The following is a 144,179-nucleotide window of genomic DNA, read 5'->3' as shown; positions in this document are numbered from 1 at the left end:
GAACATGGCCAAGATGTTCAAATGTTCATAAATGACCAGCATGGTCAGATAATAATAATCATAGTAGTTGTCGAGGGTGCAACAGGTCAGCACCTCAGGGGTAAATGTCAGTTGACTTTTCATATCCAGTCATTCAGAGGTCGAGACAGCAGGTGGACTGGGGACAGAGGGTGGACTGGGGACAGAGGGTGGACTGGGGACAGCGGGTGGACTGGGGACAGCGGGTGGACTGGGGACAGCGGGTGGACTGGGGACAGAGAGTGGACTGGGGACAGAGGGTGGACTGGGGACAGAGGGTGGACTGGGGACAGAGGGTGGACTGGGGACAGAGGGTGGACTGGGGACAGCGGGTGGACTCGGGACAACCGGTGGACTGGGGACAGAGGGTGGACTGGGGACTGCGGGTGGACTGGGGTGGACTGGGGACACAGGGTGGACTGTGGACAGCGGGTGGACTGGGGACAGAGGGTGGACTGGGGTGGACTGGGGACACAGGGTGGACTGGGGACAGCGGGTGGACTGGGGACAGAGGGTGGACTGGGGACTGCGGGTGGACTGGGGTGGACTGGGGACAGAGGGTGGACTGGGGACAGAGGGTGGACTGGGGACAGAGGGTGGACTGGGGACAGCGGGTGGACTGGGGACAGCGGGTGGACTGGGGACAGCGGGTGGAATGGGGACAGGGGGACTGGGGACAGAGGGTGGACTGGGGTGGAATGGGGACAGAGGGTGGACTGGGGTGGAATGGGGACAGAGGGTGGACTGGGGTGGACTGGGGACAGCGGGTGGACTGGGGACAGCGGGTGGACTCGGGACAACCGGTGGACTGGGGACAGAGGGTGGACAGCGGGTGGACTGGGGACAGAGGGTGGACTGGGGACAGCGGGTGGACTGGGGTGGACTGGGGACACAGGGTGGACTGGGGACAGCGGGTGGACTGGGGACAGAGGGTGGACAGCGGGTGGACTGGGGACAGAGGGTGGACTGGGGACAGCGGGTGGACTGGGGTGGACTGGGGACACAGGGTGGACTGGGGACAGCGGGTGGACTGGGGACAGAGGGTGGACTGGGGACAGCGGGTGGACTGGGGACAGAGGGTGGACTGGGGACTGCGGGTGGACTGGGGTGGACTGGGGACACAGGGTGGACTGGGGACAGAGGGTGGACTGGGGTGAATGGGGACAGCGGGTGGACTGGGGACAGCGGGTGGAATGGGGACAGAGGGGGACTGGGGTGGAATGGGGACAGCGGGTGGACTGGGGACAGCGGGTGGACTGGGGACAGAGTGTGGACAGCGGGTGGACTGGGGACAGCAGGTGGACTGGGGACAGAGGGTGGACTGGGGACAGCGGGTGGACTGGGGACAGCGGGTGGACTGGGGACAGAGGGTGGACTGGGGTGGACTGGGGACAGCGGGTGGACTGGGGACAGCGGGTGGACTGGGGACAGCGGGTGGACTGGGGACAGAGGGTGGACTGGGGTGGAATGGGGACAGCGGGTGGACTGGGGACAGCGGGTGGACTGGGGACAGAGGGTGGACTGGGGTGGAATGGGGACAGCGGGTGGACTGGGGACAGCGGGTGGACTGGGGACAGAAGGTGGACTGGGGACAGCGGGTGGACTGGGGACAGAGGGTGGACAGCGGGTGGACTGGGGACAGCGGGTGGACTGGGGACAGAGGGTGGACTGGGGACTGCGGGTGGACTGGGGTGGACTGGGGACACAGGGTGGACTGGGGACAGAGGGTGGACTGGGGTGAATGGGGACAGCGGGGTGGACTGGGGACAGCGGGTGGAATGGGGACAGAGGGGGACTGGGGTGGAATGGGGACAGCGGGTGGACTGGGGACAGCAGGTGGACTGGGGACAGAGGGTGGACTGGGGACAGCGGGTGGACTGGGGACAGCGGGTGGACTGGGGACAGAGGGTGGACTGGGGTGGAATGGGGACAGAGGGGGACTGGGGTGGAATGGGGACAGCGGGTGGACTGGGGACAGCAGGTGGACTGGGGACAGAGGGTGGACTGGGGACAGCGGGTGGACTGGGGACAGCGGGTGGACTGGGGACAGAGGGTGGACTGGGGTGGAATGGGGACAGCGGGTGGACTGGGGACAGCGGGTGGACTGGGGACAGCGGGTGGACTGGGGACAGCGGGTGGACTGGGGACAGAGGGTGGACTGGGGTGGAATGGGGACAGCGGGTGGACTGGGGACAGCGGGTGGACTGGGGACAGAGGGTGGACTGGGGTGGACTGGGGACAGAGGGTGGACTGGGGTGGAATGGGGACAGCGGGTGGACTGGGGACAGCGGGTGGACTGGGGACAGAAGGTGGACTGGGGACAGCGGGTGGACTGGGGACAGAGGGTGGACAGCAGGTGGACTGGGGACAGCGGGTGGACTGGGGACAGCGGGTGGACTGGGGACAGAGGGTTGACAGAGGGTGGACTGGGGACAGCGGGTGGACTGGGGACAGCGGGTGGACTGGGGACAGCGGGTGGACTGGGGACAGAGGGTTGACAGAGGGTGGACTGGGGACAGCGGGTGGACTGGGGACAGCGGGTGGACTGGGGACAGACGGGGGACAGCGGGTGGACTGGGGACAGAGGGTGGACAGCAGGTGGACTGGGGACAGCAGGTGGACTGGGGACAGCGGGTAGACTGGGGACAGCGGGTGGACAGAGGGTGGACTGGGGACAGCGGGTGGACTGGGGACTGCGGGTGGACTGGGGACAGCGGGTGGACAGAGGGTGGACTGGGGACAGCGGGTGGACTGGGGACAGCGGGTGGACTGGGGACAGCGGTGGACTGGGGACAGCGGGTGGACTGGAGACAGCAGGAGGACTGGGGACAGCGGGTGGACTGGGGACAGCAGGAGGACTGGGGACAGCGGGTGGACTGGGGACAGCAGGAGGACTGGGGACAGCAGGTGGACTGGGGACAGCAGGAGGACTGGGGACAGCGGGTGGACTAATATAGACTTTACAACAATGTGCATGCACATGTGTCAAAGAGGCTGAGGGAGATGTGGGGAGAGATGATGAGGAACTGTAGTGCCTCTGAGTTGTGGTCAGGCAAACCACAGTTAACTGAAACTAGTCTCCTCTCCCCGAAACCAAGGAAACAGGCTTTATTGATACTGAGAATAAAATAAACGCTTCCCAGTTTCTGTTTGGTAACCTTTTGGTATGAGCCTTTGTCAAAAAAAAACTTCTCACAGGTGGCTCCTTTGACCTTTGTTGTGTTGTCAGGTCATCGGTGTGTTGTCAGGTCATCGGTGTGTTGTCAGGTCATCGGTGTGTTGTCAGGTCATCGGTGTGTTGTCAGGTCATCGGTGTGTTGTCAGGTCATCGGTGTGTTGTCAGGTCATCGGTATGTTCTCAGGTCATCGGTGTGTTGTCAGGTCATCGGTGTGTTGTCAGGTCATCGGTGTGTTGTCAGGCTATCGGCGTGTGTTCTCAGGTCATCTGCGTGTGTTCTCAGGTCATCGGTGTGTTGTCAGGTCATCGGTGTGTTGTCAGGTCATCGGTGTGTTGTCAGGTCATCGGTGTGTTCTCAGGCCATCGGTGTGTTGTCGGTGTGTTGTCAGGTCATCGGTGTGTTGTCAGGTCATCGGTGTGTTGTCAGGTCATCGGTGTGTTGTCAGGTCATCGGTGTGTTGTCAGGTCATCAGTGTGTTGTCGGAGGTTGTCGGTGTGTTGTCAGAGTGTTGTCGGTGTGTTGTCAGGTCATCAGTGTGTTGTCGGTGTGTTGTCGGTGTGTTGTCAGGCCATCGGTGTGTTGTCAGGTCATCGGTGTGTTGTCAGGTCATCGGTGTGTTGTCGGTGTGTTGTCAGGCCATCGGTGTGTTGTCAGGTCATGTGTGTTCTCAGGCCATCGGTGTGTTGTCGGTGTGTTGTCAGGCCATCGGTGTGTTGTCAGGTCATCGGTGTGTTGTCAGGTCATCGGTGAGTTGTCAGGTCATCGGTGTGTTGTCAGGTCATCGGTGTGTTGTCAGGTCATCGGTGTGTTGTCAGGTCATCAGTGTGTTGTCAGGTCATCGGTGTGTTGTCAGGCCATCAGTGTGTTGTCGGTGTGTTGTCGGTGTGTTCTCAGGCCATCGGTGTGTTGTCAGGTCATCGGTGTGTTGTCGGTGTGTTGTCAGGCCATCGGTGAGTTCTCAGGCCATCGGTGTGTTGTCGGTGTGTTGTCAGGCCATCGGTGTGTTGTCGGTGTGTTGTCAGGTCATCGGTGTGTTGTCAGGTCATCGGTGTGTTCTCAGGCCATCGGTGTGTTGTCGGTGTGTTGTCAGGCCATCGGTGTGTTGTCAGGTCACCGGTGTGTTCTCAGGTCATCGGTGTGTTGTCAGGTCATTGGTGTGTTGTCACGTCATCAGTGTGTTGTCGGTGTGTTGTCGGTGTGTTGTCAGGTCATCAGTGTGTTGTCGGTGTGTTGTCGGTGTGTTGTCAGGCCATCGGTGTGTTGTCAGGCCATCGGTGTGTTGTCAGGTCATCGGTGTGTTGTCAGGTCATCGGTGTGTTGTCAGGTCATCAGTGTGTTATCAGGTCATCAGTGTGTTGTCGGTGTGTTGTCAGGTCATCAGTGTGTTGTCGGTGTGTTGTCGGTGTGTTGTCAGGTCATCGGTGTGTTGTCAGGTCATCGGTGTGTTGTCGGTGTGTTCTCAGGTCATCGGTGTGTTGTCAGGTGATCGGTGTGTTCTCAGGCCATCGGTGTGTTGTCGGTGTGTTGTCAGGCCATCGGTGTGTTGTCGGTGTGTTGTCAGGCCATCGGTGTGTTGTCAGGTCATCGGTGTGTTGTCAGGTCATCGGTGTGTTGTCAGGTCATCGGTGTGTTGTCAGGTCATCGGTGTGTTGTCAGGTCATCGGTGTGTTGTCAGGTCATCAGTGTGTTGTCAGGTCATCGGTGTGTTGTCAGGCCATCAGTGTGTTGTCGGTGTGTTGTCGGTGTGTTCTCAGGTCATCGGTGCGTTCTCAGGCCATCGGTGCGTTTCTCAGGCCATCGGTGCGTTCTCAGGTCATCGGTGCGTTCTCAGGTCATCGGTGCGTTCTCAGGTCATCGGTGCGTTCTCAGGTCATCGGTGCGTTCTCAGGTCATCGGTGCGTTCTCAGGTCATCGGTGCGTTCTCAGGCCATCGGTGCGTTCTCAGGCCATCGGTGCGTTCTCAGGTCATCGGTGCGTTCTCAGGTCATCGGTGCGTTCTCAGGTCATCGGTGCGTTCTCAGGTCATCGGTGCGTTCTCAGGTCATCGGTGCGTTGTCAGGTCATCGGTGCGTTCTCAGGTCATCGGTGTGATAAACCTGCAGGAGCTCTTAGATCATGAGGTGCAATATTACAGAGAACAAACAGCAGTTGTGGCTGAACGGTAAACAATGTTTCCTGGGAAAAACCATTCCAGAAGTAAACCACAAAGTGTTTTGAACAAAAGCTTGTTGGACATTAGTTTACTATTCAGCATTAACTTCTGTTTGTTCTAATACATTACAAGTGTTAAAAAAGTCAATGACTTCTTACTAAATGACTTAATTACATAGAGAGACAACATGTTATAGACCTTTTATACATAGCCTCAGTTAAAATATTCAGTTAAGATGTTTCCCTCTTTTATTTTAGTTACCTCTCCTATCACTCTGGAAGTAAGTTGCCATTTAGGCACAGATCTAAGATCAGCTCACTTTGCTGAAATTCTAACATGAACCATTTAAGCATCGGCAATCATGAAACTGATCTGGAATCAGTTCTGACAAGTGATAAAACATATAACCTACAGGTGTTACCGACGTTATTGCATAGATGATACATGATTTAAATGTTGTGTACCCCGTGGATGTCGATTTAAGGCAGCCCCTCCGCACCTCCGTTTGGGTTAAATGGGGAAGACACATTTCAGTTGTACAACTGACTAGGTATCCCCCCCCCTTTTCCTTTTCCCGACTGAAACCGTTTCCCTTCCTCAGGCACTACATGCTGGCAGCAGAGTACAACAAGTCAGGGTCTATACCAGAGCCCCGCGGTGAGGCGGACGGCCCGGAGGGGACACCAGCGAGCACGGTCTCCTCCGTGTCCATCCCTCCTCTAAAACCCATCCTTCAGAAGACATGGCTCCTGGGTCTCTGTGTCTTCTATGTCTTCTTCATCTCTATAATGGTGTTCCCTGCCGTCTCCTCTGGGATCCAGGTAGAAGGACTAAATTACAGTTCTGAGGGGGGTAAACAGAGCTGCTAGTCTACAATGCAAACTGTATTCTAAGACAATAGTCAACTTGGGGACAATTAAGTAATTTTCTTGTATTTTATGTTATATTATCTTATGTTGTCTTCTCTTATCAGTCTGTTAACCAGGACAGCATGTTGTCTTCTCAGTCTGTTAACTGGGACAGCATGTTGTCTTCTCTTCTCAGTCTGTTAACCAGGACAGCATGTTGTCTTCTCTTCAGTCTGTTAACCAGGACAGCATGTTGTCTTCTCTTCAGTCTGTTAACCAGGACAGCATGTTGTCTTCTCTTCAGTCTGTTAACTGGGACAGCATGTTGTCTGTTAACCAGGACAGCATCTTCTCAGTCTGTTAACCGGGACAGCATGTTGTCTTCTCTTCAGTCTGTTAACCAGGACAGCATGTTGTCTTCTCTTCAGTCTGTTAACCAGGACAGCATGTTGTCTTCTCAGTCTGTTAACCAGGACAGCATGTTGTCTTCTCAGTCTGTTAACCAGGACAGCATGTTGTCTTCTCAGTCTGTTAACCAGGACAGCATGTTGTCTTCTCTTCTCAGTCTGTTAACCAGGACAGCATGTTGTCTTCTCTTCAGTCTGTTAACCAGGACAGCATGTTGTCTTCTCTTCTCAGTCTGTTAACCAGGACAGCATGTTGTCTTGTCTTCTCAGTCTGTTAACCAGGACAGCATGTTGTCTTCTCAGTCTGTTAACCAGGACAGCATGTTGTCTTCTCAGTCTGTTAACCAGGACAGCATGTTGTCTTCTCTTCTCAGTCTGTTAACCGGGACAGCATGTTGTCTTCTCTTCTCAGTCTGTTAACCGGGACAGCATGTTGTCTTCTCTTCAGTCTGTTAACCAGGACAGCATGTTGTCTTCTCTTCAGTCTGTTAACCAGGACAGCATGTTGTCTTCTCTTCAGTCTGTTAACCAGGACAGCATGTTGTCTTCTCAGTCTGTTAACCAGGACAGCATGTTGTCTTCTCTTCTCAGTCTGTTAACCAGAAGAGTGGCAGCCCCTGGACAACAACATACTTCACCCCCATCACCAGGTGAGAATCAGACTGATTCGGCTCTTTATCTTGTCAGTAGGTGTCTAAATCAAATAAAATTGTATTTGTCACATGCGCTGAATACAACAAGTGTAGACCTTACTGTAAAATGCTTACTTACAAGCCCTTAACCAACTATGCAGTTTCAAGCAAAATAAGAGGTTAAGAAAATATTTACTAAATAAATGAAAGGTTTTTTTTTTAATACTTTTTAAAAAATATCACAATAACGTGGCTATATACACTGTACTGAGTCAATGTGCGGGGGCACCAGTTAGTCAGAGTAATTGAGGTAATTTGTACATGTAGGTAGGGGTGAAGTGACTGCATAGATAATAAACAATGAATAGCAGCTGCATTAAAAAAGGGGGGGAGTCAATGTGAATAGTCCGGGTGGCCATGATTATCTGTTCAGCAGTCTTATGGCTTGGTGGTAGTCAGCTGTTTAGAAGCCTTTTGGACCTAGACTTGGTGCTCCAGTACCACTTGCCGTGCGGTAGCAGAGAGAACAGTCTATGTGTCACGCCCTGGTCGAAGTATTTTGTGTTTATCTTCATTTATTTGGTCAGGCCAGGGTGTGGCATGGGTTTTTGTATGTGGTGTGTATGTATTGGGATTGTAGCTTAGTGGGGTGTTCTAGTTAAGTCTATGGCTGTCTGAAGTGGTTCTCAATCAGAGGCAGGTGTTTATCGTTGTCTCTGCTTGGGAACCATATTTAGGCAGCCATATTCTTTGAGTGTTTCGTGGGTGATTGTCCTTAGTGTCCTTGTTCCTGTCTCTGTGTTAGTTTACACAAGTATAGGCTGTTTCGGTTTTCGTTACGTTCTTTGTTTTGTAGTGTTTATAAAAAATAAAAAATAATGTATTTTTTATTTCACCTTTATTTAACCAGGTAGGCTAGTTGAGAACAAGTTCTCATTTGCAACTGCGACCTGGCCAAGATAAAGCATAGCAGTGTGAGCAGGCAACACAGAGTTACACATGGAATAAACAATTAACAAGTCAATAACACAGTAGAAAACAAAGGGGGGAGTCTATATACAATGTGTGCAAAAGGCATGAGGAGGTAGGCGAATAATTACAATTTTGCAGATTAACACTGGAGTGATAAATGATCAGATGGTCATGTACAGGTAGAGATATTGGTGTGCAAAAGAGCAGAAAAGTAAATAAATAAAAACAGTATGGGGATGAGGTAGGTGAAAATGGGTGGGCTATTTACCAATAGACTATGTACAGCTGCAGCGATCGGTTAGCTGCTCAGATAGCTGATGTTTGAAGTTGGTGAGGGAGATAAAAGTCTCCAACTTCAGCGATTTTTGCAATTCGTTCCAGTCACAGGCAGCAGAGTACTGGAACGAAAGGCGGCCAAATGAGGTGTTGGCTTTAGGGATGATCAGTGAGATACACCTGCTGGAGCGCGTGCTACGGATGGGTGTTGCCATAGTGACCAGTGAACTGAGATAAGGCGGAGCTATACCTAGCATGGACTTGTAGATGACCTGGAGCCAGTGGGTCTGGCGACGAATATGTAACGAGGGCCAGCCGACTAGAGCATACAAGTCGCAGTGGTGGGTGGTATAAGGTGCTATAGTGACAAAACGGATGGCACTGTGATAGACTGCATCCAGTTTGCTGAGTAGAGTGTTGGAAGCCATTTTGTAGATGACATCGCCGAAGTCGAGGATCGGTAGGATAGTCAGTTTTACTAGGGTAAGCTTGGCGGCGTGAGTGAAGGAGGCTTTGTTGCGGAATAGAAAGCCGACTCTTGATTTGATTTTCGATTGGAGATGTTTGAGTCTGAGTCTGGAAGGAGAGTTTGCAGTCTAGCCAGACACCTAGGTACTTATAGATGTCCACATATTCAAGGTCAGAACCATCCAGGGTGGTGATGCTAGTCGGGCATGCGGGTGCAGGCAGCGATCGGTTGAAAAGCATGCATTTGGTTTTACTAGCGTTTAAGAGCAGTTGGAGGCCACGGAAGGAGTGTTGTATGGCATTGAAGCTTGTTTGGAGGTTAGATAGCACAGTGTCCAATGACGGGCCGAAAGTATATAGAATGGTGTCGTCTGCGTAGAGGTGGATCAGGGAATCGCCCGCAGCAAGAGCAACATCATTGATATATACAGAGAAAAGAGTCGGCCCGAGAATTGAACCCTGTGGCACCCCATAGAGACTGCCAGAGGACCGGACAGCATGCCCTCCGATTTGACACACTGAACTCTGTCTGCAAAGTAATTGGTGAACCAGGCAAGGCAGTCATCCGAAAAACCGAGGCTACTGAGTCTGCCGATAAGAATATGGTGATTGACAGAGTCGAAAGCCTTGGCAAGGTCAATGAAGACGGCTGCACAGTACTGTATTTTATCGATGGCGGTTATGATATCGTTTAGTACCTTGAGTGTGGCTGAGGTGCACCCGTGACCGGCTCGGAAACCAGATTGCACAGTGGAGAAGGTACGGTGGGATTCGAGATGGTCAGTGACCTGTTTGTTGACTTGGCTTTCGAAGACCTTAGATAGGCAGGGCAGGATGGATATAGGTCTGTAACAGTTTGGGTCCAGGGTGTCTCCCCCTTTGAAGAGGGGGATGACTGCGGCAGCTTTCCAATCCTTGGGGATCTCAGACGATATGAAAGAGAGGTTGAATTGATTCGTGTTTTACGTTTGTTTATTAAACATGGATCGAAATCTACACGCTGCATTTTGGTCCGACTCTCCTTCACCACAAGAGAACCGTTACACTATGACTGGGGTGGCAGGAGTCTATGACAATTTTTAAGGCCTTCCTCTGACACTGCCTGGGACAGAGATCCTGGATGGCAGGAAGCTTGGCCCCGGTGGTGTACTGGGCCGTACACATTAACCTCTGTATCGCCTTGTGGTCGGATGCCGAGCAGTTGCCATATCAGGCGGTGATGCAACAGGTCAGGATGCTCTTGATGGTGCAGTTGTAGAACTTTTTGTGGATCTGAGGACCAATGCTAAATCTTTTCAGTCTCCTGAGGGGGAACAGCCCTCTTCATGGCTGTCTTGGTGTGCTTGGACCATAATAGTTTATGATGATGTGGACACCAAGGATCTTGAAGCTCTCGACCTGCTCCGCTACTGCCCCGTCGATGAGAATGGGGGTGTCTTGATCACGTTCAGGGAGAGGTTGTTGTCCTTGCACCACACTGCCTGGTCTCTGACCTCCTCCCTATAGGCTATCTCATCGTTGTTGGCGATCAGGCCTACCACTGTGTCTTTGGAAAATGAACGATGGTGTTAGAGTCATGCTTGATCACGCAGTCGTGGGTGAACAGGGAGTAAAGGAGGGGACTAAGCACGCACCCCTGAGGAGCCCCGGTGTTGGGGATTATGTGGCGGATGTGTTGCTACCTACCCTTACGACCTGGGGGCGGCACGTCAGGAAGTCCAGGATCCAGTTGCAGAGGGAGGTGTTCAGTCCCAGGGTCCTTAGCTTATTGATGAGCTTTGAGAGCACAAGGGTGTTGAACGCTGAGCTGTAGTCAATGAATAGTATTCTCACATAGGTGTTCCTTTTGTCCAGGTGGGAAAGGGCATAGAGATTGCATCATCTGTGGATGTGTTGGGGCGGTATGTGAATTGGAATGGGTTCAGGGTTTCTTGGATGATGGTGTTGTGAGCCATGACCAGCCTTTCAAAGCACTTCATGGCTACAGACATGAGTGCTACCGGTCGGTAGTCATTTAGGCAGGTTACCTTGGTGTTCTTGGGCACAGGGACTATGGTGGTCTGCTTGAAAACATGTTGGTATTTCAGACTCAGACAGGGAGAGGTTAAAAATGTCAGTAAAGACACTTGCCAGTTGGTCAGCGCATGCTCTGAGTACACGTCCTGGTAATCAGTCTGGCCCTGCGGCCTTATGAATGTTGACCTGTCTAAAGGTCTGACTCACATTGGCTACGGAGAGCGGGATCACACAGTCTTCCGGAACAGCTGATGCTCTCATGCATGTTTCGGTGTTACTTGCCTCGAAGCGAGCATAGAAGTTATTTAGCTCGTCTCGTAGGCTCGTATCACTGGGCAGCTCACGGCTGGGCTTCTCTTTGTAGTCTGTAATAGTTTGCAAGCCCTGCCACATAAGACAAGCATCAGAGACGGTGTAGTACGATTCAATCTTAGTCCTGTATTGATGCTTTGCCTGTTTGATGGTTCGTCAGAGGGCATAGTGGGATTTCTTATAAGCATCCAGGTTAGTGTCCCGTTCCTTGAAGTGGCAGCTCTACCCTTTATCTCAGTGCTACTGTTGCCTATAATCCATGGCTTTTGGTTGGGGTATGTACATACGGTCACTGTGAAGACGACGTCGTCGATGCACTTATTGATAAAGCCTGGTGACTGATGTGGTTTTACTCCTCAATGCCATTGGATGAATCCCAGAACATATTCCAGTCTGTACCAGCAAAACAGTCCTGTAGTTTAGCATCTGCTTCATCTGACCACTTCTATATTGAGCGAGTCACTGGTGCTTCCTGCTTTAGTTTTTGCTTGTAAGCAGGAATCAGGAGGATATAATTATGGTCAGATTTGCCAAATGGAGGGCGAGAGAGAGTTTTGTATGCGTCTCTGTGTGTGGAGTAAAGGCGGTCTAGAGTTTTGTTCCACATGTGACATGCTGATAGAAATGAGGTAAAACAGATTAAGTTTTCCAGCATTAAAGTCCCCTGTCAGTAAGAGCTGGATGACCATTTTCTTGTTTGCTTATGGCCTTCTACAGCTGATTGAATGCGGTCTTAGTGTATCTATGCTTCCTGTATGTATACTTGATATGTCATGAATACAGGGCTTGTATTCAGAAAACGTTACAGAGGAGGGCTGATCTAGGATCAGTTTTGGCTTTTTAGATCATAATGAAATTGATTACATGGACAGGGAGAACCTGATCCTAGATCAGCTACTCTGAGACTCTTTATGACCTGATCCTAGATTAGCTACTCTGAGACTCTGTATGACCTGATCCTAGATCACCTATTATGAGACTCGGTATGACCTGATCCTAGATCACCACTCCTACTGAGACTCTTTATGACCTGATACTAGATCACCTACTCTGAGACTCTTTATGACCTGATCCTAGATCACCACTCCTACTGAGACTCTTTTTGACCTGATACTAGATCACCTACTCTGAGACTCATTATGACCTGATCCTAGATCACCTACTCTGAGACTCATTATGACCTGATCCTAGATCACCTACTCTGAGACTCATTATGAATATGGACCATGGGGGATAATGTAGTCATTATCTTCTCTCCAGCTTCTTCCTCTACAACGTGGCTGACTTCTGTGGTCGTCAGGCCACGGCCTGGCTGCAGGTTCCAGGCCCCACCAGTAGAGTCCTCCCCGCCCTGGTCCTCTCCCGGACAGTCCTGGTGCCTCTCCTCATGTTCTGCAACTACCAGGTAAAGAAAAGGAGAGAACGTCCACAACTCTTATCCTCTAGTGGAAATAAGGTAAAGGGTGCTTGGAGGAGCACCAACGGTCGATTAGCCAGTCTGTCTGTGCTATCATGCCAACTCCTTGTCACTCATTGGCTAGACACATGACCAGGCAGTCGATCACATCAAATATATCTATATTTTTTAATTAAAAGACCAGCACTCAGTTGAATATAAGCTTTGTTAAAAAAAAACAATTCAAAATTTGTTTAAAAAAACATTTTTTATTCTTATTGCAACACGTCTTAGTAGTCTTTTTAGTAACACCTATGTAGTACATGTGTATAATGCGGTATAACGTCCTTTATAATGCCTCATAATACACTTAGTGGGGAGAACAAGTATTTGACACACTGTCGATTTTGCAAGTTTTCCTACTTACAAAGCATGTAGAGGTCTGTAATTTTTATCATAGGTACACTTCAACTGTGAGAGACAGAATCTAAAACAAAAATCCAGAAAATCACATTGTATGATTTTTAAGTAATTCATTTGCATTTTATTGCATGACATAAGTATTTGATACATCAGAAAAGCAGAACTTAATATTTGGTACAGAAACCTTTATGTTTCTTTACCTGTTATGACATTGACTATTAGCTTAACTGTAACTACCCAAGAGGGCTAGCGCTTTGGGTGAGTCCCAAATGGCACCCTATTCCCTATATATAGTGCACTACTTTTGACCGGGACCTATAGGGCACTAGTGCACTACTGTTGACCAGGACCCATAGGAACGCTTCCTTTGCTTTCATTTAGTTTGTCTTATAGAAACTTGTCTTTAATTTTAAAAAAATGTCTTTGTGTAACCTCTAGCCCAGAGACCACCTTCACACAGTCCTCTTCAGCCACGACCTCTTCCCTGTCTTCTTCATCTGTCTCCTGGGCATCACCAACGGGTACCTGGGCACCTTGCCCATGATCTACGGACCCAAGGTGGTGCCACGGGACCTGGCAGAGCCCACAGGCGTGGTCATGAGCTTCTTCCTGACGTTGGGACTGGCTGTGGGATCGGCCTTCTCTGTGTTGATAGTACACTTCATCTGAAGAGGAGGAGGAGACGGGAGGAGGAGGAGACGGGAGGAGGAGGAGACGGGAGGAGGAGGAGACGGGAGGAGGAGGAGACGGGAGGAGGAGGAGACGGGAGGAGGAGGAGACCGGAGGAGGAGGAGACCGGAGGAGAAAGATGATCCAGACTGACTTCTCCAACAAACTTGGTCTCCATGCAGAATCCAACATTTGTCCATAAACGTCAAATTGCAAAGGTTAAGTTTAGGCATTTACTCTGAATGGTTAAAGTTTGGGATTAGGTTTTTTTTTTTAAGTACTGGAATTGAACTCATGACCCTCGGTGTCGAAGCTCACGGCATACGCCCATCCGCCATCCCAGTCCACAACGGCCTACTTGACGGTTGTTCCACAACGCCCTACACTCACCGTTGTTCCACAACGCCCTACACTCACCGTTGTTCCACAACGCCCTACACTCACCGTTGTTCCACAACGCCCTACACTCACCGTTGTTCCACAACGCCCTACACTCACCGTTGTTCCACAACGCCCTACACTCACCGTTGTTCCACAACGCCCAAACGCCCTACACTCACCGTTGTTCCACAACGCCCTACACTCACCGTTGTTCCACAACGCCCTACACTCACCGTTGTTCCACAACGCCCTACACTCACCGTTGTTCTACAACGCCCTACACTCACCGTTGTTCCACAACGCCCTACACTCACCGTTGTTCCACAACGCCCTACACTCACCGTTGTTCCTACTGGCCCGTTTTGAAGTCATCTCCCGACGTCCTGCTTACCTTGGACGGACGTCGAATTTCACAGTGGATCTTGGGCGACCGGGCTGGACTTCTCTGTCCTCATAGTCCACTGTATCTGAGGAGGAGTAAGGCCTAGATTCCATCAGATAAAGCGATAGCTGACACCCACGTAAATGTATGGATTTGTTTAATGATTTGACTAAAGGCATTACACAGTTGGTTCGGTTCTCTCCATGTATTATAACAAGTCATCTACATTACCTGTTTTGATAGTTTCGTAATAAATGGTTGCAGTAAGTCATTTTGTCGGTTCTTCTCTCTTCCACCCATCACATTACACATGGGTTGACAATAATAAATGTGGCTCAATTCAGTTGTTTCAGAGTCCCGCAATAAGAGCTACGATGCTAATGTTCTCTGGGTGTCACTGAGTGGACTGATACCCCATGTCATTGATCCACAGTCCATAGGTAAGGCTGTAGAGTGAAATAAGGATGCCCCCCAATGCAACTCAGAGTCCCGTGAAATAAGGACCAATGATGCTACGATGATGCTAATGTTCTCTGGGTGTCACTGAGTGGACTGATACCCCATGTCATTGATCCACAGTCCATAGGTAAGGCTGTACAGTGAAATAAGGATGCCCCCAATGCAACTCAGAGTCCCGTAATACGATGCTACGATGCTAATGTTCTCTGGGTGTCACTGAGTGGACTGATACCCCATGTCATTGATCCACAGTCCATAGGTAAGGCTGTAGAGTGAAATAAGGATGCCCCCAATGCCCAATGCAACGATGCTAATGTTCTCTGGGTGTCACTGAGTGGACTGATACCCCATGTCATTGATCCACCATCCATAGGTAAGGCTGTACAGTGAAATAAGGATGCCCCCAATGCAACTCAGAGTCCCGTAATACGATGCTACGATGCTAATGTTCTCTGGGTGTCACTGAGTAGACTGATACCCCATGTCATTGATCCACCATCCATAGGTAAGGCTGTACAGTGAAATAAGGATGCCCCCAATGCAACTCAGAGTCCCGTAATACGATGCTACGATGCTAATGTTCTCTGGGTGTCACTGAGTGGACTGATACCCCATGTCATTGATCCACAGTCCATAGGTAAGGCTGTAGAGTGAAATAAGGATGCCCCCCAATGCAACTCAGTGTCCCGTAATACGATGCTACGATGCTAATGTTCTCTGGGTGTCACTGAGTAGACTGATACCCCATGTCATTGATCCACCATCCATAGGTAAGGCTGTAGAGTGAAATAAGGATGCCCCCCAATGCAACTCTAAAGTATAATACAGCCAGTGTGATGTCAACAGATGTCAAATGAACAAATTAATTTATTATGTTGATTTTATATGACAATATCCCAACCTCGTTTATTATGAGCTATTCAATTATGGCATAATTCTACCATTTGTATTTATTTGCATCACTTTCATTTACATACTTTTATTTTGAAGGCTAACCGCAAAGTCCACTATTGTGGCTAATCCTTATAAAGCTATAGCTTTGGCAAGTCGGTTAGGACATCTACTTTGTGCATGACACAAGTAATTTTTCCAACAATTGTTTAAAGACAGATTATTTAACTTATAATTCACTGTATCACAATTCCAGTGGGTCAGATGTTTACATACATTAAATTGACTGTGCCTTTAAACAGCTTGGAAAATTCCAGAAAATTATTTCATGGCATTCGAAGCTTCTGATAGGCTAATTGCCATCATTTGAGTCAAATGGAGGTGTGGATGTATTTCAAGGCCAACCTTCACACTCAGTGCCTCTTTGCTTGGCATCATGGGAAAATCAAAAGAAATCAGCCAAGAAAATTTTTAGAGCTCCACAAGTCTGGTTCATCCTTGGGAGCAATTTCCAAACGCCTGAAGGTACCATGTTCATCTGTACAAACAATAGTATGCAAGTATAAACACCATGGGACCACGCAGCCGTCATACCTCTCAGCACAGGGATGGCAGCATCATGTGCGCCCAGGTTATTTATGTATTTGCCTGTCTGCATTATTCACCAGGGAAGGGAAACATTCTGCGAATACTGAAACATTGTATCAACGAACAGGCGGCTCAGAAAACATTGAAACATTGTATCAACGAACAGGCGGCTCAGAAAACATTGAAACATTGTATCAACGAACAGGCGGCTCAGAAAACATTGAAACATTGTATCAACGAACAGGCGGCTCAGAAAACATTGAAACATTGTATCAACGAACAGGCGGCTCAGAAAACATTGAAACATTGTATCAACGAACAGGCGGCTCAGAAAGCATTGAAACATTGTATCAACGAACAGGCGGCTCAGAAAACATTGAAACATTGTATCAACGAACAGGCGGCTCAGAAAACATTGAAACATTGTATCAACGAACAGGCGGCTCAGAAAACATTGAAACATTGTATCAACTAACAGGCGGCTCAGAGAACATTATCGCAACATAGTGGCCAACGCGGAGGCACCCCTACTTCCCGCGGCTATGTTTGTGTGTCCCCTAGGAGTACCAGGTGGGGGGGACCCACTGGAGGTCAACATCGATGAGCACATGTAGGAGATCCCCCCCCCCCCATCCTCCCCTTGTGACCTCCATCTACACCAGAGAAGGAGTTCTCCTATATTACAAGGTACATTAGTGAACAACCACAGCCGTTGGAAGTAGAGTGGCTGTGGGGGTACTGACTTGACCTTTGACCTTATTTGACAGCCCTCTACTCACAGATACCCCCCTCTCCTTTTCCCTCCCATACATCTACCCTTGTCTCCACCCTATAATTCCACGTATATCAAGAATAACAGTATCATCATCTGAGTATCTGATATTATGTCTCAGGGCAGCTGCTCCTACAGTCACCCATATACAGTGTGAATAGGACTGAGAACTGTGCTGGTCCAGTTCAGGTGTATTTCTTTGTGCTGCACTCACTCATTGCGGTCTCATTGACAACAACAAAAAAGATCATATCCACATAATAGGTTTTGGACTGGGCTCATAACTCTTAAAAAGCTGAGGGATAAAGATGGAGAAATGTAACCACTCTCAAATTCATAGACAGAGATATGGATGCAAGGACTGACCATCAAAATGATCATTTTAACAATGTTTTGTGGCTATATAGTTGTTGTTTTTTTTAAACTTTTGTTTACAAACATTGGAGTAAAACAAGCTCATATGTTGGGTTCTGATGGAGGACGACAGTTGAACCAAGCGCCGTAATATTCTCCAAGAATCAGTGGGTACATATCATTAGATGGCTCTCCAATCGAACATCTTCCTACATATACAGTGGGCTCAAAAGACTGGCTCCACTGACTGGCAATGCACAGAAAATACATTCAACAATATAAATACTGTACTTTAATAATGTTCCAATGGAACCCACCAAAAACATTCAATTATTTAATACAAAATACATTTCACTAAAATCAAATCAAGGTTTCATAATTATTGGCACTCCTCATTTAGTACTTAGTGCCACCACCTCTGGTAAGGATAACAGCGTGGACTTTCCTGTAATGTTTGACAAGGTTAAGGAACACATTTGGAGGGATTTTGGACCATTCCTCTATGCAGATCCTTCACATTCTTGGGTTTGTGCTTATCAACTTCCCTCTTCCACTCAGCCCACAGGATTTCTATTGGATTGAGGTCCGGCCACTGAGATGGCCACGACAGAACATTTATATTGTTATCAGAGAACCATTTCTGTGTGGATCTTGAGGTATGGTTTGGGTCATTGTCTTGTTGGAGAGTCCACCTACGGCCAAGTCCCAGCCTTCCGGAAGAGGCAATCAGATTGTCAGCCATAATTGCCTGATACTTGGTGGAATTCATTATACCATTAATCTTAACCAGTTCCCCTGGACCTCTGGAATTAAAACAGCCCCAAAACATCACTGACCCCCCTCCATATTACACCGTGGGTATGAGGTGCCCCTGGATCTCTGGAATTAAAACAGCCCCAAAACATCACTGACCCCCTCCATATTTCACTGTGGGTATGAGGTGCCCCTGGATCTCTGGAATTAAAACAGCCCCAAAACATCACTGACCCCCCTCCATATTACACTGTGGGTATGAGGTTCCTCTCCTTGTATCTCTGTTTCTACGCCAAACATGCCGATGCTGTATCTGACCAGAGCACATTCTTCCAGTCATAATTTAAATGACGTTTGGAAACTCCAAGCGCTTTGTGTCTGTGTCTTAGGGTCAGAAAGGGCTTTCTTCTGGCAACCCTTCTAAAGAGCCTGTGGTTGTGGAGGTGGAGTCTGATGGTGCTTTCTTCTGGCAACCCTTCTAAAGAGCCTGTGGTTGTGGAGGTGGAGTCTGATGGTGCTTTCTTCTGGCAACCCTTCTAAAGAGCCTGTGGTTGTGGAGGTGGAGTCTGATGGTGCTTTCTTCTGGCAACCCTTCTAAAGAGCCTGTGGTTGTGGAGATGGAGTCTGATGGTGCTTTCTTCTGGCAACCCTTCTAAAGAGCCTGTGGTTGTGGAGATGGAGTCTGATGGTGCTTTCTTCTGGCAACCCTTCTAAAGAGCCTGTGGTTGTGGAGGTGGAGTCTGATGGTGCTTTCTTCTGGCAACCCTTCTAAAGAGCCTGTGGTTGTGGAGGTGGAGTCTGATGGTGCTTTCTTCTGGCAACCCTTCCAAAGAGCCTGTGATTGTGGCGTCTGATGGTGCTTTTTGAAACCTGGTGACCCCAAGATGCCACCAAGGGCCTGCAACTCTTTCAGTGATTCTTGGGGATTTAGTTGCTTCTCTCACCATCCTCCTCCCTATCCTGGGGGGCAAAATGCATGTGCGTCCTCTACCCGTGAGGTTTTCAACTGTTCCCATATCTATTGAATGTTTTAATAATTGCCCTGACAGTGTTCAGTGGTATAGTCAATCATTTGTGGATCTCCTTGTAGCCATTTCCAGATTTATGAAGGTCTACGACCATCTCTCTTTTCAACTGCCAGTTATTTTGTTTTCTTCATGGTGTTGGATGACAAAGGGATATTGCATGCGTGTTACCTCATTTTTATACCCTAGTGAAACAGGAAGTGATGTAATGGCTCAATATAGTTCCTTAAGACTTAGATAAACTTAAAGACGTGGAATTTAATTCCTGTTTTAATGTTGGTAGATGTTATTTACAATATTTAAAGGTGCCATTAATTGTTTAACCTTGATTTGGAGGACATTGATTTTTAATTAAATCAATAAATGATTTTGAAACATAAAGTACAGTATTTATCTCATGTTGGTATTTTGAGTTTCTCTCTATAATTATATTGTTTATATGTGTTTAAGTATTGTTTGTGCATTGCCAGTCAGGGGTGGCAGTAATTTTGGAGCCCACTGTATATACTCAGGCATTTGGATTGATATGGATTTGATCGTTTAGAAAACATATAGATGATCTGGTTATAAGAAGCTAAGATGTTAAAGTTGTTATTTTTCTACAGAAACAGATGGTGCCTTTTCTCTCTAAGCAGTAGGAAGCAGGTTATTCAGTGAACCTTTTGATCTGTTGTTAATTATGATATTATATTATTCATCAAAGTGCAGCTGGTACTACTCTTTACCGTTTGGATGCCATCTACCATAATGCACTTTGTTTTGTTACAGGTGACAGTTTTCACACTGTTGTGGAAAACTCGATCCAAAGATTTAAGGCAGAGACCATTTAATTGTATGAATTGTAAAATGTTTCATCAATCAATCAGCTGCGAGGGAGATCTATCACAGGGAAGGAGATCCCAGAGTAAATGGCTACATGGCGATTAGGCCTGGCTGGTACTCTGCATTTCCAATTCATCCCAAAGGTGTTCGATGGGGTTGAGGTCAGGGCTCTGTGCAGGCCAGTCATGTTCTTCCACACCGATCTCGACAAACCATTTATGTTTGTGCGCAGGTTTATTGTCATGCTGAAACAGGAAAGGGCCTTCCCCAAACTGTTGCCACAAAGTTGAAAGCACAGAATCATCTAGTATGTAACTGTATACTGTAGCGTTATGATTTCCCTTCACTGAAACTAAGGGGCCCAAACCATAAAAACAGCCCCAGACCATTATTCCTTCTCCACCAAACTTTACAGTTTGGACTATGCATTCACGCAGGTAGCGTTCACCTGGCATCTGCCAAACCCAGATTGGTTCGTCAGATGAATACAATTGCAAGTCCCTACTTCATAAACTTCTGTCTTATCTAACTTTGCTGTTGAAGTAGAGACACCTGAGTTGCCCCAAAAAAAAACAGTTCACAGAATTGGTTAACTCTTGAGGTTCCTAAGGGTCTCCACCGACCTACAGTAGGGCTACAGTTTAGTTTTAATGCACCGTTTTGCTGGAACAAAATTCCAAATACTTTTAATCTTGATGTTCTGGTGCCGTTCAGTTTAAAGTAGTGATTAGGGACTTATTGATGTTCTGGTGCCGTTCAGTTTAAAGTAGTGATTAGGGACTTATTGATGTTCTGGTGCCGTTCAGTTTAAAGTATTGATTAGGGATTAATTGACGTTCTGGTGCCGTTCAGTTTAAAGTATTGATTAGGGACTTATTGATGTTCTGGTGCCGTTCAGTTTAAAGTATTGATTAGGGATTAATTGATGTTCTGGTGACGTTCAGTTTAAAGTATTGATTAGGGACTTATTGATGGAGGAATGTAACTTTTTTTACTGGGTGATTTGTGATGTTTTATTTGTGATTCCCTTGACTGTGTATTTGTATTTGAATCTCTATATAAATATATATACATACACACACACACACACACACACAGTACCAGTCAAAATTTCAGACACACCTGGTTTTCTTTACACTTTCTGGTTACTACATGATTCCATGTGTTATTTCATAGTTCTGATTTCTTCACTATAATTCTACAATGTAGAAAATAGTAAAAAAATAAAGAAAAACCCTTAGGTCCGTAGGTGTCCAAACGTTTGACTGGTATTGTGTGTGTGTGTGTGTGTGTGTGTATATTAATCCTACTAAGAATTCCCTGTCTTAGTTCAGTTAGGATCACCACTTTATCTTAGGAATGTGAAATGTCAGAATAATAGTAGAGAGAATGATTTATTTCAGCTTTTATTTATTCAATGACATTCCCAGTGGTTCAGAAGTTTACATGCTAATTGAGTGTATTTGGTAGCATTGCCTTTCAATTGTTTCACTTGGGTCAAACGTTTCGGGTAGCCTTCCACAAGCTTCCCACAATAAGTTGGGTGAATTTTGGCCCATTCCTCCTGACAGAGCTGGTGTAACTGAGTCAGGTTTGTGGGCCTCCTTGCTTACACACGCTTTTTCAGTTCTGCCCACAAATTTTCTATAGGATTGACGTCAGGCTTTGTGGTGGCCACTCCAATACCTTGACCTTGTTGTCCTTAAGCCATTTTGCCACAACTTTGGAAGTATGCTTGGGGTCAAGACCCATTTGCGACCAAGCTTTAACTTCCTGACTGATGTCTTGAGATGTTGCTTCAATATATCCACATAATTTTCCATCCTCATGATGCCATGTATTTTGTGAAGTGCACCAGTCCCTCCTGCAGCAAAGCACCCCCACAACATGATGCTGCCACCCCCGTGCTTCACGGTTGGGATGGTGTTCTTCGGCTTGCAAGTCTCCCCCTTTTTCCTCCAAACATAACGATGGTCATTATGGCCAAACAGTTCTATTTTTGTTTCATCAGACCAGAGGACATTTATCCAAAAAGTATGATCTTTGTCCCCAAGTGCAGTTGTAAACCGTAGTCTGGCTTTTTTATGGCGGTTTTGGAGCAGTGGCTTCTTCCTTGCTGAGCGGCCTTTCAGCTTATGTCGATATAGGACTCATTTTACTGTGGATATAGATACTTTTGTACCTGTTTCCTCCAGCATCTTCACAAGGTCCCTTGCTGTTGTTCTGGGATTGATTTGCACTTTTCACACCAAAGTACGTTCATCTCTAGGAGACAGAACGCGTCTCCTTCCTGAGTGGTATGACGGCTGCGTGGTCCCATGGTGTTTATACTTGCGTACTATTGTTTGTACAGATGAACGTGGTACCTTCAGGCGTTTGGAAATTGCTCCCAAGGATGAACCAGAATTGTGGAGGTCTACAATTCTTTTTTCTGAGGTCTTGGCTGATTTATTTTGATTTTCCCATGATGTCAAGCAAAGCACTGAGTTTGAAGGTAGGCCTTGAAATACATCCACAGGTACACCGCCAATTGACTCAAATGATATCAATTAGCCTATCAGAAGCTTCTAAAGCCATGCCATCATTTTCTGGAATTTTCCAAGCTGTTTAAAGGCACAGTCAACTTAGTGTATGTAAACTTCTGACCCACTGGAATTGTAATACAGTGAATTATAAGCAAAATAATCTGTCTGTAAACAATTGTTGGAAAAATTACTTGTGTCATGCACAAAGTAGATGTCCTAACCGACTTGCCAAAACTATAGTTTGTTAACAAGAAATTTGTGGAGTGGTTGAAAAACAAGTTTCAATGACTCCAACCTAAGTGTATGTAAACTTCCCGACTTCAACTGTGTGTGTATATATATGTGTGTATATATATATTGTGTGCATATACAAGGAACATTTGACACATCTGTGTCTTCCCTGTTAAAATGTGGGTAAAATAAAAAGTACATAAACTAATGTATGCAGCTGTTTATTGCAACACTTCTTCCTCTAAATCAATGTTCCTCTTGTGCTCTAATGATACGAGTTTACAGCTCTTCTTCTCAGTAGTAAAGACTATTAAACCTGGAAGATAAACAGTTCAGACTCTGCCAATAAATGCTCGTTTCATTGCACATCGTTATGATAGTCCGGCTTTTCTTCCCTAGTTAGGATCCTCTTCGTTCCCACCTTTTCTTCTTCAGTTCTGACACTCTCCCTACGTATTAATCACTATATTTCCCACTACTTTATCATTCATTTGCTTTTTATATTATGTTTATCCTAATATGTGCTTTTCATCTCCCTTCCAGAAACCACAAACCTTCCTACCAACCGCAACCATCCTACAACGCTTGAAACTCCAACGACTTCGTCTCCATTCAAACCCCTCATGTGCCTCTGTGTTACTGTTTTGATCTGTGTAATAAATATCCAATAATGGAGCTCTTTCCTTTTGACTTCATTTCCTTCTCACCGATGCTCCATGGTGGCAGCACTACCCGGAACCGATGAAACAAAACCAACTATACAGAAGTTGGTGCTATACTGCTAAAACTGTTCAGTCATAATTACCAGCGCTAATTTGTTTACAGCCAATACGTGAATAATATATTCTGTAAAAAATAATTACAAACTTTCATTACGTCCACTGATTAGTACTTGTATAAATGTGCCCTTTGGTTTCCGTTGGTCTTGTCTGTTATTGTTACAATGTCCGTTGGGGCGTGTGAGTACCTGTGCTGTGTGTTTTGGGCTTTCGTGCCCTTGTGGATTGCACAGATGATTACGGGTCTTGTCCCGTGTGTTAATCATTGTGCTTGTGTGTTATTTATTCGAGGTACTCCTCGGCTCTTTTGTTTGGGTTTGAGTTTATTTTATTTTTACAGGGACAGTGCACATTAATCAACCTTTCAGTAAAAGTCACGGTTTTAGCCAGCCGGCTAATTTTCAGTCCCTGGGCAGGTTATTAAAAACAATTACAATGTAGACTATCAATGAGCAGTGAGCCCACACAGAGCAACATAGGACAAGCAAGACGTAGCATACAGACATAGCAACATAGAACAAGCAAGACATAGCATACAGACAGAGCAACATAGAACAAGCAAGACGTAGCATACAGACAGAGCAACATAGAACAAGCAAGACGTAGCATACAGACAGAGCAACATAGAACAAGCAAGACATAGCATACAGACAGAGCAACATAGAACAAGCAAGACGTAGCATACAGACAGAGCAACATAGAACAAGCAAGACATAGCATACAGACAGAGCAACATAGAACAAGCAAGACATAGCATACAGACAGAGCAACATAGAACAAAAAGCAGCAAGACAAAATTCATAAAAGCAACAAAGTGTTTCCACACCTCACAAGCTACAGACAACAGACAACATGGAGAGCGGCAACACACAGCTAGGGACCATGTTCACAAATCTGATTGACCTTTAGCCATGTCTTCAAGCATTTTGTGAAAGTGTGATATGTGGTGCAGTTATGTGTGTCTGATGGCAGTGTATTCCAGACATGGGAAGCTCTCACAGAGAAAACGGATTTACTAAAGGTGCTTTTCCTTAAGGGAACTATACAGTCACCTCTCATGGCAGACCTTGTGGATCTGCTGACATATGTTTGGGTTTTCTGTTTAACAAACACACTGAGTGGAGGGGGAGGAGCCAGGCCATTTAGGATCTTGAATACAAGACATGCGTCGGTGTATTGCACAAGAATTTCCCAACTCAGGAGCTCATGCTTCCTGAGGATGTAACAGTGATGATGGCTATTGGGCTTCCTATCAAGCACTTTGAGAGCCTGTTTGTAAACAGACTGAATAGGTCTTAATGTTGTACAGCAAGCTTGGGCCCAACTAGTCAAGCAGTATGTTAAGTGGGGGAGTATCATAGATTTGAAGTACAGTTTTGCTACCTCTGTAGTCAAACAATTTCGTATAAATTGGAAATTAGCTAGGTTGAATTTGATTATTTGAATGACCTTTTTCACATGCGTTTTAAAAGAGAGGTTGGAATCAATTATGATTCCAAGGTATTTAAAATCAGATACCACCTGGAGCTTCTCCCCTGACACATAGACATCTGGCTCAGTAGCATCAGATACCACCTGGAGCTTCTCCCCTGACACATAGACATCTGGCTCAGTAGCATCAGATACCACCTGGAGCTTCTCCCCTGACACATAGACATCTGGCTCAGTAGCATCAGATACCACCTGGAGCTTCTCCCTGACACACAGACATCTGGCTCAGTAGCATCAGATACCACCTGGAGCTTCTCCCCTGACACATAGACATCTGGCTCAGTAGCATCAGATACCACCTGGAGCTTCTCCCCTGACACACAGACATCTGGCTCAGTAGCATCAGATACCACCTGGAGCTTCTCCCCTGACACATAGACATCTGGCTCAGTAACATCAGATACCACCTGGAGCTTCTCCCCTGACACATAGACATCTGGCTCAGTAGCATCAGATACCACCTGGAGCTTCTCCCTGACACACAGACATCTGGCTCAGTAGCATCAGATACCACCTGGAGCTTCTCCCCTGACACACAGACATCTGGCTCAGTAGCATCAGATACCACCTGGAGCTTCTCCCCTGACACATAGACATCTGGCTCAGTAGCATCAGATACCACCTGGAGCTTCTCCCCTGACACATAGACATCTGGCTCAGTAACATCAGATACCACCTGGAGCTTCTCCCCTGACACATAGACATCTGGCTCAGTAGCATCAGATACCACCTGGAGCTTCTCCCTGACACATAGACATCTGGCTCAGTAGCATCAGATACCACCTGGAGCTTCTCCCCTGACACACAGACATCTGGCTCAGTAGCATCAGATACCACCTGGAGCTTCTCCCCTGACACATAGACATCTGGCTCAGTAACATCAGATACCACCTGGAGCTTCTCCCCTGACACATAGACATCTGGCTCAGTAGCATCAGATACCACCTGGAGCTTCTCCCCTGACACACAGACATCTGGCTCAGTAGCATCAGATACCACCTGGAGCTTCTCCCCTGACACATAGACATCTGGCTCAGTAGCATCAGATACCACCTGGAGCTTCTCCCCTGACACATAGACATCTGGCTCAGTAGCATCTGATACCACCTGGAGCTTCTCCCCTGACACATAGACATCTGGCTCAGTAGCATCAGATACCACCTGGAGCTTCTCCCCTGACACATAGACATCTGGCTCAGTAGCATCAGATACCACCTGGAGCTTCTCCCCTGACACACAGACATCTGGCTCAGTAGCATCAGATACCACCTGGAGCTTCTCCCCTGACACATAGACATCTGGCTCAGTAACATCAGATACCACCTGGAGCTTCTCCCCTGACACATAGACATCTGGCTCAGTAGCATCAGATACCACCTGGAGCTTCTCCCCTGACACACAGACATCTGGCTCAGTAGCATCAGATACCACCTGGAGCTTCCCCTGACACATAGACATCTGGCTCAGTAACATCAGATACCACCTGGAGCTTCTCCCTGACACATAGACATCTGGCTCAGTAGCATCAGATACCACCTGGAGCTTCTCCCCTGACACAGACATCCGGCTCTGTAGCATCAGATACCACCTGGAGCTTCTCCCCTGACACATAGACATCTGGCTCAATAGCATCAGATACCACCTGGAGCTTCTCCCCTGACACATAGACATCTGGCTCAGTAGCATCAGATACCACCTGGAGCTTCTCCCCTGACACATAGACATCTGGCTCAGTAGCATCAGATACCACCTGGAGCTTCTCCCCTGACACATAGACATCTGGCTCAGTAGCATCAGATACCACCTGGAGCTTCTCCCCTGACACATAGACATCTGGCTCAGTAGCATCAGATACCAGCTGGAGCTTCTCCCCTGTCACACAGACATCTGGCTCAGTAGCATCAGATACCACCTGGAGCTTCTCCCCTGACACATAGACATCTGGCTCAGTAGCATCAGATACCACCTGGAGCTTCTCCCCTGACACATAGACATCTGGCTCAGTAGCATCAGATACCACCTGGAGCTTCTCCCCTGACACATAGACATCTGGCTCAGTAGCATCTGTTGCCCTCTTTGTGAAGAACATGCAAACAGTTTTTTTCACATTGAGATGCAAACACGAGTCACTGAGCCACTTTGTAACCTGGACCATTACAGTAGTGAGTCACTGAGCCACTTTGTAACCTGGACCATTACAGTAGTGAGTCACTGAGCCACTTTGTAACCTGGACCATTACAGTAGTGAGTCACTGAGCCACTTTGTAACCTGGACCATTACAGTAGTGAGTCACTGAGCCACTTTGTAACCTGGACCATTACAGTAGTGAGTTACTGAGTCACTATGTAACCTGGACCATTACAGTAGTGAGTCACTGAGCCACTTTGTAACCTGGACCATTACAGTAGTGAGTCACTGAGTCACTATGTAACCTGGACCATTACAGTAGTGAGTCACTGAGCCACTTTGTAACCTGGACCATTACAGTAGTGAGTCACTGAGCCACTTTGTAACCTGGACCATTACAGTAGTGAGTCACTGAGCCACTTTGTAACCTGGACCATTACAGTAGTGAGTCACTGAGCCACTTTGTAACCTGGACCATTACAGTAGTGAGTCACTGAGCCACTTTGTAACCTGGACCATTACAGTAGTGAGTCACTGAGCCACTTTGTAACCTGGACCATTACAGTAGTGAGTTCTTGTGCAGCTTGTTGTTTGCTCTTTGCATGCACATATATCACTGTATCATCTGCATACATTTACACTTCAGACCCAGTACAGAAGGCCGATCATTAATGTACAGGCTGAACAGGAGGGGCCCCAGTATTGACCCTTGGGGCACACCCACATCATAGCTAAGAGTGGGCGACAGCTCATTGCTCACTCTGACACACTGAGTATGATTTCATCCATCTCAAGGCATCAGGGGAAAAGTTAAACTTGGACAATTTTGTGATGAGAATCTCATGGTTAACAGTATCAAAAGCCTTCCTTAGGTCCAGAAACACAGCCCCAACAGCACCCCCTTTGTCCATCTTGGACTTCACATTTTCCAGAAGAAAGCAGTTGGCCGTTTCTGTGGAGTGTTTCGCTCTGAAGCCAAACTGCATGGAGTGTAATGTGAAGGGGCTGTTGTTGAGGTGGGCAATCAGTTGTTCTGCTACACACTTTTCAACAATCTTTGACACCACAGGTAGTATACTAATGGACCTGTAGTTACTCACGTCAGCAGGGTCGCAGGGTCGCCTGATTTAAAGACGGCCGTCTTCCATACCCTTGGAAACACCCCGAGACCAATAGATGTGTTGGTGACCTTAGTAATGGGGCCAATGAGTGACTCTTTGTAGTTTAAGAAAGGTAGAGTCCAGTCCAAACACATCTTTGGCTTTAGAGTTCTTTAGTGAGCTAATCACCTTGTTCACCTTTGACTCAGAAACCTCCCTTATGAAGACAGGTTGAGCGTCATTCACTAGCACTGAGCCCAAGAAACCAGTGGAGGGGTTCTGTGTCAGTACCCTGACAGAGTCAATAAAGTAGAAAAGCCTGACTATCAGCTTCTACGTCTGTATAGGACAAGAGATCATTCCAGTTAATTCCCTTAATTGCATTTTCAAAATAGCTTAATTGTTTTGGGTTTCAACCCTGTGTTTTTGTTCCGTGTTTGTTTGGTCTTCGTCCCCGTGCCTTTACCCAGCACGCCATAATTTGGGCTTAATAAAAAACAATATTACAGCATTCCTGCGTCTGTCTCCCTTATCCTTTATGCCAACAGTTTTTATTTTATTTATTTGACCTTTATTTAACTTGGCAAGTCAGTTTTAAGAACAAATTCTTATTTTCAATGACGGCCTAGGAACAGTGGGTTAACTGCCTGTTCAGGGGCAGAACGGCAGATTTTTACCTTGTCAGCTCAGGGATTTGAAATTGCAACCTTTCGGTTACTAGTCCAACACTCTAACCACTAGGTAGTAGTCGAAAATAATGTGCAACATGACAAGTTGCACATTACTTGTGTAAATTATAACCAGTTTCTTGGAAAACCAGTGATATATATATATATATATATATATATATATATATATATATATATATATATATATATATATATATATATATATATTTGTTTATGGCAAGAATGATGGTGTAATGCTTTAGACAATGTCTCTGTCACGGGTCCCCGGGTTACAGTATCACCTGTGATGGTTAAATGTTCAGAGTAATTGGTATGGTATGGGCATGACAAATCAATGAACTAATGATCTCAACACTGTTATTTACTGTAAACCTCACACAACCTTTTCCCGTTGATGGTGGACAAAGGAAAATCTTAATACGCATTGAATGTAGGATTTTTCTCCCTTGTGAAGTAAAGTGTAACTTTACAAGTATTGAGTCAAGCCATATGTAAGTGTACGCACTGTAACAGTACTGGAGGGGCAGAGCAGGTGGGTTTCGTCAAGATAAATAATACCCTAAAACGGCTTGCTAGCCAGTTAGCAGAACAAACGGTTGCCTCTCACCATAGCCAGTTATCTAAGATAGCTAGCTACATATTAGCCATCAAATTGCTAGCTTTCGTTTCAGCACCCTGCTACAGCCCGATCTGTGTTTCCAGGGGAACTGCTCTCACACACACCTGTTTAGTCATAGCAACAGTAACTATACGGTGGAGTTGTGGGAGCGAATCAGCATCAGAAACGTTCATTTGTGACAGGAGATCAGAACAAAGGGCAGGCAGATCTCCGACTAGAAAGAATGTCTATTTTTCTCAGGTCTATGCGAAGCTGGTAAAATGAGTAGACAGATTGCCTGTGTCTTCTGTGTCTTGTGTGGAAAAGGAATTGGAGGAATTGTTATGATCGTTCCTATGCAAAGTAGACTGAAGATGTAGTTTAAAAATGTACTGTGGTATAAACTACGGTTTATCAGTCAAGTAGGCAACCTATTTGAAAACAATTGCAGCCTACATGTCAGTGGCATAACACAGTTTCTCTGCCCCCTTCCCTTAAAAAAATAAAAAATAATAATTGAATGTGTCAACCAGACTGCCAGCCACAAAAATAATTACAGATCGCTGTCCATGATGCTGAAATTGCGACATGTCTATGCGGCTGCATCTGCCTATCGAATCGATGAAAGGCTTTCTGCCAACCAGGGCTTAGATGTGCTTTAGAAAATTGCTAAATGTTTATTGGTAGAGGTCTATACATCCTATCAAATTTTCTTGGTCACAAACAAGTGATTAGCAGATGTTATTGCGGGTGTAGCGAAATGCTTGCGCTTCTAGCTCCAACAGTGCAGTAATACCTAACAAATTACACAACATATACCCAATACACACAAATCTAAGTAAAGGAATGAGTGATGTCAGAGCAGAACGGACTAAGATACAGTAGAATAGTATAGAATACAATATATACTGTACATATGAGATGAGTAATGCAAGGTATGTAAACATTATTAAGTGACTAAGATACCATAGAATAGTATAGAATACAATATATTCATATGAGATGAGTAATACAAGGTATGTAAACATGATGTCACAATGCAGCTATTTTTAGACTGCTGGATGGTGGCAATAATGTAATTACTTTTTCAGTCATTAAAGTTGGAAATTCAAACACTGCAGATTGTCAGATACAACTGGGAACTGGGAAACAAATAAGCTCCGACTGGGAAAAATCGAGTCAACCAACTCGAAATTCCAACTTGGGAACTCGGACCTCTTTCTAGAGCTCTGACGCTCTCCCGACGTGATGATCACATGACGTCGTGTTTATCCGAGTTCCCAGTTGTTTTTGAACGCCGCACTAGTCATTTGCTTCTGACAGTTGTGTTCTCCTGCTCAGGCGAGGTGACGCAACAACCAATGGGCGAATTCTTGTCGGTTCACACTGGGTAGGTACATTGGCAGAAAAAGTGACGGAAGTGGAGTCACAGCCTGCATTGGCAAAATGACCGCGAATTGCACAGCTGTAGTTACTCTCCACCACCTAGTTCACCTAGCAATGCTGTTCAATGAACAAAGGAATGTTTAGCATCAAAGAGGGGCTGGCCACTGACAGCTATGCTAATTATAGAGAATTTGCTGTTTACAATTATGGTAAGATTTTCATTAAATACAAGTTTTGTCACCTAAGAAAATATTTAACTCGATATCATCATGATCATGAATGGGATTATGCAGTTCACATCTGATTTGGGGTCCAGGTGCCACTTGTCCTCCGACGTGCGCAGGACGCCATCCTAACGTCTCACCACAACCTTTCAATGCTGGTGTGCGATTACTGACTCAACAAAATGTGTTTAATATGCATTAACATCTCACAGTCGTCATGGAAATAAATATAATTAAAGCTTACTGCTGATTGTGCACTTTAGCCTGTGATAAAGCTCCCATTCTCAGGCCCACCCACAGACACCAGCCTCCCATTCTCAGGCCCACCCACAGACACCAGCCTCCCATTCTCAGGCCCACCCACAGACACCAGCCTCCCATTCTCAGGCCCACCCACAGACACCAGCCTCCCATTCTCAGGCCCACCCACAGACACCAGCCTCCCATTCTCAGGCCCACCCACAGACACCAGCCTCCCATTCTCAGGCCCACCCACAGACACCAGCCTCCCATTCTCAGGCCCACCCACAGACACCAGCCTCCCATTCTCAGGCCCACCCACAGACACCAGCCTCCCATTCTCAGGCCCACCCACAGACACCAGCCTCCCATTCTCAGGCCCACCCACAGACACCAGCCTCCCATTCTCAGGCCCACCCACAGACACCAGCCTCCCATTCTCAGGCCCACCCACAGACACCAGCCTCCCATTCTCAGGCCCACCCACAGACACCAGCCTCCCATTCTCAGGCCCACCCACAGACACCAGCCTCCCATTCTCAGGCCCACCCACAGACACCAGCCTCCCATTCTCAGGCCCACCCACAGACACCAGCCTCCCATTCTCAGGCCCACCCCAGACACCAGCCTCCCATTCTCAGGCCCACCCACAGACACCAGCCTCCCATTCTCAGGCCCACCCACAGACACCAGCCTCCCATTCTCAGGCCCACCCACAGACACCAGCCTCCCATTCTCAGGCCCACCCACAGACACCAGCCTCCCATTCTCAGGCCCACCCACAGACACCAGCCTCCCATTCTCAGGCCCACCCACAGACACCAGCCTCCCATTCTCAGGCCCACCCACAGACACCAGCCTCCCATTCTCAGGCCCACCCACAGACACCAGCCTCCCATTCTCAGGCCCACCCACAGACACCAGCCTCCCATTCTCAGGCCCACCCACAGACACCAGCCTCCCATTCTCAGGCCCACCCACAGACACCAGCCTCCCATTCTCAGGCCCACCCACAGACACCAGCCTCCCATTCTCAGGCCCACCCACAGACACCAGCCTCCCATTCTCAGGCCCACCCACAGACACCAGCCTCCCATTCTCAGGCCCACCCACAGACACCAGCCTCCCATTCTCAGGCCCACCCACAGACACCAGCCTCCCATTCTCAGGCCCACCCACAGACACCAGCCTCCCATTCTCAGGCCCACAGGCACAGAAACCAGCCTCCCATTCTCAGGCCCACCCACAGACACCAGCCTCCCATTCTCAGGCCCACCCACAGACACCAGCCTCCCATTCTCAGGCCCACCCACAGACACCAGCCTCCCATTCTCAGGCCCACCCACAGAAACCAGCCTCCCATTCTCAGGCCCACCCACAGACACCAGCCTCCCATTCTCAGGCCCACCACAGAAACCAGCCTCCCATTCTCAGGCCCACCCACAGACACCAGCCTCCCATTCTCAGGGCCCACCCACAGAAACCAGCCTCCCATTCTCAGGCCCACCCACAGACACCAGCCTCCCATTCTCAGGCCCACCCACAGACACCAGCCTCCCATTCTCAGGCCCACCCACAGACACCAGCCTCCCATTCTCAGGCCCACCCACAGACACCAGCCTCCCATTCTCAGGCCCACCCACAGACACCAGCCTCCCATTCTCAGGCCCACCCACAGAAACCAGCCTCCCATTCTCAGGCCCACCCACAGACACCAGCCTCCCATTCTCAGGCCCACCCACAGACACCAGCCTCCCAATACTCTAAAAACATCATCCACACCTTTATCATCCACTGGATCAAAAATCACATACATTTCCATTTTTATCATTATTAAATTTACATGATTTAATTTGCTTCTGTCCCAATCCAACTAATTCAGAAGCTCCGCTTTCTCTCTGGTTGAAAGAGAAAGAAGCAGAAAGGAAAAGGGGAGAAACCTAGGCAGTTGTCCAACTGAATGGCTTCCGCATTTAATCCAACCCCTCTGAAACAGAGAGGGGGAAAGGGGGATGGGGGGGGATGGGGGGAGCCTTAATCACATCCACGTCTTCGGTGACCGGGAAACAGTGGGTTAACTGCCTTGTTCAGGGGAACAGTGGGTTAACTGCCTTGTTCAGGGGAACAGTGGGTTAACTGCCTTGTTCAGGGGAACAGTGGGTTAACTGCCTTGTTCAGGGGAACAGTGGGTTAACTGCCTTGTTCAGGGGAACAGTGGGTTAACTGCCTTGTTCAGGGGAACAGTGGGTTAACTGCCTTGTTCAGGGGAACAGTGGGTTAACTGCCTTGTTCAGGGGAACAGTGGGTTAACTGCCTTGTTCAGGGGAACAATGGGTTAACTGCCTTGTTCAGGGGAACAGTGCGTTAACTGCCTTGTTCAGGGGAACAGTGGGTTAACTGCCTTGTTCAGGGGAACAGTGGGTTAACTGCCTTGCTCAAGGGCAGAACGACACATTTTTTTTTACCTTGTCAGCTCGGGGATTCGATTCAACAAATAGCCTGGTACCACGGTGACTGGGACAGTCACAAACAGCCAACATTACCTTGCCCATCCCTACGTCATACAATTACTTTTATCCACAAAAGGATAAGAAAAAAACTAAATAAATGTGCAGGTAAATGTTGCTCTTTCACTGACTGTTGATTGTGAATTTAATGTATGTTTTGTGTGTCTTTTTGCCTTAGACTGCTGCGCCACTCGGGAGCCCTTTACAGACAGCAGAATTTATGTTACATCCAAACAGAACTAGCCAATTGAGTTTTTTAAGAGTGAACATCCGTTGACACTGTTTGAGTGAGAGGGATGCGTGCAGGAAACAGATATTTACTTTTTTTTTCTCCAATCACAATAATTCCACAAAATGGTCATAATCGTACAGGCTAGTAATAAGGGTTGCAACAATTGCAGTGGATCATTTTAGAAAAAGGGTCCAGATTGTCTAGCCCAGCTGATTTGTAGGGATCCAGATTTTGCAGCTCTTTCAGAACATCAGCTGTCTGATTTGGGTGAAGGAGAAGTGGGGAAGTCTTGGGCAAGTTGCTGTGGGGGTGCAGAGCTGTTGGCTGGGGTAGGGGTAGCCAGGTGGAAAGCAAGGCCAGATGTAGAAAAATGCTTGTTGAAATTTTCGGTTATCGTAGATTTATTGATGGTGACAGTGAACTAGCCTCAGTGCAGTGGGCAGCTGAGAGGAGGTGCTCTTATTCTCCATGGACTTTACAGTGTCCCAGAACATTTTGGAGTTGTGCTACAGGATGCCAATTTCTGTTTGAAAAGCTGGGCTTTACTTTCCTAACTGCCTGTGCATATTGGTTCTGAACCTTTTGAATGGGGCATGCTTATTTAAGATGGCGAGGAAAGCACTTTTAAAGAATAACTAGGCATCCTCTACTGACGGAATGAGGTCAATATCCTGAATATCTTGGTTGAAGACAGCAGAGGTGTAATTGGAGGGCAGGTTGGTTAGGATGATATCTATGAGGATGCCCGTTTTTACGGATTTAGGGTTGTACCTGGTAGGTTCCTTGATGATTTGTGTGAGATTGAGGGCATCTAGCTTAGATTGTAGGATGGGCGGGGTGTTAAGCATATCCCAGTTTAGGTCACCTGAACATAAATGGGGGGCAATTAATTCACATATGGTGTCGAGGGCACAGCTGGGGGCTGAGGGAGGTCTATAACAAGCGGCAACAGTGAGAGACTTGTTTCTGGAAAGGTGGATTTTTAGAAGTAGAAGCTCGAAATGTCTGTGCATAGACCTGGATAGTATCCCAGAATTCTGCAGGCTAACTCCACCCCCTTTGGCAGTTCTATCTTGGTGGAAAATGTTGTAGATGGGGATGGAAATTTCAGATTTTTTGGTGACCTTCCTAAGCCAGGATTCAAACACGGCTAGGACATCAGGGTTAGTGGAGTGTGCTAAAGCAGTGAATAAAACAAACTTAGGGAGGAGGCTTTTGATGTTAACATGCATGAAACCAAGGCTTTTACGGTTACAGAAGTCAACAAAAGAGAGCGCCTGGGGAATGGGAGTGGAGCTAGGCACTGCTGGGCCTGGATTAACCTCTACATCACCAGAGGAACAGAGGAGGAGTAGGATATGGGTACGGCTAAAGGCTATAAGAACTGGTCGTCTAGTGCTTTGGGAACAGAGAATAAAAGGAGCAGATTTCTGGGCGTAATGTACAGACAAGGGTATGGTAGGATGTGAGTACAGTGGAGGTAAACCTAGGCGTTGAGTGACGATGAGAAAGGTTTCGTCTCCAGAGGCACCAGTTAAGCCAGGTGAGGTCTCCGCATGTGTGTGGGGTCGGACAAAAGAGCTATCTAAAGCATGTTGAGCGGGACGGAGGGCTCTACAGTGAAATAAAACAATAAGAACTAGCCAAAAGCATCAGTAGACAAGGCATTTTGACATTAGAGAGAGGCATAAAGCAATCAGAGGTGTTGATCAGGAGAGCTAAGACAACAATGGGTAAATGGCGATGAATGGGCAGAGCGGGTCAGTTAGTTACATACAGGACCTGAGTTCGAGGCTGGGGCCGACAGGTAAATGGTGATGAATGGGCAGAGCGGATCAGTCAGGTACATACAGGACCTGAGTTCGAGGCTGGGCCGACAGGTAAATGGTGATGAATGGGCAGAGCGGGTCAGTCAGGTACATACAGGACCTGAGTTCGAGGCTGGGCCGACAGGTAAATGGTGATGAATGGGCAGAGTGGGTCAGTTAGTTACATACAGGACCTGAGTTAGAGGCTGGGGCCAACAGGTAAATGGTGATGAATGGGCAGAGTGGGTCAGTTAGTTACATACAGGACCTGAGTTAGAGGCTGGGGCCAACAGGTAAATGGTGATGAATGGGCAGAGTGGGTCAGTTAGTTACATACAGGACCTGAGTTAGAGGCTGGGCCGACAGGTAAATGGTGATGAATGGGCAGAGTGGGTCAGTCAGGTACATACAGAACCTGAGTTCGAGGCTGGGACAACAGGTAAATGGTGATGAATGGGCAGAGTGGATCAGTCAGGTACATACAGGACCTGAGTTAGAGGCTGGGGCCGACAGGTAAATGGTGATGAATGGGCAGAGTGGGTCAGTTAGTTACATACAGGACCTGAGTTCTAGGCTGGGGCTGACAGGTAAATGGTGATGAATGGGCAGAGTGGGTCAGTTAGGTACATACAGGACCTGAGTTAGAGGCTGGGGCCGACAGGTAAATAAAATGAGGTACCGTGTTATTGAAACAGATGACTTCAGTGTTAGTTTCCTTACATTTTGCATCATTCCATTAGAATACATGATTAGTTTACCTTTATTTTCTCTGTCACATTCCTGAGGATCGCTAGCAATAGTAGGTGATATCAGGCTAACCATATTACAAGTGCAATCATTTGGGACAGGTAGCCTATTGAATCATTATGGAATCAGCAGGCCGTGCAGTTAGCAGGTTAAACCTGGAGCCTGGTTGATCACGATAGGACCATTGTCACCACAGTTCCATGATTAGTGATGATTATCGGGGTAGATTTACTACTGTTCAACAACCCCTATTCTTTTCTCACCTTCCAATATTTAAGGGATCGAACCATTTAATAACACCTCTTTCAGGATGAATCAAACCACTGTATTTTTGTTTTCACCAATATAGTTAGTGTGTAAAAGCACCCCAAACATGTTTATTTTTTATTATCATTCAAATACTTTCCTAACCCTAAATAATATACATGATCATAGTATGATTTTAATCTACCAGTTGGTGCTGGAAAGGATCATGTCATTGATCAATACATTCGGAACCCTTCTCTCCATATATTCTAGTGAGTCTGTGTCATGAGAATGTTCAATCCCAATGATAATAACTAACGATCAATAAACTTTGACCAATCCCCGAGGTTTGCAATCCCTGAGGTTTGCAATCCCTGAGGTTTGTAATAATTAGGCAAAGACTCAGCTTCTGTAAAAAGTTTGTACAGTTTATTCACGAGAACGTTCTGAAGTTCATAATACAAAGACATCCATTTTATAACTTGCTCCCCACTTACGCACATACCTCCACACAAACAGTAGATATCCTACGCACATACACACAAACAGCCAGCCTTCTAGCTGCCATCTAGCTGTTTTCATGCAGTAGCAGCCAGTCAGCCTTCTAGCTGTTTTCATGCAGTAGCAGCCAGCCAGCCAGCCTTCTAGCTGTTTTCATGCAGTAGCAGCCAGCCTTCTAGCTCTGTTTTCATGCAGTAGCCAGCCAGCCTGTTTTTCTATCTCTGTTTTTTTCATGCAGCACTAGCAGCCAGCTGTTCTCATGCAGTAGCAGACAGTCATTTATGTTTTCATGCAGTAGCAGCCAGCCTTCTAGCTCTGTTTTCATGCAGTAGCAGCCAGCCTTCTAGCTCTGTTTTCATGCAGTAGCAGCCAGCCTTCTAGCTCTGTTTTCATGCAGTAGCAGCCAGCCTTCTAGCTCTGTTTTCATGCACTAGCAGCCAGCCTTCTATCTCTGTTCTCATGCAGTAGCAGACAGTCATTTATGTTTTCATGCAGTAGCAGCCAGCCAGCCATCTAGCTGTTTTCATGCAGTAGCAGCCAGCCAGCCTTCTATCTCTGTTTTCATGCAGTAGCAGCCAGCCAGCCTTCGATCTCTGTTCTCATGCAGTAGCAGCCAGCCTTCTATTTCTGTTCTCTCTAATGAGTCATCCTATATATTAGCTGGCTTTAAAGGGTTGGCAACATCACGAACATGATGCATGTACATAAAGAGATATGGTGTTATGCAGGGCCGGCTCCAGCCATACACTACGTAAGTGGTTGCTTAGGGCCCCAGGCCCTAGACCTGGCAACCCTGGGCATATGCGAACATGAGTAGATTACCTTGAAAACAACGGTCGGACATCTTGGACGCAGTCTCCACTTCTTATTAAACCTCTGTGATGATAACCGAACACTATTCAAGAGGAAAAACAATACTGTGTGGATGTTTAGCAGTCTGATAACTCTGAGGGTGTTGGGAAAAAATATCTTTGGTATTGAGTAGACTGATCCCCCATTTCATTGATCCCCAATCCTTAGGTAAAGCTGTACAGTGTAATATGAATGTCATTACACACAATAGGCTGACTGGGGAGGTGATTTCCCAGTCACAGTCCCGCAATAAGAGCTACAACGCTAATATTTGCGTAAACTCTTCACAGTTGTGTTCTGTGGGTGTCACCGACTAGACTGATCCCCCATTTCATTGCTTCACATTCCAACCTTGTTTAACATGATCTAGTCTAAATATGGCATGTTTCCACCAATTGTAACCTTCTGCATCACTATCAGATGTACTTTTATTTTGAAGGCCAAACGCAAATTCCACTATTGTGCCTAATCCTTATTGTGGCTAGCTTCACAACACATAACCGGTCCGGTCGAGCCTCACTAGCCAGATTAATCTAGATGGCTGCTTATTACATTAGCTTTGGGCAACAGGGTTAAGTAGCTGGCTAGCTATTTATTTTCATGAACTGAAGTTCAATTTCAATAATGAACAACAAGTGGCTAACTAGCTAATACTTACTCACATGGATTCCTAAATCATTGCTAAGAATAATGAAAATGACTGCAGTTTCTACTGGTCATTGTTTTCAGGCTGGTTGTAATTGCTGCTAGTTAGGTAACAAGCGAAAGCTAACTACCCCAGAAGTAGCGGTCCAACAAATAATGCCTTATTACCAAGTGGTGTTGTACATCGTTCGTGGCCAGTTTGTGCTTGTTTGCAGACTTTTTTTTGTACAGCTTTGACAGTGCTACTGATAGTAGTGGGGTGGCACTTAACTTGCAAGTGCAAATTCAGCACACAAAACATTCTATAATATAATTGTGTTATTTGATGTGTCAAATAGTGTTCTTTGACGTACATCTTTTTTTTTTTCTTACACGCAAAGACCCAAACAGCTTCCACACTATGCATATGCCTATTAAAGACAATTGATGCTTGTTCTGAAAATGTGCTTGAATGATTCGCATGGAGGGTGTGACGCATTCGCGGAGCCTCCATGGGCCAAACCAAGCGCTAACGCATCGCCATGTGCCTCTCAAATTGTGTTAACAATGTAGAGGGCTCCGTGTAGCGCCGCGTCGCAATTAACGCTGTACGGCCACCGCAGATATCCGATTGACCAGTCAAAACCTTTAAATCGTAGCAACAGTAAAACTATGGGGCGGTGTTGTGTGAGAGGAGCAGCAAAAAAAATAAAAATCAACATACAAAACGTTTATATGTGACGCAGGTCGGCGCGACGGTCAGCCAGATTCGGTGGGCAGTCAGATCTGGCCTCAACACCGGTCCATGAATCCGAATCGGTGTAGACTAACGTGAGTGGATGACCTCGGAAACAAAAAAGTCCCTACAGCTTGGACGCAGTCTCCAGTTCTTAGACCTCAGTGGCGCCATCTATTGGCGTTCATCCCCTAAACACTATGGGCTTCAGAAGGCCATATGATTAACAGATCTTCACACCCGAAGTACTGCATCATTGCATTTTAGTGGCTCTAATTACATTGCATACTAAATACTACTTATTTGATTCATTATTAGTGTCTTGCATCTTCAGGAAGCATGTCCAGCCTACATGGGTTTATAATGTGGAGGGTGCTACTTGTATAAAAGCAACAGTATTCAAAGGCTGCTTCTTGTGTGTCAATTACTAGTATAAACATTCCGACCAATCAGAAAACAAAGTGGATTTGAAATCATTTTTATTTCAACTGTAAAAAAAAAAAAAAATGTAAAAAAATCTGACCGAGCCAATCGATCGCCTGACAGTAGTCCGATCACAAAAAGCACTTCATCTTTAAAAGCAACAAATCAGCCGATTAAACAATGAAATATTGTTTAAAATATATTTTTTTTAAACGTTTAAAAACTTGCCCCACCACTTTCAGTAAAAAGCTGGAGGGTTTGACCATCCGTGATATTAAAATTGAGTTAACCACATTGAGGCTATATACCATTTGTTTACACATCCTTCAGAACACATTACTTCACACAAACAGCGTGAAGAGAGCAGAGAAGGAAACTGCAAGCAGAGAGGCTATAAAAAGGGGCAAACAAACATAGAAATGTTCGTCCCAAATGGCACCATGTTCCCTATATAGTGCACTACTTTTCAACCAGGGCCCGTGGGTGTCTAGGTGAAAAGTAGTGCACTACGCAGGGAATATGGTCCCATATGGGACCCAGTCAAAGGATGCATTCGTTCACACATAGGGCGTGGCTCAACATTTAGAGTAGACCATTCTATTGGTCCTACAGTGGAAACTACTTGACCCCCCCCCAAATGGGCCCCTGTTGAAAAGTAGCGCACTATATTAGGGAGTAGGGTAGCATATCAGACACAATCTTTACTGTCCTCACATCAGCTCATTAATTAAAAAAATTACACCGAAAGAATTTAAAATACAATTCAACTGTTTCTACAAAATAGAGATGAACTTGCATTAGGGGAGACTCAATTAAAACAGAAAGTATCCCAGGAAGGTATGCTAGAGACACTAAGAAAGTTCTGTCACTGCAAAGGAGCACATTGACAGGACCCCCTGAGATTCAATAAGTCTCAGGCCACTGTTCTTTCAGACAGTAGTATCCAGTTACCCAGCTGTCTGTGTCACATACTTAAATGGGGCAATTTCATGGAAAGAGATTAAGCCTCGTCTTGGACTAAGAAGCATTATATTTTAGTTCGGGACTAGGTTTAACCTATGTCCGGGAAACCAGACGTGTCAAGTAAGTGACCGTGTGTGACATGTAAAATCATTTATCTAAAAAGAGAGATGTACACAAACCACACCCATAGTACATTCAATAAATCAGTACAACTATAGATCTGGTTTTTTAGATAAAACAGTCTGGTAGATCCACTCGACAACCCTAACACTGCTTCTCCTACCCCCAAATAAAGAAACAAACTTCTGTCAGAAAGTTTCCATTCCCTCCCCACTTCTCCAAACTGCCCGGTAAATTTATATTGACAATTGCAAAAACCTGTCCCACATGTTTTACGAAAAACAGAACACATTTATAGAGTAAAAAAAAAAAAAGCAGTGCAACAGTATTTCTCCTGAAAGATTGTGTCGGTCGGTCTTTATCCGTTCTCCCATCACCACACGTGACGCCTGCAGTGTGCCACCGCCTGGGAGACAGACAACAACCCACAGGTTAGACAGCAATAGGCATCCTAGGTGCTTCTCCGTCCTTTACATAAGATATCCGGTCTGATATTTCAGGAGTACTTTAGTCACAGGATTTCAAGAACAGACCTGGATGAGCCGTTCTCGGCCAAGCATAATGCACGGCCGGAAATAAGTTGGATAAAAATTAAGGAATTTGTATCAAATTCATTCATTTATTTATTTAAACCAGGGGAGCTACATTGACAATCTATTTCTCAACCCTGGAATGAAACGTCACTCACTGCGGTTGTGCTACTATGATAGAAACAGTGCGGCCCAGTGCCTGCGTGTCGAGTACTCACATTGCAGAGTTTCGCAGAGTCCATGTTCTTGCACCAGAACGCAGGTCCCCAGCTACACTGGTCCATACCCAGAAGACTTTGCACTGCCTCGGGACACAATCCCACCTTCTGTAACCCAGGACAACCACAGAACCCACTGTCAGATACTGGCATTCATATAACTTATTCATTTCAACCAGGGAAGTCAGTGAAGTTAAATCGTCTTTATCGATCTAGAGGTTTTTCCCCTCTTCCATCATCATACTTCTGACACCTTTTCTCTATAGTGCAGTGTATTCCTCTAGGTATTCCAGTGCTCACCATGCAGACAAAGTCAGGGTCCAACATCTGCAGCAGGAGCTGAACCAGCATGGGCTCATACTGCTCAATCAGCTGGTCACACTGGAGAAAGAGAGAGAAAGAGAAAGTGAGAGAGAGAGAGAGAAAGATTAACAGTCACACCAACAACGTCTAGTCGACCAGTTACCAGCCAATATCCATTCTTCTTCTGTTGCAGTAACAGCGTTTAGGAAACACTGTTTTCCCATTTCATGGTCAGTGTAATATCTACCAATGAGAACACGTGAAACAAGTAGACGTCTCCATCCTCACCTCGCCCCTGACGGTCTCCGGGACAAAGCTGCAGACTTTCCTGACTGCGTCTTCAATCTGAGCCTGTGTGGCGTTCTGTTCCAGGATCCCGTCGATGTAACGCACAGCCATCTTGCAGATGTCACAGAGGCCTCCCGCCTCGACCTGGGACTGGTCCAACACCGCTGAGGGACGGGGGAAACAAGGAGACCACTTCATCTGGATTGGAGCACCATCAATAAAAAAATTGGCCTTTTCTAGTTGAATGATGTTGAGTAAAAATTGTTATACGGTATTGGCCCGGTCGTTCTCTAATCTGTATGCATTAAAACAACCTACAGGGCCTAACCTACACGTGTCTCAAACACACAGGATAGATCTCACACACCTCAAGACTTTCCAAGCACACTCCCTCTACTCACGGGTGAAGGCACGGCTGGCGTCCTTGCAGAGCCCCAGCACGGTGCAGATAGTCTTGGGGTCGGCCTCCTGTAGCAGCAGCTTAATGATGGCCTGGCCGTAGGACTCAATCAGATCTTTACACTGGGCTGACAGGGGGGGCGGCAGCACAGAGCACACCTTCTCCAACACACGCACCACATCTTGCTGAGAAGAGGGAGGAAGGAGCGGAAGAGGACAGGGGTCAGTTAGGCATGACTTAAATCTCCTTCCCCAGACACATCTGCCCAAATGCCAATGTGTCCAACTTGGCCTTCGTTAGCAAACAAAAGAATCTCCCGGTGGATAGGCATTGGCTTAATCTACCAACCAATAACCTCCCACAACACCTTCCCACTAACCCGGCTAGTACACGTCTTCCATACGGGGTCTTGCCTCTATTTGGAGCCCCGCCTCGCAGTCATGTGATTCGCTCAAATTAAAATGATCACCTATACTTTACTTAATAAGATCACGCCCATAGAATTAAGAACTCCTCTGAATGGTTGATGTCCCAGGGTTAAATGCTACGTGTAACAACTGTGTTGTTGTCTGTTCACACTGCTATGCTTTATCTTGGCCAGGTCGCAGTTGTAAATGAGAACTTGTTCTCAACTAGCCTACCTGGTTAAATAAAAAAAATATGCACAAAATCCTGGGGATGAGGTCAGGTGTGACCAACACCCTTTCATCTCACCTTCCTTTTATCTTCCTATAGAGAATTCTCATAAGACGACAGCTTGGCTAAAAAAAGGTAGCGAGCTAAGAGCTCCTTCGGCAGTGAGGCTATAAAGGTAGCTAGCTAAGAGCTCCTTCGGCAGTGAGGATATAAAGGTAGCAGTAGAGGCAGTGAGGATATAAAGGTAGCTAGCTAAGAGCTCCTTCAGCAGTGAGGATATAAAGGTAGCTAGCTAAGAGCTCCTTCGGCAGTGAGGATATAAGGTAGCTAGCTTAGAGCTCCTTCGGCAGTGAGGCTATAAAGGTAGCTAGCTAAGCTCCTTCAGCAGTGAGGATATAAAGGTAGCTAGCTAAGAGCTCCTTCGGCAGTGAGGATAAGAGGCTAGCTAGCTAAGAGCTCCTTCGGCAGTGAGGCTATAAAGGTAGCTATAAAGGTAGCTAGCTAAGAGCTCCTTCAGCAGTGAGGATATAAAGGTAGCTAGCTAAGAGCTCCTTCGGCAGTGAGGCTATAAAGGTAGCTAGCTAAGAGCTCCTTCGGCAGTGAGGATATAAAGGTAGCTAGCTAAGAGCTCCTTCGGCAGTGAGGCTATAAAGGTAGCTAGCTAAGAGCTCCTTCGGCAGTGAGGATATAAAGGTAGCTAGCTAAGAGCTCCTTCAGCAGTGAGGATATAAAGGTAGCTAGCTAAGAGCTCCTTCGGCAGTGAGGATATAAAGAAAGCGCTTCTCGGTCGGCGCGGCAGTTTGACAGTGTCCAACTCTGCAGAAGTCTTGTTTATTTTCAGCGTGCTTAGTTTGTAAAGTGTTTTAGGTTGATCGCCGGGGTTACCTCTATGGCACCATGGCTGTATATTTTGGGACCGCTCCAGTCATTGACATTTACGAAGCCACTCTCCAGTGGCCAACCGGCCACTCTCCAGTCAGTCTGTTCTGCTGATGTGTGGTAGTGGTACTCTATCCTACTCTTGTCCTTTTCAGCAGGGTTAACACCTGCCTGGTGCCCCATCCAAACCTTTAGTGGTGGTGTCAGAGGGGTGAAGATACAAAGTGAACTAGGGTAAAACAATATCCACTGCTGCTTGCACAGTAATAACCATCACAAAGGGTCAGAGTAATGGGTGGCCTGAGGACGCAGAGATAAGACGCATTGTACTAAATTCTTGTTCGTCCTTGACACACAGTACAAACGAGCCCATTTGGCCTCCGGGGGGGGTTTATTGAAGAGATTCTATAATGAATAACTCATACATTCTAGCCTATTGCAGACAGAATCCTTAAGAACCCTGAAGACACAGCCACAGACACATGTTACATTAATAACAATTTCAGTTGAACTATTTAAAAAATGTTATGGTTAAACCCTCAAATATCTTATTTTTTTGTCTGGATTAACTGTGGCTTTTTAGCAGCAATATTCAAACTGAAATTGTGTTGATCATCCAGCATTGGCCAGAGGTGGAGAGCAATCACATTCATTTATCCATCTATCCACATTCATTTATACATCTATCCACATTCATTTATAGTGCTCCCCCCCATGACAAAAACATAATTTATTGTAACTCCCTTACAAACAGCGTGAAGTTTCAGTCATACAACATATAGCAGGTCATGACTCATGAGCAACCCGTCAGGTGACCTACCTCAGTCTTCTCATCCCCCAGCATGCTCTCCACCTCCTTCATAATGAACTTGCACGTGATACACTGAGGGGAACCACGGGCACGCACCATGTTCTGGAGAACAGACAAGAGTCGGCGTAACTACAATAGTCTTGGAACAAAATAAGTCGTGGTCCCGAAACGCATCGGTATAAACTAGAATAGTAACCATGCCAACGGCATAACTACTTTACAAAACAAGTAGTCAGAGTGATTATTTAACTTTTTATGTTGAAGGAAATGTCCATGTATTTCATATGGAGGAATGTAAGTGATGGTACAGTTGTACACGGACACTTGCCAGAACCTCTGGTACCAGTAGGTTACCTTGTCGGGCTTGACAGCGTCCAGCTTAGTAGCAGGGACCAGTTTGACAGCAGGGACGGCCTTGGCAGCCACCAGGTTCATCATAGGGACAGAGCTCTTCACCTCTGCAGGGCAGAATTCAGCACGGGAACAGATATCTTTAGGTTGCTGAGTGGGGAGAACGTCAGAACGGACAGTTAGACACATTCATACCATTCTACAGAAAATACATTTCATCACATGACATTAAGATGATGTATGGTGTACCAGTCCACTGTCCCATAGTCTCAGAGCCAGGCTAGACCCTGTACCAGTCCACTGTCCCATAGTCTCAGAGCCAGGCTAGACCCTGTACCAGTCCACTGTCCCATAGTCTCAGAGCCAGGCTAGACCCTGTACCAGTCCACTGTCCCATAGTCTCAGAGCCAGGCTAGACCCTGTACCAGTCCACTGTCCCATAGTCTCAGAGCCAGGCTAGACCCTGTACCAGTCCACTGTCCCATAGTCTCCCTGTACCAGTCCACTGTCCCATAGTCTCAGAGCCAGGCTAGACCCTGTACCAGTCCACTGTCCCATCAGAGCCAGTCTCAGAGTCCAGGCTAGACCCTGAGTCCACTGTCCCATACCAGTCCAGTCCACTGTTCCATAGTCTCAGAACCAGGCTAGACCCTGTACCAGTCCACTGTTCCATAGTCTCAGAGCCAGGCTAAAATTTCCTCATGCAATCCCATTCAACCCCACACAATAGGTACAGTGTACAGTCTAACCCAGCAACCCATGTCACAGGTAGATGATTCTCATGCTAGAGTAATGCATAGGGCAGCATGCATGCAGAGCAGATGGTTCCAGACACGAATGAGGCATTAAGAAATCTATAGCATTGGTAGTGAAGCACTCATTTTAGTGGCATGGACAAAATCAGGTTGGGCCTGTATCTAACTTTTCATATCATCCTACCATCCTTCCCTCACCCCGGGATTTACAGTCTTACCGGTTTAGGACAAGGGGTTGCCAAAAAAAAACACAATGTTAATAGCAGAATGCTAACAATATTCACTATTACTTGTACAAATAAAATAATTTTAATGACAGGCAGTCCAGCTCAACCAGGCTAGACCCTGTTCCAGTCCAGCTCAACCAGGCTAGACCCTGTTCCAGTCCAGCTCAACCAGGCTAGACCCTGTTCCAGTCCAGCTCAACCAGGCTAGACCCTGTTCCAGTCCAGCTCAACCAGGCTAGACCCTGTTCCAGTCCAGCTCAACCAGGCTAGACCCTGTTCCAGTCCAGCTCAACCAGGCTAGACCCTGTTCCAGTCCAGCTCAACCAGGCTAGACCCTGTTCCAGTCCAGCTCAACCAGGCTAGACCCTGTTCCAGTCCAGCTCAACCAGGCTAGACCCTGTTCCAGTCCAGCTCAACCAGGCTAGACCCTGTACCAGTCCAGCTCAACCAGGCTAGACCCTGTACCAGTCCAGCTCAACCAGGCTAGACCCTGTTCCAGTCCAGCTCAACCAGGCTAGACCCTGTTCCAGTCCAGCTCAACCAGGCTAGACCCTGTTCCAGTCCAGCTCAACCAGGCTAGACCCTGTTCCAGTCCAGCTCAACCAGGCTAGACCCTGTTCCAGTCCAGCTCAACCAGGCTAGACCCTGTTCCAGTCCAGCTCAACCAGGCTAGACCCTGTACCAGTCCAGCTCAACCAGGCTAGACCCTGTTCCAGTCCAGCTCAACCAGGCTAGACCCTGTTCCAGTCCAGCTCAACCAGGCTAGACCCTGTACCAGTCCAGCTCAACCAGGCTAGACCCTGTTCCAGTCCAGCTCAACCAGGCTAGACCCTGTACCAGTCCAGCTCATGTCATTTTTGGTGATTTTACAAGTGAACGTGAACGAGAGAAATGAAGAAAGTTTTAACGCATGCTTGTCTGAAGGAAGAACAGAACTGGCTCTGGAGCAGCATGTCTACCCGCTGTATCTGTGTGGAGTCGCTGTATCTGTGTGGAGTCGCTAGGGCAACGGGCCTGCTCTGCTCAGAGAAGATAGGGGCAGAGTAGACTGACCAGAACCTTTGGAGAAAACAAGGTAAATCAAAGCTGCAGTGGCAACTTTACAGAACTTATCCAAAGGGCTTTGACTTCTCAAACACAGCAGAAAGCCAACACGAGATGCCCCGTGACCTTTACTCATTCAGCCACTTATTTAGATAACTACCAAGTTAAATGTAAGGGTCATGATAAAACACAGGATTGTGTGTTTTCCACACAGGAAAAAAAATACTCATAAGAAATATATTTCTACGTTTTGTAAACACAGATCTAAAATGGGTCTTATTGTAGTTTCTGCTCAGCATCAAACTATTTTTGTGCTTCAGTTACACTTCACTCTGATGACAATTCAAGAACAGACCTATCAGCAGAGAGCACTCTGATGTGGAGCTACTGTTCTCCATCATTCTATCAGCAGACAGCACTCTGACTGATGTGGAGCTACTGTTCTCCATCATTCTATCAGCAGACAGACTGATGTGGAGCTACTGTTCTCCATCATTCTATCAGCAGACAGACTGATGTGGAGCTACTGTTTCCATCATTCTATCAGCAGACAGCACTCTGACTTTCTGTTCCCATCATTCTAAAATAAAATATTAACTTTCTCCAATTCTACCAGCAGACAGCACTCTGCTGCTACAGCTACTGTTCTCCATCATGATATCAGCAGACAGCACTCTGACTGATTGGAGCTACTTTTCCATCATTCTACCAGCAACAGCACTTGACTGATGTGGAGCTACTGTTCTCCATCATTCTATCAGCAGACAGACTGATGTGGAGCTACTGTTCTCCATCATTCTATCAGCAGACAGACTGATGTGGAGCTACTGTTCTCCATCATTCTATCAGCAGACAGCACTCTGACTGATGTGGAGCTACTTTCCCTCAGTATAGCCAGCCTACTTTCTCCCCCAGCTAAAATAAAATATTAACTTTAAGCAAAACATTATAAAAAGCAGCTGGCTACATCCTTTCTATGATATGCCAGCCATGCATTGTTTTTGCCCCAAAAATACCTTGCATTTTCACGGTCATCTCATTTACTTGTGTAGCTGTAAGCTAAATCTTCTGCTGTCATCTGAAGAAAATGAAGCCGTTTTCTACCAAATGTGTTCCGATAATGTCTTGAAGGAAAACTATAGTTGGACGTGATCGTGCTATTGAAGCAACAAAAAATAACTTGACTTTCAATATAAAAATGTGACCCATATCAACACACAGCTGGACTCAACCGCTGCAGCTTTCCCTGGTGGTGCCGTTTACCAACACGGCTGGACTCAACCGCTGCAGCTTTCCCTGGTGGTGCAGTTTACCAACACGGCTGGACTCAACCTCTGCAGCTTTCCCTGGTGGTGCAGTTTACCAACACGGCTGGACTCAACCGCTGCAGCTTTCCCTGGTGGTGCCGTTTACCAACACGGCTGGACTCAACCGCTGCAGCTTTCCCTGGTGGTGCAGTTTACCAACACGGCTGGACTCAACCTCTGCAGCTTTCCCTGGTGGTGCAGTTTACCAACACGGCTGGACTCAACCTCTGCAGCTTTCCCTGGTGGTGCCGTTTACCAACACGGCTGGCTCAACTGTTCTGGGGAGGAGCTACGGTGAGCTTCGTAATGTAACATGTGAAATTAACAATCTGCTTTATCTTTATGCATTATACAACATCTTGACTGTATTTACTTAAAATATGATACAAATATTTTTTTAAATTCAAAAGAAAATTGTTTCAAATGATATTGGTGGAATTGGAAAAAAAACATTGCGTGGCTATTTCCAAATACACTGGTATACATGCTACACCTCCCAAACCTAATGGACTAAATGGAAACGGTTGCATGGACCAGTCTGCTGTCTCGTATCACGACACGCCCATCAAATATGTATCGCTTGGACAAGGACAGTTCTAGAACAGTGAAATGTGAGTACTTGAAGTCAGTAGCATTAGTGGACAGACCGTATAGAAACAGAGGCTGTGGGCAGACAGAACAACAGATCTATTTACAATGGTAGTCATCCATTGACAGATGGACAACGGGAGATGATTGGCTGTCTAAAAGGCTCCAGACATCAGAGCTGAATGCATAATAGGATTTCATCCAAGTCTCTGTGTGGCCAATACCTAAAAAAAGGTGTGAGACTGAACACAGAGAGAAACCTACCTGTTCCTACAGACACCCCAGGAGAGAGCAGGAAGAGGAGGAGAGAGCAGGAAGAGGAGGAGAGAGCGAGCGAGAGCAGGAGGAGGTGCATGAATAGAGGGAAATAAAAACAAACTATTAACAGATGTGAATGAACTCAGCAGGCTAGGAGGTGCTGTAGTCAGAGTGTGGATACACACACACACACACAGATGTGAATGAAATCAGCAGGCTAGGAGGTGCTGTAGTCAGAGTGTGGATACACACACAGATGTGAATGAAATCAGCAGGCTAGGAGGTGCTGTAGTCAGAGTGTGGATACACACACACACACTATGTATTATGACATAAACATAGTGGTTAATTTCACCCATGTATAAACCTGTTAAGTATATGTCAGGCAACACTGTGCAGAGACATTGGTTACAATTACACATCAGCAGAAGAGAACCCTCCAGTTTGGGGGGGGCTGAAAGCCAAAAGTGGTAAACTACATATGAAACAGGATGTCATTTTGGACACGCCCTAGTGACTGACCATGGACATGAGCTGCAGGGCGATGAGAGGCGCGTACTGGCTGATATACTGCTTGCACTGAAACACAGGAGAAGACAAAACAGTCAGATACAAAGTCAGTGGAAACCAATGATCTTCCAGCTTCATAGATTGGAAGTATTTGTTGGTCAATCAAATGTATTTAAAAAATATATATATATTTTTTTTAACTCCCTAGAAAAGTGGGAACCTAGGAAGAAACCTAGACAGAAACCAGGCTCTGAGGGGTGGCCAGTCCTCTTCTGGCTGTGCTGGGTGGAGATTATTAAGGCCCGACTGTTCAACATGTTCGAACATTCATAGATAACCAGCAGGGTCCAATAAACCAACTATTGCATTAAGCCAGATGGCAACTAGGGCATGAAGTGTAAATTAGATTACGGCTAGTTCCATTGCTGGATTACTCAAAATATTCACTCCACCAAACTCGTTTTAAAACCCAGTCCTCTCATTAACTCCTAGCTAGATAACTACGTAGTCCTCTCACCAGGTCACACTGGTCCTGGATCTGTAACTAACTAGATAACAAGGCCTCTCACCATGTCAGAGATTCCAGGCCCCAGCAGGTCACACTGCCTCTGGATCCGTTCGATCAGAGAGTTGACGAAGGTAGTGTTGCTCTTCGCCTCGTCCTGGAAGTCTGTGATGAACTTCACACAGTCCTCACACAAGTCTCCAGTCTCCTACAGGGGACAGAAGACACTCACTAGTGACTAAAGGAGTAGCAGTTACATCTACACACACGAAATCAGTGACAGTTTAAAGTTGGTACTGGGGTCATGTTCAGTAGTGAAATAACAGTTTGAAATGGGAAAGTACAGCCAGAATTTGATCAATAAGACAGATTTCAGTTGAAAAGATTTGGTACTTTGTGCCTTACTGAACATAACTTATGTGCAGCTATGCTGGGCACCATAGTAAATTCTAAATCTAACGATTTTGTAAAGTCCTCTTAACAATTATTACACTGAAACCCAATTCCTAGACACCAAAGACCAGAATTACGACCCCCAAAATTCTATGACGACTGGCGTACCTGTTTAGGAACCTCTTGCTTGGTGTTCTCCTGGGCCTGGGGGTAGAGGAGCCCAGGGACGTTGAGGAGGAAGGGGGCGACCCTCTGGGCCAGGTCTTCCTGAGGAATCTCATTGGACGTGAGCGGTGGGATCTGGTTAGACTGGATCTGAGACTGGAGTCTGGCCAGGGTTGCCTGCTGGGAGCCACACAGGCCTATGGCGCCACACACCACCTGAGGGTTCTCCTGGAATCCAGAAACAGACTCTGGTCACTACAATCCGTAGATCTCACTAGAGACGCCGCCATTAAGTCACTGCTGGAACGCACACTATAATAAACTCTCAGGGTCGGTTTCCCACTTCACAGACCCAGATCATGCCTAGGCCTGGACTATTCCTGGACACAAACACTTTCAATGGAACAGGGTTAATCTATATACCGCTGGCATCCTAAATGCAATTCATTACCTACCTAGTCCCCCCAGAACAGCTACCATGTTCCCTAGTCCCCCCCCCACAAAGTAGAAAATAGTAAAAATAAAGAACTGGAATGAGTAGGTGTCCAGATGTTTGACTGGTACTGTATATACAGAGACTGTTACCTGCCAAAAATAAGGGTTTAAAATACATGTGTAAATTTCTTTAAATAATAATTCCCGATTTACTTATCTCTCAAAGATATAGAACAGTACAAACTTCGTTTAGATGTTTTTTTTCAGGGGAGGGGGGGCTCTATGTAGTGAAACTATTATTCGATACATGTGTATGGGCTAATAGCATTGAGGATAAACAGTTAAACTCAAATAGCTAAATTATCCTTGAAACAATGCCATTTAGCTTAGCAGGATGAGGATGTTGGATTGATTCTGAATAACAAATGTTTCTCTCTCGGTTTGTGTGTGTGTAGGCTAGCTTACTTTCCTATAAACCCGTGTGTGTGTGTGTGTGTGTGTACCAGCTCTCCAGCGATGATACCAATGAGGATAGGGTAGTAGGCGTCCACCAACTCTTTACACTGTGCAGCCACAGTCTTGTCAGGGATCAGGTGACAGGCCTTCTCCAGGACGCCCAGGATCTCACCCTAGAGGACATGAACATCAGCTTAGAGCCCCCAGCCTCAGACCCCACTACATGGAGCGATGCCCCCCCCAGCCTCAGACCCCCACTCTGTGGAGTGATGGGCCCTCCCCCAGCCTCAGACCCCACTACATGGAACGGTTGGCCCCCAGCCTCAGACCCCACTACGTGGAGCGATGCCGCCGCACCCCCCCCAGCCTCAGACCCCCACTATGTGGAGCGATGGGCCCCCCCCCAGCCTCAGACCCCACTATGTGGAGCGTTGGCCCCCCAGCCTCAGACCCCCACTATGTGGAGCGTGGGCCCCAGCCTCAGACCCCACTACGTGTTGGCCCCCCCCAGCCTCAGACCCCACTACGTGGAGCGATGGGCCGCCCCCCCAGCCTCAGCGTGGAGCGATGGGCCGCCCCCAGCCTCAGACCCCCACTACGTGGAGCGATGGGCCCCCCAGCCTCAGACCCCCCAGCCCCCCCCAGCCTCAGACCCCAACGTGGAGCGATGCCGATGGCCCCCCAGCCTTAGACCCCACTCGTGGAGCGATGCCGATGGGGCCCCCCAGGATGGGCCCCCCAGCCTCAGATCCCCACTGTGGAGCGATGCCGATGCCCCCCCCAGCCTCAGACCCCACTATGTGGAGCGATGGGCCGCCCCCCAGCCTCAGACGTGGAGCGATGGGCCGCCCCCCCCAGACCCCCACTACGTGGAGCGATGCCGATGCCCCCCAGCCTCAGACCCCACTATGTGGAGCGATGCAGATGCCCCCCCCAGCCTCAGACCCCACTATGTGGAGCGATGCCCCCCCCCCCAGACCCCCACTCTGTGGAGCGATGGGCCCCCCAGCCTCAGATCCCCACTGTGGAGCGATGCCGATGCCCCCCCCAGCCTCAGACCCCACTACGTGGAGCGATGGGCCGCCCCCTCAAGCCTCAGACCCCACTACGTGGAGCGATGGGCCGCCCCCCCAGCCTCAGACCCCCACTACGTGGAGCGATGGGCCGCCCCCAGCCTCAGACCCCACTACGTGGAGCGATGCCCCCCAGCCTCAGACCCCACTACGTGGAGCGATGCCGATGCCCCCCAGCCTCAGACCCCCACTATGTGGAGCGATGGGCCCCCCAGCCTCAGATCCCCACTCTGAGCGATGCCGATGCCCCCCAGCTGCAGATGCCCATGGGCCGCCCCCAGCCTCAGACCCCCACTACGTGAGCGAGCGATGCCCCCCAGCCTCAGACCCCCACTCGTGGAGCAATGCCGATGCCCCCCAGCCTCAGACCCCACTACGTGGAGCGATGCCCCCCAGCCTCAGACCCCCACTACGTGGAGCGATGGTCCCCCCCCAGCCTCAGACCCCCACTATGTGGAGCGATGCCCCCCAGCCTCAGACCCCCACTATGTGGAGCGATGCATGCCCCCCCCAGCCTCAGACCCCCACTATGTGGAGCGATGCACCCCCCCAGCCTCAGACCCCCACTATGTGGAGCGATGCCCCCCCCAGCCTCAGACCCCCACTATGTGGAGCGATCCCCCCAGCCTCAGACCCCCACTATGTGGAGCCATGCCCCCAGCCTCAGACCCCCACTATGTGGAGCGATGCACCCCCCCCAGCCTCAGACCCCCCAGCCCCAGCCTCAGACCCCACTATGTGGAGCGATGCACCCCCCCCCAGCCTCAGACCCCACTATGTTGAGCGATGCACCCCCCCCAGCCTCAGACCCCACTATGTGGAGCGATGCCCCCCCCCCAGCCTCAGACCCCCACTATGTGGAGCGATGCGAGCCCAGCAGTTCCATGTATTAGGCCCTATTCCAGATGTAGCACCCGATTCAACTAATCATCAAGCCCTTCACTACGTAAATCCTGTGAACTAGTTCAGGACTACAACATTTTTTTTAAAATGAGGAACCCCTAGGAGAAGCTCTAACAACACTACTCAGCCATAATGCACCATCTGAGGCACTCATTCATCAGGGAGCGAAAAACAGTTATGCCACATCTGTACCACTATGGTGTACACTGGATAGAAGATAAATTCATGCTCTGCCAAACTGTTTCCAGCAACAACAAAAAAAACAGGGAACTTTCCCACATTCAACCTCTATGACTCACCTGAGTAGCATTGTTGTTCAGCAGCTGGTCCACCGCTATCAGCAACCCCTTACACAGGTCACATGGCACAGATTTCTGAAACAGGGAGGAGGAAGTTGATTAGCGTAGCTAAACCAAGGCCCTGCTGTTTATCCATTTTACACCCACCCCCCCCCACAAAGACAATAACATGCTAGAGAAAATAGACTCGAGTCTCACCATCTGGGGTTGGTTCCATACGTTCTGTTGGCAGTGGACCACGGCGCCACAGATAGAGGCAGTCTTCACATTGTGGCACCAGTAGGGAGGACCACGGGCACACGGTTCAGTCCCCAACAGAGGGGTGGCGACGGCTAGGAGAGAGTAGACACTAGTTACCCACACGGTTCAGTCCCCAACAGAGGGGTGGCGACGGCTAGGAGAGAGTAGACACTAGTTACCCACACTGTTCAGTCCCCAACAGAGGGGTGGTGACTAGGAGTAGTAGACACTAGTTGTAAGTCCCCAACAGAGGTCCAGTAGTAGTATGTAACCCAGGTCCAGTCCCCCTGACAGTATGTAACTCAGGTCCAGCCCTACAGTATGTATGTAACCCAGGTCCAGTATGTGTGTAACCCAGGTCCAGCCCTACAGTATGTATGTAACCCAGGTCCAGTCCTCCAGTATGTATGTAACCCAGGTCCAGCCCTACAGTATGTATGTAACCCAGGTCCAGTATGTATGTAACCCAGGTCCAGTCCTCCAGTATGTATGTAACCCAGGTCCAGTATGTATGTAACCCAGGTCCAGCCCTACAGTATGTATGTAACCCAGGTCCAGTATGTATGTAACTCAGGTCCAGTCCTACAGTATGTATGTAACCCAGGTCCAGTCCTCCAGTATGTAACCCAGGTCCAGTAGTAACCCACGTCCAGTCCTACAGTATGTATGTAACCCAGGTCCAGTATGTAGTAACCCAGGTCCAGTCCTACAGTATGTATGTAACCCAGGTCCAGTATGTATGTAACCCAGGTCCAGTCCTCCAGTATGCATGTAACCCAGGTCCAGTCCTACAGTATGTATGTAACCCAGGTCCAGTATGCATGTAACCCAGGTCCAGTCCTCCAGTGCATGTAACCCAGGTCCAGCCCTACAGTAGTATGTAACCCAGGTCCAGTATGTGTGTAACCCAGGTCCAGTCCTCCAGTATGTATGTAACCCAGGTCCAGTATGCATGTAACCCAGGTCCAGTCCTCCAGTATGCATGTAACCCAGGGCCAGTATGCATGTAGCCCAGGGCCAGTATGCATGTAACCCAGGTCCAGTCCTCCAGTATGCATGTAACCCAGGTCCAGTATGCATGTAACCCAGGTCCAGCCCTCCAGTATGTATGTAACCCAAGTCCAGTCCTACAGTATGTAAGTAACCCAAGTCCAGTCCTACAGTATGTAACCCAGGTCCAGTATGTATGTAACCCAGGTCCAGTCCTCCAGTATGTATGTAACCCAGGTCCAGTATGCATGTAACCCAGGTCCAGTCCTCCAGTATGCATGTAACCCAGGTCCAGTCCTCCAGTATGCATGTAACCCAGGGGTCCAGTCCTCCAGTCCTCCAGTATGCATGTAACCCAGGTCCAGTATGCATGTAACCCAGGTCCAGCCCTCCAGTATGTATGTAACCCAAATCCAGTCCTACAGTATGTAAGTAACCCAAGTCCAGTCCTACAGTATGTAACCCAGGTCCAGTATGTGTAACCCAGGTCCAGTCCTCCAGTATGTATGTAACCCAGGTCCAGTATGCATGTAACCCAGGTCCAGTCCTCCAGTATGCATGTAACCCAGGTCCAGTCCTCCAGTATGCATGTAACCCAGGGCCAGTATGCATGTAACCCAGGGCCAGTATGTATGTAACCCAGGTCCAGTCCTCCAGTATGTATGTAACCCAGGTCCAGCCCTAGAGTATGTATGTAACCCAGGTCCAGTATGCATGTAACCCAGGTCCAGTCCTCCAGTATGTATGTAACCCAGGTCCAGCCCTACAGTATGTAACCCAGGTCCAGCCCTACAGTATGTATGTAACCCAGGTCCAGTCCTCCAGTATGTATGTAACCCAGGTCCAGTCCTCCAGTATGTAACCCAGGTCCAGTATGTGTGTAACCCAGGTCCAGTCCTACAGTATGTATGTAACCCAGGTCCAGTATGTATGTAACCCAGGTCCAGTCCTCCAGTATGTATGTAACCCAGGTCCAGTCCTCCAGTATGTAACCCAGGTCCAGTATGTGTGTAACCCACGTCCAGTCCTACAGTATGTATGTAACCCAGGTCCAGTATGTATGTAACCCAGGTCCAGTCCTCCAGTATGTATGTAACCCAGGTCCAGTCCTCCAGTATGCATGTAACCCAGGTCCAGTATGCATGTAACCCAGGTCCAGCCCTCCAGTATGTATGTAACCCAGGTCCAGCCCTCCAGTATGTATGTAACCCAGGTCCAGTCCTCCAGTATAACCCAGGTCCATGTAACCCAGGTCCAGTCCTACAGTATGTATGTAACCCAGGTCCAGTATGTATGTAACCCAGGTCCAGTCCTCCAGTATGCATGTAACCCAGGTCCAGTATGCATGTAACCCAGGTCCAGCCCTCCAGTATGTATGTAACCCAAGTCCAGTCCTACAGTATGTAAGTAACCCAAGTCCAGTCCTACAGTATGTAACCCAGGTCCAGTGTAACCCAGGTCCAGTCCTCCAGTATGTATGTAACCCAGGTCCAGTATGCATGTAACCCAGGTCCAGTCCTCCAGTATGCATGTAACCCAGGTCCAGTCCTCCAGTATGCATGTAACCCAGGGCCAGTATGCATGTAACCCAGGGCCAGTATGCATGTAACCCAGGTCCAGTCCTCCAGTATGCATGTAACCCAGGTCCAGTATGCATGTAACCCAGGTCCAGCCCTCCAGTATGTATGTAACCCAAATCCAGTCCTACAGTATGGTAACCCAAGTCCAGTCCTACAGTATGTAACCCAGGTCCAGTATGTGTGTAACCCAGGTCCAGTCCTCCAGTATGTATGTAACCCAGGTCCAGTATGCATGTAACCCAGGTCCAGTCCTCCAGTATGCATGTAACCCAGGTCCAGTCCTCCAGTATGCATGTAACCCAGGGCCAGTATGCATGTAACCCAGGGCCAGTATGTATGTAACCCAGGTCCAGTCCTCCAGTATGTATGTAACCCAGGTCCAGCCCTAGAGTATGTATGTAACCCAGGTCCAGTATGCATGTAACCCAGGTCCAGTCCTCCAGTATGTATGTAACCCAGGTCCAGCCCTACAGTATGTAACCCAGGTCCAGCCCTACAGTATGTATGTAACCCAGGTCCAGTCCTCCAGTATGTATGTAACCCAGGTCCAGTCCTCCAGTATGTAACCCAGGTCCAGTATGTGTGTAACCCAGGTCCAGTCCTACAGTATGTATGTAACCCAGGTCCAGTATGTATGTAACCCAGGTCCAGTCCTCCAGTATGTATGTAACCCAGGTCCAGTCCTCCAGTATGTAACCCAGGTCCAGTATGTGTGTAACCCACGTCCAGTCCCAGTATGTATGTAACCCAGGTCCAGTATGTATGTAACCCAGGTCCAGTCCTCCAGTATGTATGTAACCCAGGTCCAGTCCTCCAGTATGCATGTAACCCAGGTCCAGTATGCATGTAACCCAGGTCCAGCCCTCCAGTATGTATGTAACCCAGGTCCAGCCCTCCAGTATGTATGTAACCCAGGTCCAGTCCTCCAGTATGTAACCCAGGTCCAGTACCCAGGTAACCCACGTCCAGTCCTACAGTATGTATGTAACCCAGGTCCAGTATGTATGTAACCCAGGTCCAGTCCTCCAGTATGTATGTAACCCAGGTCCAGTCCTCCAGTATGCATGTAACCCAGGGCCAGTATGCATGTAACCCAGGGCCAGTATGCATGTAACCCAGGTCCAGTCCTCCAGTATGCATGTAACCCAGGTCCAGTATGCATGTAACCCAGGTCCAGTCCTCCAGTATGTATGTAACCCAGGTCCAGCCCTACAGTATGTATGTAACCCAGGTCCAGCCCTACAGTATGTATGTAACCCAGGTCCAGTATGTGTGTAACCCAGGTCCAGTATGTATGTAACCCAGGTCCAGTCCTCCAGTATGTATGTAACCCAGGTCCAGTCCTCCAGTATGTAACCCAGGTCCAGTATGTGAACCCACGTCCAGTCCTACAGTATGTATGTAACCCAGGTCCAGTATGTATGTAACCCAGGTCCAGTCCTCCAGTATGTATGTAACCCAGGTCCAGTCCTCCAGTATGCATGTAACCCAGGTCCAGTATGCATGTAACCCAGGTCCAGCCCTCCAGTATGTATGTAACCCAGGTCCAGCCCTCCAGTATGTATGTAACCCAGGTCCAGTCCTCCAGTATGTATGTAACCCAGGTCCAGTATGTATGTAACCCAGGTCCAGTCCTCCAGTATGCATGTAACCCAGGTCCAGTCCAGTATGTATGTAACCCAGGTCCAGTATGCATGTAACCCAGGTCCAGTCCTCCAGTATGCATGTAACCCAGGTCCAGTCCTCCAGTATGCATGTAACCCAGGGCCAGTATGCATGTAACCCAGGTCCAGTCCTCCAGTATGCATGTAACCCAGGTCCAGTATGCATGTAACCCAGGTCCAGCCCTCCAGTATGTATGTAACCCAGGTCCAGCCCTCCAGTATGTATGTAACCCAGGTCCAGTCCTCCAGTATGTATGTAACCCAGGTCCAGTCCTACAGTATGTATGTAACCCAGGTCCAGTATGTATGTAACCCAGGTCCAGTCCTCCAGTATGCATGTAACCCAGGTCCAGTCCTACAGTATGTATGTAACCCAGGTCCAGTATGCATGTAACCCAGGTCCAGTCCTCCAGTATGCATGTAACCCAGGGCCAGTATGCATGTAACCCAGGTCCAGTCCTCCAGTATGCATGTAACCCAGGTCCAGTATGCATGTAACCCAGGTCCAGCCCTCCAGTATGTATGTAACCCAAGTCCAGTCCTCCAGTATGTATGTAACCCAAGTCCAGTCCTACAGTATGTAACCCAAGTCCAGTCCTACAGTATGTATGTAACCCAAGTCCAGTCCTACAGTATGTATGTAACCCAAGTCCAGTCCTACAGTATGTATGTAACCCAAGTCCAGTCCTACAGTATGTATGAACCCAAGTCCAGTCCTACAGTATGTATGTAACCCAAGTCCAGTCCTACAGTATGTATGTAACCCAAGTCCAGTCCTACAGTATGTATGTAACCCAAGTCCAGTCCTACAGTATGTATGTAACCCAGGTCCAGCCCTCCAGTATGTATGTAACCCAAGTCCAGTCCTCCAGTATGTATGTAACCCAAGTCCAGTCCTACAGTATGTAACCCAAGTCCAGTCCTACAGTATGTATGTAACCCAAGTCCAGTTCCTTTTCAAGCAGGCGAAAGTAGAGGCGTGTTACAACGCTCTAAAATAAATCAGAGAACAGGAAGTGAAAGGATCATGTGACTCGTAAAGGGGAATACCACAACCAACAAGTCCTACTTCCTCATCTGATCTTAGAGAGAGGCAGGTAAAACTGAAATAGTAAACTCTGTTTTATGGGAACAGATCCTAGCAAGAAACCCTAGGAAACCACAGTGGAAAGCACCAACCATCTGTTAGACTGTATGAGAGATATATAGACATATATACACACACACATACACTGTTATTGTGAGGTCAACGAGGTCAGCATCCAATCATCCATCAGCTGGAGAAAGTAAAAGGTAGTTTGCCTCAATATGAACACAACAGCTATCCACACAGTGTACCAAACTGTTAGAACACCTTCCTGATATTGAGTTACACCCACAATACGTTAGGGCATGGACTTCACAAGGTGTCGAAAGCATTCTTCAGGGATGCTGGCCCATGTTGAGACCAATGCTTCCCACGGTTGTCTCAAATTGGCTGGATGTCCTTTTGGTGGTTGACCAGTCTAGATACACACGGGAAAGTATTGAGTATGAAAAACCCAGCAGCGTTGCAGTTCTTGACACACTCATTCTGGAGCGCCTACTGCCACACCCCGTTCAAAAGGCACTTCAAATGGTTGGTCTTTCCCAGTCACTCTCTGAATGGGACACATACATTTCTCAAATTGCCTCAAGGATTAAAAATTATTCTTTAACCCGTCTCCCCCCCTTTCATCTACACCGACTGAAAATGGATTTTGCAGGATTGTCATGGATGGATCACCCCCCCCTCCCCCCGTAACCATGAAATACCACCCCAGACCATTATTTCTCCACCAAACATTAGTTGGCACTATGCATTGGGGCAGGTAGCATTCTCCTGGCATCCGCCAAACCCAGATTTGTCCCGTTTCCACCATTCCAGTCTTATGGCAATAAGCTTTACACCACTCCAGCCAATGCTTAGCATTGCGCATGGTGATCTTAGGCTTGCGTGCGGCTGCTCAGCCATGGAAACCCATGAAGCTTCCGACAAAGTTATTTTGCTGACGTTGCTTCCAAGGGCAGTTTGGAAATCAGTAGTGAGTGTTGCAACTGAGGACAGATGATTTTACGCACTTCAGTGGTCCTGTTCTGTGAGCTTGTGGCCTACCACTTCACGGCTGAGCCGGTGTTGCGCCGAGACATTTTCACTTCACAATAACAGCACTTACAGTTGACCGGGGGGCAGCTCTAGCAGGGCCGAAATTTGATGAGCTGACTCTGATGCCACGCTGAAAGTCACTGAGCTCTTCAGTACGGGCCATTCTACTGCCAATGTTTGTCTATGGAGATTTCAGTACACTATTGCACAGACATGCAATGTCAGTACCCCCCCCTCCCAATACTAGAACATAAAAATACATTTTTTAAAAACTGTCCGGTACTAGAATTTGTTACTGTCGGTACTTCTGTCAAACGCGATTCACGTCATATACGGATTGAGAGGATCAAGTCCATCTAGTAATTTGTCTGAATGTTCTCTAGCTAGCCGACAGAGAGCCACATTTAAGAAGCGAGAGGAGGGAAAAGACAGCATCTTTTAAAAACATACCTCTATGCCCACAGTGGAACAAACACATACACATATATATTTGTTTATGTGCAAAAAAAAGAAACGTCCATTTTTCAGGACTCAGTCTTTCAAAGATAATTCGTAAAACTCCAAATAACTTCACAGATCTTCATTGTAAAGTGTTTAAACACTGTTTCCCATGCTTGTTCAATGAACCATAAACAATTAATGAACATGCACCTGTGGAACGGTCGTTAAGACACTAACAGCTTACAGACAATAGGCAATTAAGGTCACAGTTATGAAAAGTTAGGACACTAAAGAGGCCTTTCTACGGACTCTGAAAAACACCAAAAGAAAGATACCCAGGATCCCTTCTCTGCGTGAACGTGCCTTAGGCATGCTGCAAGGAGGGATGAGGACTGCAGATGTGCCCGGGCAATACATTGCCACATCCGTACTGTGAGAGGCCTAAGACAGCGCAACAGGGAGACAGGACAGACAGTTGATCATCCTCGCAGTGGTAGACCACATGTAACACCTGCACAGGTTCGGCACATCTGAACATCCCTGTACCTGTCCCGCAGGTGTATGGCAACAACAACTGCTCGAGTTACACCAGGAACGCACAATCCTTCCGTCAGTGCTCAGACTTTCCGCAATAGGCTGAGAGAGGCTGGACTGAGGGCTTGTAGGCCTGTTGTCTGGTAAGGACCTGCCTTACATCACCAGCAACAACATCGCCTATGGGCACAAACCCACCATCGCTGGACCAGACAGGACTGGCAAAAAAAAGTGCTCTTCACTGACGACTCACGTTTTTGTCTCACCAGGGGTGATGGTCGGATTTGCATTTATTGCCAAAGGAATGAGCGTTACACCGAGGCCTGTACTCTGGAGCGGGATCGATTTGGAGGTGGAGGGTCCATCATGGTCTGGGGTGGTGTGTCACATCATCGGACTGAGCTTGTTGTCATTGCAGGCAATCAACGCTGTGCATTACGTGATACCCTTCCTGCAGGCTGATCTTGACATGACCCTCCAGCATGACAATGCCGCCAGCCAGACATCATGGAAATTGTCTTTCTGGTCCGGGCGCGAGTTAAACTGCAGTACCAACGCAAAGCTATAGGAGTCAGTCAAAACCATGCTTCTAGACTAGAACCCTGGCCCCTTGAGCCCTGGGTGGAGCATTGCACCCTGGGAGTTGAAATACACTGAATAATAGCATAAATGTGTACATTTGAGTCATTGAGCAGATGGGCTTATCCAGAACTTACTGGAGTAACTTAGGGTTAAGTGCCTTTGCTCAATGGCACAGACAGATTTGTCACCAAGTCTGGGATTCAAACTAGCAAGCTTCAGAAACGAGCGTAGGAGTTTGTTGCTTTAAACTATTCATTTATTACAGAAATGACTATGAATGTTTACAGAATGTTAAAGATCAGCAAACCCTGATATGTATCAAATTACACTTTTTTTTAAAGTTCTGTAATTGTCAACAAAAATATATATAATCAGACGTGGTTTTGCATAAGGGAAATTTCAGATGTTGCGTTATTTAATATTTGCGTTTATTTTTGAAATAAATGTAATAGCCTAGAAGGTGTTATTTTATCAGTTATCAACATATTGTTCAATGTTAAAACTTTTTTTTTTACAACATTAAGCCCAGTGGTTATTCTCAGACTTCAGCCAACACACTTCCTGGTTTGTTGTTGTGTCAATACAGTATAGTTTTGTATGGGCGGCAGGTAGCCCAGTGGTTATTCTCGGACTTCAGCCAACACACTTCATGGTTTGTTGTTGTGTCAATACAGTATCGTTTTGGTATGGGTGGCAGGTAGCCTAGTGGTTATGAGCATTGTGCCAATAACTGAAAGGTCACTGGTTTGAATACGTGAGCAGACTAGGTGAAAAATCCATCAGTGTGCCCTTCAGCAAGGCACTTAACCCTAGTTACACCTGCAAGTACGTCTCTGGATAAGAGTGTCTATTATAGGGACAACACTAAGCAGTTTTATATTTAACCAAAGGAGGTTTTTTTAGTTGTTAAGGAGCGTGATTTAGTAAGTCTTATTTCAGAGGATGCATGACTTGACCTTTGCCTCCCGGGCCTGTTGGGGAGTTGCAGCGACGAGATCGCAATTGGTTATCACTCAATTTTAAAAAAAATTTAAAAGGCACTATTACCTTTTGTGCACGAAATTTGAGTTCATTGTTGAAGCATACTTATCCATGACCAACTGCCAAATAAGTTACAATTTTATATTCATCCAAAGGTTACCATGGAGGTTTTTTTTGTTGCCAAATTTGCAGACGCAAACATTTGAATCTTCAGAGTCAAGGACGTAAGCACAAATGTTGCATTGACTGAGGGAAAGAAGCTGATGATGCACAGCCATTGCCAAATAAACCAGCAATCTGATAGACAGCTACTCATGTGACAAAAGAAAAGAGGTAAAAAACATGACATTGCCTAGTTATCACAAAGACCCACGTCAAGCTAACAGCCTGAAGAGAGACAACAGATAGTACCGGAATGTTTTGTGCTGACAAAACACAGGACAGTGCCTATCTGCACTTGGCCAATTAGAAAAGTTCCATTTGGTTCCGTTACAAAACCTTGTACGGTGTACCCCAAAACCCACCCCAGGCATCAGAGGTCATAGTAGGCAACCCAATGTGAAACAAATCACTCGTGTTCATATGCTGATAATACATTTACAGTGCAGTGAGTCAATCATTCACTCCCATGCTGCCTTGTACTGGGAACGATACAGTAGAGATAGAACCTCCCCCCTCCTGTTCTCCTAGGCAGACAAAAACAACAAGTTGTTGCTCTATGAGGTGCTGGGCCTCGTTATGACTCCAATGAGAAAAGCCTTTATGCTACATTGTCAGTGAGTCAGCTATTCACATTATTTTACCACCTACTTTGAAAACATCACAAGGGGGATAAACAGGACAAAAACAGGCAACATTTTAGGAGTCTATGCTGCCACGATAGCCTATAGTTCTACAGTAAACTTGGCCGGCTGTTTTTTTAAAGTTCAATTAAGGACCATTCACGACTCACAGTTGAGTGATCAATCGAATGTTTGAGTTTGATGATGAAGCATAATGGAACAGCTCAGAGCTGCTTGTAGTCTACGCCACTCAGCTGTGTGAGTCAGGAGTGAAGCAACCATCACATGGCGGCACAAACTACCCCCCCACCCCCGCCCTCCATTTGATAGGGAGATAACGACGAGGGGGTACAAATCAAAAATTAGTCGCGTACACAGTTTAGCAGATGTTATAGAGGGCACAGCCAAATGCTGATAACCAAAGTAATAAACGCTACAAAGACCACCTTCTTTACATGTAAAATGTCAGGATCCCTCTGTTGACATTGGACATGATCTTGTCTTTACTCTTACTATCATTTGGCACAGCCAAATGCTTAAGCATCCCAATGAAGACGTCAAAGAACTAGTCTCATGTGTTATCGTCGTTGCAAACTAAGTGCGCTACAAATTACCCCCAAAAACTAAAAAGGGGGAACTAGAACAAACGTATTGCAGGAACCGATACCTAGCCGGTAGTTTTGCAAATATGAGAAATCATATGACTGACACTCACCATGAGTAATCAAACAATTTCATATCACACAGGACATCCCAAAACAAGTCAACAAGGAAGGGGCGTTATAAATAGGCCTCGTCATTGTCTCTCTCAGAGCAGCAGTAAGACACCCTCAACATCCTGACCAAACTAGGACACTAAATCAAAAGGTAACAGGCATGTTTATTACCACCAAGCTTTTTGTAGTGATATTAGCCAAATAGGCCTAAAGTGGAAGATCGCTTTGCTTGACTAAGCATTCAGCATGTATAGGGGAATGTGACAGACTGACTGCATAATTGATTTAGGGAAAGTGTTAGGTATTTGCAGCTAAATTACTCTGGATCTGAATCATGGAAAGGCAACATTAGACATGTCGAAACTAACATCTATTACCTAAAAATCAGAAATAAACCCACACCATCAAAAAGTGAAGTGAAACCCTAACGAAACATAAAAATGAGGAAATTTAAAAACGTCTACCTAATAAAAGGCCCATTACCCACACTTCCCCCGGGGCCTACCTACCCACTCGAAGATGTACTTGTCCTACACACTTTGTCCCCGTTTTGTCTCAACAATCGTTTGTTAGAATTGCTGCATTAGGAATGTAGTTGGGCGAAAGAACCATGAGGATATGAATGTATTTGTTTAAGATGAGAAAGATAGGATGGGCCCCATCATGCACCTGGATGGATTACGTCGAGAATACATGCAGTTTTTCAAATGACATTAAAAATTTTTTTTAAGTGAACAGGAAAACAGGTTAGACTAGGGATAGATTGATTTGAGAGGACAATAGTCCCATACATTGTTTTCCTAAATGATGCTCCATGTAAAGGAGGAGGGTACAGACTCGATGTAACACAGCTGTAATAAAAACTAAAAAACAGGTGTAAGAAATACATTGGCCTAACTAGGTACTGTGTTTAACTAAATGCATCACACCAATGGCTGAGCTAAAAAAAAAAAAATAACTAGCATGAGGACTGCCACAGCCCGGAGATGTGTTGGGGTCATTGTCCTGTCGAAAAACAAATGATCGCCCCACTGAGCACAACACAGATGGGATGGCGTATCGCTGCAGAATGCTGTGGTAGCATTGCTGGTTAAGTGTGCCTTGAATTCTTAAAAAAAAAAATATATATATCTGACAGTGTCACTAACAAAGTACCCCCCTCACAAAAGACACGGCGGTTGGAACTAAAAATTCAGACTCATCAGACCAAAGGACAGATTTCCACTGGTTTAATGTCCATTGGTTGTGTGTCTTGGCCCAATCAAGTCTCTTATTATTGATGTCCTTTAGTAGTGGTTTCCTTGCAGCAATTTGACCATGAAGGCCTGATTCACGCAGTCTCCAATGAACAGTTGATGTTGAGATGTGTGTTACTTGAACTCTATTTGGGCTGCAATCTGAGGTGAAGTTAATTGCCGATATCTGAGGCTGATAACTCTAATGAACTTATCTTCTGCAGCAGAGGTAACTTTGGGTCTTCCTTTCCTGTGGCGGTCCTCATGAGAGCCAGTTTCATCATAGCGCTTGATGGTTTTTGCAACTGCACTTGAAGAAACTTTCAAAGTTCTTGACATTTTTCAGGCTTGACTGACCTTCATGTCTTAAAGCAATGGACTGTCGTTTCTCTTTGCTTATTTGAGCTGTTCTTGCCATAATATGGACTTGGTCTTCTACCAAATAGGGCTACCTTCAGAATACCACCCCTACCTTGTCACAACTGATTGGCTCAAATGCATTAAGGAAAGAAATTCCACAAATTAACAATTAACAAGGCACACCTGTTAATTGAAATGCATTCCAGGTGACTACCTCATGAAACTGGTTGAGAGAATGGCAAGCTGTCAAGGCCAAGTGGCTACTTTGAATAAAGAAACCATAAAATATTTTGTTAAAAAAAAAAAAAAAACTTTGGGTTACTACATGATTCCATGTTATTTCATAGTCGACGTCTTCGCTATAATTCTACAATGTAGAAAATAAAGAAATCCTTACATGAGTAGGTGTCCAAACTTTTGATTGATATATATATAATTTAGCCATCGTTAGCGCTAATTTGCTGCCTCCTAGGAAGTGTCATAACACAACAATGATTAGCCAACGTTAGCCAGCTACTACAAAGTCAATGCTGCAACATCAGCTAGTTAACTACACATCTTGAAGATGCATAAAGTGAAGGAACAGGTTTAAAATGTATCAGTGACAAAGCTAAATGACTTGGTTAGCTAGCAATGTCTACGGTGTTGTTTACGAAACTAAAGTAACCTGGATACTTTGTTTCTCTCAACAACTTTAACTAGTCATCTTTGATACAAAGTGACAATTATGTAACTAATCATTACGTTCCGCATTGTATCATATTACCTGCGGAGACGAAAAACAGAGCAAGGCACAGCATGGTGGAGCGGTCCGGAGTCCGTCTTGTTCCGTGGTGTATGTGAACCTCGGGTGTATTTCTGAGCGCTGCTGTTTATAGGACGCCTCGTCGTCAGCTGACCCCTGGCGTCTTTGATTGATCAATGTTTCCACAAATAACCATTTACTGTCTTTTTTTGTTGTTGTTTGCTTTTATAACATAGATAGTATATCATCATGTAGTAACATCATTGCAATTATGTGTAAACAAACATACTCATTGTTCAACCCCACATTGACTAAAAAGGCTATGGGTGCTTTATTTCTCATCACATTGATCCTTAGCTAGTAGCCTTTGAGGTGAACAATATGAGCACATTTCATTTTTTAAATGTGACCTTTATTTAACTAGGCAAGTCAGTTTAAGAACAAATTCTTATTTATAATGACGGCTTGCACATGATAAGATCACCAATCACTGTATTCAACTGATCTAATTCAACTTGGTTTGATTTCTACTGAGGGTTGGTACTCAATTTATCCCATTTACATGCAAATAAATATTCAAATTTAAACATCCTGGGAGTTTGGGGCAGATAGCCTAGTGGTTAGAACATTGAGCTGGTAACTAAAAGGTTGTTTGATCGAATCCCCAAGGTAAAAATGTTTCGTTCTGCCCCTAAACAAGGCAGTTAACCCACTATTCCCCGGCCGCCGAAGACGTGGATGCCGATAATGCAATTATCTCTGATTCAGAGGGTTTTAGGTTAAATGCGGAAGACACATTTCAGTTGAATGCGTTCAGTTGTATAACTGACTCGGTATCACCCCTTTCCCTCTCCTCGGGGAATATGTAAACATACTACTGTAATGTAACGTATTGTTCCAGATCACATTTATTTGATGTGATTTATTTTTTACAGGATGGGATTGTGATATAGAACAGCCATATTTCCTCAAAATAAAGGTTATGTTGCGATCAATATTTATTTCTTAATTTACCTTTATTTAACTAGGCAAGTCAGTTAAGAACAAATTCTTAATTTCAATGACGGCCTAGGAACAGTGGGTTAACTGCCTTGTTCAGGGGCAGAACGACAGATTTGTACCTTGTCAGCTTGGGGATTTGAACTTGCAACCTTCCGGTTACTAGTCCAATGCTCTAACCACTAGACTACCCTGCCGCCCCAAACCCTGCCGATATGGCGCAACAGCACAAAGCTCTAGTTAATACTCCAACGGAACTGATTCTTTTCATTTCTGTATTTTACTGTTGTGACTCAATCAGGGATTCAAGATGTTATTTTGTACAGAGGTTGCTTAACGTCATCAGTATGGATTTTATTGGAAATTGAATTAAATGATGATTCCCTATTGCCTATCTTCCTTTACTTACAATTGGACTTAAATGTGAATGGTACATGTTTACTATATATATGAGGGTGCCCTGCATATCCCCAGGCACCCTCATTTGTTGACTTCTGTGATTGAAAAAGCCTTGGTTTCATGCATGTCAACATCAGAAGCCTCCTCCCTAAGTTTGTTTTACTCACTGCTTTAGCACACTCCACCAACCCTGATGTCCTTGCCGTGTCCTGGCTTAGGAAGGCCACCAAAAATTCTGAGATTTCCATACCCAACTATAACACTTTCCGTCAAGATAGAACTGCCAAAGGGGGAGGAGTTGCAGTCTACTGCAGAGAGAGCCTGCAAAGTAATGTCATACTTTCCAGGACTATACCCAAACAGTTCAAACTTCTCATTTTAAAAATGAATCTCTCCAGAAATAAGTCTCTCACTGTTGCCGCCTGCTACCGACCCCCCTCAGCTCCCAGCTGTGCCCTGGACACCATCTGTGAATTGATCGCCCCCCATCTAGCTTCAGAGTTTGTTCTGTTAGGTGACCTAAACTGGGATATGCTTAACACCCCGGCAGTCTTACAATCTAAGCTAGATGCCCTCAATCTCACACAAATCATCAAGGAACCCACCAGGTACAACCCTAAATCCGTAAACATGGGCACCCTAATAGACATCATCCTGACCAACTTGCCCTCCAAATACACCTCTGCTGTCTTCAATCAGGATCTCAGCGATCACTGCCTCATTGCCTGTATCCGCTACGGGCCCGCGGTCAAACGACCACCCTTCATCACTGTCAAACGCTCCCTAAAACACTTCTGCGAGCAGGCCTTTCTAATCAACCTGGCCCGGGTATCCTGGAAGGATATTGACCTCATCCCGTCAGTTGAGGATGCCTGGTCATTCTTTAAAAGTAACTTACTCACCATCTTAGATAAGCATGCTCCGTTCAAAAAATGCAGAACTAAGAACAGATATAGCCCTTGCTTCACTCCAGACCTGACTGCCCTCGACCAGCACAAAAACATCCTGTGACGGACTGCAATAGCATCGAATAGCCCCCACGATATACAACTGTTCAGGGAAGTCAGGAAAGCAAAGGCCAGCTTTTTCAAGCAGAAATTTGCATCTTGTAGCTCTAACTCCAAAAAGTTCTGGGACACTGTAAAGTCCACGGAGAACAAGAGCACCTCCTCCCAGCTGCCCACTGCACTGAGGCTAGGTAACACGGTCACCACTGATAAATCCATGATTATCGAAAACTTCAACAAGCATTTCTCAACAGCTGGCCATGCCTTCCGCCTGGCTACTCCAACCTCAGCCAACAGCTCCGCCCCCCCCGCAGCTACTCGCCCAAGCCTCCCCAGCTTCTCCTTCACCCAAATCCAGATAGCAGATGTTATGAAAGAGCTGCAAAACCTGGACCCATACAAATCAGCTGGGCTTGACAATCTGGACCCACTATTTCTGAAACTATCCGCCGCCATTGTCGCAACCCCTATTTCCAGCCTGTTCAACCTCTCTTTCGTATCGTCTGAGATCCCCAAGGATTGGTAAGCTGCCGCGGTCATCCCCCTCTTCAAAGGGGGAGACACCCTGGACCCAAACTGTTATAGACCTATATCCATCCTGCCCTGCCTATCTAAGGTCTTCGAAAGCCAAGTTAACAAACAGGTCACTGACCATCTCGAATCCCACCGTACCTTTTCCGCTGTGCAATCAGGTTTCCGAGCCGGTCACGGGTGCACCTCAGCCACGCTCAAGGTACTAAACGATATCATAACCTCCATAGAAAAAAGACAGTACTGTGCAGCCGTCTTCATCGACCTGGCCAAGGCTTTCGACTCTGTCAATCACCATATTCTAGCCTCGGTTTTTCTAATGACTGCCTTGCCTGGTTCACCAACTACTTTGCAGACAGAGTTCAGTGTGTCAAATTGGAGGGCATGTTGTCCGGTCCTATGGCAGTCTCTATGGGGGTGCCACAGGGTTCAATTCTCGGGCAGACTCTTTTCTCTGTATATATCAATGATGTTGCTCTTGCTGCAGGCGATTCCCTGATCCACCTCTACGCAGACGACACCATTCTGTATACTTCTGGCCCATCCTTGGACACTGTGCTATCTAACCTCCAAACGAGCTTAAATGCCATACAACACTCCTTTCGTGGCCTCCAACTGCTCTTAAACGCTAGTAAAACCAAATGCATGCTTTTCAACCGTTCGCTGCCTGCACCCGCAAGCCCGACTAGCATCACCACCCTGGATGGTTCCGACCTAGAATATGTGGACATCTATAAGTACCTAGGTGTCTGGCTAGACTGTAAACTCTCCTTCCAGACTCATATCAAACATCTCCAATCTAAAATCAAATCAAGAGTCGGCTTTCTATTTCGCAACAAAGCCTCCTTCACTCATGCCGCCAAACTTACCCTAGTAAAACTGACCATCCTCCCGATCCTCGACTTCGGCGATGTCATCTACAAAATAGCTTCCAATACTCTACTCAACAAACTGGATGCAGTTTATCACAGTGCCATCCGTTTTGTTACTAAAGCACCTTATACCACCCACCACTGCGACCTGTATGCTCTAGTCGGCTGGCCCTCGCTACATATTCGTCGCCAGACCCACTGGCTCCAGGTCATCTACAAGTCCATGCTAGGTAAAGCTCCGCCTTATCTCAGTTCACTGGTCACGATGGCAACTCCCACCCGTAGCACGCGCTCCAGCAGGTGTATCTCACTGATCATCCCTAAAGCCAACACCTCATTTGGCCGCCTTTCGTTCCAGTACTCTGCTGCCTGTGACTGGAACGAATTGCAAAAATCGCTGAAGTTGGAGACTTTTATCTCCCTCACCAACTTTAAACATCTGCTATCTGAGCAGCTAACCGATCGCTGCAGCTGTACATAGTCCATCGGTAAATAGCCCACCCAATTTACCTACCTCGTCCCCATACTGTTTATATTTATTTACTTTTCTGCTCTTTTGCACACCAGTATCTCTACCCGCACATGACCATCTGATCATTTATCACTCCAGTGTTAATCTGCTAAATTGTAATTATTCGCCTACCTCCTCATGCCTTTTGCACACAATGTATATAGACTCTTTTTTTTCTACTGTGTTATTGACTTGTTAATTGTTTATTCCATGTGTAACTCTGTGTTGTTGTCTGTTCACACTGCTATGTTTTATCTTGGCCAGGTCGCAGTTGTAAATGAGAACCTGTTCTCAACTGGCCTACCTGGTTAAATAAAGGTGAAAAAAAAAAATATATATATATATATATATATATATATATATTACGTAGAGGTCCCCTGGAAAAAGTAAAGTTAGTCAAAATGCACCAATTTGTCAAACTGTCTGCGTTACTGTCGACAGTTTAGGCTACCCGTTTATCGTGGGCCGTGAGTTTAATTTCTACCAGCTTCTATCCTTAAACAAAGGTGGGCTACAGATTCCTGCCAAATGTTTTTGGTTTTTAAAAGTGTTTACCAATCAGATAATATGGAAAATGATCAGAATTGGGTGGCCTGTGTAAACTCAGCCATAGTGAAGGATGCTTAGAATTGTATCCATAACGACCACAAGAGGGCAATAATATTAGATAACCAGAATGAATAGTAACCTACAGATAGATTGTAATGGTAGAATTGTAAATCCTCTATCCGGTGTTATTCCCTAAATCCCTCTAGTCTAGATCATTAGTTTCTCTGAAGTTGTCGAATTCTGCAATAATTTCAGTTTGTTTTGTTCTAATCCCTTCGACTGAAGGGCATGAGATGTGTTTCAATCATGAGATGTGTTTCAATCATGAGATGTGTTTCAATCATGAGATGTGTTTCAATCATGAGATGTGTTTCAATCCATCCCATTTGTTTTCAGGTTTGCCGCAGATCTCTGAGAAAAAAAGGTGATAGACATTCATCACTGAAAACAAACTATGGATGTCCACAAGCCTGAAGACAAGTGAGTTAGCAGCCTAGTTATGTGTCCTTCTTTTTATGGTGACATCTTAACTGTTTTAGATACAGTATATCGTTTCTGTGAAACTCTGTCTAGTCCCTCTTTTTATGGTTACTGGCAAATTATATTGTAACACAAACCAAATGGTAATGTACCCGATAGGTTAGCCTTTGGATTGGAAGTGTGTCACGAGCTCCTTCAAGGGAGATACCTCTTTAGGGACTGTGGTAAGAGTGCTCACCATGAGGTCAGCCGGGCATCCGGGATCGCCCCCTAGTGGTCACATCTTGCCCTATAGAAAATGTTGAAATTTGCTGCTACGTTTAATTTAACTAGGCAAGTCAGTTGAAGAACAAATTCTTAATTGCAACGACGGCCTACCCCGGCCAATTGTGCACCACCCTATGGGACTCCCACTATAGTCCCTGGATACAAAGCCTTAGACCGCTGCACCACTCAGGAGGCTACAAATTTAGTATCATATCTGTCAAGTAATTAGCATTTCACCTTGTAATTTCTTTGTGGGCCTACATACTACATAAATAAATATGTTATTTATTGTCAAATTAACAAAACAAATAAAAGAAAGTATTGGAATTTGCTTAATTTAATCCCAAATTTAGTATCATATGTGTCAAGTAATTAGCATTTCACCTTGTAATTTCTGTGTGGGCCTACATACTATGTAAATTAATATGGTATAAATTGTCATATTAACTACACAAATAAACCTGGGTAACAATTGCTTCCTGTCCTCTTGTCATCCAACAGAAACAATGGCGTGTGGCTGATCTTTTTCATGCTGGGTTTAGGAACTCTCCTGCCATGGAGCTTCTTCATGACAGCCACCATGGTAGAGCCACAACATTAGTTCTCATCCTCTACTTTCAGACTGAACAATAAATGAATACATACCAGAAATACAATGCCGGAGCTTTTAGTGAGACGTCTGTATTCAGTCTGTATTCATTTCCAAATATGTTTCAAGTGTTACTTTCCAGATTGTCTGGATATTATCTTGTGATAATTCACAGGCAGCAGGGTAGCCTAGTGGTTAGAGCGTTGGACTAGTAACCGCAAGGTTGCAAGTTCAAATCCCCGAGCTGACAAGGTACAAATCTGTCATTCTGCGCCTGAACAGGCAGTTAACCCACTGTTCCTAGACCAGTTAACCCACTGTTCCTGCCAGTTAAAGTTCAAGACCAGTTAACCCACTGAGACCAGTTAACCCACAGGCCAGTTAACCCACTGTTCCTAGACCAGTTAACCCACTGTTCTGACCAGTTAACACTGGACCAGTTAACCCACTGTTCCTAGACCAGTTAACCCACTGTTCTTAGACTGTCATTGAAAATAAGAATTTCTTCTTAACTGACTTGCCTAGTTAATAAAATAAAAATACCCCCTTATCTATTCATAATTAATTTGAACAGCATTTTTTCAAGTACTCAAAACGCTTTACATAATATTTGATACATTATTGTATTGCATCCACTTCCAATGGATATCACCTACCTGGGTGGTGCATGACAGCCATGTTGCTGTAGAACAGCCATGTTACTGTAGAACAGCCATGTTGCTGTAGAACAGCCATGTTACTGTAGAACAGCCATGTTACTGTAGAACAGCCATGTTGCTGTAGAACAGCCATGTTACTGTAGAACAGCCATGTTACTGTAGAACAGCCATGTTGCTGTAGAACAGCCATGTTAGAACAGCCTGCTAGAACAGCCATGTTACTGTAGAACAGCCATGTTGCTGTAGAACAGCCATGTTACTGTAGAACAGCCATGTTGCTGTAGAACAGCCATGTTGCTGTAGAACAGCCATGTTACTGTAGAACAGCCATGTTACTGTAGAACAGCCATGTTGCTGTAGAACAGCCATGTTGCTGTAGAACAGCCATGTTACTGTAGAACAGCCATGTTACTGTAGAACAGCCATGTTACTGTAGAACAGCCATGTTACTGTAGAACAGCCATGTTGCTGTAGAACGTTCGCCACACATTAGCAATGAACTAAAACTAAAGGTTCTGTCCTCTTGTCTCTACAGTATTTTACCAGCCGTCTCAGAGACCCCACCCAAATATCAACGGACAAACCCTACGACCGTAGTCCTACGGAGGCCAGTTACAATAACGTATCGCCACTTTGTGCCACGGTGCCTGTACTGATCTTCACCTGTCTCAACTCAGTCCTGCATCACAGGTTCGTTTAGCCCACCACTTCAGCCCCACACGCCTCACACTATCTTGACTTTCCTAATGCGTTATAAAGCACTACTCCAAAAGTTAAATTTTCATGTTTTTTTGGGGGGGACGAGCTAATATGATAATAAATGTTCATGTTTTTTTGGGGGGACGAGCTAATATGGTCATAAATCTTCATGTTTTTTTGGGGGGCGAGCTAATATGATAATACATCTTCATGTTTTTTTGGGGGGGCTAATATGGTCATAAATCTTCATGTTTTTTTTTTGGGGGCTAATATGATAATAAATCTTCATGTTTTTTTTTTTTTTGGGGGCGAGCTAATATGATAATACATCTTCATGTTATTTTTGGGGGGGCTAATATGATAATAAATCTTCATGTTTTTTTTTTTGGGGGCGAGCTAATATGATAATACATCTTCATGTTTTTTTTTGGGGGGCTAATATGATAATAAATCTTCATGTTTTTTTTGGGGGCGAGCTAATATGGTCATAAATCTTCATGTTTTTTTTTTTTTTTTGGGGGGGCTAATATGATAATAAATCTTCATGTTTTTGGGGGGGGCTAATATGATAATAAATCTTCATGTTTTTTGGGGATAAGCTAATATCATAGTAATTGTATAGCTCGGCCCAGTAGTGTTAAAAGTGCACTAACCAGGCAGAGGACCGACGTGTGATCAACATAAGATTGACCTCTGATTATTTGACCCCCGACTCTCTAACTTCCAGGATTCCTCAAAAGTTCCGGATCATGGGCAGCCTGGCGGTGATTTTGGTGCTGTTTCTTATCACGGCCATCGCGGTGAAAATAGACATGGCCGCGGGCCCTTTCTTCACATTAACCATGATCAAGATTGTTATCATAAACTGTGAGTTTTTTTTCGAGCCTACGGCCTCTTATTTGGCCCCTTCCTCCTTTTTAACCAGTCAATTCTTTCCCCTTGAGTTGTCCTGAAAGCACACTTAGACCTCAGCCACCCTTCAATGAGGTCTGTCTTTACATTACATTTTGTTAATTTAGCACAGTGGTTCCCAAACTATGGGGCGCGCCCCCTGGTAGGGCATGGGTAAATATCTTATTTACTGAAGTATTCAGACCCTTTGCTATGAGACTCGAAATTGAGCTCAGGTGCATCCTGTTTTCATTGATCATCCTTGATGTTTCGACCACTTGATTGGAGTCCACCTGTGGTAAATTCAATTCATTGGACATGATTTGGAAAGGCACACACCTGTCTATATAAGGTCCCACAGTTGACAGTTCATGTCAGAGCAAAAGCCAAGCCATGATGTAGAAGGAATTGTTCGTAGAGCTCCGAGACAGGATTGTGTTTAGGCACAGATCTGGGGAAGGGTACCAAAAATGTAAGATCCCTAAGAACACAATAGGCCTCCATCATTCTTAAATGGAAGAAGTTTGGAACCACCAAGAATCTTCCTAAAGCTGGCCGCCAGCCCAAACTGAGCAAATGGGGGAGAAGGGCCTTGGTCAGGGAGGTTCCTCTGTGGAGATAGGAGAACCTTCCAGAAGGACAACAATCTCTGCTACACTCCACTAATCAGGCTGTTATTGTAGAGTGGCCAGACGGAAGCCACTCCTCAGTAAAACAGCCCACTTGGAGTTTGCCAAAAGGCACCTAAAGACTCTCAGACCATGAGAAACAAGATTCTCTGGTCTGATGAAACCAGGATTGAACTCTTTGGCCTGGAGGAAACTTAGCACCATCCCTATGGTGAAGCATGGTGGTGGCAGCATCCCTACGGTGAAGCATGGTGGTGGCAGCATCATTGCTGTGGGATTGTTTTTCAGCGGCAGGGACTGGGAAACTAGTCAGGATCGAGAGAAAGATGAACGGAGCAAAGTACAGCGAGATCCTTGATGAAAACCTGCGGGATGTTCCCCAATGCTGGAAGGGGGGGGGGGACCCCGTGAAAAACTTTGGGAACCTCTGATTTAGCTCTTATTCATTCACCTGCCAAGAAGACAAAAACAGTAATTATCTGTCACCCAAATGTCTTTTTAAAACAGAGAAGTAAGATTATTGAAGATTATTATTGAACACTCAAACTACATATTAAATGTTAGCTTCATGTTTCTGTGACTGGACTCTGTGTTATTGACTGTGTTTATTATGATTATTTTTTAAACCTTTCTTCAGCCTTTGGAGCTATCCTGCAGGGCAGTCTGTTTGGCATGGCAGGCCTTCTTCCCGCCAAATACACCACACCCATAATGAGTGGGCAAGGCCTGGCAGGCACGTTCGCTGCCTTCTCCATGATCTGTGCTATCGCAAGTACGTCTGAGACATGATGCACCTTTTTATTTCACGATTAACACAGATATATGTAATCATTAAAAAAATACCTGTTTTTACATTTTTTTTTACAACTAATGCTTTAGAATAAAGTAAAATAATTAAGTCCACCTCCACAAAGGGCAGTTGAGACAAGAGATTAGTAGTATTGAAATGAATTCATAGACTCCTTTGGGATATGTACATGTTACCATGTCGGTAAATGATTCATATACATCTGTAAATTGTGATGGTGTAATTGGTGATGGTGTAAATGGTGATGGTGTAAATGGTGATGGTGTGCCTGGGAATTAAGATTTTATGACTTTTGATATGGCTGTACAAGTGATGTCTCTCCCTCCCACTCTCTCTCCTCTCTCTCTCTCTCTCTCTCTCTCTCTCCCTCCCTCTCTCCCTCCCTCTTTCTCTCCCCTCCCCTATCTCCCTCTCTCTCTTTCCCCCTATCTCCCTCTTTCTCTCCCCTCCCCTATCTCCCTCCCTCTATCTCCCTCTCTCTCCCTCCCTCTCTCTCCCCCCTATCTCCCTCTCTCTCTCTCTCCCTCTCTCTCTCCCTCTCATCTCCCTCTCTCTCTCCCTCTCCCTCTCTCTCTCCCTCTCTCCCTCCTCTCTCTCCCCCTATCTCCCTCTCTCCCCCTATCTCCCTCTCTCTCTCTCTCTCTCTCTCTCTCTCTCTCTCCCTCTCTCTCTCCCTCCTCTCTCTCCCCCTATCTCCCTCTCTCCCCCTATCTCCCCCTCTCTCCCTCTCTCTCTCTCCCTCTCTCTCTCCCCCTATCTCCCTCTCTCTCTCTCCCCCTATCTCCCTCTCTCTCCCCCTCTCCTATCTCCCTCCCTCTCGCTCTCCCTCTCTCTCTCCGTCCCGCCCTCTCTCTCTCTCACACACACCACAGGTGGCTCAGCACTAAATGATGTTGCTTTTGGATACTTCCTCACAGCCTGTGTAGTGATCATATTGGCCATAATGTCCTATGCGATCCTCCCTAAACTGGTAATAAACTCTGGATTTGAAATGTTATTATTACATATATTTGACTGAAAAATGGGGTTAGGAGATGCTACCCGATGATAATACAACTAATACTTCATAATACAACTGTAACGGCATTCAGAGGTGGAGGAAGGATCGGACCAAAGAGCAGCGTGGTAAGTGTTCATGATGATTTATTCAAAACGAACTGACCACTGAAATACAAAAACTATAAACGATGTGAACAAAACAAAACCCGAAACAGTATCGTGTGGCCCAAACACTCACACGGAAACAAACACCCACAAACCAACAGTGAAACCCAGGCGACCTAAGTATGATTCTCAATCAGGGACAACGATTGACAGCTGCCTCTGATTGAGAACCAGACTAGGCCGAACTCAAAACCCCAACATAGAAAAACACACATAGACTGCCCACCCAACTCACACCTGACCAACTAAAACAAAGACAAAACAAAGGAACTAAGGTCAGAACGTGACAACGACTAATACTTCATAATACAACTAATACAACCAATACTTCATAATACAACCAATACTTCATACTACAACCAATACTTCATAATACAACTAATACTTCATAATACAACTAATACAACCAATACTTCATAAAACAACCAATACTTCATAATACAACTAATACTTCATAATACAACTAATACTTCATAATACAACTAATACAACTAATACTTCATAATACAACTAATACAACTAATACTTCATAATACAACTAATACTTCATAATACAACTAATACTTCATAATACAACTAATACTTCATAATACAACTAATACTTCATAATACAACTAATACTTCATAATACAACTAATACAACCAATACTTCATAATACAACCAATACTTCATTATACAACTAATACAACTAATACTTCATAATACAACTAATACAACTAATACTTCATAATACAACTAATACTTCATAATACAACTAATACTTCATAATACAACTAATTTTTCATAATACAACTAATACTTCATAATACAACAAATACAACTAATACAACCAATACAACTAATACTTCATAATACAACTAATTTTTCATAATACAACTAATACTTCATAATACAACTAATACAACTAATACTTCATAATACAACTAATATAACTAATACTTCATTATACAACTAATATAACTTATACTTTATAATACAACTAATTCAACCAATACTTAATAATACAACTAATACTTCATAATACAACTAATACTTCATAATACAACTAATACAACTAATACTTCATAATACAACTAATACTTCATAATACAACTAATACTTCATAATACAACTAATACTTCATAATACAACTAATACTTCATAATACAACTAATACTTCATAATACAACTAATACTTCATAATACAACTAATACAACCAATACTTCATAATACAACCAATACTTCATAATACAACCAATACTTCATAATACAACTAATACAACTAATACTTCATAATACAACTAATACAACTAATACTTCATAATACAACTAATACTTCATAATACAACTAATACTTCATAATACAACTAATACTTCATAATACAACTAATTTTTCATAATACAACTAATACTTCATAATACAACAAATACAACTAATACAACCAATACAACTAATACTTCATAATACAACTAATTTTTCATAATACAACTAATACTTCATAATACAACTAATACTTCATAATATAACTAATACTTCATTATACAACTAATATAACTAATACTTTATAATACAACTAATTCAACCAATACTTAATAATACAACTAATACTTCATAATACAACTAATACTTCATAATACAACTAATACAACCTATACTTCATAATACAACTAATTCAACTAATAATTCATAATACAACTAATACTTCATAATACAACTAATACAACTAATACTTCATAATACAACTAATACTTCATAATACAACTAATACAACTAATACTTCATAATACAACTAATACAACTAATACTTCATAATACAACTAATACAACTAATACTTCATAATACAACTAATACTTCATAATACAACTAATACAACTAATACTTCATAATACAACTAATACAACTAATACTTCATAATACAACTAATTCAACTAATACTTCATAATACAACTAATACTTCATAATACAACTAATACAACTAATACTTCATAATACAACTAATACTTCCTCCACTTTTCATTCATCACATAATAATTTACCAGTGTGTAAATGTCAAATATATGTAATACTTCCATTCCAGTTCATCTCTTCTGTTTTGTTAATTAACATCCCAGTGTGAGATAATTGATTGTAATTTCGTGTTGTTCTGAACCTTACTTTAGGAGTTCTATCGATATTACAACAAGAGACAAAGTGGAAACAGGCTTAGTGACGCGGTGAACAGGCTGGACGGTAAAATGACATTTATGTTTGGTCAGATATGTAGAAATAAGAGAAAGATAGTTGTCACGTTTTATGTATAGATAAGTAAATCCAAGCCATGCATAAACTTGGACACTTGTTGAATATATTTTTATTCAAACATTTGTATTAGGCTACCAATTTTAAGGATCATGAAAGCAATGTATTGGATAGCCTCGTTCCTTCTCCCTCCAGAAAATGCTGCAACGACTACACCAGTTCTCAAACAAGGAGAAGAGGAACAAACCGTGTCCATGTTGACCATCTTCAAGAAGGTATGGCATAATTATTTTTAGATTGAGGCCGGAGTTCAAACCATGGCTCGCTTTAGAGTAGGACACTAGACAGCCCACACAATGAGGCTTTTTAATTAAAGACATTTTCTCAGATGTTCACGGAGATTGCATGCATGGTAAACTCTGCACATGTTGGCTCAACTGTACATTAAAACGTTTGTTATTGCACCGATTAAATCCCGACCTAAAACAATTCAGGAGATGAATTGCAATTCTATTGATGAACTGAAAATCGTTACTGCGCTTTAAAAGCGAATACAAAACACTACATTACATCATTTTAAGAGACACATTTGCAGACACTTCTCGCTAATCGATAAAAATGACAAGTTAATTTGGCCTTATCCAGCATGTCGAATGAACCAGTCACTTTCATAGCATATTATACATTTGAGTATTTCAAACAAAAACAAAAAAATATTTCAATTAACTTTCTGAATTGGAAAAACAATGAAAACCCAATACACGTTTTATATACTGTAGGTATTTAAAATGGATTATAAACCCACTATAGTAATAAATACTTTTTAAATACTCGTTTTTTCCAGGATTTAGAAAGTAGATCCCTAAACTAAAGATTCATCTTCAATCACACTTTTGATATTCTTCATTATACCTACCCGCATACTGCTCTCTATCCTTATCTTTCTCCTGGCTTTAATGAATCTCTCGTGGACAAACGGACGTAACATACTGTATGAAATCGTTGCGTCTGTCAACAGACTAGGGAAGCGACAATTTAAAGCGTCTGCATGCTTCCCAGGCGAAATAGTTCGGAAGAGGACGTGCAGATATTACGAAGACATTTTTGTTCATTGAGAAATACAAGGAACTTTGTTCCGGTGCACGGATTTTTCATTGCTGATTATTTGGACAAATCACGATTTCGCAGGTGGTCGCATATTTACAATTTCGGAAGTGGAGCGGACATCTGGCTCAAAAATTGGTTAAGAATGTCTGTTTAGAGAGGTGGAGACTTTGCTAGTCTAAAACAGGCTAAGTTTCCTTTTAGGGGGATGGTGATTTCGCCTGTCATGCTAGTGGTCCCCCCCACTCTGTGGTAGACTCAGTTAGTATAACGTAGAGCCATACAGTTGAAGTCGGAAGTTTACATACACTTAGGTTGGAGTCATTAAAACTCGTTTTTCAACAACTCCACAAACTTCTTGTTAACAAACTATAGTTTTGGTAAGTCGGTTAGGACATCTACTTTCTGCATGACACAAGTCATTTTTCCAACAATTGTTTACAGACAGATTATTTCACTTGTAATTCACTGTATGACAATTCCAGTGGGTCAGAAGTTTACATACACTAAATCGACTGTGCTTTTTAAACAGCTTGGAAAATTCCATAATATTATGTCATAGCTTTTAGAAGCTTCTGATAGGCTAATTGACATATTTTGAGTCAATTGGAGGTGTACCTGTGGATGTATTTCAAGGCCTACCTTCAAACTCAGTGCCTCTTTGCTTGACATCATGGGAAAATCAATAGAAATCAGCCAAGAACCTCAAAAAAAAAATTATAGACCTCCACAAGTCTGGTTCATCCTTGGGATCAATTTCCAAACACCTGAAGGTATCACATTCATCTGTACAAACGATAGTACACAAGTATAAACACCATGGGACCACGCAGCCGTCATACCACTCAGGTAGGAGATGCGTTCTGTCTCCTAGAGATGAACGTACTTTGACTATGCGAAAAGAGCAAATCAATCCCAGAACAACAGCAAAGGACCTTGTGAAGAGGCTGGAGGAAACAGGTACAAAAGTATAGATATTCACAGTCAAAAGAGTCCTATATTGACATAACCTGAAAGTCCACTCAGCAAGGAAGAAGCCACTTCTCCAAAACTGCCATAAAAAAGCCAGACTTCAGTTTGCAACTGCACATGGGGACAAAGGTTGTACTTTTTGGAGAAATGTCCTCTGGTCTGAGGAAACACAAATATAACAATTCAGCCATAATGACCATCGTTATGTTTGGAGGAAAAAGAGGGAGGCTTGCAAGCCGAAGAACACCATCCCAACCTTGAAGCACGGGGGTGGCAGCATCATGTTGTGGGGGTGCTTTTCTGCAGGAGGGACTGGTGCACTAGCCAAAATAGATGGCATCATGAGGAAGGACAATTATGTGGATATATTGAAGCAACATCTCTAGATGCAAATGGGTCTTCCAAATGGACAATGACCCCAAGCATACTTTGAAAGTTGTGGCAAATGGCTTAAGGATGAATAAGTCAAAGCCCTGACCTCAATCCTATAGAAAACATGTGAACAGAGCTGAAAAAGCGTATGCGAGCAAGGAGGCCTACAAACCTGACTCCGTTACACCAGCTCTGTCAGGAGGAATGGGCAAAAATTCACCCAACTTATTGTGGGAAGCTTGTGGAAGGCTACCCGAAACGTTTGACCCGTTTGAAGTTAAACAATTTAAAGGCAATGCTACCAAATACTAATTGAGTGTAAGTAAACGTCTGACCCACTGGGAATGTGATGGAAGAAATAAAAGCTGAAATAAATCATTCTCTCTACTATTATTCTGACATTTCACATTCTTAAAATAAAGTGGTGATCCTAACTGACCTAAGACAGGGAATTTTTACTAGGATTAAATGTCAGGAATTTTGAAAAACTGAGTTTAAATGTATTTGGCTGTATGTAAACTTCCGACTTCAAACTGTATATTTAGAATGTGTCGTTCCTATTCAAAACATTTAGTTACATTGTTGCATTGTTGAAATATTCACAATTTATTTTGAATGTGGTACTAACACGGCTGCCATAGAATGTTGTAGTGTTATACACAAATGTTGTCATAATGCAGAAAGATCAATGTTCCCAACCATTCGATTTTCTATCGTCCCAACTCTCCAAAAAGGTGATCTAAAGTACTTTCTTGTTGACCCATTGACTGTAGATCTGGGTCCTGGCTCTCTCTGTGTGTTTTGCCTTCACCGTCACCATCGGTGTCTACCCTGCTGTCACGGTGGATGTCAAGTCTACCGTCGCTAATGGAGGCGCCTGGGGTCTGTGTGTATGAATATCTATGACAAGAGCATGGTTTATGTGTTCATTTTACGGTATACTTACACACTTTTGATTTTACGAGCCTTTACAACAACAACAAAAATGGACTGGTAATATTCACTGGTAATGTGTGTTATCGTACGTTATCCTCTCCTCTCAGAGATGTACTTCATCCCCGTGTGTTGTTTCCTGCTCTTTAACCTGAGCGACTGGGCCGGGAGAAGCCTCACTGCTGTGTGCACGTGGGTAAGTCGGCAACAAAACACACGACACAGAATGGAAGAAATCGGCTCATTTGAATGAATATGCCTGAAACTAACTGATACTTATTTGAATTGTGGATATTGTGGACTAAGGATTCCAGATCACACTAACAGAACAGTAGACGCTAACAGAACAGTAGACGCTAACAGAACAGTAGACGCTAACAGAACAGTAGAGGTTACCCATAGGCCTTACTGGTATGGTAAGTTTACAGTAGTTTTTCAAGAGACAAAAAAATACAAGTAAACTTTAAACTACCCTGAATTTAAGATAAATACCTTTTGCATCTGATCTACTCATCTTGTGGTGACGTTGTGAATGTTATGAATGTATCAATCCAGTTTCTATGCATTTTACAACCGGCTTAGACAAACACGGCAGGATCACTTTATTAAACATACAATGTTTTTATCAAATGTGAATTTAATTCATCATCTTCTTTCGAATAAAGCACTTATCACTTAGCACTACGACTTAGCCTTAGCACTACGACTTAGCCTTAGCACTACGACTTAGCCTTAGCACTACGACTTAGCCTTAGCACTATGACTTAGCCTTGGCACTATCACTTAGCACTACAACTTAGCCTTAGCACTACGACTTAGCCTTAGCACTACGACTTAGCCTTGGCACTATCACTTAGCACTACAACTTAGCCTTAGCACTACGACTTAGCCTTAGCACTACGACTTAGCCTTAGCACTAGCCTTAGCACTATGCACTACGATGACTTAGCCTTGGCACTATCATAGCACTATCTCTTAGCCTTAGCACTATCCCTTAGCCTTAGCACTGTCCCTTAGCCTTAATAGCCTTAGCACTGCACTTAGTACGACTTAGCCTTAGCACTGACTTAGCATTGCCTTAGCCTTATCACACTTAGCCTTAGTACTATGACTTAGCCTTAGCACTATGACTAATAGCCTTAGCACTACGACTAATCCTTAGCACTATGACTTAGCCTTAGCACTATGACTTAGCCTTGGCACTATCACTTAGCACTATCTCTTAGCCTTAGCACTATCCCTTAGCCTTAGCACTGTCCCTTAGCCTTAGCACTGTCCCTTAGCCTTAGCACCTTAGCCTTAGTACTAATCCTTAGCACTAGCATTGACTTAGCCTTATCACTAGCTTAGCCGTACTATGACTTAGCCTTGGCACTATCACTTAGCACTATCTCTTAGCCTTAGCACTATGACTTAGCCTTAGCACTGTCCCTTAGCCTTAGCACTGTCCCTTAGCCTTATCACTATGACTTAGCCTTAGTACTATGACTTAGCACTATGACTTAGCCTTAGCACTATGACTTAGCCTTAGCACTGTCCCTTAGCGTTAGCACTGTCCCTTAGCCTAGGCACTATGACTTAGCCATAGTACTATGACTTAGCCTTAGCACTATGACTTAGCCTTAGCACTACGACTTAGCCTTGGCACTATCACTTAGCACTACAACTTAGCCTTAGCACTACGACTTAGCCTTAGCACTACGACTTAGCCTTAGCACTACGACTTAGCCTTAGCACTACGACTTAGCCTTAGCACTACGACTAATCCTTAGCACTACGACTTAGCCTTAGCACTATGACTTAGCCTTGGCACTATCACTTAGCACTATGACTTAGCCTTAGCACTCGACTTAGCCTTAGCACTACGACTTATCTCTTAGCCTTAGCACTATCCCTTAGCCTTAGCACTGTCCCTTAGCCTTAGCACTGTCTCTTAGCCTTAGCACTGTCCCTTAGCCTTAGTACTATGAGTTAGCCTTAGCACTGTCCCTTAGCCTTAGCATTGTCCCTTAGCCTTATCACTATGACTTAGCCTTAGCACTACAACTTAGCCTTAGCACTACGACTTAGCACTACGACTTAGCCTTAGCACTACGACTAATCCTTAGCACTATGACTTAGCCTTAGCACGATGACTTAGCCTTGGCACTATCACTTAGCACTATCTCTTAGCCTTAGCACTGTCCCTTAGCCTTAGCACTGTCCCTTAGCCTTAGCACTGTCCCTTAGCCTTAGCACTGTCCCTTAGCCTTAGTACTATGAGTTAGCCTTAGCACTGTCCCTTAGCCTTAGCATTGTCCCTTAGCCTTATCACTATGACTTAGCCTTAGTACTATGACTTAGCCTTAGCACTATGACTTAGCACTATGACTTAGCCTTAGCACTATGACTTAGCCTTAGCACTATGACTTAGCACTATGACTTAGCCTTAGCACTATGACTTAGCCTTAGCACTATGACTTAGCACTGTAGCCTTAGCACTATGACTTAGCCTTAGCACTGTCCCTTAGCCTTAGCACTGTCCCTTAGATCACTATGACTTAGCCTTAGTACTATGACTTAGCCTTAGCACTATGACTTAGCACTATGACTTAGCCTTAGCACTATGACTTAGCCTTAGCACTGTCCCTTAGCCTTATCACTATGACACTAGCACTCGACTTAGCCTTAGCACTATGACTTAGCACTATGACTAATCCTTAGCACTATGACTTAGCCTTAGCACTATGACTTAGCCTTAGCACTATCACTTAGCACTATGACTTAGCCTTAGCACTGTCCCTTAGCGTTAGCACTGTCCCTTAGCCTTAGCACTGTCCCTTAGCCTTATCACTATGACTTAGCCTTAGTACTATGACTTAGCCTTAGCACTATGACTTAGCACTATGACTTAGCCTTAGCACTATGACTTAGCCTTAGCACTGTCCCTTAGCCTTAGCACTGTCCCTTAGCCTTATCACTATGACTTAGCCTTAGTACTATGACTTAGCACTATGACTTAGCCTTAGCACTATCACTTAGCACTACAACTTAGCCTTAGCACTACGACTTAGCCTTAGCACTACGACTTAGCCTTAGCACTATGACTTAGCCTTAGCACTACGACTAATTCTTAGCACTACGACTTAGCCTTAGCACTACGACTTAGCCTTAGCACTACGACTTAGCCTTAGCACTACGACTAATCCTTAGCACTACGACTAATCCTTAGCACTATGACTTAGCCTTAGCACTATGACTTAGCCTTGGCACTATCACTTAGCACTACAACTTAGCCTTAGCACTATCCCTTAGCCTTAGCACTGTCCCTTAGCCTTAGCACTGTCCCTTAGCCTTAGCACTGTCCCTTAGCCTTAGTACTATGACTTAGCCTTAGTACTATGACTTAGCCTTAGCACTATGACTAATCCTTAGCACTATGACTTAGCCTTAGCACTATGACTTAGCCTTAGCACTATGACTTAGCCTTGGCACTATCACTTAGCACTATCTCTTAGCCTTAGCACTGTCCCTTAGCCTTAGCACTGTCCCTTAGCCTTAGCACTGTCCCTTAGCCTTATCACTATGACTTAGCCTTAGCACTAGCCTTAGCACTATGACTTAGCACTATGACTTAGCTTAGCACTATCTTAGCCTTAGCACTGTCCCTTAGCCTTAGCACTGTCCCTTAGCCTTAGCACTGTCCCTTAGCCTTAGCACTGTCCCTTAGCCTTAGCACTGTCCCTTAGCCTTATCACTATGACTTAGCCTTAGCACTATGACTTAGCCTTAGCACTATGACTTAGCCTTAGCACTATGGCATTTATTTGAATGTGCTATGTCTCTTTCTCTGCCATCCACTTTCAGCCTGGGAAGGACAGCAAACTGGTGCCCATTTTTATGGTAGCCCGTGTGATCTTTGTGCCTCTCTTCATGCTGTGCAACGTTCAGCCCCGCTACAACCTGCCTGTCGTCTTTCCACACGACGCCTGGTTCATCGTCTTCATGCTCCTCTTCGCCTTCTCCAGCGGATACCTGGCCAGCCTCTGCATGTGCTTCGGGCCCAAGTAAGACCGCTTGCCTCCTTCGCCTGGGCGAAAACCCAGATAGATTTGAAACTTTCAAGGTAGCCTACAGGGTGACATTTTCCTCTCATAGTGACACACATTGCAAACTAACCGTTTGCAATGCTAACTAACATTTGACATAGATGGGATGAGTAAAATGATAATATGCAGTGTGATTTAGGCCTACACTAACCTTTAACAACGTTAGGAGGCACAACACATACAAGCATACAAGGTACAAGCAAAGCATTTGCGTAAGGTGTCATTTATTGCAAGAGAAAAATGTCTCCCAGTTTGACAGACTGCACCTAAAGTGTTACCACAGTAGGTTGGTCCCAGACCTGTTTGTAGCCTGGTCCCAGACCTGTTTGTAGCCTGGTCCCAGACCTGTTTGTGGTTTTGGCTACTGCTCCATAGGCCTTGTCAAGCCATGTTCTGCATGACATTTCCATAGGAGTTGGCAAGACACCTGATCCCCTCACCCTCTCTCTCTCCTTTCTCTTCACTCTCTCTCTCCCTCTCCTTTCTCTCTTCCCTCTTCTCTCTCTCTCTTCCTCCTCTCTCTCTCTCTCTTCCTCCTCTCTCTCTCTCTCTTCCTCCTCTCTCTCCAGATTAGTTGCTCCTCATGAGGCAGAGACTGCTGGTGCCATCATGGCATTCTTCCTGTCCCTGGGTTTGGCTCTGGGAGCATCCTTCTCATTCCTCTTCAGAGCCATAGTCTAAAATAGCACAATGTGGGGAGCATGCATAACCCAAACATAACTAACTTTTTTTTTTAAATGCTACAATGACTGTCGTTGCAAACTGCCACGTCTGTATTCATTTTGAAACGTTAGGCCACACCCTTGCGTTCCTTACACTGACACTTAGTCTTTTCTTACTAGCACAGACTTTGCTGACAGCTGCTGTGACTGTGGTATGGTTGTCTCACCTAGCTACCTGTAGATGAATGCACTGACTGTGATATGTGGTTGTCTCACCTAGCTACCTTAACATGAATGCACTAACTGACGGTGATATGTGGTTGTCTCACCTAGCTATCTGAAGATGAATGCACTAACTGACTATGACATGTGGTTGTCTAACCTATCTATGCACTAAATGTAAAGGAATCCGCATACATAGGTTTGGTTTGCACCTCGCAGAACTCGGGTAGGCATGGCGACCATCTGTGCTCTCATACTCCCTAAAGACCTTCGCTTGAAAAACAAGAAAAAAAAAACTGCAATTTTACCATTTGTCCCTCTTGAGCCACCGTAGCAACAACATAGCCAGGAACACTTCCTCAAAATAGTCCAAATTAATCTAACTCAAGAAATCTGTCATTAATTATGATGTTTTTGGTCTTAGTCACAGCAATTTTACATCTAGCCATGATGATGTTTGGTGCAATATTTCTCAAATGAAGAAATGTGCATGAAAACTGTCTCTCTCGTTGAAAGACTTCATGTTCCCATTCCTCCTAGGTGTAGTACTGTTGACCAATCACTGACTGTTTTGACTGGGAAGCATACGGTAAGTGTAAGTCGCTCTGGATAAGAGCATCTGCTAAATGACAAATGTTACTTCCAGTAGTGTAATGGTATGTGGTCTCAATGTAGTGTCCCAAATACAGTACTTTCAATTTGAATTATGATGGAATAAACACTAAGCAGCCTTCAAAAAAGCCTACTTTAAGGTAGAAGTCGACGAGGAAAAGAATGCTATACCTAGTGTGGTATTGTTACGAAACCAATAAGTAGCACTAAAAATAAAACTTCAAAAATCATGCCTAAACTCAAGATTCCAAACTCAAAACAAAAAGCAGTCGGCTCTCCAAGCTGCACTCTGATTGTCAATCACCTTAATTGGACACAGCTGGGTAGTTACCAAGGCTTAGCTCAGCACCTCTACCGCCACCTGGTGATAAAGTGTGGAAGTGTCTCCTGGATAGTGTGTTTGTCTAGGTCCTAACATTAACCCCCCCCCCCCGGAGCTACACGGAGCCCACCGCATTGTTACAAAATGAGGCAAACGGAGATGCGATACACAGCTCAATTTGGTCTCTGTGCCTCCGGAGGCCCGAAATTGCATCACACCCTCCATGACGCCTCCGACCACATTTTCAGATCAACGTAAAAATCGGCTTTAAATACTTGCACTAGTCTTTTCTTACTGACACTGACTTTGCTGACAGCTGCTTGAGGAAATTGTGTACTTTAATTATATGACTGTAATATGTGGTTGTCTTAACCTTGCTACGTTAAGATTAATGCACTAAATTACTCTGGATATGCTTGTCTGCTAAATGATTGAAAGGGAAGGTAATGGGGCATTACTTTAACGTCTCACTGAATGAAATTTAAGAGTAGGTGAAAATGTAATGTAATTAAACACATACCAAAACTTCACTATGCAAATTATGAATACAAATGAAAACCATGTATTTTTTACAAGTTTGGAATTTGTTTAGTCATTTAATGAACCATTAAAGCAGATGGCACTGAAATAGTATTACAGTATATTGGATGGTATGAATGACCAAGAAAAATGTGTTTCCATGTTTTGTATGCCAAAAACGGACTCAATGATATATTGTAATTTAACGATGGTTCTGTGTCCAGGCGGTGCCTCCGTTTGTCAATTTTCTTCCGTTTGGTGCCTAATGAACATGAGTCTTCCCTCAGGATGTGGAAAACCCTGTCTTCTATTTCTAAATTGTTGGCAAGGAAGCAGAATAGACCGGCACCCAGGCTAAAGCCTGGCTATCAAATGCGATCCACTTTTCAATGTGTCACAGAAGCTGGGCAACTAGAAATAACTCTTATGATGACCGTTCAATTTCTAAACTGTGTCCTGGTGTTTAGATGCCACCGGGTGTCCGCAGCAGGGTCCATTGGAAGGCTCCGGATCATTCTTCAAGACCGTAGGCCTCACCACGTCAATGTCCCTCTCCAGATGATCCAACAAGCCCGTGACAATACCGGGAGCAGCGTGGAAGTCAATCAGAAAGTATCCACCGCGCGTGTGTCGCTCGTTGTGTTTCGATATCTTGTACGGTAGAAGTTTCTCTCCGAGGTTCTCCAAGCCTCTCACCACAGCGCCTCGCTCCATCAAGGTTTCCACTGTGCGCCGCAAAAGTGCCGCGGTCTCCGGCCTCTGCATGGCCTTTACAATGAGGGCAAGTTCATATCGAGGCATGATTTACAGATTGTGAAAGACAAGAACAGACAGTAGTACAATTTAAACGTCCAGACTCATACAAATGTCCTTCATTTACAATATTCCCCGGACGTTAGGTGCCATGTCGTGAGACGATTAGAGATGACGTAAAATATATACACTAGACTGTACCAAAGGTGGAGGTATGGTGCTTCAAACGTTTTACATAAGAACATCTTCATACAATACATAATAAACGGAAGTAGGACCATGTTTAGAGCTATGTCCATTAATATTACTCGTTTTGAGTACTAAATTATTATCGGACTCAAACTAAAGATTTTTGAGTTTTACCGATGTGCTTTCCGTGGTTTTTATTATTTTTGGTGACGTTTTTTATTACGCGACGGCGTTTCAACGCGCATGCGTCTTCGGCGATTTTCTTCCACACGAGCCTGGTGAAAATGGCGGAGCAAAGTTCTGTGCCGAGTGATCTTTACAAACATGTCTATTCATTTCTACTGGAGAACAAGTTTACCAAGGCTGCCCAGCACTTCATCAAACAAGCTAAAGTGGTAAGTGACAATATTCCGTATCCCGTTTAGTAGTTGTTGACAATGTTGTGTACCGCTCGGTGAGCTAGTCTGCTACGCAGGAGGTACACGCCGTGCCGAGAGAACACGTGTGACTCCAATCCACTAATAATTCGTTTTTTATTAGAATACCCATTGATTATGTTAAATTACATATTCAACTTTTAGAATGATTGCTTCTTCAACTGCCATCACATAATAACTGGACTCAACTAGATAGCTTAGCAAATTAACGTTGAACGATTGAATAAAATGTCTGTCTGACCAGTCAGCAGGCTATGAAATACCGTGTGCGTACGCTATAACTACCTAACAAGCTAGATTAACATGTCAGGCTTTTATTGTTTATTGGGAAATGGTTATTGCTGTTCGAACATTGATCCATCATCGAAAACTTTACTCGTTCTAATAATACTCCTCATTATGTGTGTTATGCACTTGTTTGTAGGTAAAACATTGTTCGAGAAATAATTGGTTACATGTAATGCCTCATGATGGCTGTAAACTTGCAAAGAGAATAAAATGGCTGATGTGAAATATTCTTCCTTTGCAACAGCCACCCCAGGATGAAAAAGAGGCCGCTGGTCTTCTTGACATTTTCAACTTCTGGGTGAAGTAAGTACACTCTTGTCAGTAACTTTTACAACCCAACAACGTGGCTGGCGAGAATGACTTGACGTGTATATTTTCAATCCAACCTCATCTTCTCAGAGCCCTTTTTTCGATGACTGTGGGGCTAAACCATTAAGTGCACATACCAATAGGTAACAGTTTCTTTAAATTATTTTTGAATGCCTCTCACTGCTCTGTTCGCCATTCCTTTCTCAGGTCTCCCGAAGCTAAGAAACGCAAGGCGCTGCCCATCGGTCCTGGATCCAGTGACAGTCCGTCTGCTAAGAAGGCAAAGACTGCAGAGAGCTCCAGTGAGGAGTCGAGCAGTGAGGAGGAGGAAGCTGCAGCACCTGCCAAGGCCACACCCACAGGTACGCACTCCTCTGTCCTTTTAATATATGCCATTTAGCAGAGTCTTATCAAAAGCGACAGTAGTGTGTGCATATATTTTTGTATGGGTAGCCCCGGCGGTAATCAAACCCTTGGCTTTGCAAGCACCATGGTCTATCAACGGAGCCACACTGCTGGATGGCGTTATACTGGCCTGGAACAATGCTGGAAAGGACAATGCAAGCGAGAATACCCGAGGCAGCACATTATGGTCCACGTTGGCCCTATAGTGTAATACCCGAGGCAGCACATTATGGTCCACGTTGGCCCTATAGTGTAATACCAGAGGCAGCACATTATGGTCCACGTTGGCCCTATAGTGTAATACCAGAGGCAGCACATTATGGTCCACGTTGGCCCTATAGTGTAATACCAGAGGCAGCACATTATGGTCCACGTTGGCCCTATAGTGTAATACCAGAGGCAGCACATTATGGCCCACGTTGGCCCTATAGTGTAATACCAGAGCCAACACATTATGGGCCACATTGGCCCTATAGTGTAATACCTGTGCCAACACATTTCAGTTGAGTACATTCAGTTGTACAACTGACTAGGTGTCCCCTTCACTTCTTCTGTGTGGTGTCTTTGCAGCAGTTTGACCGTGAAGGCCTGATTCACTCCATCTCCTCTGAACAGTGGCTGTTGAGATGTCTGTTACTTGAACTCTGTGAAGTATTTATTTGGGCTGAAATTTCTGAGGCTGGTAACTAATGAACTTATCCTCTGCAGCAGAGGTAACTCTGGGTCTTCCTTTCCTGTGGCGGTCCTCATGAGAGCCAGTTTTATCATAGTGCTTGATGGTTTTTGCATTAAAGAAGGCAAAATTACACAAATTAACTTTTAACAAGGTGCACCTGTTAATTGAAATGTATTCCTGGGGACTACCTCATGAAGCTGGTTGAGAGAATGCCAAGAGTGTGAAAAGCTGTCAAGGCAAAGGCTGGCTACTTTTAATAATCATATATTTTGATATGTTTAACAAACATGGAATCATGTAGTAACCAAAAAGTGTTATTTCATAATATTGATGTCTTCACTATTCTACAATGTAAATTTTTTTTAAACAGAAATAACCCATGAATGAGTAGGTGTCAACTTTTAACTGGTACTGTGTGTGTGTTAAAGATTTTTAAAATTTAAAACAGGCAACCCCACATGGGTTCGCGACCCCTAGTTTGAGAACCGCTGCCTCTAAACCAATATCCTACATTGCCATGGCATTGATGGACAGAGTTGACCTTTTTATCCCGTTAAAGGTAGCCTCAGAAGGGCCTCCCGAGTGGTGCTGCGGTCTATGGCAGTGCTAGCTACGTAACTGCAGATCCTGGTTCGATACCAGGCTGTGTTGCGACCGTGAGGCGCCGCATAATTGGCCCAACGTCATCCAGGTTAGGGGAGGGTTTCGCGGGCAGGGATGTTCCTGTCCCATCGCACATTAGCGACTCCTGTGGCGTCATTAGCGACACATTGGTGCAGCTTGATTCCGGTTTAAGCGTGCGTTGTCAAGAAGCAGTGCGGCTTGTCTGGGTTGTGTTTCGGAGGACGCTCGACCTTCGACTGTCCTGAGTCCGTACGGGAGTTGCAGACTGTAACTACCAATTGACTATCGCAAAAACGGGGGTAAAAAAGGTGGACTCTGAGATATGCAAACAGCATATTGGGTAGATTTTCACATCCACGAAGAGGTGAAGCGCGAGGCTCAACTTCTCTGCTGTTTTGGTATCGTGGCTATACGACGTTGTGAAGTGAACCCGCGCGCATGCGCAGATGCTGTTAGAGCAAAAGTCTTGCATCTCGCTAACCTCAATATCTGCGGTGTTGCTCGTGGCAACGTCGTTTTTTTACTGAGTCTTACCTTTTTAAACGGTTTCTTGATGTGTTTTCGTTAGCAGCCAAGGCTCCTCGCCCTGCTAAATCAGATTCCAGCAGCAGTGATGATTCCAGTGACGAAGAGGAGGAGGCTGTAGCGAAGGTACATGAGCTATGTTTTACCATTTATTTTCTCTTTTTATTATGTTAAAATCCCTGACCATGTGATCTATGGTCAGGTCCACACACACTTCCCCCCCACCAGACATGCCACCAGGGGTCTTTTCACGGTCTCCAGGTCCAGAACAGAGCCATGTTGCATGGACCTCCCTTCCATCTCATGTAGTGAACAGCAAACCTGGTTTATTGAAACCGATAAAGCATCACATCACGGCATAAACCCCCCCCATGTGACCTATTGGTTGTGTGTATGTGGAACTGCACACACTCATACATACACACACACTACATGTTAATGTTTTTAAATGTAGGTAAATTGTCTTGTCTTTTTCGTTATGTGTAGAAAGATTAGCTTGTTGCCATTGTTTTTCGGCTAATGGGGATCCTAATAAAATAAAATATCAATGTTGTTGATTTGCTATAATGGCTGACCATAATAGAGCAATGGGGGGCGGGGGCTTAGTGAAGATGATGCGTGTCCTGATGATGGCATCTTGCTGTTGACACGTTGGTTATGTTATAAAGAAGGTGTGGGGTAGGTCTGTTCTTGCAGCATGTTTAAAAAAAAATAATAATCTGTTCCTCATCTCTGCTAACAGAAACCTGTAGCAGCCAAAGCCCCAGTGAAGAGCCCAGTGGCAGTCGGGACAAAGAGCTCCAGCAGTGAGTCATCTGAAGATGAGGCCAAAGCTCCTGCAGCTAGTAAGTACATTTTTAACCTTTTGGAATGAGCAGGAAGTCACGCGTGCTGAACATGTTCCCAATTGTCACCTTTACCAACAACGTTTTGATCCAGAAGGATCTCTATCAGATTCTTTTCTAGTGTCTGTCTTTTGCCCAGCACCCATTGTTTTACTTTTTTTTTTAATCAGGATTGTGCGTATGACTTCAAACTTTTCTACATTTTAACCTTTGTTCAACCATGAAGTCCCTTGAGACATGGAATCTCTTTAGACAGAGACCCGACCAAGACAATTGCTTTACGACCACCATGATCCCATATTTGTATCAGTGTTCTTTCCCTCATTGTGCGGTTGCTTCTTGGATGTTACTTGTTTTGTGGTGTTGTCTTGCTGACTGTTCTTCTTTGCTCTGTAGAACGAAAGGCTGCAGCCGCGACCCCTAAGGCAGGAAAGGCTCCTGCCGCGACCCCTAAGGCAGGAAAGGCTGCAGCCGCGACCCCTAAGGCAGGAAAGGCTGCAGCCGCGACCCCTAAGGCAGGAAAGGCTGCAGCCGCGACCCCTAAGGCAGCAGCTCAGAAGAAGACTGCGAGCAGCAGCAGTAGTGAAGACACCTCCAGTGAAGACGAGGCACCCACTAAGGTACTGAAACTGATCCACAACCTCTCACCGGGGGGTCTATTCAAAAAGCCTCTCGGTGGAGGAGAGCTGATCTAGGATCTGTTCTGCCTTTTCGGGTCATAACGACTACAGGTCGGTTGACAGAAGGGGCCTGATCCTGAATCAGCAGTCCCATTCTGAGACCATCTGTAAATATGTGCCCAGGGCTCACAAACAGGACAGGCGTCCACGTTACCATGGGAGCTGTGTTGCCAGTGACAGTGTCCCTTCCTAGGCGTGGTACAGTATCTTCTTGATCTAACAAAACAGTCTTGTGTGCCACTGTCATACGATGCCGGAATGGAAGAAGGAACATTAGCTATATATTGTGGAGTAAATGTGTGTTTTGGGGGGGGTAGACGAGAAATGAAGGCTCAGTCAACCGTAAAACTAAGTCATTACACATCTTCATGAAAAATCTACAATGTACACATTAGAACGAAAATACCAAGGCACTCTTCTTATTTGGCGGGATTTTTTTTTAAATGTCTTGTTTCAGCATGTCCTCAATGATAATTAAAACCACATGTGCAGCTGCTACATCTTCAGACTGTCTACACAATGTAGTTAGTGATACCTTGACCTCTTAGACTGACTGTCTCGCCCAACAGACCCCGGTGAAACCTCCTGGCCCCGTCAAGACCCCTCCAGCTAAAGACAGTAGTTCCTCGGACAGCAGTGATGACAGCAGCGATGAGGAGGAGGAGAAGAAGAAGAAAGTGTCAGGTAACGAACTACTGTTTGTACTTAGGGACGGATTCCCGGACATAGTTTATTTTAAGACAAAACTCAAATGAAGTGTTTTGTAGTCCAAGACCCAGCTACACCTGTCTGGGAAACCGGCCCTGAGTGCTGTCCTGGTATCTGACACCTCGTTATTCTCCTCAGCTAAAACAGTCAAAACCACCCCAGCCAAGACTGTGACCCCCAAAGCTGCTGCAGCTGCTAAGAAGGCAGAGTCCAGCTCTGAGAGCACAGGTAGGTTCTAGACCTAGTTTCTAAAGGCCATAGTTTCTATCTGTTGTAGACCTTGGTTCTAAAGGTTCTAGACCTAGTTTCTAAAGGCTATAGGTTATGTCTGTTGTAGACCTTGGTTCTAAATGTTCTAGACTAGAGAAGTGGTAAACACGACATGTTGTACATCTTCAGGCGGGTGAAAGGGAAGATTGAAGAATTAGGTTGCGCTGTTCGACATTCTGATTTGTTAACATCCTTCAAAATAAAAGTCCCAATATGATAGATCACTATACATTTGTATTTCGGTACAACTTTATATGAATTTGATCGAAGTCGCGTTGGGGAAAAGTGACGTAAAGAGAGGACCACTACACTAGCAGGAGGGAAGCCACTGTCCACACAAGACGGTGAAGACCCACATCATCCTAAAGTCTTGTTGTTTTAACATCTCTAGGATAGGGGGACAGTCACGTCTCACTTGGCCAAAAGCCAGGGAAAATGCAGAGCGCCAGATTCAAATAAAATTATATTAAAAATCAAACTTTCATTAAATCACACGTGTAAGATACTAAATTAAAGCTACACTCGTTGTGAATCCAGCCAACATGTCAGATTTTAAAAAGGCTTTTCGGCGTACGCATAAGATGCTACTATCTGTTGATAGCACAACAGTCAACAAAGAGTAGCATATTTCAACCCTGCAGGCGCTACACAAAACGCAGAAATAAAATATAAAACATGTATTACCTTTGACGGGCCTCTTTTTTTGGGTTTGGCACTCCAATCTGTCCCATAAACATCACAAATGGTCCTTTTTGTTCGATTAATTCCGTCCATATATATCCAAAATGTCCATTTATTTGGCGCCATGCGTCCACTCGCCCTATATGGTCTCTTACAGCCATTCTCCAATGGAAATGCCTAAAAAGAGGTCACAATGCTGCAGACACCTTGGGGAAAACGTAAGCTGACTGCTAGCTCCTTCACAGCCATATAAGGAGTCATTGGCATGAGGCGGTTTCAAAAAATGCGGCACTTCCTGATTGGATTTTTATCTGGGTTTCGCCTGTAACATCAGTTCTGTGGCACTCACAGACAATATCTTTGCAGTTTTGGAAACGTCTAACTAGCTAACCACTAGCAGCCCTGAAACCAATCACATTACCTTAACTAGCTAACCACTAGCGGCTGTGAAACACATCCCGTTACTAGCAGTTCAGCACATTTCTTTTACTGTGAAAAACAATATCTACCTTTACCAGCATAGTAGACATTGAACGTCTATAACCAAACTGGTTAAAACTCTGTCGTTGGCTGACGATAGCTATAGCTAGCCACGTGCTAACATGAGTGTTACTACTAGCAGCAGTAAACCCAGATGATGGTAAACACAACCGTTGGCTACCACGATATCCTGCACGTTACATTGGCCGATAAAGATCAGGAAGTAGAGCAAATCATGAAGACACGCCTTGAAATATGCAAAACGTGCAGTGTTCCATTGGAAGAGTTGTTGCTAGCTTATTCCATCGCCAAACACCATGCTAAATCCTTGTGTGTGTGTGGGGGACAGTTGGTTTTGAATGATCTGGTGCACTTAAACAAATATAGATTGTTGGCTATCTACTAGCAACATAACATGATAAGTTTTTGGGCACTTTAGTACCTACTTACCGAAGTGAGGCCTGCATATGACTGAATAGCCAGGGGGTTCACTAGTCTGTCCGACGCAATAGGACTTTATTCCCGTCTACTTGCATTTCAACCAAACATGCCGCTACAGTGCCGCCAGCACCAGTAGGTACCTAACCCTTGGCCGGTCAAAGGTCGTCAAAGCCGCAACGTTTTGAGGTATTGATGAATGATTCAAATTGCTAAAATAGGAAGTGTTTTTGTTAACTTTTGCATCAAGACTGTTTAGATGGAGTATCGTCAATCTGCGTTAGATTTGTGGAAATATATTGTGCAAACTGTCCTTTAATTATTTTTAGTTTTTTAATGACGAGCCACTACTAACACGGTTTTACCTGAGTTGAGGTGTTTTGATCTTAAAGTGAACAGTTTCGTTGATTCTCTTGTTCCTCTTAGACTCCAGCTCTGAAGAAGAAGCAGCGAAGGCTACCCCAGTGAAGGCTACCCCAGTGAAGGCTACCCCAGTGAAGGCTACCCCAGCGAAGGCTACCCCAGCGAAGGCTACCCCAGCAGAACCCCAGCAGAAGACTCTGACTCTAGCTCTGAGGATGAAGAAAAGGCTAAGAAGCCACAAGTAATAAGGGTTAAGTCCACAGCTGTCAAAGTAACGGTTACCCCTGCCAAGGAAGACTCTTCCTCAGACTCCAGCTCAGAGGAAGAAGAGGAGGAGAAGGGTTCGAAGACTGTGAAAGTGGCGCCAGCTACAGCAACCGTAACGGTGGCAGAGGTGAAGGAGCGGGGGGCCAAGACTGTGACTGTAGCGGGGGCCAAGGCTACTGTGAAGGTGGTTGAAGACGGCTCCTCTTCCTCGAGTTCAGAGGATGACGAAGAGGGGACAGTGAAAGCAGCACCAGCTAAGTCGACTCCTACCGTGACCCGAGGCAAGGCTGCTGAATCCTCCTCGGACTCTGACTCGAGCTCAGAAGATGAGGAAGAGGCTAAAAAACCAGCAGCCAAGGTGACTCCAGCGAAGACTGCCCCAGCTAAGAAATCAGGCTCTTCCAGCTCTGGTAAGACATTTAATACAAGTTGGCGAGGCTGTAAGATGGAGTCATTTTAGAATTCATCCCAGATCTGTTTATGCTGAATAAGTTGGCAAGAGGCCACAAATAGATCTGTGACTCGGTGTTAGAGACAAATTAACTTTTTTACTGTTATACACGGGTTATGTTACAAAAATGTTAAACCATCCAGTAAATTGCGACTCATTCTCACCGGTTGGGCCCCTCTGTGGCCATAAGCAAACCGGAAAACGCTCATCCCGAGGTGGCGCTCCTAGTGGCCGTGGACATTAATGCAGGGAAACTCGAATCAGTTTTACCTCATTTCTATCAGCATGTTATATGTGCAACCAGAGGGAAAAAACTCAAGACCACCTTTACAGAGGCATGTACAAAGCTCTCCCTCACCCTCCATGTGGCAAATTTGACCATAATTCTATCCTCCTGATTCCTGCTTACAAGCAACAATTGGTGCGGCAGGGTAGCCTAGTGGTTAGAGCGTAGTAAGTTCAAATCCCCGAGCTGACAAGGTACAAATCTGTCGTTCTGCCCCTGAACAGGCAGTTAACCCACTGTTCCTAGGCCGTCATTGAAAATAAGAATTTGTTCCTAACTGACTTGCCTAGTTAAATAAAGGTAAGAAAAAAAACAGGAAGCACAAGTGAAGTGGTCAAATGAGGCAGGACTGTTTTGCACAGGGATTCCTCCAATGGCATTGAGGAGGAATTTGGAACACCACCTCAGTCATTGGCTTTATCAATAAGTGCATCGAGGACGTCGTCCCCACGGTGACCGTATGTGCATTTTTAAGAATGACGAACCATCACACAGGGAAAGCTTCATTACAGAACTAGGATCGATTTGTACTACACCGGCCCCGACGGTCGTCAGATGTGGCAGGGCTTGCAAACTATTAGACTACAGAGGGAAGTACAGCCAAGAGCTGCCCAGTGACACAAGCCCACCAGACGAGCTAAATAACTACTATGCTCGCTTCAAGGCAAGTAACACTGAAACATGCATGAGAGTACCAGCTGTTCCGGACGACTGTGTGATCTCCGTAGCCAATGATAGACCTTTAAACGGGTCGACGTTCACAAGGCCGCAGGGCCAGACGGATTACCAGGACGTGTACTCCGAGCATGCGCTAACCAACTGGCAAGTGTCTTCGCTGACATGTTCAGCCTCTCCCTGACTGAGTCTGTAATAGAGGTCGACCGATTAATCGGATTGACCGATTTTCAAGTTTTCATTACAATCGGTAATCTGCATTTTTGGACACCAATTATGGCCGATGACATTGCACTCCACGGGGAGACTGCGTGGCAGGCTGACTACCTGTTATGCGAGTGCAGCAAGGAGCCAAGGCATTAGACTTATCTTATAATAAACAATCAATTTTAACATAATCACTAGTTAACTACACATGGTTGATGATATTACTAGTTTATCTAGCTTGTCCTGCGTTGCATATAATCGATGCAGTTTCTGTTAATTTATCATGAAATTACAGCCTACGGGTGATTTAACAAGCACATTCACAAAAAAAGCACTGTCGTTGCACAAATGTACCTCACCATAAACATCAATGCCTTTCTTAAAATCAATACACAAGTATATATTTTTAAACCTGCATATTTAGGTAATATTGCCTGCTAACATGAATGTCTTTTAACTAGGGAAATTGTGTCACTTCTCTTGTGTTCAGTGCAAGCAGAGTCAGGGTATATGCAGCAGTTTGGGCCGCCTGGCTCGTTGCGAACTGTGTGAAGACCATTTCTTCCTAACAAAGACCATAATTAATTTGCCAGAATTGTACATAATTATGACATAACATTGAAGGTTGTGCAATGTAACAGCAATATTTAGACTGATAGATGCCACCCGTTAGATAAAATACGTAACGGTTCTGAAAGAATAAACGTTTTGTTTTCGAAATGATAGTTTCCAGATTTGACCATATTAATGACCAAAGGCTCGTATTTCTGTGTGTTATTATATTATAAGTCTATGATTTGATAGAGCAGTCTGACTGAGCGGTGGTAGGCAGCAGCAGGCTCAAACGGCACTTTATTTTTCTTCTTTAAATTCTTATTATTTTTTTCTTGTCTCATCGCTACAACTCCCGTACGGGCTTGGGAGAGACGAAGGTTAAAAGGTCATGCGTCCTCCGATACACAACCCAATCTTTACACAGCGCACATCCAACCCGGAAGCCAGCAGCACCAATGTGTCGGAGGAAACACCGTGCACCTGGCAACCTTGGTTAGCGCGCACTGCGCCTGGCCCGCCACAGGAGTCACTGGTGCGCGATGAGACAAGGATATCCCTACCGGCCAAGCCCTCCCTAACCCGGACAACGCTAGGCCAATTGTGCGTCGCCCCACGGACCTCCCGGTCGCGACAGAGCCTGGGCGCGAACCCAGGGTCTCTGGTGGCACAGCTGGCGCTGCAGTACAGCGCCCTTAACCACTGCGCCATCCGGGAGGCTCAAACAGCACTTTCGTGCATTTTGCCAGCAGCTCTGCTGTTTATGACTTCAAGCCTATCAACTCCCGAGTTTAGGCTGGTGTAACCGATGTGAAATGGCTAGCTAGTTAACGGGTGTGCGCTAATAGCGTTTCAAACGTCACTCGCTCTGAGACTTGGAGTGTTGTTCCCCTTGCTCTGCATGCGCTTTTGGGTAACGCTGCTTCGAGGGTGGCTGTTGTCGACGTGTTCCTGTTTCGAGCCCAGGTAGGGGTGAGGAGAGGGACGGAAGCTATACTGTTACACTGGCAATACTAAAGTACCTATTAGAACATCCAATAGTCACAGGTGTATGAAATACAAATGGTATAGAGAGAAATAGTTCTATAATAACTACAACCTAAAACTTCTTACCTGGGAATATTGAAGACTCGTGTTAAAAGGAACCACCAGCTTTCATATGTTCTCATGTTCTGAGCAAGGAACTTAAACGTTAGCTTTCTTACATGGCGCATATTGCACTTTTACGTTCTTCTCCAACACTGTTTTTGCATTATTCATTATTTATGTGTTATATTAAGTTTAAAATACGTGTTCATTCAATATTGATATTGTCATTATTACAAATACATATTAGAATCGGTCGATTTAATCGGTATCTGCTTTTTTGGGTCCTCCAATCATCGTTATCGGCGTTGAAAAGTCGTAATCGGTCGACAGTCTGTAATACCAGCATGTTTCACACAGACCACCATAGTCGCTGTGCCCAAGAACACGAAGGTAACCTGACTAACGAAGGTAACCTGACTAAACCTGACTAACGAAGGTAACCTGACTAAATGACTACGACCCGTAGCGCTCACGTCTGTAGCAATGAAAGGCTGGTCATGGCTCACATCAACACCATTATCCCAGAAACCCTAGACCGATGGCAATTTGCAAACAGCCCCAACAGATCCACTGGTTACATCTCTATTGCACTCCACACTGCCCTTTCCCACCTGGACAAAAGGAACACCTATGTGAGAATGCTATTCGTTGACTACAGCTCCGTGTTCAACACCATAGTGCCCTCAAAGCTCATCACTAAGCTAAGGACCCTGGGACTAAACACCTCCCTCTGCAACTGGATCCTGGACTTCCTGACGTGCCGCCCCCAGGTGGTAAGGGTAGGGAACAACACATCCGCCACGCTGATCCTCAACACGGGTGCCCCTCAGGGGTGCGTGATTAGTCCCCTCCTGTACTCCCTGTTCATTCAAGACTGCATGGCCAGGCACGACTCCACAACACCGCTAGGCCTGATCACCGACAACGACGAGACAGCCTATAGGGAGGTCAGAGACCTGGCCGTGTGGTGCCAGGACGACAACATCCTCAACGTGATCATAGACAAAGGAGATTGTGGACCACAGAAAAAGGACCGAGAACACCCCCATTCTCATCGACGGGGCTGTAGTGGAGCAGGTTGAGAGCTTCAAGTTCCTTGGTGTCGACATCACCAACAAACTAAAATGGACCAAATACACGAAGACTGTCGTGAAGAGGGCACAACAAAGCCTATTCCCCCTCAGGAAACTGAAACGATTTGGCATGGGTCCTCAGATCCTCAAAAAGGTTCTACAATTGCACCATCGAGAGCATCCTGACTTGTTGCGTCACTGCCCGATATGGCAACTGCTCAGCCTCCAACCGCAAGGCACTACAGAGGGTAGTGCGTACAGCCCAGTACATCACTTGGGCCAAGCGTCCTGCCATCCAGGACCTCTATACCAGACGGTGTCAGAGGAAGGCCCTAAAAATTCAGGCTCCAGGCACCCTAGTCATGGACTGTTCTCTCTTCTACCACATTGCAAGTGGTACCGGAGCACCAAGCAGAGGTCGAAAATGCTTCTAAACAGCTTCTACTCCAAAGCCGTAAGACTCCTGACCAACTAATCAAAGGGCTACCCAGACTCCTCTTTTACACTGCTGCTACTCTGTTTATAATCTATGCATAGTCACTTTAACTTTACCTACATGTACATATTACCTCGACTAACCGGTGTTAACAGTTGATGTTGTTCTTCAATAACGAAGACACAGAAGCAAATCAGGGGGAGAAAAAATAGGTTTATTTGAAAAGGACAAATCGTAGATGTTATGCTGGGAGGGAGATGTTCAGTTTTGCTTCTGTTCTAACTTTGCACCAGTTGGATACATTTCAGTCAGACACCGGAAAAAGTTGTCTTAACCTGTTAAGAAAAGATTTTCTGCTCGTTGTTGGGCGCTGAATAACGTCCACAGAAAATCACAGTTAAGTGTTACATAGCACTCGGGAGTGGGGGATTGGAATTTAAGTCTTGGCTTAGACTGTCAAAGAAACTCACATTTTATTTAACTGAATCTACCATTTTTAAATGCTGTAATGTTGGCACCTGTCTGTCCTGTAGACTCTGACAGCAGTTCTGAGGACGAGACACCAGCTAAACCTGCTGCAGCTGCTCCCAAGGCCCCAGCCAAGGCTGCTACAGAAAACAGCTCGGACTCCGACTCTTCTTCTGAAGATGACGAACCCCCAGCTAAGAAGGCTACCCCAGCCTCTGTTGCTAAATCAGCTTCCAAACCAGCAACCCCGGTTCCTAAATCAGCTTCCAAACCAGCAACCCGACTCTTCTTCTGAAGATCGAACCCCCAGCTAAGGAGCTACCCCAGCCTCTGTTGCTAAATCAGCTTCCAAACCAGCAACCCTGGTTCCTAAATCAGCTTCCAAACCAGCAACCCCGGTTCCTAAATCAGCTGCAGCGGAGAGCAGCTACCCCAGCCTTCTGAAGATGCTAACCCCCAGCCAAACCAGCAACCCCAGTTCCTAAATCAGCTTCCAAACCAGCAACCCCGGTTCCTAAATCAGCTTCCAAACCAGCAACCCCGGTTACTAAAGCAGCCGAGAGCAGTTCAGACTCAGACTCTAGCTCAGATGAGGATGAGGCCATAGCTAAGAAGGCTACCTCTAAACCAGCCACCCCAGTGGTGACTAAATCAGCCCCAGCCAAGGCAGCAGCCGAGAGCAGCTCCGATTCAGACAGCTCGGATTCGGAGGACCAGGCTGCTGCTACGAAGAAGACCACCCCCAAGACCACCCCCAAACCTGCAGCCAAGAGTCCTGCCGTCAAGACACCGGCTAAAGCTGCAGAGTCGTCATCGTCCGAGGAGAGTAGCTCTGAGGAAGAGGCCAGTAAAAAGACTGTGAAACCCGCTGCCGTCCCCAAGACCGCCCCCAAGACCGCCCCCAAGACCACCGCAGCAGCCAGACCTAAAGCCAAGGAGGACAGCAGCTCTTCAGATGACTCAAGTGATGAAGAGGGTAAGAACACATTATCTCTCATACTTTGTGTAGGCATATTTTTGTTGTGTATCTTTTATATTTCGAGGTCGCTTGTGAATAAGCATTAAGCGTTGTATTTTTATACATATGACAACTCAATTGAACTTTGAACCTTGCAGCCACGCCCAAACCAGCAGCAGCAAAGGCTACAACACCAGCCTCGGCTAAAAAGGCAGCCGAAAGCAGCTCCGACAGTTCCGACTCGGAGGTGGAGACAGAGGCCGCCAAGACGACGCCTGCTAAGCCTGTTCTGACCAATGGAAAGCCAGCTACACCCAAAGCAACAACCTCTGCAGTCAAGGTAACGAAACAGACCAAGGCTGCCGAGTCTTCCTCTTCCGAGGAGAGTAGCTCTGAGGAAGAGGAGGCCAGTAAAAAGACTGTGAAACCTGCCGCCACCCCCAAGACCACCCCAGCAGCCAGACCTAAAACCATGGAGGCCAGCAGCTCATCAGATGACTCTTCTTCTTCTGAAGAAGAGGAGGCAGCGGAGAAAGCACTGGCAGCAGTCACCACTCCCATCGCTAACGGTGAGTTTTGAACGCCACTAAAAAGGTAAAGTCTGGAAACTGTTCAATGGTCATTTTAAATTCATGATATTTACCCAATTTGATTCTTGACAATTATAGCTTTTAAATGCCTCATAAGCCTTAGTACAACTGTATTGTGTTGAGTGCTATCTTAATGGCCTACATATTGGAGCCATTTACCAAGAGAAGAAAAAATGGCCCATGTTTTGCAGCAAGGCTAATTATCACGCTACAATTCAATTACTTAAAGTCATCCTTGTTTGAATTGTTTCCATTGTTTTATAGTTGTATTGCCCTTTTTAAAAAATTGATTATTGGGTTAGTTTAATTTCTTATAACCAGGATTGTTTTTATGTAACTGGATAGATTGACAAGAAGGATATTTTCCTCATTATCCCTCTTCTCTCCCTCCACAGGCATTGTAAATGGTAAGAGAAAAAGGGATGGAGGAGCCTCAGAGGACGAGGAAGAATTAACGACACCTAAAAATAACAAAGCAACAACAACACCACAGACGTTCCCTAAAGTCTCTAAGAAGGTGAGAACAGAACAGAGACTGGCTAGCGCTTGGCTAGTATAACTATTTAATACTTATCATTTGTTGGTTTGGTGTTTGTTGTATATGGAAAATAAACTTTGACATGGTGTCAGACTTAGTATACAGAAATAGATGTTGTATTTCTGTACCACAGAGATGCTTTTCTGGCATAGATGTACAGTGCATTCGGAAAGTATTCAGACCCCTTGACTTTTTCCACATTTTATTACGTTACAGCCTTATTCTAAAATGGATTTAAAAAAAAAAAAAATTCCCTCGTCAATCTACCTCGTAACGATAAAGCAAAAACAGGTTTGGACATATTTGCTAATTTTATAAAGAAATTAAAAACAAATTGTACATAGGATCTGCAGAGAGAAATACTTATCAAGCTCTGTCAGGTTGGATGGGAGCGTTGCAGCTATTTTCAGGTTTATTCAGAGATGCGCTTGTCCACTCAAGGACATTTCAAGACCACTCCTGCCTTTGTCTTGGCTGTGTGCTGACAGATGGCGCTGAAGGAGATGCCATTTTACAGGCTCCTAACCAATTGTGTTTTTGCGTTATTTGCAACTTATTTTGTACGTAATGTTTCTGCCACCGTCTCTTATGACGGAAAAAAGCTTCTAGAAATCAGGACATTGATTACTCACCTCGTATCGGACGAAGATTATTTTCTTGAATGAGTCAGACGCGAAGGATTTGCTTCAGACACCCGACATGGGCCTAATCCCTGTCCTTCTCCCGAAGAAGAGGCTGAGATATCGGGAACGTAGGTCGGGGTGCCTTGTAAGGATCCGACGGCGAGTGAGTAATCCCCCTCTACCATCAGTCCTATTAGCTAACTTGCAATCATTGGATAACAAAATGGATGAGTTCTGCTCAAGACTATTGTTAGCAGTTGATGTTATTCTTCAGTAACACGAGGAAAATCAGGGGGAGGTAAATAGGTTTATTCAAAGAGAACAAATCATGCGGGATGGTAGATGATCATGCTCCCCTGTCCTCAGTGATTCTCTCCACAGAACATAGGAACAGGATGTAATTTATAACCCAGCCCTAGCCTGTGGTTGACCAATTAGACTTCCTTGCAATAAAACTGGGCCAATGGCCAAATAACAGTATCCTATTTCAGGCTCGATCCCTGGACAGATTCCTGTATCAGATTCATGTATCTGACCCAGTGATCAATAATTTCCTATTACAGAAAAAACACTATTTCCATTGATCATTAATCTAGGACTTAGGTCCTCTGCGTTGTGTATTTATCTTCAAAATATTCTTACACTATCCTACAAACGGGACATTAAAAACTGTAACATCTTATGTTTCACCGAGTCGTGGCTGAACGACAACATGAATAACATACAGCTGGCTGGGTTTACGCTGCATCAGCAAGATGGAACAGAAAGACGAGGGCTGTCGGTCCTATTTGTCAATAACAGCTGGTGCACCAAATCTAATATTAAGGAAGTCTCGAGGTTTTGCTCGCCTGAGGAAAAGTATCTCATGATAAGCTGTAGACCACACTATTTACCAAGAGTTTCTATCTATATTTTTCGTAGCCATCTATTTACCACCCCAACCCGATGCTGGCACCAAAACCGCATTCAACGAGCTGTATAAGACCATAAGCAAGAAAATGCTCATCCAGAGGCGGCGCTCCTAGTGGCCGGGGACTTTAATGCAGGGAAACTCATCCTTTTTACCTCATTTCTCCCACATGTTACCAGAAGGGAAAAAAATCAAGACCACTTTACCTCAACACACAGAGCTGTTTACAAAGCTCTCCCTCACACCCCATTTGGCAAATCTGACCATAATTCTACCCTCTTGATTCCTGCTTACAAATGAAATTTAAAGCAGGAGGTGCCAGTGACTCGCTCAATATGGAAGTGGTCAGATGAAGCAGATGCTAAACTACAGGACTGTTTTGCAGCACAGACTGGAATATGTTCTGGGATTCTTCCGATGGCATTGAGGAGTACACCACATCAGTCACTGGCTTTATCAATAAGTGCATCGATGATGTCATCCCCACAGTGACTGTACGTACATACCACAACCAGAAGCCATGGATTACAGGCAACATCCGCTTTCAAGGAACGGGGCTCTAACCCGGAAGCTTATAAAAATCCCGCTATGCCCTCCGACTAACCATCAAACAGGCAAAGCGTCAGTACAGGACTAAGATTGGATCATACTACACCGGCTCTGACGCTCGTCAGATGTGGCAGGGCTTGCAAACTATTACAGACTACAAAGGGAAGCACAGCAGAGAGCTGACCAGTGACACAAGCCTTCCAGACGAGCTAAGTTACTTCTACGCTCGCGTCGAGTCAAGCAACAATGAAGCATGCGTGCATGAGAGCATCAGACGACACAACAGTAGTAGGCTTGATCACCAACAACGATCAACGTCAACAAAACAATGGAGATGATCGTGGACTTCAGGAAACAGCAGAGGGAACACCCCCTTATCCACATCGACGGGACAGTGGTGGAGAAGGTGGAAAGATTTAAGTTCCTCAACGTACACATCACAAACTGAAATGGTCCACGCACACAGTGGTGAAGGCGCAATAGCGCCTCTTCAACCTCAGAAGGCTTTAGGAATTTGGCTTGTCACCTAAAACCCTCAACTTTTACAGATGCACAATTGAGAGCATCCTGTCAGGCTGTATCACTGCCTGGTACGGTAACTGCACCGCCCACAACCGCAAGGCTCCCCAGAGGGTGGTGCGGTCTGCCCAACGCATCACCGGTTGCGAACTACCTGCCCTCTAACACCTACAGCACCCGATGTCACAGGAAGGACAAAAAGATAATCAAAGACAACAACCAACCGAGCCACTGCCTCCACATTGACTCTGTACCGGTACCCATTTTAGAATAAGGCTGTAACGTAACAAGTCAAGGGGTCTGAATACTTCCCTAAGGAATTGTATACGTGCCAGGTGTTTGATGGGGCGATACAGAACCGAGGTGCATTGTGGAACTAACTGGTCTGCGTCAGTGTCAAATATGGACTAAACTTGACTCCTAAATTCCCTGTTTGACCCGTCTGTCCCTCCTAAAGATCAATGTACCTTTCCGTAGAATAAGAGAGGAGGAAATTGATGTGGATAACCGACTGGCTGACAACTCCTTCGACGCCAAGGTGAGAACTACACTCCCCTTTGTCTGTCTACTATAGAAATTACAAATGGGGCTCAAACTTGATTCAGTTGCAATTTGTATAATTATTTCCTTTATAACACAATGTACTAAGAACACACATTACAGCTCTGTGTACTAAACCCTTCATTTAAACACCATTACAGCTCTGTGTACTAAACCCTTCATTTAAACACCATTACAGCTCTGTGTACTAAACCCTTCATTTAAACACCATTACAGCTCTGTGTACTAAACCCTTCATTTAAACACCATTACAGCTCTGTGTACTAAACCCTTCATTTAAACACCATTACAGCTCTGTGTACTAAACCCTTCATTTAAACACACATTACAGCTCTGTGTACTAAACCCTTCATTTAAACACACATTACAGCTCTGTGTACTAAACCCTTCATTTAAACACCATTACAGCTCTGTGTACTAAACCCTTCATTTAAACACCATTACAGCTCTGTGTACTAAACCCTTCATTTAAACACCATTACAGCTCTGTGTACTAAACCCTTCATTTAAACACCATTACAGCAGCTTTATTCACTCAAGTGCAGGGGCTTTAAAAAATGTATTTTTATTTTTTTATCTCTAACAAGTAATTTCTGGGTAATGATTTAAATACCTTACTGTGATTGGTTAAAATTTAAACACCATTTAAATGGTCATTTAAAAGTGAAACTTTAAAAAAGTATTCTTGGCAAAGATCAATATTTTTTTTCCCGCCAAGGGGGGAGACAACTGAAAACTAGTTGTTGGCCGAGAGCTTTGGAACTCTTTCTTATTGGTCCATTAACTAATTTACCGCATTGTGATGTCACTAGGCAGACAAACGTCATCCTACCGAAACAGGCTGAAATTTCAGGACATCTTTTCAAACACGAAAAGGGCACTATCATTTCACAGTATTATTCCAACCGTATGTAAAAAAAATAATAATAATAATAATTCACACGCTGAATGGACAATGTTCACGTTCACACCTTAGTTTGCACTAATTTCCAGTGCTTGTTCCTGCTTGTTCCCAAAACTCAAAGTAAAAGCTGTACAGTAGTTATGAATCGACAGTCGTCAACATGTCATGATTGGCTAGACGGGTTCTGACTGTCTCTGTGCTCTCCTCAGCGCGGGTCGGATGGAGACTGGGGCCAGAGGGCCAATGACGTGCTCCGCTTCACCAAGGGGAAGTCCTTCCGTCACGAGAAGACCAAGAAGAAGAGGGGTAGCTACTGTGGAGGAGCCATCTCCCAGTCCGTCAACTCCATCAAGTTCGACAGCGACTGAGAACCTAGTCATCGTTTGTCACTACCCCTCTTCCTCCCCTCTCGACCCAGGACTATCTGAGGACCAGGACGGTCTGCCCCCCTCCCCATCCCGACCTCCCCCTCAGCAGAAACCTGAGCTGAAGATCGTGAACTGAACTAGAGCTGAGACTCAAGTGGCTGGTGATTTGTAGTTCGTACGTCTGTGTTAATTAAACCAGTCCTTTTAAAATGCACATTTCTGTAATGGTGGAATGACGCTGTAGAAGTGGAGATTAGCTTTCCTTGAAATGGCACCCAGTCAAGACACCTCCCCTGTGTCCTAAATTACACCCTATTCCCTACGTAGTGCACTACTTTTGACCTGATCGAAAGTAGTGCACTACGTAGGAAATGGGGTGCAGTTTAGGACAGAAGAAAAGCTGCAGGCGAGGTGTCTTGACTGTCTCCCCTGTGCCTTCAGGACGGAGCACAAAGGATTCATGTACAACATATAGCCACCAGGTGGCGGTAGTCAGCCACCAATTCAGTTAAATATCAATTCAAACTGTTTTCAGATTTTTCTCTCGGCCACTTAATATGTTGCTTGTTGTGAAATTGTTAGCCTGGATCTCATACATTCTGTCCAGTGATATATATATATTTTATTTTTTCTTCCCCCCCAGTCGTAAATTTAAATTCTGTTTCTTGTTTATTGCAGTTTGCATTGCGGGGAAAGGGGTTATTCGTTAGATTTTTTTTTGTGTTGTCAGGAAAATCACTGTTTTTGTATGGAACATGCAGACCTGTGGGGTTTGTTTTTGAGGGTTGAATGAAATGTTCTTTTAGTTTCTCTCTTGGTATGATTTATTATGGTGTGGATATTTCGTAGTGGGTGCGTTCCAGGCTGACTACATTTGCAGTGGCCTAACCAGATCTCACGCCTGGATAAGGATTCAACCACTGCAATGTTAGTCAGCCTGGAACGCACCCGTTTTAGATCAGTATTTTTTTTTTTTTTTTTAGCCTGGGAGTATCAGGGATCATCCAACTGTTATTACAAGCTGCAGTCTAAAAATAACTTCCTGGGTTGTGTTCAGTAGGATGCACTGAAACAAAACGTTTTGAAACGGTAAACTCCGTTTCTAAAAAAAAAAAAAAAAAAAAAAGTAATTCTGTTGTGCCTACTGAACAGGATCTGGTTGCATCTGAAATGGTACCCCGTTCACTAGTGGTCGTAAGTAGTGTACTGTAGGGAATACGCTGCCATTTCAGATGTGATGTTGATTCCTGCTGAAGTCAACTGCCAGCCTATTGGTTCATTTGGTTCAGCAGCCAACCACACGTTGTTTTAATTTTGTGAATTTTCAATTTCCTGTTTCTAGTCTTATTTTCTTATTGAGTATTGTTATTACGTGAATAAAATACCTAGTTGTTCCAATCTCCCCTTTCTCCCTCCACATTTAAAATCTGTCTTTTTCCTTTCACTTAGGAACTCAAATGAATTAAATAAAAAATACTTTCAATAGGACCAACATGTAAATAACCCAGAAGGCCAAACATTTTTCATTTATTTTTAAACATTTTATTTACTTAACCTTGTCCTCTAAGTTACTGAATCTCTTTTCTACTGCAGTTTGCTACTCAATTAATGCACTTTGGTAGAAGAGGAACGAGGTAGAGCCCTTTGCATATTTTTGACTAGGGCCCAAGAAAGCAAACATTACTTCCCTTTTTTAGCTAAAAAAAAAAAAAATTAAATACCTTTTTTAGCTAGGCAAGCCAGTTTAAGAGCAAATTCTTACTTACAATGACGGCCTAGGAACAGTGGGTTAACTGCCTGTTCAGGGGGCAGAACGACAGATTTTTACCTTGTCAGCTCTGGGATTCAATCTAGTAACCTTGGCCCTACACTCTAACCGCTAGGCTACCTGCCGTCCCTACACTCTAACCGATAGGCTACCTGCCGTCCCTACACTCTAACCGCTAGGCTACCTGCCGTCCCTACACTCTAACCGCTAGGCTACCTGCCGTCCCTACACTCTAACCGCTAGGCTACCTGCCGTCCCTACACTCTAACCGCTAGGCTACCTGCCGTCCCTACACTCTAACCGCTAGGCTACCTGCCGTCCCTACACTCTAACCGCTAGGCTACCTGCCGTGCCTACACTCTAACCGCTAGGCTACCTGCCGTCCCTACACTCTAACCGCTAGGCTACCTGCCGTCCCTACACTCTAACCGCTAGGCTACCTGCCGTCCCTACACTCTAACCGCTAGGCTACCTGCCGTCCCTACACTCTAACCGCTAGGCTACCTGCCGTCCCTACACTCTAACCGCTAGGCTACCTGCCGTCCCTACACTCTAACCGCTAGGCTACCTGCCGTCCCTACACTCTAACCGCTAGGCTACCTGCCGCCCCTACACTCTAACCACTAGGCTACCTGCCGCCCCTACACTCTAACCACTAGGCTACCTGCCGCCCCTACACTCTAACCGCTAGGCTACCTGCCGTCCCTACACTCTAACCGCTAGGCTACCTGCCGTCCCTACACTCTAACCGCTAGGCTACCTGCCGTCCCTACACTCTAACCACTAGGCTACCTGCCGTCCCTACACTCTAACCACTAGGCTACCTGCCGTCCCTACGCTCTAACCACTAGGCTACCTGCCGTCCCTACGCTCTAACCACTAGGCTACCTGCCGCCCCTACGCTCTAACCACTAGGCTACCTGCCGCCCCTACGCTCTAACCACTAGGCTACCTGCCGTCCCTACGCTCTAACCACTAGGCTACCTGCCGTCCCTACGCTCTAACCACTAGGCTACCTGCCGCCCCTACGCTCTAACCACTAGGCTACCTGCCATCCCTACGCTCTAACCACTAGGCTACCTGCCATCCCTACACTCTAACCACTAGGCTACCTGCCATCCCTACACTCTAACCACTAGGCTACCTGCCGTCCCTACACTCTAACCACTAGGCTACCTGCCATCCCTACACTCTAACCACTAGGCTACCCTGCCGCCCCTACACTCTAACCACTAGGCTACCCTGCCGCCCCTACACTCTAACCACTAGGCTACCTGCCGTCCCTACACTCTAACCACTAGGCTACCTGCCGTCCCTACACTCTAACCACTAGGCTACCTGCCGTCCCTACACTCTAACCACTAGGCTACCTGCCGCCCCTACACTCTAACCACTAGGCTACCTGCCGTCCCTACACTCTAACCACTAGGCTACCTGCCGCCCCTACACTCTAACCACTAGGCTACCTGCCGCCCCTACACTCTAACCACTAGGCTACCTGCCGCCCCTACACTCTAACCACTAGGCTACCTGCCGTCCCTACACTCTAACCACTAGGCTACCTGCCGTCCCTACACTCTAACCACTAGGCTACCTGCCGTCCCTACGCTCTAACCACTAGGCTACCTGCCGCCCCTACACTCTAACCACTAGGCTACCTGCCGCCCCTACACTCTAACCACTAGGCTACCTGCCGTCCCTACACTCTAACCACTAGGCTACCCTGCCGCCTGAGCTCAAACATTTCTGTCTATAGGGACATCTGATTCAACTAATCAAAGTTTTGATTGAAGACAGTCTGATTTTTAAAATGTTCTTTTTTTTTTACAACAAAAACCAGCAAACAAGACCAATATTCAACAGCTACTGGTAGACAGGACGGGTAGACAGCTACTGGTAGACAGCTACTGGTAGACAGGACGGGTAGACAGTTACTGGTAGACAGGACGGGTAGACAGTTACTGGTAGACAGTTACTGGTAGACAGTTACTGGTAGACAGGACGGGTAGACAGTTACTGGTAGACAGTTACGGGTAGACAGTTACGGGTAGACAGTACGGGTAGACAGTTACTGGTAGACAGTTACGGGTAGACAGTTACTGGTAGACAGTTACTGGTAGACAGGATGGGTAGACAGTTACTGGTAGATAGGATGGGTAGACAGTTACTGGTAGACAGGACAACATATAATAACAATTGTGTGTGTTTAGAATTAGTATACTAGTGCAGCCATACAGGCCCTTGAAGGGTAGGATTTCCATGAAGTGCTTTGAGAGGTTAGTTAAGGATCATATCACCTCCACCTTACCCGACCCACTGCAATTTGCATACCAGCCCAACAAATCCACAGATTTGCACTGCACACTGACCTATCCCATATGGACAAGAGGAATAACTATGTAAGATTTCTGTTTATTGACTACAGCTCAACATTCAACACCATAGTACCCTCCAAGCTCATCATCAAGCTGGAGGCCCTGGGTCTGAACCCCATCCTGTGCAATTGGGTCCTGGACTTCCTGACAGGTCGCCCCCAGGTGGTTAAGGTCGGAAACAACACCCTCACTACGCTGATCCTCAACACTGGGAACCCATAACGGTGCGTGCTCAGCCCCCTCCTGTACACCCCATTCACCCATGACTGAGTGGCCACGCACACCTCCAACTCAATCACAACAGTGGTTGGCCTGATTACCAACAACGACGAGACGGCCTACAGGGAGGAGGTGAGGGCCCTCGGAGTGTGGTGTCAGGAAAATAACCTCTCCCTCAACGTCAACAAAACAAAAAAGAATGTATAAAGCTTCAAGTTCCACAGGATACACATCACAGACAACCTGAATGACAAGGTTGAGAAGACCATGGTGTTGATGAAGTAAGAAGCATTCATAAACCTAAAGGCTGTGGCCTGAATCATCAGCACACCAATAAGGTGGCAGGGACGTCACATGACGCACCAACATTGTGGGTTTTAGGGTCAGGGCCCGTATCCACAAAGCATCTCCTGAGAATAGAGACATTTTTACTCCTACTCTTATGGGATAAAAATAAAAAGCTATGCAAGGAAGCCTCTTTAAATCAGCGAGCCGGGTGGTTCCTCAGCGAGCCGGGTGGTTCCTCAGCGAGCCGGGTGGTTCCTCAGCGAGCCGGGTGGTTCCTCAGCGAGCCGGGTGGTTCCTCAGCGAGCCAGGTGGTTCCTCAGCGAGCCAGGTGGTTCCTGTGCCACATGCAATTTCTTTGGAGTCGAGAGAATGTTTCGCCATTTCTTTATGATCCATAAATCTAAACCGACATGAGGCCTAAAGTCACATGAGGCCTAAAGTCACATGAGGCCTAAAGTCACATGACATGCCTAAAGTCACATGACATGCCTAAATACTTGTAACCACTAGGCTAAAAAAATAAATAAACACATTTTACTTTAGATTATTTTCAGTAGCCTAAATCATGTTATTTAAATTTCCCTCTCTCTCTCTCTTTGTAGTGGAATATCATGTTGTCAATAAATATGCTTTATAATCCTTTTTACCGCAATCAGGGTGTCTAAACAAACAAACATCGCAACATGTTCACCTCACACACACACCTATACCATATCAGATAAACAACATGTTCACCTCACACACACACCTATACCATATCAGATAAACAACATGTTCACCTCACACACACACCTATACCATATCAGATAAACAACATGTTCACCTCACACACACACCTATACCATATCAGATAAACAACATGTTCACCTCACACACACACCTATACCATATCAGATAAACAACATGTTCACCTCACACACACACCTATACCATATCAGATAAACAACATGTTCACCTCACACACACACACACACACACACACCTATACCATATCAGATAAACAACATGTTCACCTCACACACACACCTATACCATATCAGATAAACAACATGTTCACCTCACACACACACACACACACACACACACACACACACACACCTATACCATATCAGATAAACAACATGTTCACCTCACACACACACCTATACCATATCAGATAAACAACATGTTCACCTCACACACACACCTATACCATATCAGATAAACAACATGTTCACCTCACACACACACCTATACCATATCAGATAAACAACATGTTCACCTCACACACACACCTATACCATATCAGATAAACAACATGTTCACCTCACACACACACCTATACCATATCAGATAAACAACATGTTCACCTCACACACACACCTATACCATATCAGATAAACAACATGTTCACCTCACACACACACCTATACCATATCAGATAAACAACATGTTCACCTCACACACACACACACACACACACACCTATACCATATCAGATAAACAACATGTTCACCTCACACACACACCTATACCATATCAGATAAACAACATGTTCACCTCACACACACACACACACACACACACACCTATACCATATCAGATAAACAACATGTTCACCTCACACACACACCTATACCATATCAGATAAACAACATGTTCACCTCACACACACACCTATACCATATCAGATAAACAACATGTTCACCTCACACACACACCTATACCATATCAGATAAACAACATGTTCACCTCACACACACACACACACACACACACACACCTATACCATATCAGATAAACAACATGTTCACCTCACACACACACCTATACCATATCAGATAAACAACATGTTCACCTCACACACACACCTATACCATATCAGATAAACAACATGTTCACCTCACACACACACCTATACCATATCAGATAAACAACATGTTCACCTCACACACACACCTATACCATATCAGATAAACAACATGTTCACCTCACACACACACCTATACCATATCAGATAAACAACATGTTCACCTCACACACACACCTATACCATATCAGATAAACAACATGTTCACCTCACACACACACACACACACACACACACACCTATACCATATCAGATAAACAACATGTTCACCTCACACACACACCTATACCATATCAGATAAACAACATGTTCACCTCACACACACACCTATACCATATCAGATAAACAACATGTTCACCTCACACACACACCTATACCATATCAGATAAACAACATGTTCACCTCACACACACACACACACACACACACACACACCTATACCATATCAGATAAACAACATGTTCACCTCACACACACACCTATACCATATCAGATAAACAACATGTTCACCTCACACACACACCTATACCATATCAGATAAACAACATGTTCACCTCACACACACACCTATACCATATCAGATAAACAACATGTTCACCTCACACACACACCTATACCATATCAGATAAACAACATGTTCACCTCACACACACACCTATACCATATCAGATAAACAACATGTTCACCTCACACACACACCTATACCATATCAGATAAACAACATGTTCACCTCACACACACACCTATACCATATCAGATAAACAACATGTTCACCTCACACACACACACACACACACACACCTATACCATATCAGATAAACAACATGTTCACCTCACACACACACCTATACCATATCAGATAAACAACATGTTCACCTCACACACACACACACACACACACCTATACCATATCAGATAAACAACATGTTCACCTCACACACACACCTATACCATATCAGATAAACAACATGTTCACCTCACACACACACCTATACCATATCAGATAAACAACATGTTCACCTCACACACACACACACACACACCTATACCATATCAGATAAACAACATGTTCACCTCACACACACACCTATACCATATCAGATAAACAACATGTTCACCTCACACACACACACACACACACCTATACCATATCAGATAAACAACATGTTCCACACACACACACACACACACCTATACCATATCAGATAAACAACATGTTCACCTCACACACACACCTATACCATATCAGATAAACAACATGTTCACCTCACACACACACCTATACCATATCAGATAAACAACATGTTCACCTCACACACACACCTATACCATATCAGATAAACATGTTCACCTCACACACACACCTATACCATATCAGATAAACAACATGTTCACCTCACACACACACACACACACACACACACCTATACCATATCAGATAAACAACATGTTCACCTCACACACACACACACACACACCTATACCATATCAGATAAACAACATGTTCACCTCACACACACACCTATACCATATCAGATAAACAACATGTTCACCTCACACACACACCTATACCATATCAGATAAACAACATGTTCACCTCACACACACACCTATACCATATCAGATAAACAACATGACCTCACACACACACCTATACCATATCAGATAAACAACATGTTCACCTCACACACACACACACACACACCTATACCATATCAGATAAACAACATGTTCACCTCACACACACACCTATACCATATCAGATAAACAACATGTTCACCTCATACACACACACACACACACACCTATACCATATCAGATAAACAACATGTTCACCTATACACACACACACACACACACCTATACCATATCAGATAAACAACATGTTCACCTCACACACACACCTATACCATATCAGATAAACAACATGTTCACCTCACACACACACCTATACCATATCAGATAAACAACATGTTCACCTCACACACACACCTATACCATATCAGATAAACATGTTCACCTCACACACACACCTATACCATATCAGATAAACAACATGTTCACCTAAACAACACACACACACACACACACACACACACCTATACCATATCAGATAAACAACATGTTCACCTCACACACACACACACACACACCTATACCATATCAGATAAACAGATAAACATGTTCACCTCACACACACACCTATACCATATCAGATAAACAACATGTTCACCTCACACACACACCTATACCATATCAGATAAACAACATGTTCACCTCACACACACACCTATACCATATCAGATAAACAACATGTTCACCTCACACACACACCTATACCATATCAGATAAACATGTTCACCTCACACACACACCTATACCATATCAGATAAACAACATGTTCACCTCACACACACACCTATACCATATCAGATAAACAACATGTTCACCTCACACACACACACACACACATACACCTATACCATATCAGATAAACAACATGTTCACCTCACACACACACCTATACCATATCAGATAAACAACATGTTCACCTCACACACACACACACACACACACCTATACCATATCAGATAAACAACATGTTCACCTCACACACACACCTATACCATATCAGATAAACAACATGTTCACCTCACACACACACACACACACACACACACACCTATACCATATCAGATAAACAACATGTTCACCTCACACACACACCTATACCATATCAGATAAACAACATGTTCACCTCACACACACACCTATACCATATCAGATAAACAACATGTTCACCTCACACACACACCTATACCATATCAGATAAACAACATGTTCACCTCACACACACACACACACACACACACCTATACCATATCAGATAAACAACATGTTCACCTCACACACACCTATACCATATCAGATAAACAACATGTTCACCTCACACACACACACACACACCTATACCATATCAGATAAACAACATGTTCACCTCACACACACACCTATACCATATCAGATAAACAACATGTTCACCTCACACACACACCTATACCATATCAGATAAACAACATGTTCACCTCACACACACACCTATACCATATCAGATAAACATGTTCACCTCACACACACCTATACCATATCAGATGAACAACATGTTCACCTCACACACACACCTATACCATATCAGATAAACAACATGTTCACCTCACACACACACCTATACCATATCAGATAAACAACATGTTCACCTCACACACACACCTATACCATATCAGATAAACAACATGTTCACCTCACACACACACCTATACCATATCAGATAAACAACATGTTCACCTCACACACACACCTATACCATATCAGATAAACAACATGTTCACCTCACACACACACCTATACCATATCAGATAAACAACATGTTCACCTCACACACACACCTATACCATATCAGATAAACAACATGTTCACCTCACACACACACCTATACCATATCAGATAAGTTTGGATACATTTCAAATGTATGAGTTTGCATCCCAATATTACACTTTATATACATCACAGAAGACTGAAATATAATAACTGTTGGACATAAACACCAGATTTTTGTTTCATTCTTATAATTTTTTAAAAACAAATATAAAGAAGTCTGAAAAATATTCCAGTCCGCCAGAGCGGGTATTCCTGGTTGGAATATTTTTCATACTTTTTTATAGTTTAAAAAAATAAACGAAAATCCGGTGTTTGTGACATCAAATGAACTTGTGGTCAGGATGTGTTGGTATCTGTACTGATGGCACAAAAGCCATGACAGGGAGACATAGTGGAGTGATAACACGCGTGCAAGCAGTTGCTCCCGGCGCCACTTAGGTACAAATCAAATGTATTTATATAGCCCTTCTTACATCAGCTGATATCTCAAAGTGCTGTACAGAAACCCAGCCTAAAACCCCAAACAGCAAGCAATGCAGGTGTAGAAGCACAGTGACTAGGAAAAACTCCCTAGAAAGGCCAGAACCTAGGAAGAAACCTAGAGAGGAACCAGGCTATAAAGGGTGGAGAGTCCTCTTCTGGCTGTGCCGGGTGGAGAGGAACCAGGCTATGAGGGGTGGCCAGTCCTCTTCTGGCTGTGCCGGGTGGAGATTATAACAGAACATGGCCAAGATGTTCAAACGTTCATAAATGACCAGCAGGGTCAGATAATAATACACTGCCACAGAGAGGCTCTTGCTGCCAAGGGAATGCCTGACAGCTTGAAAGACGTTTTGGACACTACAGTGAAAATGGTTAACTTTCTTTAAGCAAGGCCCCTGAACTCTCGTGTGTTTGAGAGATGAGTTTAAAGTTTTCTTTACTGATCATATGTTTCACTTGTCTGACCTGATGCATGATGACGAGTTTCTCACACGACTGGCGGATGTGGGGGGATGTTTTTTCCCTCACCTGAATTACAGTGGGGAGAACAAGTATTTGACACACTTCCCGATTTTGCAGGTTTTCCTACTTACAAAGCATGTAGAGGTCTGTAATTTTTATCATAGGTACACTTCAACTGTGAGAGACAGATAATAATCACATTATGATTTTTAAGTAATTAAATTGCATTTTATTGCATGACATAAGTATTTGATCACCTAGCGCTAACCCATCTGGACAAGACGAATACCTATGTGAGAATGCTGTTCATCGACTACAGTTCGGCATTTAACACCGTAGTGCCCTCCAAGCTCGTCATCAAGCTCGAGACCCTGGGTCTCGACCCCGCCCTGTGCAACTGGGTACTGGACTTCCTGACGGGCCGCCCCCAGGTGGTGAGGGTAGGCAACAACATTTCCACCCCGCTGATCCTCAACACTGGGGCCCCACAAGGGTGCGTTCTGAGCCCTCTCCTGAACTCCCTGTTCACCCACGACTGCGTGGCCACGCACGCCTCCAACTCAATCATCAAGTTTGCCGACGACACAACAGTGGTAGGCTTGATTACCAACAACGACGAGACGGCCTACAGGGAGGAGGTGAGGGCCCTCAGAGTGTGGTGTCAGGAAAATAACCTCACACTCAACGTCAACAAAACTAAGGAGATGATTGTGGACTTCAGGAAACAGCAGAGGGAGCACCCCCCTATCCACATTGATGGAACAGTAGTGGAGAGGGTAGTAAGTTTTAAGTTCCTCGGCTTACACATCACAGACAAACTGAATTGGTCCACCCACACAGACAGCATGGTGAAGAAGGCGCAGCAGCGCCTCTTCAACCTCAGGAGGCTGAAGAAATTCGGCTTGTCACCAAAAGCACTCAAACTTCTACAGATGCACAATCGAGAGCATCCTGTCGGGCTGTATCACCGCCTGGTATGGCAACTGCACCGCCCTCAACCGTAAGGCTCTCCAGAGGGTAGTGAGGTCTGCACGGGGGCAAACTACCTGCCCTCCAGGACACCTACACCACCCAATGCTTCAGGAAGGCCATAAAGATCATCAAGGACAACAACCACCCGAGCCACTGCCTGTTCACCCCGCTATCATCCAGAAGGCGAGGTCAGTACAGGTGCATCAAAGCTGGGACCGAGAGACTGAAAAACAGCTTCTATCTCAAGGCCATCAGACTGTTAAACAGCCACCACTAACATTGAGTGGCTACTGCCAACACACTGACTCAACTCCAGCCACTTTAATAATGGGAATTGATGGGAAATATATCACTAGCCACTTTAAACAATGCTACCTAATATAATGTTTACATACCCTACATTATTCATCTCATATGCATACGTATATACTGTACTCTATATCATCGACTGCATCCTTATGTAATACATGTATCACTAGCCACTTTAACTATGCCACTTGGTTTACATACTCATCTCATATGTATATACTGTACTCGATATCATCTACTGTATCTTGCCTATGCTGCTCTGTACCATCACTCATTCATATATCCTTATGTACATATTCTTTATCCCCTTACACTGTGTATAAGACAGTAGTTTTGGAATTGTTAGTTAGATTACTTGTTCGTTATTACTGCATTGTCGGAACTAGAAGCACAAGCATTTCGCTACACTCGCATTAACATCTGCTAACCATGTGTATGTGACAAATAAAATTTGATTTGATTTTTTTGATTTCTACCAACCAGTATGAATTCCGGCTCTCACAGACCTGTTAGTTTTTCTTTAAGAATCCCTCCTGTTCTCCACTCATTACCTGTATTACCTGCACCTGTTTGAACTCGTTACCTGTATTACCTGCACCTGTTTGAACTCGTTACCTGTATTACCTGCACCTGTTTGAACTCGTTACCTGTATTACCTGCACCTGTTTGAACTCGTTACCTGTATTACCTGCACCTGTTTGAACTCGTTACCTGTATTACCTGCACCTGTTTGAACTCGTTACCTGTATTACCTGCACCTGTTTGAACTCGTTACCTGTATTACCTGCACCTGTTTGAACTCGTTACCTGTATTACCTGCACCTGTTTGAACTCGTTACCTGTATTACCTGCACCTGTTTGAACTCGTTACCTGTATTACCTGCACCTGTTTGAACTCGTTACCTGTATTACCTGCACCTGTTTGAACTCGTTACCTGTATTACCTGCACCTGTTTGAACTCGTTACCTGTATTACCTGCACCTGTTTGAACTCGTTACCTGTATTACCTGCACCTGTTTGAACTCGTTACCTGTATTACCTGCACCTGTTTGAACTCGTTACCTGTATTACCTGCACCTGTTTGAACTCGTTACCTGTATAAAGGTTAGACAGTTAGACTTACAGGTCGTTGTCTTTTGTTTGAATTGTTTACGTGTCCGCTGTGCGGGGGAAATGATAATACAAGCGGAACTACGTGGCTAATACTGTTGTAACGGGGATCCTTATTGTAGCAACACACTTTTGGAGGGAAGGCAATCCTGCACTGCGTTAGCTACATTTTCATGTCATCGGGTGTAGTTCATAAAGGTTGAAGAGTGTATGTCAGGATGAAGTGTGAATTCATGCCAGGAATAATAAGTGTGAAGTTTGATTTCCTCCCTTCTGTAATCAGCAGCCAATGAGGTATTTTTCCTTTATTCATGTCTTTAATCTGAACCTGTTATAACGCTGGTTTAACTGTTATGTATGTAAGCACTTCAGAGTTATACCAAGCTAATAAGTCACTCGTAAGATAAGGTTGTAAGAGTGTGTTTAACTGTATTTTTCATTTACTTTATAAGTTCTGACTGAATCTACAGAATAAAGCTGCCAGGTAAAATCAAGGAACGGTTGCTGGAGGGAGCTACACGTCTAGCCAGGTCAAAGGTCAAAGAGGACAATGAGTCTATTCAGAAAAACAAACATCTTTAATAATACTCTGGTTGAACATCAGAATTAGAAATTCATTCAGTAATAATAACCCGCTCTCTGAAATAAAACAGGCCGGGACGGTAGCAGGGAATACAACTCCAACGTCGACAGTCTGTACAGTTGTAGAATATCTTCGAGACACATTAGATAGAGGGGATAGAGGATGAGAGATGAGAGAGATGAGAGAGATGGAACAGCCTCAGAGAGACATTAGATAGAGGGATAGAAGGACAGAGAGGATGAGAGATGAGAGAGATGGAACAGCCTCAGAGAGAGACATTAGATAGAGGGATAGAAGGACAGAGAGGATGAGAGATGAGAGAGATGGAACAGCCTCAGAGAGGATGAGAGATGATGAGAGATGAGAGAGATGGAACAGCCTCAGAGAGAGACATTAGATAGAGGGATAGAAGGACAGAGAGGATGAGAGAGATGGAACAGCCTCAGAGAGAGACATTAGATAGAGGGATAGAAGGACAGAGAGGATGAGAGATGAGAGAGATGGAACAGCCTCAGAGAGAGACATTAGATAGAGGGATAGAAGGACAGAGAGGATGAGAGATGAGAGAGATGGAACAGCCTCAGAGAGAGACACCTATTTTAGAGAGACATTCCACATGATTTAAACAAATCCTTTAACCTTTGAATTGAGGGAGTAACAGGATTTCTTGTTTTGCAGTCAAACATAAATCCTCTAAACTATAACGAGGGTTTATAAAGTGCTGTTTAATCCTTATTCAGGGAAAAAGGTTGTGTTTACATTACATTCGCCAAGACAATTACTACAAATCCCAAAACAATAAATATACAAGATTATAACTCCCATCCCCTAATAATACCCATGATGCATTGCGGAGAGCCGTCCATGGAAAGCCTCCTAGGACAAACTGCCACGTCAGCATCTCAAAATGGCACCCTATTCCCTATGTAGTGCACTACGCTTGACCAGGGCCCATAAGAAGACCCATAGGGTTCTGGTCTACAGTAGTGCACTACATAGGGAATAGGGTGCCATTCCCCATAGGGCCCTGGTCTAAAGCAGTGCACTACATAGGGAATAGGGTGCCATTCCCCCTAGGGCACTGGTCTAAAGTAGTGCACTACATAGGGAATAGGGTGCCATTCCCCCTAGGGCACTGGTCTAAAGTAGTGCACTACATAGGGAATAGGGTGCCATTCCCCATAGGGCCCTGGTCTAAAGTAGTGCACTACATAGGGAATAGGGTGCCATTCCCCATAGGGCCCTGGTCTAAAGTAGTGCACTACATAGGGAATAGGGTGCCATTCCCCATAGGGCCCTGGTCTAAAGTAGTGCACTACATAGGGAATAGGGTGCCATTCCCCATAGGGCCCTGGTCTAAAGCAGTGCACTACATAGGGAATAGGGTGCCATTCCCCATAGGGCCCTGGTCTAAAGTAGTGCACTGCATAGGGAATAGGGTGTCATTTTGGATGAAAGAACCATATTGTAGTAACATGATTGATTATGTTTACGCCAGAGCTGATGTCATAATGAGTTTGATGTCTTTAATTGGTGTGAACAGATATGAGTTATAACATCTATTGTTGCCAATTAACTATATGCTTTAAATCCGAGACAGAGAGAGAGAGAGACACCGAGACACAGACAGAGAGAGAGAGACACAGAGACAGAGAGAGACACCGAGACAGAGAGAGAGAGACACCGAGACAGAGAGAGACCGAGACAGAGAAAGAGAGAGACAGAGAAAGAGAGAGACACAGAGAGAGAGAGACAGAGAGAGAGACACAGGGATAGACACAGAGAGAGAGACACAGGGATAGACACAGGGAGAGAGACACAGAGAGAGAGACACAGAGAGAGAGACACAGAGAGAGAGACACAGAGAGAGAGACACAGAGAGAGACACAGGGAGAGACACAGGGAGAGACACAGGGAGAGGGAGAGACACAGGGAGAGAGACACAGAGAGAGACACAGGGAGAGAGACACAGGGAGAGACACAGAGACACAGAGAGAGACACAGAGAGAGAGACACAGGGAGAGACACAGAGAGAGACACAGAGGGAGAGACACAGAGAGAGAGACACAGGGAGAGACACAGAGAGAGACACAGAGAGAGAGACACAGGGAGAGACACAGAGAGAGAGAGAGAGAGACACAGGGAGCCAGAAGACGTCATCGACAGTTCGAGTTGTGTGGAGGAGCAGAGTAAACACCCTTTTCGTCACTCCAATACACACACTTGCATTCTCACGCCTGCCCAAGCACACACACATCCCTCCCATCCTTAATGCTGCTTGGGCGTGACACACACATACACAGGTGTCTAATTCTGTTTTGGCATGGCGAAGTCCCATGCGGTGTCTTGGGCACACTTCACCATGGCTCGTACCAACCGGGTGAAACCCATGTCTTTAGGTTTCTCTAGACCTCGCATCAGACGCTGCTTCATTATGGCTATAAACTCCTTATTACTCAGTTCTCCATTACCTAGGGGGAGAGGGAGGGAAGGAGGAGGGAGCAGAGAGAGGTAGGGGGAGAGAGGAGTGAGAGATAGTTGTATTAAGGGGGAGATAGTATTATTAGTTAAAATATATTGAGAGAAAGCGTCTCGCATTGATATAAACATGGAACAATGAACACACAAACACCTACTCACCATCGCAGTCGAACAGAGCGAACACGACGTCACACACATGATCAGACAGCTCCACTTTAGCCACCGTACGAGCCACCTGCTTCATCGTGGCTGAGAGAGAGATGGAAGAGGAGAGAGAATGATATAAGATAGAGGGATAGAGAGGATGAGAGAGAGAGTGATGGAAGAGGAGAGAGAATGATAGAGGGATAGAGAGGATGAGAGAGAGAGTGATGGAAGAGGAGAGAGAATGATAGAGGGATAGAGAGGATGAGAGAGAGATGGAAGAGGAGAGAGAATGATAGAGGGATAGAGAGGATGAGAGAGAGAGATGGAAGAGGAGAGAGAATGATAGAAGAGAGGGATAGACAGACAGAGAGGATGAGATAGAGAGAGATGGAAGAGGAGAGAGAATGATAGAAGATAGAGGGATAGCAGGACAGAGAGGATGAGAGAGAGAGAGAGAGAGAGAGAGAGAGAGAGATGGAAGAGGAGAGAGGGATAGCAGGACAGAGGATGAGAGAGAATCTTAAATACAACGTCTCAGTGTTATATACACCACCCCCCCCGGGAGGTGGGGGAGATTGTTGGCTTCTACTTGACGGGTCAGGAGGAGTAACGTTCCCTTGAAGACAAGGCTGTACATCTGACGTGCAAAATGTCCCTTGTAGTTTGGAATTCAGTTCATTCATGGAGGGTCATGATGCCCACGGAAGGTTAAAAACAACAAATCAGCCAACCATTCTTTTTGTTTCAGCTGAGGCAAATCGACATATTTTCCTTTCATTCGGAAAAAAACTCAAACCATCTCAGACTTCAGGTCTCCCCCACACCTTTTTAAAAGCACCTTCCACCAAACTCGGCCATCTCACGTTGGTGTGCATTCTCCCTCAGCGAACGCCTTGCTGTGTTTAGCAATTTTGTGGGACAGTACATATCTAGCTCTAGCAAAATCCGTTGTTTGCTGAATGCAGTTTTGTGAAAAGTCCTTGCTGCTTTTGCAACTGAGAAAGCAACTCTTTCGATACACTTGTCCTCTGCTCAGAAGACACATTCCTATATTTCTCTGCATGCTTCATCTGGAAGTGTCGGGACAAGTTGTAGTCTTTCAAGACAGCAATGCTTCCTTTGCACACAGCTATCCCTGATACCTCAAAAAATAAAATATTTCTATGTCTTGCTGGAACACCCTACATTCATTGTCAACTTCTTTGAAAAAAACAATTTTTGCGCAATTTCTAGCTAGCTACTATTTGTAACCGTGTGCGTCAGCTTGTCAGTTGATATTTATTACGCTCCTTGAAAATAAATGTCCCACAAGAGGTGGGAGTTAAATCATTACACAAAGGTCGAATATTCATTGCGCTTTTAATTTGAATAACACCTTTAAAAAAAATACAAAAAATGTACTATCGCAACTTCTTTATGTGATCCGAGCAGGATCACTGAATTGAATCAGGTCGCCAGTATCTAGAATGTCATTGTCTGCTGTTGCGCTAAGATTTCCTTTCAACAGGAACTAAGGAGCCCGAACCATGAAAAACAACCCCAGAACATTATTCCCCCTCCACCAAACTTTACAGTTGGCACTATGCATTGTGGCAGGTAGCGTTCTCCTGGCATCTGTCAAACCCAGATTTGTTCGTCAGAGTGTCAGACGGTGAAGCGTGATTCATCCAGAACGCGTTTCCACTGCTCCAGAGTCCAATAGCGGCGAGCTCTCCAGATGACGCTTGGCGATCTTAGGCTTGTGTGCAGGAAACACATTTTCATGAAGCTCCCGACAAACATGCGCTTCAGTACCACTTCAGGTGTTGTGTTGTGTGGCCTACCACTTCAGGGCTGAGCCGTTGTTGCTCCTAGATGTTTCCACTTCACAATAACAGCCCTTACAGTTGACCGGGGCAAAACATTTTACTAACGGACTCGTTGGAAAAGTGGCATCCTATGATGGTGCCACGTTGAAAGTCACTGAGCTCTTCAGTAAGGCCATTCTACTGCCAATGTTGGTCTATGGAGATTGCATGGCTCTGTCCTCGATTTTATACAGCTGTCAGCAAAAAGGGTGTGGCTAAAACAGAAACAGCTAATTTGAAGAGAAGTGACTTAAGGAAAGCTGACTATGTACAGACTCAGTGAGCATAGCCTTGCTATTGAGAAAGGCCGCCGTAGGCAGACATGGCTCTCAAGAGAAGACAGGCTATGTGCTCACTGCCCACAAAATGAGGTGGAAACTGAGCTGCACTTCCTAACCTCCTGCCAAACGCATGACCAATATTAGAGACACATATTTCCCTCAGATTACGCAGACCCACAAAATAATTTTTAAAATAAACCCAATTTTGATAAACTCCCATATCTACTGGGTGAAATTCCAGTGTGCCATCACAAAAAAGGTCAACCAGTGAAGAACAAACACCATTGTAAATACAACCCATATTTATGCTAATTTATTTTCCCTTTTGTACTTGAACTATTTTCACATAATATTTGAAATGTCTTTACACTTTTGGAACTTTTGTGAGTGTAATGTTTCCTGTTCATTTTCATTATCTATTTCACATGCTTTGGCAATGTTAACATATGTTTCACATGCCAATAAAGCCCATTGATATGAGACAGAGGGGGAGAGAAGGAGAGGTGTAAAGAGAGCGAGAGAGAGAACAAAAGGAGGGATGGGAGAGAAATCAAGCCACATGCTTCATAGCGGCTGAGGGAGGAGAGAGAACGAGAAAAGGAAGATTTTGCATGACTGCAGAGAGTAAACTAATAAATAGTTTAAAAAAAATACAGAGTGGACACATGAACAGGAGTCTGAGGCAGCTGGGATCAATAACATAGACCCTAGAGGAGAGGAAGAGAGATAGGCTGCCTAGCTAGCAGACAAACAGCCTGTGGGTCAGAAGAGAATAGTAGAGGTACTGTGAAAAAACAATTATTAAGGTGATAAAATATATCTTTAGTCTCTACGAGGACCATTGATCACAACACCAGAGAGAAAGGAAATAGGGAGAAAGAGAGAGACAGACGGCGAGAGACGGCGAGAGAGAGACAGCGAGAGATTACAGTTTCCAGAATTGAAGAAGAATTATTGGAAAAACTATGCACTCTCCAACCCAAAAAGGCCTGTGGTGCTGATAGTATTTTAAATGAAATTATCAAATATACAGACCACAAATTCAAATGGGCTATACTCAAACTCTTCAACATTATCCTCACTGCAGGTATTTTCCCCGATATTTGGAACCAGGGATTGATCACACCAATCTATAAAAATGGAGACAAATTTGACCCAAAAGAGGAATTTGCGTTAACAGCAACTTGGGGAAAATTCTCTGCAGTATTATAAATAGCAGACTACATAATTTCCTTGACGAACACAACATCCTGAGCAGAAGCCAGATTGGATTTCTAAAATATTATCATACAACAGACCACATTTACACCCTCCACACTCTAATTGACAAACAAGTAAACCAAAACAAAGGAAAAATCTACTCGTGTTTTGTAGATTTCAAGAAAGCATTTGATTCAATTTGGCATGAAGGTCTTTCTTATAAACTAATAGAAAGTGGTATTGGAGGGAAAACATGATGCTATTAAATCAATGTACACTAAAAACAAATGTGGTTAAAATTGGCAACAAGCAAACAGACTTCTCTCAGGGACGGGGAGTGAAACAGGGCTGCCCAATAAGTCCAACACTATTTAACATCTACATTAATGAGTTAACAACAAGCAAACAGACTTCTTCTCTCAGGGGAGTGAAACAGGGCTGCCCAATAAGCCCAACACTATTTAACATCTACATTAATGAGTTAACAACAAGCAAACAGACTTCTTCTCTCAGGGACGGGGAGTGAAACAGGGCTGTCCAACAAGTCCAGCACTATTTAACATCTACATTAATGAATTGGCAAAAACATTAGAAGAATCGGCAGCACCTGGTATCATCCTACACAACACTGAAATCAAGTGTCTGCTGTACGCAGATGACCTGGTGCTGCTGTCTCCCACTAAAGAGGGTCTGCTGTAGACAGATGACCTGGTGCTGCTGTCTCCCACTAAGGAGGGTCTGCTGTAGACAGATGACCTGGTGCTGCTGTCTCCCACTAAAGAGGGTCTGCTGTAGACAGATGACCTGGTGCTGCCGTCTCCCACTAAAGAGGGTCTGCTGTAGACAGATGACCTGGTGCTGCTGTCTCCCACTAAAGACCTGGGGGTTACAGCTGCACCAGATGATCTTCACAGGTTCCGTCAGACCTGGGCTCTGACCGTTAACCACAGGTTCCGTGACCGTTAACCACAGACCTGGGCTCTGACCGTTAACCACAGGTTCCGTCAGACCTGGGCTCTGACCGTTAACCACAGGTTCCGTCAGACCTGGGCTCTGACCGTTAACCACAGGTTCCGTAAGACAGACCTGGGCTCTGACCGTTAACCTCAGGTTCCAGGTTCAGACCTGGGCTCTGACCGTTAACCTCAGGTTCTGTCAGACCTGGGCTCTGACCGTTAACCTCAGGTTCTGTCAGACCTGGGCTCTGACCGTTAACCTCAGGTTCTGTCAGACCTGGGCTCTGACCGTTAACCACAGGTTCTGTCAGACCTGGGCTCTGACCGTTAACCACAGGTTCTGTCAGACCTGGGCTCTGACCGTTAACCACAGGTTCTGTCAGACCTGGGCTCTGACCGTTAACCTAAAAAAAATATATATATATAATGATATTCCAAAAAAGGTCCAGAAATCAGGATGACAAATATAAATTATATTTGGACACAGTTCTATTAGAACACACCAAAAACTACACGTATCTAGGACTAAATATCAGCAACACAGGTAGCTTTCACATGGCTGTGAATGAGCTCAGAGACAAACCAAGAAGGGCATTCTATGCCATTAAAAGGAACATCAAAATCGAAATTCCAAATAGAATCTGGCTCAAAATTTTTCAATCAGTTATAGAACCTATTGCTCTATATGGCAGTGAAGTATGGGGTCCAATCTCTTATAATTAATTTACCAAATGGGACAAACATCCAATTGAAATACTGCATGCAGAGTTTTACAAGACTATTGCAAGTGCAAAGAAAAACTCCAAATAATGCATGTAGAGCAGAATTGGGCCAGAATTGGGCCAATACCCAAAACAAGTGACCCCAAAACATTCCATCACACAGCCCTACAATGTCAAGAGATGAAACAAGAGAAGCGTCCCCTCGGCCAGCTGGTTCTGAGGCTCAGTTCACTAACCCAAACCAACCCCATAGAGCCTCAGGACAGCACTCAGCCAGCTGGTTCTGAGGCTCAGTTCACCAACCCAAACCAACCCCATAGAGCCTCAGGACAGCACTCAGCCAGCTGGTTCTGAGGCTCAGTTCACCAACCCAAACCAACCCCATAGAGCCTCAGGACAGCACTCAGAAAATCTGGCCCAACCAAATCATCACAAAACAAAAAGAAAAATATATCACCAATTGGAAAGACACCACAAAAAATCAAAGTAAACTTCTATATAGAGACCGGTCGTCACAGACCAACCTGGCTGCTCAGAGAGGACAGTCTGTGCTCACTCTGCTCCAGGGGAGCGGTAGAGACAGAGCTGCATTTCCTATTACACTGTGACAAATACTCAGACCTAAGAGAATATTTCTTTCCCAAAATTATAATTCAATACAAAGAATGTGAAACTATAAAAGATGGTGAAAAGCCACAATGTGCAGTTTTGGCAGCCAAATATGTGTCCTCCTGCCACAACCTGAGGGACAGCCAGTGAAAAGTCATGTCGATAATATTTCCCATCTTGTGCCCAGAGAGGACAGTCTTTGTGGCTGGCTGCTTTGTCTTTCATACCAGGTCATGTGTCTCAGACCTAAGAGAATATTTCTTTCCCAAAATTATAATTCAATACATGATTGACACAATGTGCAGTCTACTAGCCAGGTCATGTGTCTTCCTGCCAGTCATGTTGACACTGGTCTACTACCAGGTCATGTGTATTTCCCATCTTGTTTTGACACTGGTCACTACCAGGTCATGTGTCTTCTCAGTCATGTTGACACTGGTCTACTACCAGGTCATGTGTCTTCTCAGTCATGTTGACACTGGTCTACTACCAGGTCATGTGTCTTCTCAGTCATGTTGACACTGGTCTACTACCAGGTCATGTGTCTTCTCAGTCATGTTGACACTGGTCTACTACCAGGTCATGTGTCTTCTCAGTCATGTTGACACTGGTCTACTACCAGGTCATGTGTCTTCTCAGTCATGTTGACACTGGTCTACTACCAGGTCATGTGTCTTCTCAGTCATGATGACACTGGTCTACTACCAGGTCATGTGTCTTCTCTGTCATGTTGACACTGGTCTACTACCAGGTCATGTGTCTTCTCAGTCATGATGACACTGGTCTACTACCAGGTCATGTGTCTTCTCAGTCATGTTGACACTGATCTACTACCAGGTCATGTGTCTTCTCTGTCATGTTGACACTGGTCTACTACCACTGCTTTAATGTATTGTCGTTCTCATTAATATTGTTGTTGTAGTTGTTGTTAATGGTAATCCCATGTCCACTACTACTATTATTATTGCTGTTGGTCCCACCATTTATTTATATATAAATATATATTTTCATTTTATTTTTATTTTTCGATATGTATACTTTGACAATGTAAGTAATAATGAACTTGCCATGTCAATAAAGTCAATTGAATAGAGAGAGAGACAGCGAGCGAGAGAGACAGCGAGCGAGAGAGACAGCGAGAGAGAGAGACAGCGAGAGAGAGAGACAGCGAGAGAGAGAGACAGCGAGAGAGAGAGACAGCGAGAGAGAGAGACAGCGAGAGAGACTTGGGGTGGCATATACATGGGTTGGTGATCATCTTGGCTCTTTGTGAGGAACAGAGGTAGAAACAGCAGGAAAATCCTGTCCGTCCGTCTGTCTGTCTGTCTGTCCGTCCCACTCAAAGCAACAACCCAGAAGGATGATTTAGCATTTTAATTCCATTGTGATTCTATGAGAATTACTAGAGAAATGAGAGACTCTACGGGGAAGAACTGTAGAAACTGGTCCATCACGGATTCAAGCCCGAAGCTTTTCAGACCGGGCTGGTAGAAGATGTGCCTGGTAGAAATGGGCTTTCATGACCCGGGTAAGTAGAAATGGGCTTTCACGAGCCGGGTAAGTAGAAATGGGCTAAGTAGAAATGGGCTTTCATGAGCCGGGTAAGTAGAAAAGGGCTTTCATGAGCCGGGTAAGTAGAAATGGGCTTTCATGAGCCGGGTAAGTAGAAATGGGCTTTCATGAGCCGGGTAAATAGAAATGGGCTTTCATGAGCCGGGTAAGTAGAAATGGGCTTTCATGAGCCGGGTAAGTAGAAATGGGCTTTCATGAGCCGGGTAAGTAGAAATGGGCTTTCATGAGCCAGGTAAATAGAAATGGGCTTTCATGAGCCGGGTAAATAGAAATGGGCTTTCACGAGCCGGGTAAGTAGAAATGGGCTTTCACGACCCGGGTAAGTAGAAATGGGCTCGAAATGGGCTTTCATGACCCCGAAATGGGCTTTAATGACCCGGGTAAGTCGAAATGGGCTTTAATGACCCGGGTAAGTCGAAATGGGCTTTCATGAGCCGGGTAAGTAGAAATGGGCTTTCATGAGCCGGATAAGTCGAAATGGGCTTTCATGAGCCGGGTAAGTAGAAATGGGCTTTCATGAGCCGGGTAAGTAGAAATGGGCTTTCATGACCCGGGTAAGTAGAAATGGGCTTTCATGACCCGGGTAAGTAGAAATGGGGTTTAATAGTGCTCAAAATCCTTAAATTCCATCCTAGGTCCACAGACATTTTACTTTGCCATTTTAGTCATTTAACAGAGAATCATATCCAGAGAGACTTAAGTTTAGTTAGTCATTTAGCAGAGGCTCTTATCTAGTGTGTCATTTAGCAGAGGCTCTTATCTAGTGAGTCATTTAGCAGAGGCTCTTATCCTGAGTAACTTACAGTTAGTGAGTCATCATAAGGTAGCGCGATATCCCAGTCATAGTAAGTACAACTTTGACAGTGACGTGCTGGAAGCAACACTCTCCTCTCTAGTCGACCTCTGACACTGCTGTGTTCATGTCTCAGATGTGCTCTGACTGGCTAACAGGCCTCTGAAGTAATAGGCTGAAAACAACAAGCTCTCTTCTCCCCCCTCCACCCCCCTCTCGTCCTCCACCCCCCTCTCTCCCTCCACCTCTCGTCCTCGTCCCCCCCCTCTCGTCCTCGGGGACTGGCTTGCAGGGGAAAGGTTGAGGGAGCCATATCCTTGCTGTACTGTAGATGCAGTAGCTAGCGGTTTGATTGTGATGCAGACGTGTAGTAGTGTTAGTATACCAGCAGAAGGCGGTGGTGTCATCAGGACTCATCCAGAGTCAGGAGTATTACAGTATGGGACATAATGTCTAGTAACATTCAACACGCTCCAGTAGGAGGAGGTGGTGTCGTCAGGACTCATCCATCTAGTAACATACAACACGCTCTAGTAGGAGGAGGTGGTGTCATCAGGACTCATCCAGAGTCAGGAGTATTACAGTATGGGACATAATGTCTAGTAACATTCAACACGCTCCAGTAGGAGGAGGTGGTGTCTCAGGACTCATCCATCTAGTAACATTCAACACGCTCCATAGGAGGTGGTGTCGTCAGGACTCATCCATCTAGTAACATTCAACACGCTCCAGTAGGAGGAGGTGGTGTCGTCAGGACTCATCCATCTAGTAACATTCAACACGCTCCAGTAGGAGGTGGTGTCGTCAGGACTCATCCATCTAGTAACATTCAACACGCTCCAGTAGGAGGTGGTGTCGTCAGGACTCGTCCATCTAGTAACATTCAACACGCTCCAGTAGGAGGAGGTGGTGTCGTCAGGACTCATCCATCTAGTAACATTCAACACGCTCCAGTAGGAGGTGGTGTCGTCAGGACTCGTCCATCTAGTAACATTCAACACGCTCCAGTAGGAGGAGGTGGTGTCGTCAGGACTCATCCATCTAGTAACATTCAACACGCTCCAGTAGGAGGTGGTGTCGTCAGGACTCGTCCATCTAGTAACATTCAACACGCTCCAGTAGGAGGTGGTGATTTTCAGGACTCGTCCATCTAGTAACATTCAACACGCTCCAGTAGGAGGAGGTGGTGTAATCAGGACTCATCCATCTAGTAACATTTAACACGCTCCAGTAGGAGGTGGAGTCAGTCAGGACTCATCCATCTAGTAACATACAACACGCTCCAGGAGGAGGTGGTGTCGTCAGGACTCATCCATCTAGTAACATACAACACGCTCTAGTAGGAGGAGGTGGTGTCATCAGGACTCATCCAGAGTCAGGAGTATTACAGTATGGGACATAATGTCTAGTAACATTCAACACGCTCCAGTAGGAGGAGGTGGTGTCGTCAGGACTCATCCATCTAGTAACATTCAACACGCTCCAGGAGGAGGAGGTGGTGTCGTCAGGACTCATCCATCTAGTAACATTCAACACGCTCCAGTAGGAGGTGGTGGTGTCGTCAGGACTCGTCCATCTAGTAACATTCAACACGCTCCAGTAGGAGGAGGTGGTGTTCAGGACTCATCCATCTAGTAACATTCAACACGCTCCAGTAGGAGGTGGTGTCGTCAGGACTCATCCATCTAGTAACATTCAACACGCTCCAGTAGGAGGAGGTGGTGTCGTCAGGACTCATCCATCTAGTAACATTGAACACGCTCCAGTAGGAGGTGGTTTCAGACTCATCCATCTAGTAACATACAACACGCCCCAGGAGGAGGTGGTGTCGTCAGGACTCATCCATCTAGTAACATACAACACGCTCTAGTAGGAGGAGGTGGTGTCATCAGGACTCATCCAGAGTCAGGAGTATTACAGTATGGGACATAATGTCTAGTAACATTCAACACGCTCCAGTAGGAGGAGGTGGTGTCGTCAGGACTCATCCATCTAGTAACATTCAACACGCTCCAGGAGGAGGAGGTGGTGTTCAGGACTCATCCATCTAGTAACATTCAACACGCTCCAGTAGGAGGTGGTGCTTTCAGGACTCGTCCATCTAGTAACATTCAACACGCTCCAGTAGGAGGAGGTGGTGTCGTCAGGACTCATCCATCTAGTAACATTCAACACGCTCCAGTAGGAGGTGGTGTCGTCAGGACTCGTCCATCTAGTAACATTCAACACGCTCCAGTAGGAGGAGGTGGTGTCGTCAGGACTCATCCATCTAGTAACATTCAACACGCTCCAGTAGGAGGTGGTGTCGTCAGGACTCGTCCATCTAGTAACATTCAACACGCTCCAGTAGGAGGAGGTGGTGTCGTCAGGACTCATCCATCTAGTAACATTCAACACGCTCCAGTAGGAGGTGGTGTCGTCAGGACTCATCCATCTAGTAACATACAACACGCTCCAGGAGGAGGTGGTGTTTCAGACTCATCCATCTAGTAACATACAACACGCTCCAGGAGGAGGTGGTGTCGTCAGGACTCATCCATCTAGTAACATACAACACGCTCTAGTAGGAGGAGGTGGTGTCATCAGGACTCATCCAGAGTCAGGAGTATTACAGTATGGGACATAATGTCTAGTAACATTCAACACGCTCCAGTAGGAGGAGGTGGTGTCGTCAGGACTCATCCATCTAGTAACATTCAACACGCTCCAGGAGGAGGAGGTGGTGTAGTCAGGACTCATCCATCTAGTAACATTTAACACGCTCCAGTAGGAGGTGGTGAGTCAGGACTCATCCATCTAGTAACATTCAACACGCTCCAGTAGGAGGTGGTGTCGTCAGGACTCGTCCATCTAGTAACATTCAACACGCTCCAGTAGGAGGAGGTGGTGTCGTCAGGACTCATCCATCTGTAACATTCAACACGCTCCAGTAGGAGGTGGTGTCCAGGACTCGTCCATCTAGTAACATTCAACACGCTCCAGTAGGAGGAGGTGGTGTCGTCAGGACTCATCCATCTAGTAACATTCAACACGCTCCAGTAGGAGGTGGTGCTCTTCAGGACTCATCCATCTAGTAACATTCAACACGCTCCAGTAGGAGGAGGTGGTGTCGTCAGGACTCATCCATCTAGTAACATTCAACACGCTCCAGTAGGAGGTGGTGTCGTGGACTCATCCATCTAGTAACATACAACACGCTCCAGGAGGAGGTGGTGTCGTCAGGACTCATCCATCTAGTAACATACAACACGCTCTAGTAGGAGGAGGTGGTGTCATCAGGACTCATCCAGAGTCAGGAGTATTACAGTATGGGACATAATGTCTAGTAACATTCAACACGCTCCAGTAGGAGGAGGTGGTGTCGTCAGGACTCATCCATCTAGTAACATACAACACGCTCCAGTAGGAGGAGGTGGTGTCGTCAGGACTCATCCATCTAGTAACATACAACACGCTCCAGTAGGAGGAGGTGGTGTCGTCAGGACTCATCCAGAGTCAGGAGTATTACAGTATGGGACATAATGTCTAGTAACATACAACACGCTCTAGTAGGAGGAGGTGGTGTCATCAGGACTCATCCAGAGTCAGGAGTATTACAGTATGGGACATAATGTCTAGTAACATTCAACACGCTCCAGTAGGAGGAGGTGGTGTCGTCAGGACTCATCCATCTAGTAACATTCAACACGCTCCAGTAGGAGGTGGTGGTCCATCTAGTAACATTCAACACGCTCCAGTAGGAGGTGGTGTCGTCAGGACTCTCCATCTAGTAACATTCAACACGCTCCAGTAGGAGGAGGTGGTGTCGTCAGGACTCATCCATCTAGTAACATTCAACACGCTCCAGTAGGAGGTGGGTGGACTCATCCATCTAGTAACATACAACACGCTCCGTCAGGACTCATCCATCTAGTAACATACAACACGCTCTAGTAGGAGGAGGTGGTGTCATCAGGACTCATCCAGAGTCAGGAGTATTACAGTATGGGACATAATGTCTAGTAACATTCAACACGCTCCAGTAGGAGGAGGTGGTGTCGTCAGGACTCATCCATCTAGTAACATTCAACAGTCCAGGAACATTCAGGACTCATCCATCTAGTAACATTCAACACGCTCCAGTAGGAGGTGGTGTCGTCAGGACTCGTCCATCTAGTAACATTCAACACGCTCCAGTAGGAGGAGGTGGTGTCGTCAGGACTCATCCATCTAGTAACATTCAACACGCTCCAGTAGGAGGTGGTGTCGTCAGGACTCGTCCATCTAGTAACATTCAACACGCTCCAGTAGGAGGAGGTGGTGTCGTCAGGACTCATCCATCTAGTAACATTGAACACGCTCCAGTAGGAGGTGGTGTCGTCAGGACTCATCCATCTAGTAACATACAACACGCCCCAGGAGGAGGTGGTGTCGTCAGGACTCATCCATCTAGTAACATACAACACGCTCTAGTAGGAGGAGGTGGTGTCATCAGGACTCATCCAGAGTCAGGAGTATTACAGTATGGGACATAATGTCTAGTAACATTCAACACGCTCCAGTAGGAGGAGGTGGTGTCGTCAGGACTCATCCATCTAGTAACATTCAACACGCTCCAGGAGGAGGAGGTGGTGTCGTCAGGACTCATCCATCTAGTAACATTCAACACGCTCCAGTAGGAGGTGGTGTCGTCAGGACTCGTCCATCTAGTAACATTCAACACGCTCCAGTAGGAGGAGGTGGTGTCGTCAGGACTCATCCATCTAGTAACATTCAACACGCTCCAGTAGGAGGTGGTGTCGTCAGGACTCATCCATCTAGTAACATACAACACGCTCCAGGAGGAGGTGGTGTCGTCAGGACTCATCCATCTAGTAACATACAACACGCTCTAGTAGGAGGAGGTGGTGTCATCAGGACTCATCCAGAGTCAGGAGTATTACAGTATGGGACATAATGTCTAGTAACATTCAACACGCTCCAGTAGGAGGAGGTGGTGTCGTCAGGACTCATCCATCTAGTAACATTCAACACGCTCCAGGAGGAGGAGGTGGTGTCGTCAGGACTCATCCATCTAGTAACATTCAACACGCTCCAGTAGGAGGTGGTGTCGTCAGGACTCGTCCATCTAGTAACATTCAACACGCTCCAGTAGGAGGAGGTGGTGTCGTCAGGACTCATCCATCTAGTAACATTCAACACGCTCCAGTAGGAGGTGGTGTCGTCAGGACTCGTCCATCTAGTAACATTCAACACGCTCCAGTAGGAGGAGGTGGTGTCGTCAGGACTCATCCATCTAGTAACATTCAACACGCTCCAGTAGGAGGTGGTGTCGTCAGGACTCGTCCATCTAGTAACATTCAACACGCTCCAGTAGGAGGAGGTGGTGTCGTCAGGACTCATCCATCTAGTAACATTCAACACGCTCCAGTAGGAGGTGGTGTCGTCAGGACTCATCCATCTAGTAACATACAACACGCTCCAGGAGGAGGTGGTGTCGTCAGGACTCATCCATCTAGTAACATACAACACGCTCTAGTAGGAGGAGGTGGTGTCATCAGGACTCATCCAGAGTCAGGAGTATTACAGTATGGGACATAATGTCTAGTAACATTCAACACGCTCCAGTAGGAGGAGGTGGTGTCGTCAGGACTCATCCATCTAGTAACATACAACACGCTCCAGTAGGAGGAGGTGGTGTCGTCAGGACTCATCCATCTAGTAACATACAACACGCTCCAGTAGGAGGAGGTGGTGTCGTCAGGACTCATCCAGAGTCAGGAGTATTACAGTATGGGACATAATGTCTAGTAACATACAACACGCTCTAGTAGGAGGAGGTGGTGTCATCAGGACTCATCCAGAGTCAGGAGTATTACAGTATGGGACATAATGTCTAGTAACATACAACACGCTCCAGTCAGGACTCATCCAGAGTCAGGAGTATTACAGTATGGGACAATGTCTAGTAACATACAACACGCTCTAGTAGGAGGTGGTGTCATCAGGACTCATCCAGAGTCAGGAGTATTACAGTATGGGACATAATGTCTAGTAACATTCAACACGCTCCAGTAGGAGGTGGTGTCGTCAGGACTCATCCATCTAGTAACATACAACACGCTCTAGTAGGAGGAGGTGGTGTCATCAGGACTCATCCAGAGTCAGGAGTATTACAGTATGGGACATAATGTCTAGTAACATACAACACGCTCTAGTAGGAGGAGGTGGTGTCATCAGGACTCATCCAGAGTCAGGAGTATTACAGTATGGGACATAATGTCTAGTAACATACAACACGCTCTAGTAGGAGGAGGTGGTGTCATCAGGACTCATCCAGAGTCAGGAGTATTACAGTATGGGACATAATGTCTAGTAACATACAACACGCTCCAGTAGGAGGTGGTGTCGTCAGGACTCATCCATCTAGTAACATACAACACGCTCCAGTAGGAGGAGGTGGTGTCGTCAGGACTCATCCATCTAGTAACATACAACACGCTCTAGTAGGAGGAGGTGGTGTCATCAGGACTCATCCAGAGTCAGGAGTATTACAGTATGGGACATAATGTCTAGTAACATACAACACGCTCCAGTAGGAGGAGGTGGTGTCATCAGGACTCATCCAGAGTCAGGAGTATTACAGTATGGGACATAATGTCTAGTAACATTCAACACGCTCCAGTAGGAGGTGGTGTCGTCAGGACTCATCCATCTAGTAACATACAACACTAGTAGGAGGAGGTGGTGTCATCAGGACTCATCCAGAGTCAGGAGTATTACAGTATGGGACATAATGTCTAGTAACATTCAACACGCTCCAGTCGTCGTCAGGACTCATCCATCTAGTAACATACAACACGCTCCAGTAGGAGGTGGTGGTGGTGACTCATCCATCTAGTAACATACAACATCCAGTAGGAGGTGGTCAGGACTCATCCATCTAGTAACATACAACACGCTCCAGTAGGAGGTGGGACATCATCCATCTAGTAACATACAACACGCTCCAGTAGGAGGTGGTGTCGTCAGGACTCATCCATCTAGTAACATACAACACGCTCCAGTAGGAGGTGGTGTCGTCAGGACTCATCCATCTAGTAACATACAACACGCTCCAGTAGGAGGTGGTGTCGTCAGGACTCATCCATCTAGTAACATACAACACGCTCCAGTAGGAGGAGGTGGTGTCGTCAGGACTCATCCATCTAGTAACATTCAACACGCTCTAGTAGGAGGAGGTGGTGTCGTCAGGACTCATCCAGAGTCAGGAGTATTACAGTATGGGACATAATGTCTAGTAACATTCAACACGCTCTAGTAGGAGGTGGTGTCGTCAGGACTCATCCATCTAGTAACATACAACACGCTCCAGTAGGAGGAGGTGGTGGACAGGACTCATCCATCTAGTAACATTCAACACGCTCTAGTAGGAGGAGGTGGTGTCGTCAGGACTCATCCAGAGTCAGGAGTATTACAGTATGGGACATAATGTCTAGTAACATTCAACACGCTCCAGTAGGAGGAGGTGGTGTCGTCAGGACTCATCCATCTAGTAACATTCAACACGCTCCAGTAGGAGGTGGACAGGACTAATCCATCTAGTAACATTCAACACGCTCCAGTAGGAGGAGGTGGTGTCGTCAGGACTCATCCATCTAGTAACATTCAACACGCTCCAGTAGGAGGTGGTGTCAGTGGGACTAATCCATCTAGTAACATTCAACACGCTCCAGTAGGAGGAGGTGGTGTCGTCAGGACTCATCCATCTAGTAACATTCAACACGCTCCAGTAGGAGGTGGTGTCGTCAGGACTCATCCATCTAGTAACATACAACACGCCCCAGGAGGAGGTGGTGTCGTCAGGACTCATCCATCTAGTAACATACAACACGCTCTAGTAGGAGGAGGTGGTGTCATCAGGACTCATCCAGAGTCAGGAGTATTACAGTATGGGACATAATGTCTAGTAACATTCAACACGCTCCAGTAGTAGGAGGTGGTGTCGTCAGGACTCATCCATCTAGTAACATTCAACACGCTCCAGGAGGAGGAGGTGGACGTCAGGACTCATCCATCTAGTAACATTCAACACGCTCCAGTAGGAGGTGGTGTCGTCAGGACTCGTCCATCTAGTAACATTCAACACGCTCCAGTAGGAGGAGGTGGTGTCGTCAGGACTCATCCATCTAGTAACATTCAACACGCTCCAGTAGGAGGTGGTGTCGTCAGGACTCATCCATCTAGTAACATACAACACGCTCCAGGAGGAGGTGGTGTCGTCAGGACTCATCCATCTAGTAAC

The 144,179-nt window shown here is 45.4% G+C and overlaps 6 protein-coding genes across 22 annotated transcripts in view; 3 read left to right on the top strand and 3 right to left on the bottom strand.

Annotated features, from left to right (window-relative positions):
• Nucleotides 1-14,798, top strand: part of slc29a3 (solute carrier family 29 member 3) — a 40,363-nt gene extending 25,565 nt beyond the window's left edge. For all 6 annotated transcript variants that reach the window (XM_042301402.1, XM_042301400.1, XM_042301401.1 and 3 more), the window contains exons 8-11: nucleotides 5,951-6,170; nucleotides 7,196-7,254; nucleotides 12,541-12,685; nucleotides 13,538-14,798. In XM_042301402.1, coding sequence (XP_042157336.1) covers nucleotides 5,951-6,170; nucleotides 7,196-7,254; nucleotides 12,541-12,685; nucleotides 13,538-13,768 — 655 coding nt within the window. In that variant the 3' untranslated portion in view covers nucleotides 13,769-14,798. The remainder of the gene's footprint in view (nucleotides 1-5,950; nucleotides 6,171-7,195; nucleotides 7,255-12,540; nucleotides 12,686-13,537) is intronic.
• A 25,503-nt stretch (nucleotides 14,799-40,301) lies between these two features.
• psap (prosaposin) lies at nucleotides 40,302-67,785 on the bottom strand. 2 transcript variants are annotated; one of them, XM_042301385.1, is made up of 14 exons: nucleotides 67,676-67,785; nucleotides 54,878-55,011; nucleotides 54,680-54,754; nucleotides 52,452-52,577; nucleotides 51,517-51,741; nucleotides 51,020-51,163; nucleotides 50,463-50,519; nucleotides 45,765-45,911; nucleotides 45,420-45,512; nucleotides 43,086-43,269; nucleotides 42,685-42,848; nucleotides 42,394-42,474; nucleotides 42,094-42,201; nucleotides 40,302-41,751 (listed from the first exon to the last, which is right to left on the bottom strand). In XM_042301385.1, the coding sequence occupies exons 1-14, from the start codon at nucleotides 67,707-67,709 to the stop codon at nucleotides 41,719-41,721; spliced, it is 1,605 nt and encodes a 534-aa protein (XP_042157319.1). In that variant the 5' UTR covers nucleotides 67,710-67,785; the 3' UTR covers nucleotides 40,302-41,718. The 2 variants fall into 2 exon arrangements, with proteins under 2 accessions (XP_042157319.1, XP_042157320.1); XM_042301386.1 differs by having other exon boundaries at nucleotides 54,878-55,073; nucleotides 67,676-67,762.
• Nucleotides 67,786-72,976: 5,191 nt separating this feature from the next.
• Nucleotides 72,977-90,669, top strand: LOC112223213 (equilibrative nucleoside transporter 1-like). The gene is made up of 12 exons (XM_042302011.1): nucleotides 72,977-73,002; nucleotides 73,771-73,852; nucleotides 75,053-75,207; nucleotides 75,944-76,083; nucleotides 77,374-77,508; nucleotides 78,417-78,514; nucleotides 80,851-80,920; nucleotides 81,125-81,204; nucleotides 84,151-84,259; nucleotides 84,421-84,506; nucleotides 88,157-88,356; nucleotides 88,968-90,669. The coding sequence occupies exons 1-12, from the start codon at nucleotides 72,977-72,979 to the stop codon at nucleotides 89,077-89,079; spliced, it is 1,293 nt and encodes a 430-aa protein (XP_042157945.1). The 3' UTR covers nucleotides 89,080-90,669.
• A 110-nt stretch (nucleotides 90,670-90,779) lies between these two features.
• On the bottom strand, nucleotides 90,780-91,668 carry mrps6 (mitochondrial ribosomal protein S6). The gene has a single exon (XM_024386334.2). The coding sequence runs from the start codon at nucleotides 91,534-91,536 to the stop codon at nucleotides 91,180-91,182; it is 357 nt and encodes a 118-aa protein (XP_024242102.1). The 5' UTR covers nucleotides 91,537-91,668; the 3' UTR covers nucleotides 90,780-91,179.
• A 239-nt stretch (nucleotides 91,669-91,907) lies between these two features.
• LOC112223343 (nucleolar protein dao-5-like) lies at nucleotides 91,908-112,832 on the top strand. The gene is given in 16 exon segments (XM_042301408.1): nucleotides 91,908-92,072; nucleotides 92,647-92,705; nucleotides 92,919-93,073; nucleotides 94,985-95,067; nucleotides 95,684-95,786; nucleotides 96,183-96,406; nucleotides 97,036-97,150; nucleotides 97,313-97,402; nucleotides 99,470-99,513; nucleotides 99,516-100,083; nucleotides 104,976-105,135; nucleotides 105,396-105,886; nucleotides 106,027-106,437; nucleotides 106,854-106,975; nucleotides 110,055-110,135; nucleotides 111,272-112,832. Coding segments are annotated over 16 exon segments (2,976 nt in total). The 5' UTR covers nucleotides 91,908-91,961; the 3' UTR covers nucleotides 111,431-112,832.
• Nucleotides 112,833-127,333: 14,501 nt separating this feature from the next.
• Nucleotides 127,334-144,179, bottom strand: part of micu1 (mitochondrial calcium uptake 1) — a 121,534-nt gene continuing 104,688 nt past the window's right edge. For all 11 annotated transcript variants that reach the window (XM_042301387.1, XM_042301388.1, XM_042301389.1 and 8 more), the window contains 2 exons: nucleotides 127,928-128,017; nucleotides 127,334-127,758 (listed from right to left, as the gene is read on the bottom strand). In XM_042301387.1, the coding sequence (XP_042157321.1) occupies nucleotides 127,595-127,758; nucleotides 127,928-128,017 (254 nt within the window). In that variant the 3' untranslated portion in view covers nucleotides 127,334-127,594. The remainder of the gene's footprint in view (nucleotides 127,759-127,927; nucleotides 128,018-144,179) is intronic.

This window comes from Oncorhynchus tshawytscha, linkage group LG19, assembly GCF_018296145.1.
Source record: "Oncorhynchus tshawytscha isolate Ot180627B linkage group LG19, Otsh_v2.0, whole genome shotgun sequence".
NCBI lineage: Eukaryota > Metazoa > Chordata > Actinopteri > Salmoniformes > Salmonidae > Oncorhynchus > Oncorhynchus tshawytscha.
This window is presented reverse-complemented; position numbering and strand designations above follow the sequence as displayed.

Excerpts from the sequence above, each read along its gene's own strand:
- psap (XM_042301385.1), bottom strand. The coding sequence starts at position 67,709 with ATGCTGTGCCTTGCTCTGTTTTTCGTCTCCGCAG. Across the intron at positions 43,270-45,419 it reads TGGGGGATGAGAAGACTGAG|CAAGATGTGGTGCGTGTGTT; the intron begins GTAGGTCACCTG and ends CCCTCTTCTCAG. Across the intron at positions 42,849-43,085 it reads CGCCAGCCGTGCCTTCACCC|CGGTGTTGGACCAGTCCCAG; the intron begins GTGAGTAGAGGG and ends CCCGTCCCTCAG.
- LOC112223213 (XM_042302011.1), top strand. The coding sequence starts at position 72,977 with ATGGATGTCCACAAGCCTGAAGACAA. Across the intron at positions 75,208-75,943 it reads AACTCAGTCCTGCATCACAG|GATTCCTCAAAAGTTCCGGA; the intron begins GTTCGTTTAGCC and ends TCTAACTTCCAG. Across the intron at positions 84,260-84,420 it reads CGCTAATGGAGGCGCCTGGG|AGATGTACTTCATCCCCGTG; the intron begins GTCTGTGTGTAT and ends CTCTCCTCTCAG.
- mrps6 (XM_024386334.2), bottom strand. The coding sequence starts at position 91,536 with ATGCCTCGATATGAACTTGCCCTCATTGTAAAGGCCATGCAGAGGCCG.